The sequence below is a fragment of the Saccostrea echinata genome, unplaced genomic scaffold, assembly GCF_033153115.1.
Source record: "Saccostrea echinata isolate AGI-Se365-2 ecotype Australia unplaced genomic scaffold, CSIRO_AGI_Sech_v1 ptg000054l, whole genome shotgun sequence".
Taxonomy (NCBI): domain Eukaryota; kingdom Metazoa; phylum Mollusca; class Bivalvia; order Ostreida; family Ostreidae; genus Saccostrea; species Saccostrea echinata.
The window spans coordinates 25,893,325-26,016,332 of NW_026889803.1; the positions used below are offsets into that span (position 1 = coordinate 25,893,325).

Consider the following 123,008-nt stretch of genomic DNA (forward strand, 5'->3'; position numbering starts at 1 on the left):
ACTTCAACCATGAAAATTGAATGTTCCAATATAATCTGCAGCAATAAGACTTTTACCAGAAAGAAATTATGAGAGTATAGAAAAAATTAGGTTAAGTATTATGTACTTTTATACTCATTAGAAACTAGTTCTACAACAGGGTAAATGCATCTGTTTGGATTATATAGGGTTTAGATGCCTGTGTGTGCATGTACATTTGTTGCTCAGTAAATCACACACAAATTTATATGAATTTATATGTATTGTAAATGCATTTTAGCGAGAAAGTTTGTCACCAATCTCTTTTTCAGTACATATTGCAGGAAATCCTCCTGGAATCAAAGGAATCAAGCCTGGCCCAACAATGTATGAAACTTTTTTGGCAGGTGTTGCTTCCAGACTTCCAGAATCGGAAAACATTGATGTAAATATATCAGTTTTCTACCTTGTTTTCTTGGAATTGTACACTGATTAAGGCATTTAACAAAGCATAATGGTACACAGTTTTTTTGTTGTTGATATATATAGGAGTTCTGGGAGAACTTAATTCTGGGAAAAGATTTGATAAGAGGTACAAGATGGCCACGAGAACTTCATGGCACACCTCCAAGAGTGGGATTGATAAAGAATATTGACAAGTTTGATGCAGAATATTTCAATTTTGAGGAAAATGAGGTAAATACTATCAAGATAGCTTCATTGAAATTTTTCTTTGTTTGCCCTCAGCAGTTTACAGTTACGACTTGTACATGGGTAGTTGCCACTGATTTAAAATCATGATTGATAAAAAAAAAGTTTGCAGTTTGGTAGATTTAACAAATATTTTCACGTACTTGCATCGAAAGTTGTGGTTATATTCAAACAAGATGGGAAAAAGGGGGGGGGGGGGATGATAGTGTTTATAAATCTTTTAGTTCTTGAAAGCATACCAGTATGCATAAATTTCATTGAGAGGGTACTTAAAGTCTGCCTGTTTCTCAGTCTGATTCATTTCAGTGAGTGAAAAAATGTACGCAAGAATTGCACCAATATAGCAGTAAGAACAGTTAGGAAATTCTTGCTCTTTAAATCAAACTTAGCATCATAAGTGCAATCTTGGTGGGACATGTTCATGGAGAGTTTACCCTGTTAACCTGACCTGATAGTGTTAACTTGTATATACACAAGAAACTATTTAATAAAGGGATATGATCCTTAACTTTTCATATACATGTATTTTGAATGAGGAAAAACACTTCACACACAAACAAATAAATATTTTTTTCTTCTCATTAATGAAAGTTGTGGTAATTCTAGATTTTTACGTACGTAGGAATATATTGGGAAAAATCTTTAGAAATCTTCCTTTCAGAAACAGGACTACAATGTGTCAAATTAATACAATGAATGTAACTGTAGAAAAAAATTAAGAAACCCTCCTTTAAAAGAAGTGAAAAAGCAAATATATTTAGCTTTGATTTGAATATTCATTAAAATAATCTGAATTCTGAAAAAAGAATATATATATATTTTTTTAATAAGAAGACTGATTTGTACACTTGATATGAAGCATCAACATTCAAGATTTGAAAAAAAACCCAGGGCTTTCTAGTTGAAGGCCAAAGTACCATGGTAAAAGGTTTCATTCATCTCTACCCATTCATTTTTCAGGGAAATGTGCTTCAGGTGAGCATTGTGGCCCATAGTTCTCTTTCTTAGCTGACTGGTCTTGTTGCTATGCTCTATTCATAGGTTCATCACATGAATCCCATGTTGCGACACCTTTATGAAGTCTGTTCTGAATGTGTGGTGGATTCTGGCCTTAGTCTGTCGGTGCTACAGAATAACACCACAGGAATTTATCTAGCCTGCTTTCTCCCTGACAGTGATGCTCTGGAAACATCGAGAGAAGCCATCTCAAAATTATGTAAGCAATATTATCTCTTAGATTATTTCATGATATATTTTTCTAATGCATATGGTATAATGGGAATTTTTAACGACCATCTAATTTTATTGGCATTATTAGTTATGGTCATGGCAACACTAAGCATAAATGTCTCTAATAATTTAATTATAAATACTTTTCAAGAAGGTAATTAAATGGAGTTATCCCAAATCGCTAAAAATTAATTATGAAAAAAGAATTGGCCAGGATTTAAAAATTCATCACCAATAATTGCTCCTAATGTAATTCCAGGCACAACAGTACCTATGATGGCTGGTCATCTGATGGAATACTTTGGCTTCAGTGGTCCTATGATGACTGTGGACACAGGATGTAGCTCTAGTTTGTCTGCTCTTGAAATGGCTGTCAGTGATCTTAATGCTGGAAAATGTCAGTTTGCCATGGTTACAGGTGAGGATATAATTTCATCTGTACAATGGTCTCCAGGTATAAAGAGCTTGGATATTACAAGGTACGGCTTACAATGGGTGATTTTTAATCCCGAATTAGTTCTTGAACATTTCATTCATAAAATGTTGAATATAGTGAAATAATTTATAATGAGATTCTGCGTATAAAGAGTTCATTAGTAGTAAGCACTACTGGATATAATGAGATGTTCGCAGTATGGATAATAACACCTGCTAGTATTTTGATTTTAATATCTCAAATTCTCTGACACTTGAATTTATTCTTAGCCCAATCATGTTCAAATAGCAAAGTTTGACTGAGTGTATAAAACATTTTTGAGGCGCATTGCTATCAGCGATGTAGCCTCATTGCTGACGACCCCATTTCTTTCTTTCAATTACTGTGGCGACAAAGGACTCCACAATATTGATTCTAAATACGCTATTGAAAATAGTGCAAATGTATATTGACAAGTTGGTGATATTCATTGTCTATTTTTAAATATCAAAAAACATAAAAATCTCACATGTATATGATCTTAAATTCACTGTCAAGGAATTTTTGTTACATCACTCAAAGCTTTGTGTCCAATATTTCAGACTTAAGATATCACTCTAAAAATGGTTGCAAATTGAAGATTGGTATCAGGACCAAGTCACCTAGGAAGGCCGAGATAGTTGCACTTGAAACAATTAAAATACAATTAAAATTTAATTCATTAATATTGAGTGATGTAACGGAGACACTTCAAGTTTAATTCAAATTAATTAATTACAACTGAATTATATCTTACTTGTGACACTCATTTTTGCCCCTTTATAAACAAAATTTCTGTCCATTGTTCTCATTTACACTCAAATCTAAAGACTAATACATAAAAAGATCACCTTCTGTTTCAGACGTAACAGGACACAAACTTCAGCACACAGAAAAGAAAATTTCCTCTAAAATTAAAATTAATTGAACAAATTTTTTATTAAAGGATTTGCACTTGCATTTGGGCATTTTTTTGGCCAAGTTTGCATAATGATATGGCAAAGGAAGAAAATTATATGCCTCATTTCAACATATAGAGATGTAACACTGGACACTGAAGCCTTCCAACAAACTTTTTTTTTTAAAATTACTTAATTGTTAAGTTTTTACTTTGAATCAGATCACAGGAAACTTTAAGAAAATTTTAACTTAATAAATAAGTAAACAATTGAACAAATTTTCAGTTTTATTTAAATAATATACACTGTATTGTATATGCCCCTTTCTACACAAATGTCATTTTATCTTCTGTCAAGATATCAATCTTGATCTTTTCCAAGTTAAAGAGTCACAGAAGTGATCAGTGGCCATTCTATGACCTGAAAAGAAAAGAAAAAAAATGGTGAAAAGGTAGTTTGACAAGGATATTAAGATCTATACTCGTACTTTGATAGTGATGTAACACTGATCTCATGATATTTTCACAAATTTAACTTGGACACAAAAACTGGTGTCCTATGTTACATCATGTAATGAAGTTAAAGAATGACAGAACAATGTATAATACATACTATTTCACTCAAGTTTATTGTGTGTTTTGCACTTCTTAAAACACCAATTAGGTATTTTTGTCAGAAGCCAATCAACAAAAAAATATGCACATTCATAAATAGTGATGTAACAATGACACATTCTGTTGTGGCTTAATAATCTTGTCAAAGTTACATCTTTTATAAATTTTCAGATATTTTCTAAAATTTTCTAAAATAGAGTTTACAATGGTTATTACTTGATACAATTAAATTAAGCTCAATCAGTTGAAATTTAATCACATGTAAATTAACATTTTTGAATTAAAAGATTTAGGTAATACTTGATTGGTGGATGTGATGTAACTGTGGACACAATCAGTCCAACCATAGTGTGAAAATAAATAAGCATAATTCTTATATTAATGTAGCATAGTTCAATATTTACAGTTTATTAGAAAATTAATTCTTATTTCTTTGCAAACACGCAAATCTGGCATTATATATGTTTCAAAATACATCCTTAAATCGCCGAAAAAGATGAGGTCCCCAAAAAATGAGAGACGTAACATGTAAATGACCTACCTACTACTCGTGTCTCCTGTCATCTTTTTCTTGGAACTGATCCAACACGTGCACGGGTCTCACCAAAAGTGAAAGTAGAGACCAGAAAATGTCATACAAACAGGATGTCGTCCTCTGGTCACCCGAGTATTTGATGTATGACACGTGTATACAGACGTAACGTTTTGACACGAAAATACAGATAAAATTATGATGATTATTTTTGAAATAATACTTTCACATTTGAACACAGCCATAGTTCGTAAATCTTTTACGACGTCTCTAATTGCTATAAATAGAACATATCATCGAAGTTTCCTTCGATTGTATCTGAAAGCGGCTGTGCGCGAGACGTAACAAAATTGACACGAAATGTTACATCCCCAAGCATAAAATTTAACCATTGTTTAATTTTAAAAATATTCAATATTTTTTTGACAAACCCAGTAAATTTGATAAATAAATTTGTATATAATAAACGAATCAAGAAAATTAGGTGGAATGATTTTATTTACTGCTGCTATTCCTTCATTTCTTCGGACCATATGAAAAAATGTCACAGAGATTGTCCACTGAATTGCATCAAAAACAATCATTACAAGTTTGATTATTCGCTTGACAATCATTAAAACATCATTAGTTATTAAATATGAGCATCAGAAAATTATTAAATAAGTTTATTCATCAAAGTTGTGAAAGAAAAAGAAATAAATGGCATTTTAGATAGACGTAACGAAAATTCCTTGACAGCGAATTTAGGATCATATGTTGTTTATACTTTGAAAGCAACAAAAATAATAAAAAAAGAAACAAAAAAAGAGAAAACAACAACAAACAAACGTGCACTACGCGGAGTAAGATCTGTTTGCATCACAGCAGCTCGTACTATAAATTATTAGGCCTTGTAAGGCGATATTGCTTGTACGAATATCTGAGAAAAATATACAATAATTTTATTTTATAAAACATCACTAACAATAGGAACAAGATGGTTGTTTTTATAGAAATAGAAGGGATATTATTATTTTTTCACTCGATGAAACAAATAGTAAAATGTCCAACTGAATAATTTTTTGCAACAAGCTCCACCTTTCGGGAAAAAAATTCCACAAGGGTGACATGAAATGGTGAAATGATCAGTTTTTGGTGAAATGTCGGTTGAATATGATTAATTGACTAATAAAAAAAACTGCAATGACTGTGGATTTCAAATTATAGGATTACTAGTACCTTATAAACATAGACGTTATGAGTTCAATTTTTATAGAGCCAATTTTATCGAAAATATCGGAGGAAATCGGCCGCCATTGACAGGTTTCATAGTATATGGTATACCACACCTGATTGTTTTTGTTTTGTTTTGTTTTTGTTTTTGTTACCGACAGCCAGGAAATTATACAGAATTATTCAATAATTATTCCTTTCTAAATTCTCATTCATTATTTCATCTTCCTGCTAAGATAATAATGAAAGAATAAAAATAAAAATATAATGAAAAATATATAAAAATAGAATTAAAATCAGTTATAAATTAATTTAAATATCAATGAATTATAATTGGTATCTCAGACTATCTTTAAAAAGTGTTTGACCTCTCCTGACCGACTGGCTATAAAAAATGCCAAGACTCAAAACATTTTTTAACCTCAAAGAAACGATATTTTAATTTTTACTTTTATTCCTGATTTTCCCTCAACATGTATGTTGAATTTTTCAGAGAATTTTTGTTGTTGAGTTTTCTATCTTCAATGCGATGCGCCTCTCAGGCCATCAGGTTTATAATTTTATTTTGGTAAATGGTGTTGTGTTTCTCTCTGTCATTTAAGGAGGAAATGCTTATTCATAAATAATTGAAGAAGTCAGAGAAAAAAAAAAAAAAATTGTCATGTGTCTATGTTGAAATTTCTCCTTGACTTGAAACAAATTTAGTTAATCAGAGCTACACTCTTATCAGAGACTTCTAGTTTTGTGAATTATAAACATGTATAGAACAATTTTCATCCACATTTCCATGAAAACAAGCACTGCAAATGTAAAAAACAAAAATAAACCATGTCTTTTAATATTTAAGTGAGTATTGCATTGGGAAACATACTGAAGAAAATATTTCTTTGTTGAAAGTAATCAGATGAGTGAGTGATATTCTTTGTAAAACTTGGTGCACTAGAAGAATAAACAATACTATTCCATAGGCTCAAATTTAAGAGTGCAGAAGGGTAGCAATCATTTACCAGAAGAACATTAGTAGGGTGTATTTTCCTTTGTTAGAAAAGATTTGTTTTTCAGGTGCCAACCTTTTGCTCAATCCAAGTTATTTTCAACAAATGATGCAACTGGGCATGCTCAATCCCTCTGGTCACAGCAATGTGTTTGATGCTAAGGCTGGAGGATATGTCAGAGCTGAGGGGGTGGTGGCTGTTTTACTCACAAGGTGTGTTACGTCACATAGGTAACATGAGGCACCTGAATATTGTCAGTTTTTCATGCTATGACCAACTCAGCTTCATTGTCTGGAACTGAAACTTAAGAAACAAGTGGCATGATTTAAAAATTGATGGAAAATTTTCTTTAAGAGTCTTCAGGCCTGTGCATCTACAAGACAATCTTCATGCAAGGCAATAACACAGAAAAATCCTGGACCAATTTTGAAATCATGTTACATACTTTTAGAGTTCCAGTCCAAGATGGAACTGAATTGGTCAGCTTGAGAGACTCGTAATATTCAGGTGACTGTCACAGCCCACAGACCTCTATGTCTTGTTAAAGCATTCAATATCAGCTTTTTACTTTATTTTTTGTGAGGAAACATAATTACTTAATTGTAAAATATAGGAACTTAAAAAAACAAAACACATAAAGAATTGTCCAGTAGAAGTAAATGATTTCAACCACAAGGTATAGAGTTGACTTTGGTGGGGAATATATGGCTTTACAGAAAGTTGGTCAATAGAGATTAAGCATTGGATCTAAAGTATAAAAAATAATGTATTTTGATAAACACTGACTTTTCACTTTTATACACATGTATGATCTATTTAACAGGAATGTTACCATTTGCAAACGTGTGTATCTGAGTATAAGTGACATCCTCACCAACTGTGATGGCTTCAAATCAGAAGGTACTGTCATGATTTAATAGGCATATATTAATTCAATTCAGGCAGATTTTCCTTGAATGATAAAGAGTTGAAAAACTCGCTTGAGTGGAAAATAATGGATGTACATGTGAGATCAGTATAATGAACTTTATAATTGCTTGCATGGTATTGGAAACCATAAAATATATAGTACCGTAAGTTTTGGGGTATATGTAGATGGGGTATATAGGTCGAAAGGCTCATTTTCAGCCGTAATTTTTAAAAAATCTTTAGATAGGACGAACTCGGAAGATAGGACGAGGCTTTGTTTATCGATTTTCTAGAGATTCTTACATAGATACTACGTATCAGAACATGTATACCTCTTTAATTAACCCCTGATATTAACGTATTGATAAAATAAACTGGTATTTTTGTGAGTACAGCATTTTAATAGTGTTTTATACAAACATAGCTAAAACTTCGTTGAATTGTGATATAACGTATTTTCTCCAACTTGCTTGTTAAATGCCGTCGTAGTTTGACTGTCGTTAAACACATAAATACGGTAGTATACAACAGCTATAATTAGGGAAATACCCGAAATCAAACAATAATTATTTCCATTTTAGAACATCGTGGACACATTCTTTTATTCCGACATTATTTACCGGGGTACAATCTTAACTTCCATGACCGCCATTTTTATATTTCTTGTCCAGGGATTTGCTAAAACACGCAATTGACTATTACATGTACAGTGAGCAATCGAAATTAATCATATTATCATGCTTTAATTTTGCTTGAGATGTTGTTGTAAAAAATAAATTTAATTGAGAGTACATTCGCAATTTAACAGTCATCATGAATTTCACAGTTTTGTTTGTTCGATGATGTATAGCACTAATACCCCTGTAACGGCACGTGGATCTGTTAATCATGCCCTTCGGGTGTTTAAACCAACACAGGCGTTAACACCTTTTTGTACACAGTGTATATACCTTTATCTTTCAGACAATGAAAATTATATTAGAAGCCAATCTTTGTATAATTCAGTGTACCCCTTGGGATACAAAACAAAATAGTTATGACTAGCGGTGTATTTGGTAAATAATTTTTGGAATTTACTGGCAACAATTTATTTCACGCATTTTACATTTACCCGTAAATAAATATCAAGACAATGAAAAAATATTTAGGTATACTATTTCAATTAATCGTTACAAATAAATGTAAAAATAAATTAAAAAAAAAGAAAAAAAAAGATTACAATTGCGATTGTGAAAAACTCTTCCGTATTTTAAACTTTGATACGGTTGCGGTTTTATTTTTAGTAAACGATTGCGACTTCCAACTTCACAAGATGGACACAATATGTTGTAAATATACTTTGAGACATTATTTACTAGATGATATTATAAGTTTTTTGTACATCGACGGATATTTAATGGAACTTATTTTGTAAGAAATCAATGAAATAAATAATTAATTCTTTATTGTTTATTTTTTTCTCGGTAAAATAACTTAAAAAAATACGAAAATGGCACAGTTTTGCTTTAAAATTGACGTAAATTTTACTGATTTGGGGGGCATTTTTCGTAAACTTGAGCCTTAGATAGGACGATTCGTTAAATAGGACGACCCCAACAGTTCTGAGAAAAAAAGTATCATTTTATCTTCCAAAACTTACGGTACATTATGTAATTTAACAAAGTAGCAATTACCTTGAGTGAGTTTAAATTCATGGAGGCAAAAAATTGTAGTCCACACTGAATCAAATGCTCAGGTTTGCAATTAATTTATGAAGCACAATTAATAGGACACTGACATTTTAAGGCAAATAGTGACTTTGAAGGTCATTCATGGCACAGAGGTTATTTATATGAACCAGTTGATGTCTCCTGTCCCTGAACTTATGCTATTAGTACAAAGCTAAATTCTGTCAAGTTCTTGTTTTGGTCAAAATGGAAATGGATAAATTGTAAAGCTCCTACTTGGCATAAGAGATTGCTTTTTTGTGACCATGGAATGTATTGACCCTGACCCTTGCATCATTTTATTTATAATTTATTTCTTTGGTAGTATGGTAATGATATCTCTTGCTCTTTTTTTTTTTTTAAGGAATCACCTTCCCAAATAGTCAGTCTCAGGCAAAATTGATGTCTACAATTTACAGCAGAGATGACATTGATGTTAATGATATAGCATATGTAGAAGCTCACAGCACTGGTACTAAGGTCGGGAACAACATATCACTAACAACCATGAATCAGTTGACATGTACCTCCTAATTTTATAGATTTTCTAAATATTAATGAATCCTGTCATGAGTTGTACTTTAAGATTTTTGAGATTTCGAGACTGTTTATAATATAGGCTGGGGATCCTGTGGAAGCAAATGGCATTGTCCAAGCCCTCTGTGAAGGCAGACACAAGCCTTTGCTGGTCGGATCAGTCAAAGCTAGTATGGGGCACAGCGAGGCCACTGCAGGTAAATGAACATTTACCAGTAATGATGTTCAGTACAGGTGTACTTAAGGAGTTATAATTCAGTATACATTGGATTCTTGTCCTTGCAGGATTAGCAAGTTTGGTGAAATGCATCATGATAGCAAGGCATGGAACAATTCCACCCCAGATAAATTATGATTCACAAAACCCTAAAATAGATGGAATTACACAAGGAAAGATCAAAGTAGTAGACCAGGCAATGCCTTTAGCAGGTAAGGAGCAGCCATAACAGCTTTTCTTTTCGCTTACAAAATTTCATTGAAGCTTAAATTCAGACAAAAGTCTTTCCTTGAATGATTCATTATAACTACCTCACACAAACAGAGTTTCACGGTCCTTTGGATGAGACCGTATAAACCGAGGTCCCGTGTCACATTAGGTGCTGGCACGAAAAATATCCCTCACTGCTCAATGGCTGTAAGTGCCAAGTATAGGACAAAATTTGCAGCTCTCCACCGGCAAGTGGTGGCGTCTCTATATGAGTGTAAAATTCTCGAGAGGGACGTTAAACAAAATACAAACAAACAAACAGAGTTTGGGTGGTAAAAGTTGGAATCACCATTTCAATCTGTCCATTTTGGCCTCAGATTATCAGATTAACAAGTTTCAATGACCCAAAGTATAGAAATCAAGAGCCCTGAAATTATTGCTTTTAAATGAAGAAATATTGAAAGCTTACACTTGAGACAAAGGTTTCTTGTAACTCTAAGATATGCCCTAACCCAGGGTATTTTGGACAAGGGCAATGTTACAGGTTTGCTTTGGCCATAAATTTGAAGGAAAATATTAGAGGATAATACTTTACACAATGTGTCAAAGGTGAATGTGTAACATCCTGCATCAAGGTCACAGGGTTGGTTGAGTTCTAGTTCCTGTCATGGGGAGATTTCACATTTTGAGGTCTAGTAAGACAAACATGACTTGTGCTTTGGTAAGGTGTTTTGTGATCATTACATCTGTGCAGCTATAGATTTTTAGCTCTGCTGATGGGAGGCCAGACAAACTTATGCTATGCTGAAGTGTCCATTGTCCATCTATCCAACTGTCTGTCTATTTGCAAATAATAATTCAGAGTGCTATTTCCTACTACAGATTTGGTCTGATTTTAATATTAACTTTTACAAAAGTAGGCAACACCAGATGTATAAATCTAGTCTCGAGACCATAAACTGAGAATAGACTCTAGTCAAAATTTCATAGTAGTATATGTAATGGATATATGCCGAATACTGTTCTATATGTAAAATTATCAGACTGTTTGAGGCCCGTTAGGGCCTCAAACAGTCTGATAATTTTACATATAGAATTGTATGAGGCATATATCTTACTTAAAACATTGCTATTTAAATGTCCAAAAGTTACCTGGATAAGTCCGATAATTACACAATAGGAGTTCAGGCATCAATAGTTTTCTACCTGAAACCATCTAATAAGTAGACAAAAGAAAAGAGAAAGTTTTTTTTTTTTAAGACGGTAAAATCAGTGAGTGAACTCTTTTGTTTCATTCATTCAATGGCAGTCGTTTGGCTTAGCAGGATCTATGGACAGTGGTCAGGTGATGAGGGATTTTTTATGATTTGGAATATTTTTTTTTATTAGGTGCGTTTGACATTGATACAGATACAGTGTTGGATGATATCTTCGAAATGCATTTAAAGTAATAATGCAGATTTTTATCTAAATTTTGATTGGATGATATAATGAAACTCTTGGGCTTTAAAAGTGCGGTCATCATGGTCATTGGCGAACAAATCTCGTTAAATGAAGAGATTCGCAGACTGGTTCTTTATCAGAAATGGATTTAAATTGGCTTATTCCCAGTGATGTATCGAAAACGCTTTGCAAAAAAACTGAATGGAAAGTGTTACTTTTGAGGAAGTTTAAGACTCCAGTTTCTTCTTGGATTTGCTATTTTTAACAACTTAATTTCCTCGCGTTCGCGTTCCCTGAATTTTTTCTCCCTAACTTTTTTTGGTTTCTGGACAAATTAAACCTTGATTTCACTCTTGTTGTTGTTTTTTAACTACTGTCCGATTTTGTTATCACTGCAGTCCGATAATATATTATTGGACTGCTAATCATTATTATCGGACGACTACATGTAAATTTTTAGACTGCAAGAACAAAGGCATGACTTCACAGCAATGTTTTAAAAATTTTGAAATAATTTGAAAATAAAACAAAATTTTCATCATTCATGCAGAACTTTGTATTTGAATATTATAACTTGCAACTATTTAGACATATTTTTTACAAATAGAAACTGTGACTCTAAATTCTGTTCTCAGATTATGGTCTTGGAACCTAGTTATCAGTATTTGATTTGGGTGAATGGTGTTGCCTTGTTAAATTAAACAAGCATTCTGAGAGTATTGCATTAGCAATACTAGTCCCCTACCGGCAACTGTATTCTGGTTCCCGTTAAGAATTGAAAATGCCATAATTCCGCCAAAAATCAATGAAGCGGGACGAAATGCAAACTTGATCTTTAACTAATCAAGGTAAAGTAACATACCAAAAATCAGCTCAATATCTGAAAGCGTTTAGAGAAAATTGCGAAAAACCCCTAAAAATTGAAAAGGCCGTAATTCCGTAAAAAATCAATGAAACAGAACGAAATGCAGACTTGATCTGTAACTCATCAAGATACACACACGTACCAAAAATCAGCTCAATATCTGCAAGCGTTTAGGAAAAAAGTGCGGAAAACCAAGTGGGACAGACTGACAGACAGATAGAGGGACAGACAGACAGACGTACGGACGGACGGACAGACTCAGAGGAAACCTATAGTCCCCTCCGGTTTCACCGGTAGGGGACTAAAAAAAGAGAGAATTTTTAAAATTTATTTAAATTGACAAAGACAAGTATTTAGACAGGTTTTTCTTAAAGTGTTTATTTTTGAGTTCTAATTAAACCCCTGCTCCGAAGGAGAGGGGGGTATACTGTTTTACCCTTGTGTGTCTGTCTGTCTGTCTAGCTGTGTGTCTGTCCGTAACAAATTTTTGTCACAGTTTTCTCAGCAACTACTCATCGCAGATGCTTGAAATTTTAGCACACTCTTTGTTTAGGCGTGCCATATGTTGGGATTCATTTTTGTATGAATCCGATGTCTGTCTTTAACATACATAACAAATTTTGGTCGCAGTTTTCTCAGCAACTACTCATTGCAGTTGCATAAAATTTCAGCACACTTTTTGGTTAGGCATGCCATATGTTGGGATTCATTTTTGTACGAATCCGATGTCAACTTCCTGTTTATCCGTGTGTCTGTCTGTACCATACATAGCAAATTTTGGTCAGTTTTCTCAGCAACTACTCATCACAGATGCTTGAAATTTTAGCAAACTCTTTGGTTAGGCATGCCATATTTTAGGATTCATTTTTGTACGAATCTGATGTCAACTTCCTGTTTATCCGTGCGTGTGTCTGTACCATACATAACAAATTTTGGTCGCAGTCTTCTCAGCAACTACTCATCGCAGTTGCATAAAATTTCAGCACACTTTTTGGTTAGGCATGCCATATGTTGGGATTCATTTTTGTACGAATCCGATGTCAACTTCCTGTTTTTCCTTGCGTGTGTCTGTACCATACATAACAAATTTTGGTCACAGTTTTCTCAGCAACTACTCATCACAGATGCTTGAAATTTTAGCACACCCTTTGTTTAAGAATGCCATATGTTGGGATTCATTTTTGTAAAGATCCAATGTCCACTTCCTGATTATCACTGTGTCTGCCATAACTGAACTTGTATATTCACATCAGAGTGGGGGTATTATTAGTGAGCATTGGCTCACAGACTTCTTGTTTACTTCAGATGGATACATAAGTTTGAATTCATTTGGATATGGAGGCGCTAATGGGCATGCCGTGTTAAAGCCTTTTAGAAAACAGCATACTATTAACAAAGGCAAGCTATTCAAGATAACCTATTTTGGAAATTTAAGAGAAAAGAAGAAATTTGCTTGCTAATCTTTCATTATTTTGTGCATCCTTGACAGATGTATCACATAGCCTAGTAACCATCCATACAAGAAATGAAAGAGAAATGGAGTCTGTTGTGGACTTTGTTAGGAAGAATAGGAAGAATGTATCTTCACTGGCTCTTCTGTCCAATTCCTGGTTGTCAAGTGACCCAAGAAGACCCATCAGAGGATACATAATTGCAGAACATCACAATAATGGTAAAAATAAAAATCAGAGGATTTGGCATAAAAGAAGAAATTAGCTTTTTGGAAAACTTGTAGATGTACTCTATATTTTCCATTGTAGGTGTTAGCCATAAGGTGTCTAAACACATCTCTTTGGTTCCATCTATATGGCTGTTGTTGAGAGACGTAGCATTTGAGAAGTTGGCCCTGTCCTCAATTCTCATAGAAAATCCTATTTTCAGGAGATCAATTCAAACTTCCCAGAAGGTAAAATCCAGAGAGTTATATAGGTAGACAATTCTTTTCATCAGTGTAAAATTATGATAAAGATTAAAAATTTCTCTAAATTTGACAGATTCTGAATAAAATGGATGAAACATTTCAACTGACACAAATGCTGACTATAGGACCAGCAGCTTGTCAAATTAATGAGAGAATAGTTCTTGCCATTTCTTCATTAATAGGTAAATTTCTTTTTCATTTTAGCATATTGGAGAAAATTGTCATGAAATATTGAAGAAGATTTTTAAAACGCAATATATGTGTGATGTAGCTATTTACAGTTGTTTTCATATTTTAGTACCTTAAACATTGTATATAGTGTATTGTTTATAGTCACTAAGAATAATTTCAGATGAATGTGATGAATATAAAGACTGCATAAATAGGTGTTATCACAATAGCCTGTTGTATAGATACCCTTTAATGAATACTGTGAGTATCCTCTTGATCTCAATTATTTGTGTACATCACAGAATCAGTAGGTCATCAAACTGTAGCTAACATTGATTACTGCACCCCCTAGGAAAACAAGTTGCATTATCCAATGAAATCTTGTTTTGTTCTGCCTTACGCCAATGAATTTAAGACTGGACAGCAATTTAAATTCTGACCAATGAGATTGCCTTATTTTCATTTGATTAAGAAAGACCATTTTAGCGTCATTTTCTAAAAAAAATTTGTTGCACACAGACCGCGTTGAATTTTCTAAGCCTTTTTTTGCCAAATTTTTATGTATCAATATCAACAAACCTTTCAAGTGGCGTGATGTACAACAAAAATCAAAAGTGCAACTATTGTGACGTTATTTTAATGCCCTTTGAACTCTATGATTTTATTATGCCATCTATAGCCTGGGATTCACCTCATATCCAAATTGGCAGATTATCATCACCTCTGAATGTTCTTAGACATTCCTGAATGGTACATTATCTACAGCAAAGAGACTAAAAGTTACCATTCCTACATAATTGAGTGTAACAGTGTCAAAGACAATGTGTTATTTTAGACTGCACAGGTCTGCTTTTTGCAAGGGATGTTTTTTCTCATTCTTGCTCCTAACTTGAGGATTAAGAGATTAATACTGAAGAAAATGAATTGGATTTATTTATTGCATTTTTTTTTCTAGTTAGACCTAAAACAAACAAATATGATACCTTCATAAGAGGACAATTAGTTGATAATTTGCCTCAGCTAAGTCTTGTTGTCAATCTTATATTAAGTCTTCTTGTTTTATCACTAGGTTTAGTGGACACCATTACAGAGGCAAATGTCCCAGTTCAGGGTGTAGTGGGATGTGGTCTGTCAGAAATTGTGGCAGGATATAAAGATGGCTGCCTTAACAGGGAACAGTGTGTTCGATTGGCTTACTTGATAGGAGAGCAAATTGAGAAATGTTCAAAAACAGGTCACGATGCAAGCCCAAGATGGCTGATCTTTCTACAAAGCATAAAAATACATCATTTTAGTCCATTATTTAATGTAAAAAGTGATCCAGAGTTTTTTTTAATTTTTTAAAGATCTCCATGGAAGATATTCTGTATATAAAACCACTTTGAATCCAGAAGACATCTACTGCCTTGGACCATTCACCAGGGTGCTCTCAGTGATTGCCCAGGATATATTTGTCATCGCAGTGGACAACAAATACAAAGATGAGGTTTTAAGAACCATTCATGAAAAAGGTAAGATCTAAGATAAAATTACTACTGGTTTAGTAATCATTTATTTTTAACAATCCCCTGAAGGTTTATATTAATTTCAGTACATAGATTCTTAAATGAGCAGAGCTTCTTTGTTAATATACATATGTACATTATTCATTATGTCGTTAAATTCAGCATTATTTAACGAAGATCAAAATTGAAAAGTATGTTAGATTTCGCCTAATATGTTATACAGTAAAATGCACTTATAGTGAAGTGCCAGGGACTAACAATTTTGATTCCTTATAAATTTGTTATAATGTCCAATAAGTTTATAATACATTATAAAAGCAGAGGAAATGAAAATCACTTTGGTGTGAGGATGAATTCATTATATTAAGTTTGTCCCTGGCAGACACTTTAATTGTGATTATACCTTAAATTTCAGCTCAGTTCTGTTTTGCATCATACAAAAATACTGTAGAATATCATCATTGTTCTTGAGGGATCAATGTTTATGGGTCGATCTTACCCATGGATGTGCATCCCCATAAACCATACATTTGTCAAGAAATTGGTTCATTGAATGAATCTTCTACATACAGGACCTTAGACCCACGAAATAACGTGGCCATGAACTAGTGTAATTTTGCTTGCCCACAAACATTGTCCCCCACAAATTAAAGTGATTTAACATTCTACTACAGTTATTGCCGAGATCAAAGAAATGCCACGGACATTATTCTCCATTAATTCACAAACTTCATCAAAAAATTATCAGATCAGAAACACATATCAAACCTGTAAAGTTGACAAGAATATTTCACTGTAGAATTTAATACTTACAGTTAAACTTCGTTATCTCGAAGTTGATGGGACCGTTGATGAACTTCGAGATATCCGGGGGTTCGACATATCGAGGGTTATAATTCAAATGAACTTCAAATAAACTTAGTGAAGTGAACATGTACTTAATAGTAAAAACATGTCAAATTCCTTCTTGTTTGAAATTCTGTATACGATTTCTTTAATAAACATGTACATGTATTTAGCAATAAAAAGATTTTTACATTCTCTTTATAATTCACAAAATAAAAAAACTTTGTATAATATGCACATAAGTATGATCTTTCTACCAAGCCGCATGTCAACCGCTAGCATCGTTTCCCATGTATACATAACCGGATATTGTCTATGCAGTGTAAATTTAAAACCGGTCGCTGTCAGAATAACGAAAACGAAATATACATTTTCTTTTATAAGAAAAACATGTTCATACATGTATAATCAGTTAAAAGAAAATTATTTTACCATAATAAAATCAAATGCAAAAGAAAAATCACACACTTTTGTCTAACAACAGAACAACACTGAATCACAGGGCACTATAGCACAAGTTTTTACTGCGACACACGCTCACATGATGGTGTGTACGGACGATTGTAAATTCTGCACGCTCATATAGGAAAAATAAATTCTAATTGCATTAAATTACAGAATTTTGTTTTACTTCGATGTTTATGATTTTCACTTTCATATGCATAAACTATGTATATTTCACTTTCATATGCATAAACTATGCATATTTCACATAGCATTAAATAGCGATTATCAAGATGAACGTACCCAAGCCACAAAACAACGTGTCATCCACGCGTATGCATTAGACTAATACACACAACCTTGGCTTGCATAATTAAAATCAGGGTAAGCCATACATACACTTCGTATAATTATCGCGCTATTATTTGTTGATCACAGGAACACAGGTAACCCGTGCGTGACAGACAGGTGGGTGTTATCAATAGAGCGTCCAGTTTACCTAACTGACTTGATCATCAGTGCGGAAAATTATCCTGACTTCGAGATAACGCATGTGATTTTAATGAATGGGTACACAATTTTACTTCGAGATAACCGGGGTATTCGACATTACCGTGTTCGACATAGAGGGGTTTATTTTAATCATTTATGAAGCAAATTTCGTCGGGACCGCGGCCTTACTTCGACATATCCGGGGTATTCGAGATATCCGTGTTCGAGATATCGAAGTTTAGCTGTATTTACAACTGAAAAATGTCGGTTTTTATAGCTAGATTGGGCTGTTCCATGGACTTCCCAACAACATTTACACTCGGTGATTTTACAGATAAAGCAATATGAAATAGACAATTGATTTTGTTATTTTACATTCATAAAAATTAATCAGTATATATTGCAAACAAATTTATAAATAAAGGATATTTTTAACCCAACAAAAGCTCAAATCCTCTGCATTCTATGCAATAGATACAAAAGTAAACAAACAAATTGACCATCTGGTGTTAATTGGAACAGCGAATTCAGATCATGACATGGTGACCTTATTCGTTTCTCTGTTGAGGAAAAGTTCAGTTGTATTGTAGAATAGAAATGAAGTCCTTGTTGTTGTGAATGATGCAGGATACCCTCTTTGGTGGCGAAATGGCGAAAGCCTCGGCTTTTATATTTCAAACAACATTTCGAGACATCGGAGGTTATCCTGCAACATTCACAAAAATGTGGATTTTATTTCTTAAGTATTTAACCAAAAAGGTTAATAACAGCTTCTGTTTAGTGCACTTTCTTATTCGCACATGTCCATCAGTTTAGTTTAATATTGACTCCACATTTACCTTTTAGATGGGTTCTTCTTGTAGGTGGTTATTATTTGGAATTAAAAGACAGACTCCCTCTGTATAGTGAATGGATGGACGGTTTGATTGATGGTATAGAAGAACAAGCTCAAGAAATTATAAACAGTCCTAAATGCAGGTGAAATAAAGGAAAATTCTTTCTTAAACAATAATAGGCTTAAAATCTTAATTAGTCATAATGACCATTAGAGACCAAATCGATTTTAACCTGAAATCCAGTTGCTCTTTTTACTGAGTCACTTGACTTGCATATTGCAGTCAGTTTTATTTCAGCTTGCATAAACTTTGCAATTTTTTATTTCAGTCATATTGCATCAAAGTATTCATTGGTATTGCATAAACTATGTTCAAAATAAAGAAATGGATAAGATGAGTTTGATTCACAAAAAGATTTCATCCCAAAAGGATTCTTGACTATCTATTTTGTTGTTTTAAGAGAAACCTTGAAAAATCAGTGAAACTAAATCATGCATTGATCTGTATTTTTAGCTCACCTCAACAAAGTTGGGGGAGCTTATGTAATACCCTTGGCGTCGGTGTCGGCGTTCCAGGTTAAGGTTTTTGGAGCAGTTTTCTTTTCAAGTACTTCTATGGCTTATATTAGTCAGAGATGCATGGAGGATGCTTCTAGTATGTTTCATTGTACCAGTCAAGGTTTCAGATGCTGCAATTTCAGCTAAAGAATGACCAGGTTAATGTTTTTGGAGCAGGTTAAAGTTTTTGGAGCAGGTCTCATTTCCAAGTAACTATAAGCCCTATATTGACCAAACTTGCATGGATGATACATCTAAGGATGCACACTACTAAACTTGCTTCGGATGCTGGATCTGACCTACATTTTCCGGATGAGTGACCAGGTTAAGGTTTTTGGAGCAGATGTCATTTCCAAGTATATTTAAATCCTATATTGACCAAACTTGCATGGATGATACATCTAGGAATGTACATCACTGGACTTGCTTCGGATGCTGGATCTGACCTATATTTTCCGGATGAGTAACCAGGTTGAAGTTTTTGGAGCAGATCTCATTTCCAAGTAACTAAAAGCCCTATATTGACCAAACTTGCATGGATGATACATCTAAGGATGCACACTACTGGACCTGCTTTGGATGCTGGATCTGACCTATATTTTCCGGATGAGTAACCAGGTTAAAGTTTTTGGAGCAGATGTCATTTCCAAGTATCTATAAATCCTATATTGACCAAACTTGCATGGATGATAAATCTAAGGATGTACACCACTGGACTTGCTTCGGATGCTGGATCTGACCTATATTTTCCGGATGAGTAACCAGGTTAAAGTTTTTGGAGCAGATCTCATTCACAAGTAACTATAAGGCCTTTCTGAACCAAACTTGCATGGATGATATATCAAGGGACAAACAATCTCAAAACTTGCTTTGGATGCTAGATTTGACTTACATTTTGTGGATGAGTGACTAGTTTTAAGTTTTCAGATAAGTCTATTCCCAAGTAACTGCAAGCCCTATCAGACCAAAATTGCATAAATGTTGCATCTAGGGATGCACACTCCTAGATTATTAGTTTAGTGTGGGACTTTGCCTTACTTAAAGACAACATTCGTTGAGGTGAGCTCTGTAATCTCTGATTACCTATTTTAAAATGTCAGTGTAGTGACGACAACAACAACATAAGAAAGAAGCAGATCAAGGATCTGATCTTAGTAATAATGATATGATGTATCAATATTAGAAGAGTGCCCCATATTTTAAATTTTCAGTGATTATCTCTGAATTGACTTTAAGTATAAAGCAGTAAAGCTATAGAGCCTTATCAGAGACTTCTGCTTGTAGGTCAAAGAATATGGTCAGTCTGTCCCAGGACTATGCCTATGGTTGCCAGTCCAATGTTAAGAGTTTGTTTGACTGGGATTATCTGAGAAGAGTTCTGATCACCCCTGTCACAGTCACAAGTTTGATGGCCACACTGCCAGTGGACACTAGTTTAGTGGACATCAACTTTTCCAGGCTCACTGATCCCAAAAGACTAGAGAAACATTTTGTGTTTGACCCTATTCCATGCAATGGAGACCTGAAATCTGTTCTGAAGATGCTGGGAGAGATACACCTCTTAGGCATGTTGAGGATGTGTGCATGTTATAATTCTCTTGGTTGAAAAACATAAGACCAATATGCATTGGTAGTCTGTATGTCTTTGGCTGTATGCTAAGCATGGAGCATATTGATGCTGTTTCCCTCTTACCACTGATAGGTTTGAATTGAGACATAACAAAGTCAATCTATAACATATCTGGTAATTATGGGCTAAAATTCTTTGTCCAGAACTGAAAAATATTTTATTATAAGTTTTCATATTCATTCCATTTAGGGAGAATCCTTCCAAACAGAGATTTTGTTGTTTCTACCAAGAGCAATGCTAGACTCATTTCTGAAAATGAAAAGCTAAATTATATTTCTGATTTAACATTGTTTCAGGTCATGATGTATCAGTTCAATGTTAGTATGTTTCCTTGATTTAACATTGTTTCAGGTCATAATGTTTGTATGATGTGTCCTTCATTCACTGTTTCAGGTCATGATGTATCAGCACAGTGTTTATATGATGTGTCCTTCCCACTGGATGCCTCTGCTCCTTCCCTAAGTCCATTGGTAAAGTGGAACCACAGTGAATCATGGCTGATACCTGAATGGCCAGAATTTTATTGCAGGGGTAAATTTTGGATTCATTTTCCTATGATTAATATATTATATAGATTGATTGAAGGTCATCTGAGCTTTTCTAAACATAGAGTGTCTGTTCTCTATTTTTTAAGCTCTTTTGAGCAGAAGACTCAAATGACTTTTTCTGATCCAATTTTGTCCATGTCTTGTCCTTCTCTTGTCTGTTAGATATAACATTTGCAACAAAGTGTACTGGGTTGATGGCATTTTATTTTTTTATGTGAAAGGGGAATTTAGTAAAATCCCATGGGGCATTTATTAAGAAATAGTGGCGCAAAATAAAATTGATACAAAAGCTCACTTATAATATAAATGTAGGTACTTTTAGAATATGAAGTTTGAATTCCCTTTGCATATTTTTACAGTAATCTGCAGAATGATTAGCAAAAAACTTTTTTCTTTGTGATAGTATTCTGTATCAGTGTTTTGCAAAAATAATAACGAAAGCATACAGGATTCCTCATCAACAAGAGTATGATATGAAAACGTTTGAAGTAATAATATTTGTTGAAAATGTGTACATAAGGTTTATTGCTATAAGGGGTTTTATCTTGTTTTCCTTTGTCAGAAAGGGAGGTATGAATCAAGGTGGTATTTTGTTTAAATTTTATAGTTAAGGATGATGTGGAGGTGCCATACACCATTAGCGATCTGGAGACAGAAGGAATCCACTCCAAACAGGGTGTGCTGTTGTACCATGCCTTGATTGCTATCAATGAAAAGCACAACAAGGTAAGGAGAAGTAGCTACAATCAGCATGGGGCATCAACCAAGTTAGCCTTTGATGGGACATGTTCTAGATTTATTTCAATGTTCAAACAGATATTGAAATGTAGCATATATAGGGCATATGGTGTTACCCTGTTCTGTCATTCCATCATTATTTACTTTCTGTTCATTATCTCGGCAACGGTTGTACCCATTCAACTCAAATTTAACATATGGATACATCATAAAAATACGCAGGTCAAGTTCAAATTTGGTTATGGTCCCATGACTTTTGACAGAGTTATCCCTCTTGAACTTAGAAAATAATAAGAAATTTTCAGTTTCTGCTCTCTATCTTTTATAGGGATGTATGTATAAGGTTGAAATTGCATGTGCAGGTATTTTACCCAAAAATACAGGTCAAGATATAATTTGGTTGTGGTCTGATGATTTTTGACAGAGTTATCTCTCTTGAACTTAAAGAAAATAAGAAATTTTCAGCTCCCTATCTCTGACTCTTGTAGAGATGTATGTATAAGGTTTGAATTGCATATGCAGGTATTTTACCAGAAAATACAGGTCAAGTTCGAATTTGGTCCTGGTTCGATGTTTTATGACAGTCATCTCTCTTGAACTTGGAAAAGATTTAAAAATTCATAATTTCTAATTATCTCGGCTACAAATGTGCAATTTACAATTTGCAGTTTCTATTTATTATCCTAGATATAAATGCACATTTTGTGTATAACTGTGAGTTCAGATCAATACGCATTTTTGTGCAAACAAATTTAAAACTAAATATGGCATTTGAAATTTTGGCTGCCTGCGGGGGCATTCGTGGTGTCACGACATACCTATTTTTTTTACCAATTTATGCCTCCTTTACCAAGGATGGGGACATAAGGAGGTCATATTGTAACATATATAGATATACATTAGGCCTTTAAAAATTAATAACTTGGTTCTTACGCCTGCCCAAATCTCATTTAACAATGCACATTACCCATTTTTATCCTCAAATGAAAGTAAAATTTCTCTCATGGGCTCGTACAGTGCAAAAAAAAAAGTGTGGAATCCCCCAATTGCATTTTGATTGTAGTTTAGATACTCCCTTCAGTAAAATATATTGATTTCAATGCAAATTCATAAGGGAATGAATTAATTCTTCCATGGCACATAGTGGAAGTTTCTGAATGTTGTTCCATGCCAGAACTATATAACACTATCAAAGACAGCTCCCTCAACCTCAGAACTTGGACATTTCCAGAAAAGTTTCAGCAAGACTTGTTTCATTTAGTGTGGGTAAAACAAAGCTGATAAATTTGACAGTTTGATTTATTAAACAGTGTTTAATAAAATCATAAGCGTTTTTTATAGTGCTAAAACACTCTTAGATTAGTTGTGATACATAAGCAATTAACCAGATGCATCACTAAAAGTGTTGGGCTCTGTAAGCTTTCAAACACATCTGGTTCTTAGGATGCTGTCATTTCATTACATGAATCATCGGAATGTAGAAGATGCAAGAGAAAAGGGAAAGAAGCAGGAAATAAATGATCTTGATTTCTACACTAAATGTTGAAGCACTGTTGATTAAAAGTTGCTAGTTTTGAAATTTAAATTAATTTTTTTTTTTAAATCCCGCATCTATTTTTTATGAGATAAAAAGGGGAAAAAAAACCTCCCTCCCACATTTATTTTTGAGAAAACTGGTCTGAGAACCAAGTTATTAATTTTCTTAGACCTTATGAGTATCCCATATTGTGCACAAATGTTGACCCAAGTGCAAGGCTAAAAGCCCCAGGTTTCCAAAGGTTATATCATAGAAAATAACATCAATTCTTTAAAGTGATATACTAAAATGGTAATGTTGAATATATTTTGATTAAAAAAATTACGTGTTGATGATGATTTTGATGATGTATATTTGATGATTGGAGAAGGCATATAATCAAGGACTTTTATATTTCATCTTCAGACTCATGAACTGACCAGTGGTATGGAGTTGCTAAACATGGTGTGGACTGTGGATGAGATTGATCAAGAAGACATTGACAGCACTGACTCTATACATGTACAGACTGGCAAGAAATCATTTGTGGTAGAAAAAGGTATCATTTTGATTCTTAGGGAAGGTCCAAAATCAGCAACTTGTTTGACATTGAAAATTTTTTCAAAGAATTTAGTTTGTTCAATTTCTGGCTTATTGGTTAAATTTTCAAATGTTATTTATGTAGAAAAATTCTTGAATATGATTTCTTAGTAACTGTGTATATATTTAGTACCGAAAATGACATCAAATTTTGTGTTTCCAGGAGAAATTGTACTACTCTCTGGAGAGTATAGGATATATGAACCAGAAGAAAAGGTCATTTTGCCTAAAATTCCTGGATATGATCTCGATGTCAATGAAAATCTAAAGGGAGGTGATGAAGACAGGTATGTCTTAGAATACAGGCTTGGGATGTCATATAAGCATGCAAACTTCATTATCTGAGGACTTTTAGTATAGGGCCACAGTAAGGGGCTTCATTTCATATTCACTGTGTGAGAGCAGTGTGAGCACTCTGGCCAATGGGCCTCCAGTTTTCTGATTGGAACTCATTTGACAACAAAGCCTAAATTCCATCCAATTAAATGTAAAAAACTGTATTTTATATCTGTAAATGTTAAGCTAAAATGAAATGGGCTGATTCCTGTTGAAAAATTTAAAAAATGTGTCCTGAAAATATTTTCTGCACAGGCATCAGATTCTTTTCATAGATATATTATTGTTGATTTTGTAAATACTCTCAGAGTAAATTTATTAATGGATAAGAATGAAGATGTACAAGGTGAGAGCAATCTACCACTCTGAGGAAAAGTTAATAGGAAAGTTAACAATTTTTGAAAAATATAACTTTTCTATGAACTTTGAAAAAGATATTGTCTCAGAGCTGGGGATTGTCCTGATCACCATGTATGCTTACATTCTTTAGAAGCTTTTTGCAAGCATAACTAGAGTATATTATTTTCACCTTAAACTTTCTCCCTACTTATGACATCCTTTCTTGTATTCTAGAGTTTTTATGCAAAAGACTGAAATAACATGGGAGGATAGCTGGCTGGATTTTTTGGACACACTTTTGGAGTTCTCCATGCAGTGGCTTGAAGGACCATTGTTCAGAATGTGGGTGGATCCTTCCTCTCATATGAAGAAGATCAAAGACTGTGCTAATTTGTTGGCAGTGTTAGAAGGAAGTACAGGTGGGAATTGTAATCTGTCATTGTGCTGATATTAAAGATACCTCTGGAACTTTTTTCATAATAGATAAAGATGCCCTTTTTTTGGTCCCCCAATTCCACATTTTTAATTCTTTTCTTTGAAAAGTGGGGTATGTTAAGTAATGCATTAATTTCATTCTACAAATCATGATGAAACTGTATGAGTTTAACGTGGCAATATATGTTCTCAGAATAAAATTTTTAATACTTTTAATTTCATCATTTTGTGTTTTGTAAGATTTTTTCATTGCAAAAACCAATAATTGTACTTTACTGTAACTTTTTTGTACATTCATATGCTAAGATTCCATCTTAAATTTTTGACTGTCAGGAAGCTTGCCAATTGTCATTATGAAGGATGTGTTGTCATTATTAAGCATGATTTTGTTCTGTTGAGTATGACATCTGAAATGGGCAGGGATCCTGGGTTTGATTCCCAGTACAGTTGTACGTTTTCTCCTTTCCTACATAATACACCTGTAAGTCCAGGGGTGATCAACAACATCAAATTATATAAAAAGGAGAAAATATTTGGCTGAACCTGAAATTGAATCTGGGACCCCTGAATCACTAGTCAGGTGCTCTATCCAAGCTGATATCCACGGCTCAAACCATTACATTCCTTCTTCCTTAAATTGTCTTTACACTCAAAGACACAACCCAATTTCTTGTTTCCCACTGGCAGAACTTTCACCTGCAAGTCCAGGGATGGTCAGTGGCACTAAATTTGTAACAGGAAAGGAGAAAATATATGGCTGGACCAGGAATTGAATCCCAGGACCCAGTCCGATATCCATGGCCCAAACCAGTACATTCCTCCCTCCTTAAATTGTCTTTCTTTGAAGATACAAACCAAGTTCTTATTTGTTCCTGGCAGAATCAAGGGGTGGTCAATGGCACCAAATTATGTAACAGGAAAAGAGAAAATGTATGGCTGGACCAGGAATCGAACCCGATACCCTTGCATCACTAGGGAGGTGCTATACAACTGAGCTACCCAGTCCAATATTTGTAGCCCTGACCATTATATAACTAAAAGAAATATTTAATTCCAGGACTTTGCAAGGCAGGTGATCTGGTTTTACACACTAAGGGCAGTCAGTTGAAGAATAAGGACAAAGAGAAAGCGGTCAATTTAAGTGGAATAGAAAGTTCAAAAGTTAGTCTGTTGATGCTGTACACCATTGAATCAGTTGCTGCTGGTAGCCATAGAGTGTTGATGTATCAGGGGGAAAATGCAAAGGAACAAGTCAATGGAATTATCTCAATCACAGGTAAGTGCCTCATTCACAATGTCTTAAATTGTATTCATAAAAAAAATGAGTTCTTGAATATTGTAGATCATACTGAGTAATAAAGAATCAAAAAATCAACTGAAAAAGGAAACGTAATTATTCATAAAATTAAACATTTCATACTGTAGGTCATGTCTTATTCTTGAGAACTTGCAATTTCATAAGATTAACTCAACACAAAACAGTTATCTTGAATAATAAAAGGAATGAATTTTCTATTGGTTGAAATGGTACTGTTTTTTATAACCTCACAGATAGGGAGATAGTGGGACAGGAGTTTCCCCTCAGTATGGGCTGGACCCCAGAAGATCTAGAACAGCTAATTCCATATATACTGGCAGTCCATCTTCTGCTTGACGTAGCCAGAATCAAAGAAAACCAAACACTGCTTATAATGCCCCCTATTGGTAATGTACAAAACACTGCCACCTGAAGACTAGAAACAAAATCTGTAGACTACCTGTTGATAATCCATAAAACACTGAATATATACTAACTCTGCAAGTTTACAAAACACTGCCCCTCTTTGTAAACTTAAAACACCTGTTGAAGTTATATTTTCTTTCAGATACCTTGTGTATATACTTGATGGCAATAGCAAATGAGCTGGAGGTCAGTATATTTACATCCAGTTTTGATGCAGAGATTCGCAATGTCATCAGCAATCTGTTCCCCTACGTTAGGGTTGTGGCTGGAGAAAGGTTAGAACAAAATATCAAGACCCTAACACAAGGAGAAGGCTGTGATGTCGTCATCAAGTTCACTAGTGCAGGTTTGTATCAAATTTACGGGGTTGGGGGGGGGGGGGTCACAGGAATTATTTGCTTGTTTTGGAAGTGTATGTCCACTCATATTTAGATCACCTGGTGAAGGACTAGAATCAACAGCCTTGGTAAGTAAAAGAAAAAGGGAGGAAAACCAAATCTTTCTTAGGGAGAGGCTTGTTATAGCCACATATATGTTGTACTGCTAAATCAGACTGTGCACTTAGCTAGAAAAATTATGAACACACTCTCCTGAAATCTCTTATTATGTATGAATGCATGATTTTAGCTTATAAATATTAATAAATTTAAATCCAATAGATCTTTGAATTAAAAAGTTGCAAAGGAAAAAAGGTTATGCATCTTTTCATCACTTAGAAATTCAGTGTCATATCATTCTTGAGCAAATTCCTAGAATGACAGCATTTTTTTTTAGCTCACCTCGATGAAGTTGCAGGTATTGTGTAATACCCTCAGCATCTGCGTTCCAGATTAAAGTTTTTGGAGCAGATTTCTTTTCAAGTACTTCAATGCCCTGTAGTAATCAAGGATGCATGGACAATGCTACTAGTAATTTCATTGTACCATTCAAGGTTTCAGATGCTGCAATTTTAGTGGAAGAATGACCATGTTAAGGTTAAAGTTTTTGGAGCAGGTCTTGTTTCCAAGTAACTATAACCCTATATTGACCAAACTTGCATGGATGATGCAGTTAATGATGCACACTACTGAACTTGCTACAGATGTTGGTTCAGACCTACATTTTCTGAATGAGTGACCAGGTTAAAATTTTTGAAACAGAGTTCATTCTTAAGTAACTATAAGCCCTATGTTGACCAAACTTGCATGGATGATGCAGCTAATGATGCACACTACTGGACTTGCTTAGGATGTTGGATCTGACCTACATTTTTCGGACGAGTGACCAGGTTAAAGTTTTTGGGCAGCTTCATTCTACAGTGATCATTAGCCCTATGCTAGCCAACTTTGCATTTAAGATTCATTTAATAATGCACACTACCAGAGTTGCTTCAGATGCTGGATTTGACCTACATTTTCCAGATGAGTAACGAGGTTGAAGTTTTTGGAGCAGACTCGTTCCAGTGTAACTTCCAAGCCTGACCTAGACCAACCTTGCATGAATGATGCATGAAAGGATGCACACTATCAGAGTTGCTGGATTTGACTTCCATTTTCTGGATGATTGATTAGGTTAAAGTTTTTAGAACAAATCCATTCCCAAGTAAATGCAAGCCCTGTCAGACTCAAAATTGCATAAATGTTGCAGCTAGGGATGCACACTACTAGATTATTACTTTAGAAATAAATATATTTCAGAAAAATGGTTTTCTAGATGATACTTTAAGTTTTCTTGAACTTTTGCAATGAAACCTAAGGTGATCACTCTCTTTAACATGAGATGTGCCAAAAAATAGTAATAATCAAGATTACAAAATCATTTATGGTTTGAACCTATAAATTCTGTGAATATATAGTTTGACATTATTTAATGTTAGTTTAGCTACTGAAAACTACCTTTTGTCATTGATAAGCTTGATATCATTAATGGTTTCTACAAAGCACATGTTAAAGCAAGTAAATGTTCTGACTTCAAGAAGAGAGTGAATCTGAATTATTACTTTTTTTTTCACAAAGAGTAAAATATCACTATCAGCAGGTTTATGTTTTGGTCATAAATTTGTCGTAGAGCAACTTGAACATAACCACATCACACGTCGCACTTATGTGGCTCAAGTCTTAGAGAAATGCTTCTGATACTCAGGTGACTGTCGAGGCACCTGGGCCTCTTCTCTGTACATCTTTGATTGTTGTGGATGTGAGATATGTTTAAGCTGCACATTTCATTTATTCCTTGAAATCTATTCATTACTCCTTTGTAAACAATTTGAATATAGTTATAGAATATAAGGTTTCCTAAGATGGTTGTGGATTCCTTTCACATTTCAGATTTCCAGTCGGCAATTAATCTGACATCAGCCAATGGTAAGTTGATCTGCTGTACACTGCCCAGCCCCCGGGAGGAGGTCGTTCTCACCAAGGACTGCTCCCTCATCGTCCCTGACCTCTCCAAGGCTGTTAACAGCTATATACAGAAAAGTCCTCAGGAAATCCAGCTATATCTCTACAACATGCAAAATGGTTCTGTTGCAGAGGTATCTGTGGGTTTTTTTTTTTCATTTATTCTAAATACTATTGATATGTCAATGCAACAGAAAAAAATCAATATTGGAAAAAGAGGAAATCACAAAACTTAGAAATAATATGGACAATGTCTTAAGGAAGCTCTAAACACCAAGGAAAAACTTAGTTTTTTACTTTGAGAACATTTTATCATATAAACATGTACATAATGAGTTTATCTCATTCATTTTCAAGATAAAGTACATATCTGCCTTATTCCCCCAGGAAAATTGTTTAAAGAGAATGGAGTTTTTTGAATAGAAATCACTGTTGTTAACTTACATTGGTAATTATCTTGTAAATACTGTATTCAATTACTTTATCTTGGTCTAATCTAATGTTAAGAATACTTTAGAGTATTTCAAATTGTAATTGATTCATGTTTAATATATAGTAAGTCTAAGGGCAGATCACTCTATCTGCATAAATCTACCTTAGGATTATAACTCTTTAGTATGCAGTGTTTAGAGCTTCCTTAAAATCATAAACTAAGAACAGACTAGGTCATAATTTCAAATTAGTATAACTTTTAAAATAGCATTGAAACTAAACAAAATTTATCATAAATACATACCGTATAATAAGTAGAAATTTTGGCATTTTTAGTGAGGGTGTCGAGATCGCTAAAATTAAATATCGCTAACAATTTATTCTGCATTAGAGGTAACCTTTATCTTTCTATGCACCATAAAATGGCTAAAAGTACTTCTGGCTAAATTAAATACTGATTTTTTAGGGCAAATCGCTAAATTTGCATCTCAGTAAAAATTCCACTTAAAACATTTAGGGAAAAAAATCAAGATGCTCAGAATCTACTGACTTAAGTCTGATCTCAGTTTATGGTCTTTGGTCTTGAATATTTAAATTGGTGTTACAAGATGTTCTTAATTAAATTTATCTTTTGGATTTAGATGTCTAGAGAGGGCTTTCCAGAGGTCCAAGGACTGAAATATGTCTTGGCTGATCGTTCAAATTTCACGTGCCCTGTGGAGCTGACTCAAGTTCTGTCAATCATTGAGGACCCCATTGTGAATCTGAGTAACCAGGGTATAGCGGAGATGATGGAAGCTGATGCTATTGCAATGCATAGGTTACAGACTGCAATTACAACAAAACCCAAAGTAAATACTAGAAATTTATAGGGAAAATATTTTCAAAATTAAATTAAATGATTTTCTTTTTGCAACTCTGTGTCCATTATTTCAGACAAGGCATGCAGGGTAATTAAATATTACAGATGCATTTGAAGATTTGTATGCAATGCACACTTTGTCTTCTGATGTGCTGTGGAGTCTTATTCATTTGTGGGGGGCCAATTTTGTGGATATTAACTATTTTGTCTATAATTGGGAGCAGCAATGAATCTTAAGTAACTCACCTCACCTCAGTGAAGTTGAGGGAGGCTATGCTGTACTCTAGGCATCAATTTCGGTTTTGATCTGATGGCATGTTTAAAAAAGCAATGTGCCCTGTGCCAAAATTATGAAATTCACGACTCCTAAATTCAGGGTTCAGGCTCTATATGCTGGCAAAGTTGGTCGTTTATTAAAAATACATAATATTAAATATTGTATTCATGGTCAATGACAAGGGGGGAAATGAAAGAAGTCTTGAACACAATCAAATTATATGTAACGTAATAAACACCATAAAAAAATCTTCTTTTTTTTTTTTAATAAATGGTCATTATGTCAAATTTCCAACGCTGTAATCTATCAGTGGTCAGAAATCTTTATATCATATACCTAGTAATGTATCAGCCCTGATACAAGCATATTGGACTAGGTGAGACAGCATCTTGGAACTAGGGCTGTCTCGCTCTCAGGGCTGAGATATCTCTGTCTCTGCCCATTGTCAAGAGGCTGTCTCGCCCTCAAATTTTAATCCTTTATTTCTGTTTAATATGTGTGAATTATGAGTAAAATTTGTATTTAAGTGTTAAAGAAGTATATTTTGTACACTAAAATTACATCTGAATCTTTAAAAAATACTTATTTATGCTAAAACATTTAGAAAACTGTTTTTAAAAAGTGCGCCAAATGATGGTACTTGTGACGTAAGAGAGGTAATTATTGTTTACTGAGAACATATCAACGTATCATGTTTTCATAGAAATAGACGTTAATTTGCTTTGACAGTAAGACAATATCAAATTTTCTCTTAATGTGTATTTTTTAAAGTTTAATATCTGTTGAAAGCAAAACAAACAGTTTCTATCAACCTTAGGCTTGTATAAAATTAATGATTCGTAGAACCCAGTTCGATCCAATTTAAGTGAAAGTAGAGATATCTAAGGCTACCGGTACATAAATTTGAAATTACGGTTCTCAGGCCAGCGCACATTCGTTTTGAGGCAGCTGCATTCCAAATTTTATCGTATTTTTGATAAAATAAATAGTTGTAATGCAGAGACCAATCAGGAAAAAAAGTTCCGCCCTCAATTTCTCGTACTTTAGTACTCGAATATCGCTTCCAGTAGCCATTTTCACAGAGAACTTGGCTACTTCATTTAAAAATACACTGGAAGGTAATGCCTACAATGTTCACACGTTGATAATGATGGATAATGCAAACCTATTGATCAGACATGGAAAGTATATCATGAACAAAGAATTTTTATCATAATTGTATCAAAAATTCGGTTATTACAAAAATACCTCCCTCATCTACTTTATTGCCAGTAATATGATTAAAAAAAATGTCTCCCACCCGCATCTGTTTTGGAGAAAATTGGCTTGAGAACCATAGAATTAAATTTATGTTGCCTAAAGGTTAAAAACTTTTACTCTTTGTAATCTAATGGGCTTTGGAAAGTAATATGTTTTAAAACACCTGTACTAATCTTTTTAATGACAAAATCAGAAAAATTCTTTATCTGGAGAATTAATCAGCTTCGACAAACAACATCTTAACCTACACTGGCTACAGTCCTAACTTGATGAACGTGAAAACAAAGGACAATAACTAATTATACCCCAAAAACAAGTTGCGTGAGGTATAATGTTTTTGACCCGTCAGTCAGTGTGTCAGTCAGTCAGTCCGTTAGTCCTGTTTTTTCAGTGCAACTCCTCATAAACCGCTGCACAGAATTTCTTCAAACTTCGCAGATATTTAGGACACAATGTGTAGATGTGCATATTACCAGGAAATTCCGATTCCTTTATTATACCCCACACAACAAGTTGCGTGAGGTTTTATGTTTTTGACCCATCCGTCAGTCAGTCAGTCCGTCAGTCCTGTTTTTTTTTTTCAGCGCAACTCCTCTTAAACCGCTGCACAGAATTTCATCAAACTTTGCAGATATTTAGCACACAATGTGTAGATGTGCATATTACCAGGAAATTCCAATTCCTTTATTTTTCTGGGAATTTCGGCACTTTTTAACTTATATTTTTGGCCATATCTTGAATATAGAGATGAACAGTTTGTCAGCACAACTCCTCTTAAACCGCTGCACAGAATTTGGTCAAACTTTGCAGATATTTAGTACACAGTGTGTAGATGTGTATATTACCAGAAAATTTTGATTCCATTATTTTTGCCTTAAGAGTTTTGCCTATTATTGAAGAAACTTTCCAGCTAGGTAATAAGGAAATCCACTGGAATCAGCTTTTGTATTGAAATTTTATGTGAAATATTTTATGACCTTAAAAGACCCCTATTGATTATGAGATCAAAATATTAATGATTTAACACACACACACACAAAATCTTGGACAGTTCTCATCCCCCTCCCCTTCAAAATTGGTGCTTTGCCTTAAATAATTTCATAAGTACAGTATATAAACAAATTCATATGACTACATCATAATTTTGTTTCCATCAATTATTTAAATGTGTAAATTGTCATGTGTTGGACATGGACTTACACTCATTAACAAATCAAAATCACTGAGGAATTTAAATAACAGTTTGTCACCATAACTCCTGCATTGAATTTCCTGAAAGTTTGTAGGTATTTCAGACATAATGTACAGATTAGTTTATTACCAAGAAATTTTGATTCCATTATTTATCTAGAAACTTCAGCCCAATTAAATTTGTAACATACAAAGATTTGAATGTCCTCATATGCAAGAAGTTTTGATGTGATGATGTTTTGCAAGTAATGCCTCTTTTTGAATTATACTGTGTATTTAAAATGCACTGCGCCATTCATTACGTGTTGCATTGTCAAGTTTTGGGGGAGCGTGGGGTATGTGAGCTTGCTCACTTTTTCTTTCATTTATTTCTTGCGACAACATTCAAATTACTTTCTATTTTTTCTTTTATTTCTTTGGTTATAGATATTTGATATAAACAACATCACACCACTGTTTTGATCTCGTCCCTGGTATCAACCCTTGGATGGTCTCTGCCCATGCCCTCCAGGCTTGGGCCGATACCATCCGCTTGGGCTTATACCAGGGCCGAGATCAAAATAGCAGTGTGATATTGTATATATCTTTGTTTTCTTGTAGGACTTTTTACTTCTTGCAAATGATAGCTCAGACAAGGAGAACCAGTTTGACAGCTTTAATCCGCTGAATATCGCACAGGTACCTACACCTACACCATCTTCAGCTGAGGCACGTGATGAAATCAAACTAATTTATCTGCCAGAGGTGGATCTCCAGGACTATGATGAAGTGTTTCACATGGCAGCAGATGAGAGAATTATTCCTCCCCTGCGAACACCCATCATCACTATCACAGATGAGACTGACACAGGGTCAAAAGTCATAACCTCTACTCCTATGCATGGATTGGCTGCTGATCAGAGAGAAAATCCTGGCTTGGCAAAGATGTTTCCTACTCCCAAAGAGTAAAGATTTTGATTTAAACTCATTGACTTACCTGAGCTGTACAACAGGGATGGGGTAATCGTAATCGATTGTAATGATTACTTTTTTTCAAGTAATCGACAGTAATCTGTAATCGAAGAGATTTTCGATTACTTGTAATCGTAATTTAATCGATTACAGCTAAAATTTTCAATGTAATTATAACTACTTTTTCGATTACTTTCGATTATTTTATACATAAATGGATATTATTTTGGAGAATTATTTCCAGTCAGTCACACATAAATATCAAATATAAACCAATGTCAAGCTCACGCGTCGGTTGACAATGGTTTTCCTTGGGGTGTCAATTTCAACTGTTACCCTCAAAAACGTGCACTATTTATATAATATAAAAGTACCTAATTTCTTAGGCTATTCCAAGTCTGAGGCAGTAGAGCTACAGTTTTGTATAACTTGTGTAATTGATCTTTATACACTAATTTGACTAATTTGATGAATGTTAGCTGATGTAAATCTAACTTAATGTCCTTTCATTTCAGACCCAAAGGGAGAATGGCTCAGTTAACTATTCCCAGGTTAACAATTCCTTCTGCAATCTCCAGCTTCAAGAAAGGTGCCAAAATGAGCCTCATAGTGTATCCGACACCAACACCTCTCACCTTTACCCCGGCTCTTAAAACACTACTGACACCACAAACAAGTGAACCTACCATTGTGCCTCTTAATGATGAGAAAAAGCAGCCAGCATTGTTTTGCATTCATCCTATCACTGGTTTGTATGCATGAACTGTCTGTGGTACACCTTGATATATAAATATAGTTTATTAGTTTTTAATACCTTGAGGATGTTGGGTTGAGCTGATGCTATACCCCCGTTGGCATCCCAGGTTAAAGTTTGAGAGGCAAGTCCTTTTCTAATTTATTCTTAAGCCCTATTCTGACTAAATTTTCATTGATGATGCATCTAGAGATGCAAATGACTTGCTTCGGATGCTGCACCTTACAGTTTGGTGACCAAGTTTTTGATTTTTGGAACAGTATACCCATGTAACTACAAGCCATATCCGGAACAAACTTCCACAAATGATATGTCTTATGATGTACTTACTAAATATGCTGCAGATGAATATGGGTTCTCATTAATACAAAAATTCCCAGACACCAATATGCTCACTATAATTGATCACAAGTAGCCTTTCACAGAATTTTCCCTTCAAAACGGAATCCTTTGCCACATGAATTTGAAGCGTAATCACTTTTCAAGATGATTTACACCTTGTGTAATTTGTCAAAATCTATGACGAACAGTTAGTGTAATATTTATATTCGATTGTCCATCTCAAATGTATATATAAGTAATAAATAACAAGTTTAAAAACCTTCGGCCTTCACAGGATTTGATCATGTGACCGACCCACATCATTTCCCAATGAAGTTTTTAAACTTGTTATTTATTTCTTAAGTAAATACAAGTCCTATTTTGGACTGAATTGGTATGGATCCTGAATTTAGTGATGCTAATTTGGTCTTAGACTTTGCAATACCTATAGATAACATATGACAAGGCGAACATTTTAGTCTTTGATTACCTATATTTTAATTTTCAAAATGGGCTTTTTGTGCCATAAATACATTGAGCTTTTAGTTTTGTTTTATAAGGTAAGCTAAAACTGCTGAAAACCTTAGGGAGTTTACTTCAGTACCAATGTTATGGGATACAAAGAACACATATTACTCCACAAGATTCTATTCCAAGTGTGGCTAGGTAATTTGTCTCTTTTTCTCTGATTGTACATGTATATACCAAACCAATTCACAACTACTAATTTTCTAGGCAAATCGTTGGATTTACAAAATGTATTTCTAAAGCATGGGGTAGATAGTTTAACAGTCACTTTGCAGTGAAATTTGTTTCTTATCACAACAATGCACTAAATTTGCTACATTTTTAAAAAAATTGGATCACCTCAAAGTTTAATTTTCTCGCCAAAACTAGCACATCTTTTTTTTCAATTTTATCTAATTTATCAGTGAAATAATTACTGTAAATATATTATATTTAGCATGTACGATATTTAGCGGAAATTGATTTTTGAACACAGCGGTTTTGATTCAGCACATTTCTTAATGTTCTTATTTATGTATATACATGTATGTAGCGTTGTACTTGGATTAGCGGATGTTTCTTTCCGACAAAAGCGCTAAAAAGAATACACAACCAAATGTAATACATTTACAGTAATTTAACAGATTATTGTCGTATAAATCTCTCATTGTGAATACTTCATTTTCCAGTACTTTAAAGCATGAGGATTAACAGATTGTAGTTTGGTCAAGAATTGTGTAAATGATTTTAGCTCTGGAAAGAGGATCAGATATATTAATTGTTTTGGATCATCAACACTGTTATGTTGTTGTGACATAACATTTGTTTGACATTTTATGTATTGAACAGAAATGTTTTTCATATACTTGCAGCTATTACAAGAATGCAGTGCAGATGTACCAAGAGAATGACCCTTACTTTCTGGTTGGATATTCATTTGGTTCGTTCATCGCAATTGAAATGGCAATTCAGTTTCAGGAACAAGGGTCAAAAGTGAGTATCGGTAATATTGTTTTGTCTATGAAGACTGCTTCTAAATGAGTTTATGAATTTGACAAAAAGTTTGAGGCTGACTTTGATGTAATTGTATTTTTAGATAGGATGTTTGATTCTCCTTGATGGAGGTCCATCTTACTTTCACAATCAGTTCAGCCATGGAATTCAGGCAGCTTCAAAAGAAGAGGTGAGTGAATAAAGCTCACACAGGACTAGTATGGGACTAATAGGGTGTCCAGTTTTTAACCGGATTTTGCATGTGTGTTATTGAAATGGTGAAAATGGTGGGTGGGCAAATGTTAATGTCACCCATTGCTGTCAAGCACATGAGGGAGCTGTCGTTAATTCCAGAGATTATTGGGATGTGGCATCTAAATTTATTTCAAGTTTGTGCTACATAATTAACAGAAAATCATGAATAATGATGGAACCCTTTCCAAGGTGCCAAGTTTTGCCATGATTAATTCCCATGGACTATGAATTTGACACCATATCAATACACTAGTTCAACTTGAAGAATCGTTTCAAGCAGAAGTTTTTTGGAGGAAAAAATGATCTATTGATCAAATCTAGTTTGAAGGCCAGGGTATCTATGTTTTTTGAGATAAAATGCAAAAAGTGATGAAGTCTTGGGACAGACTATAGGTAGATTGTGCATAGTCTGCTCAAGTAAATCTGCAGGGGCTACTGTAAGGTCACAGTAGGGTGTCTATTTAACATAGGAATTTTAAAAAAATCTTGACGTTGCATACATTTCACAAATCCAATTTGATGAAAAGATTTTTTTTTTTATTTTGAACCACAGGATATGGACTATTTGGAGTGTGGGGCTCTCATCAACTTTCTGCAGATGTATGCAGCTGTTCCAAGTTCAAAACTAATTCTGCAGATCCTTCTCTCCTTGAAGACTTTGTCAGAGCGCATTGATCTGATCTTGGATATGACTTTTGGACGTGTAGTTGTCAGGTATTAGGATACATTTTAACATGTTGCTGAGCAAAAGGCATAAATTGCCATTTTGATTTGATTATTTTATAAAGGAATAATACTTATTTATCCCAGTGGGAGTTATGTTCTGTATCAGAGGGTCATTGAACCTTAATTCATGTATTCACATGACTGTGTTCAATCCCTTAGATTTACAACTTGAAAAAGATTTCAGTTTTGCATCTAAAACTCTTGGGCTTTACTGCGACTTATTGTCAATGGACAACTTTCTGTAAAATACATACCTTAGTCTATATACCAATATACATTGATTTTAATGGAATTTTTAAGACAGCTATCGATGCATTTAATTTACATGTACATTTATATATGCTAGTCATTAAAGCCCAACCTTTAAGAAATTTAAGATATGTGAAATTAAATGCTTGGAGTATTAGTTGAATATTCTCGAAAAGTATGGCAAAGGTAAAAATCAAGTGGATTGTAATGCTGGTATTTTTCTAAATGTCTTATGACAAGCAGTACACTTGCTAAATATAGCTCAGACTGACCTCTCAGAGGTCATCAAATATAGAGTATATCATCATTTATGAACTAATTTAAATAGCAGGTGAGGTTCAAGGTCATGAGGTCAGTAACTCTGTTTGAAGAGCAAGGATATGTAGTGATTGGAGTTTCTGTCTGTCCATACATCCATTAAATTTGGGGTTACCAGTCTCCTGTCCACTCCTCCTATACTACTGAATAGAATTTAATGAGACTTTCCAGAATCTTTTACACAGTGCCATTGTGTACCTTCTATTTTGTGTTAGGATTAGTCATATATTTGGGGGTTTCTTATAGCAAAACATGGACACTGCCATTTGTTCTATAATATTGAGGGTACCCATCTCTTATCCACAACTCCTACTATATCACTGAAAAAAAAAATTATTGAGACTTTCCCAGAATCTATTACACAGTGCCATTGTGCACCTTCTAATTGTGTTTTCATCTGACAGATATTAATTTTTGCTTTCTCATAGCAAACCATGGACTTTGCCGTTATACATTAGGTAGTTAAGGAATATCATTTTACGAGCATGGTGCTCACAGTACCTCTAGTTTTTTTTTTTAGCACAAAAGTCATTGTGCTAAGCAATACTTGAGAAAATATACCTCTTACAGTTTTTATGAGCATTGTATCCTTAAGGCCTCTTTGTTTTAGATGTTAAAAAAATTACAGTTTCACAACTCACCTAATTTTTGTGAAAATAAAAAGTAATATATCCTTAACAGTCCAAATCCAGCAAAATCAAGATGGCTGATTGCCAAAGAAAAACTGAAAATGAAGGGCCTTATGACTCCTACTCGGATGTATGGCTTCAGTGATGCAGCAGAAGAACTGGTTCGTTTGAAACGAAAGGAAGCTGCCAAGGATTTTGTAACCAGTGTTAAGATTGGGTACAAATACCGCAGTACAGGACAAAAATTCAAAGGTTTGATTCTTTCTAGTGTTTCAACAACATCAGGTTCTTGACATTGTTAAAAGGGTAGTATATTTTACAGAATGTACTATTATGGAGTTTTGTTCTTTCTAATTAACACTCTGCATGATCTTTTATGTTGGTGTCTGATAGTCATCACCATGTCCATCTTTTTGACAACTCTTTCAAGGTCACCAAAGTCACTAAGCAAACTTTTGCTCTCTGTTTTTCGTCTGTTCTTGGTGATGTCAGCAGACTTTTTAACCCCACCAAACAAAGGAGGGGGGGGGGGATAGGAAAAACTTTGTCCATCTGTCTGTGAAATTGTGTCTGGACCATAACTTTCTAATGTAGAAACATTGGAAGCTCACACTCATACATCACGAAGATTACTTATAACCTGTGAAAATTTTATTACCTTTGATCTAAGATCATTTGGGCATGTTCAAGGTCACTGGCAGAAAAAAAATCCATCTTGGCTATATCTTGTATGAAGAAGTTCAAGGTTATTGGCAAAAAAGTATAAATTATGTCAAGTCTGTAACTTGGTAATGGAAAAACATTTGATGCAACAATTGAAAGAATTTACAGTAGGGGGTATCAGTTTGTAGGCACACTCTCAGTACCTCTAATTAGCATTTCTTTGGAATCTATAGGTACCGAAGCAATGTCAGCTAAATTTGTAAATTTCATGAGACTTTTCCTCAACAGGAAATAAATATTTAAGATTTTCTTTTTACAAAGAATTCAGAAAAGCCTGACAAACTTGCCAAGAAAGTATTTTAAGAAATAGTTGTTGTTTGATACTCAGGTGACTGTTAGGGCCTATGGGCCTCTATCTAAAAAAAATTGTGTGGTTATTTTGTAATTCCCAGAAGTATCTCTATTCTTCCCCCCAGAAAACTTTAATACCTTTTAAATGGAAACAGTTCTTTATCAAATTGCAAAAGACATTATGCATGAAATTTCTTTACTCTTTTAGGAGATATCCATCTATTGCGTATTAAGTCGGATCTCCCGCTCCCCAACCCCATTCCAATGGATTATGGGCTGAAAGACTGGTGCACTGGAAATGTTAACGTGCGGTTTTACAATGGAACACATGAGTCGTTTCTTAATGATGTTGATGGAAAGGCCGTGGCAAAGGATATCATGGAGATTGTAACAGGCTGTTAGGGCTGAAACTGCAAAAATCAGAGGTGCAGTCCTCCTTAAAAATTGCTGAAGTTTGAACTAGCTTCAAAGAATCTTCAAAGTTGTGGATTCTTACAATACTTTTGTGAACACTGGAAAAAAATGAAGCTTAAGTTTAATTATGTACTAATTAAGAAGCATATAATTATGTATGTAATATTTCTACTTTATGCACTGGTGAAAAAGAATATTCTACAATATGTACATAAAAATATGTAAATATCATTAATATTTATTAAATGCTAGCTGATTGTACATCATTGTGTGAAGACTACTAGGTATGTTAGTGTATGAAAATCATTGGATGTTGATGCTTTTTTTGTTTTTTTGAAAGTTGCTTGTGTCCTAAAGTATTTCATTTAGTATTGGAAAAAATGACAGTTTAATGTCAATAGCATATACACAGAACCGAAAACTGAAATATGGCATCAAATGTATTGTTTCAGAATAAATTGTCATTTGCATGTGGAATAAAATCTCAGTGTTGTAAAAGAAATCACTAGACCTTGAACTTATAGCATTGTATTACCTAATCACATAGTAACATTTTATAATGAATCATTAAAAATATATTTGGGGTGGGGGTTGCTGTATTTTCAACTCAATTTGTGGTCATGAATGAATGCAAATGAAATGATTGCCTGAAATGAGGCAAATGTGCAAGTGAACTTTTCTGATTGAATGTCCAATCGATCTGCAGTCATCCGTAAACTTTCCATCTTCTCCTGAACCACCGGGCCAATATCTAGCCACATTGCACCCTTGGTTGTTAGGGAAGCAACATTCTTAAAATGAAGAGCCGTGCCCTCTTACAAGCTAAGAGTAGACAATTAAAAAAAGAGAAAATAATGGATAATTTAAAGATCTTTTCAAGAATTATGGGGCCTGAGAAAACAAAACATTACAGAAAATTTATTTAATGAAGATTTAAGACTGATCAAATAATGACTGCTGGAGCTAGGATGGGCTTGCAATAGGGGATTAAAGTTTGATATGAGATTACATTGGTTGGAAAAATAAAAATTTTGTCAAGAATAGTAAGTCCTATTGAAATGCAAGCATCTTCAAAGGTGCTCTTCCAAAATTAGAAGGCTGCATTGATCATACAGTGAAAAAGCAGTAATTCTTTAAAAATCTTCTCTGCTCCTGGGTACTTAGCAGGCAAGCCTAAATGCATGATTGTCAGGAGTGAGGGTACCTTCTCTATAATTGCTGAATTCATGGCCTCTGGGTCAGAGGTTCTGGAGTGAGGTTGCCCTCTATTGATTTTGGAGTGAAAATGCATTAATTCTTTGAACATCTTCTATGCTCCTTGGTATTTAGCAGAAAAATTAAGTGCATGGTTACGATGAGCAAAGGTGCCTCTTCCAAAATTGTGAAATTCATGGCCACTTGATCAGGGGTTCTGGTTTAGGGTGAAGGCCTATTGATCATATAGTGAAAATGCATCAATTCCTTGAAAATCTTCTCTGCTCCTGGTTATTTAGCAAACATGTAACTAAGTGGTTATGATGAGCATGAGTGCTTCTTCAAAAATTGTTAAATTCATGGCCCCTTGGTCACAGGATCAGTTTAAGGACTCGATTATAATCATGTATGGAAATTTTTACTCTGTTTTCAGAGAAGTTATTCCCCTTTGTTACCTATCATAATTTATCACTAAATATTGTAATTGAGAACAAATATTTTTAATGTTTACTAGTATGTAATGGTTTGGGCCGTTAACCTGATAGCTCAGTCGGTAGAGTACCTGACTAGTGATGCAGGGGTCCCAGGTTCAATTCCTGGTCCATGAAACACTCTTGTTAGCTCAGTTTAGGTTTTTGGTGCAGTTTTCTTTTGAAGTACTTCTATGCCCTAGATTGATCAGACATGCATGGAAGATGCTTTTAGTGTGTTTCTTTGTACCAGTCAAGGTTTCAGAGGCTGCAATTTCAGCAAAGGAATGACCAGATTAACATTTATGGAGCAGGTTAAAGCTGAACACCACTCATAAAGGGCATTGTCCGCCATATTTCTATTTCATTGGCGCTATCCCAACAACCCATATATAAGTCAGAGACCTTTTAACAGTTCAAAGTATTACGCTGTAGAGGTCTCAACTGAGAAGACGTACATCTTGCATTGCCGTATTACTTGGTCGCAATGAAATTATCAAATTTTACACACTTTTTCCGAGCCAGGGGAAAAGTAACATCAAATATACAAGTCAATGCATTATTTACAGACAGAAAATGCACATAAAACAAGGAATAAACTCAAAAAAATCTAAGACCACGAAAGGAATACTACATGTCGGCCACGAGTTTCAAGTGTGCAATCGGGTGTAACGAAATCAAAGGGTTTATATACCTGTGTGGAGGTGCCTATTTCTGAGTAGTGTTCAGCTTTAACATTTTCTTGCAGGTTTAAGTTTTTGGTGCAGGTCTCATTTCTCTCATTTCCAAGTAACTAAAAAGCCCTATGTTGACCAAACTTGCATGGATGATGCATCTAAGGATGCATACTACCAGGCTGGCTTCGGATTCTGGATCTGACCTACATTTTCCAGATGAGTGAACAGGTTAATGTTTTTGGTGCAGGTCTTAATTCCAAGTAACTGTGAGCCTTATGATGACCAAACTTGAATAGATGATATGTCTAAGGATGCACACTTACAAAGCTTGCTTTGGAGGCTGGATCTGACCTACATTTTCTGGATGAGTGAGCAGGTTAAAGTTTTTGGTGCAGGTCTTATTTCTAAGTAACTATAAGCCCTATGTTGACCAAACTTGCATGGATGATGCATATAAGGCATACTACCAGGCTGGCTTCGGATGCTGGATCTGACCTACAAATTCCGGATGAGTGAACAGGTTAAAGTTTTTGGTGCAGGTCTCATTTCTAAGTAACTATGAGCCCTATGTTGACCAAACTTGCATGGATGATACATCTAAGGATGCACAGTTTTGGACTTGCTTCGGATGCTGAATCTGACCTACATTTTCCAGATGAATGAACAGGTTAAAGTTTTTGGAGCAGGTTCATTCTAAAGTAGGTATAAGCCCTATGTTGAGCAAACTTGCATAGATGATACATCTGAGGATGCACACTAATTGACTTATTTCAGATGCTGGATCCAACATGTATTTCCAGATAATGGACCAGATTAAAGTTATGGGGGCAGGTCTATTGCCAAGAAACTATAAGGCCTATCTTAACCAAACTTGCATGGATGATGCATCAAGGGAAGAACACTTTCAAACTGCTTCAGATGCTAGATTTGAATTACATTTTCTTGATGGTTACTAGTTTGAAGTTTTTGGATACAGTCCCTAAAACGTTCTACTTTCCCACTTGATGGTGAACGAACGCAGAGCGAACAGTGAGTGAACGATGTGTGAATGCTGAACACAACTTGGTGAACAAATGGTGAATGGTGAGCGAACGCAGAACGCGAATGCAAAGTGAATGGTGAACACAAGATGAATGATTTACTCAGAATGCCTCTGATCTTTTCCTTGCATTGAAACTATTCTATTGTATTCTAATGTCAGGTGCCAAAAATAAATAAATAAACAAGTCAATGAATAAATAAATAAAATAAATGCTCCAAAATTGTCTTAAGAAAAAGGATACATTCACATTAAATAAGACTATTTAAGTTTCTTACTTGTATGATGTTTAAATTCAAATAAAACATCTTAATTGTTACCGAATGCTGTAGTATTAAAGACAAATTATTTCAGTTGGAAAATAAATATGTTTATTCTTATTTGGTATAAAAAAAAAAAATTACAAATAAGAGAAAACTTCTGACTTTTGGATTGAATTACAACAGTTGTAACATCCATTCATATATTTCCGTGCTAAGGCGATTTCATGTAAAATAATGAAATTTTTTTTACAAAGGTCTGTGTATTTACATATTTCTGTATTTACAGAAGCATATTACGGCCGTAGCAGTATCTTTATTAATTTGTTTGAACAAATTATCAATTTGTTATAACAAATAATCAATTTGTTATAACAAATTACGAATATGTTTAACTTACCGGTAGTACCAGTAGTTCTAGATCTTTCTGTTTATTTTGCACCTTCTTCATATTTTACAATTGTCTTATTTCCTTTTAACGTAAAAGTACTCATATGTTTCTCACCTGTTAGTCGATTGACTTTTATAATCATTTGTTAGGAGAATAGTGATTCAAGGGAGTGTGGTGTATGGGCCTCTTGTTATGCCCCTGTAATCGAAGATCCGGGAGCATATAGTTTTTGCTCTGTCCGTCCATCTGTGTGGAAAAACGTTCACCTTGCACATAACTTTTCAATGGTGGGAGCTATGGCTTTCATACTTCATATACATGTGTATTCCTTGTGACAATTCCTTTCTTTGGGTACCAACTTATTTGACCATGGAGTTTGACCCACTTTTTACAAAATTTTACCAAAACTTTAACCTTGGTTATAACTTTTAAATACTCGAGCTAAGGCATAAGTACTTGAGTGTTTTTCTTGTGACAAGACTTTCTGTTGGGTACCAACAATTTTGAACTTTGATCTTGAGTTTGACCTACTTTTGAAAAACTTTAACCTTGGCCATACTTTTTGAATGATTGGGGCTAGGGCTTTCATATTTCACAGGTATATTCCTTGTGACAAGACCTTCCCTTGGGTATTATTTATTTTTACCCCTTGACCTTGGAGTTTGAAAAACTTATCCTTGGCTGTAACTTTGGAATGGCTAGGGCATGTATATTTCACATTGTATTCCTTGTCAGTTGTGACAAGGCCTTCCCTTGGGCACCATTTATTTTGACCTGGAGTTTGACCTACTTTAAACATTTAACCTTGGCCATAACTTTTGAACAGGAGGTGGCACGGCTTTCATTTTTCACAGGTGTATTCCTTGTGACCTTTATTTGGATATCAACATTTTTTATCTCTTGACATTGACCTAAGAGTTTGACTTGCATTTTTAGAAACTATAGCATTCACTATAAGCTGCAATACAGGGGCATTAGTGTTTCACAAATACATGTTGTTTACTTCTTGTGCATACCATAAATACATGAAGCAAAGAGTCCTTTGTAAATACAAGACTGTAACAAAAGATTGCATATGGCATAAATTTGGTTCATCTATAGGATATAAGAATGTTGATGTTTGACTTATAGGTCACCAAGGTTACTGAATTGGGTCAGGATATCCACAAGGTCCAAAGGGAAATTATACACACAAATTTCAATCTACATCAGAACATTTTTTTTTAAATTGACGAAGTCTGTCTGATTTCAATCCATTTTACAACTTCCATGAACATTGGCATTGAAGGATACCGTTTCATTGTACAGGGTGTGCTTGTGTTGGGGTGGGGGTGTTCATCCAAATTTCCTAGTGTATACCCCATAAAAACTTCAACAATTGGTACATGTATATTGTATACAAGGGGTGATCAAAAAGTTAGCAAACTATCTCTATATTTACAAAACCACAATTCAGATCGGAATGGAATTTGGCACACATATAGTCATATAATTTTTCTATAAACAGCAGATGTTAGGTGATGTTTTGCTCCATGTTTGTGACGTCGCAATGTGAAAATGATGTCTGTGTAGACGACTTGTGACAAAAAATGGTTGACTCGGTCGTACTCGAGCAACGAATGGCTGTAAAGTTTTTTGTATATCTTGGAAATTCCTTTGCAGTAACATATACTAATTTGTATAAAGTTTATGGAGACCAAAGACTTGCCAGAAATTCAATCATTAATTGGATTGATTGTTTTAGTGAGGGAAGGGAGATGATTAAAAATGTTTGTTCTGTTGCCTAGTGAAAGCAAGCTGGGGAAAAGTTGTGTCCTTAGTTGAGCAATCTGTAATGAAAGATTGCCAAGTTACAATTAGAAAAATAGTTGAATATCTTAACAATAATATAATTACTGAATCACTAAAATATTGTTTCCTTTAGACTTTAAACATATCAGATATGATACATGTAAGAAGAAGGTGCCCATACTTTATCCACATTGGATAAACGACGCTCCCAAGACAGAGGACTCGGGTTTTGATGGTCACCATACTCATTCTGGGAAAGGATATCCTTATCCACCCATCCTATTGACAAGATTTAGCCATTTCTGACAAATGGACTGTTATTGTTATAAAAAATAACTTTCATGGAAAGAAGTAAAAGACTCAGAAAAATCTTTAAGCTTCTGTTCTGTGAACAGAACGCTACAGAGCATGTCAAGTGCCTGCCTGCATCACATGATTTGCGCACGGGCAGAACGGTGGAAGATGTGCATTAAAATCAGAGAGGACTACTTTAAAAAATAATGAACACTGAAATCTAATTTTGTTTCTTTTAAGGAAGCAATTCAATTAGTTCGCGAACTTTTTGATCATCCCTCGTACTTACATGTATAGTTTTTCTAAGCTCAATTCATTTCACTGTGTTTTGAATTGGCAGTTTTCATTCTTTATTCTTTAAAAATGCAATGAATAATTTCTGGTTTTATTCTGTTGCAAAAGTAGCATGCAACAATAATGCAGCTGTAAACTTAGATATTTAAAATTGGAAAATGCAACAGTAAAAGGTATTTAATATACATGTATTCAACTTTGTATACAACAAAAATAATAAAAATACACAGGAAAAAGATGGCAAAAAAAAAAAATGGAAAATATGCAAAAATTTTGCTTCATTTGTTAAAAAACTCAATACAATTATTTTTTAAGTGGTAAAAGATAAAGAATTTTTTTTACCACAGGCTGGTAAATTTTAAAACCTATAAAAGATTTGTAAATGAATATCTTTTGTAATGTAATCTTATGGTTTTTCAAACCAAATGCTGAACAACTCCAAAGATACGTCACCTGTCCAACACAACTCGCCAATTTCAGGACAACTCAACCTCAATTTTTGCGTTTTACTTAAGGTTTTCAAGACTTTTCCCTAGTAAAAAAAATCATTATCATTTTCATTTTACAAGGTTAATTTATTTTAAGTTTTAATGTTCCTGTAATACAGTACCTGGTGAAAGTTGAATGAATTAACAAAGATTTCTCTTTTATTGATGATTAATACCTCATTTACATGTATTAATAACCTTGTTTTTTTTTTTAAAAAAAAGGCATATTTATAGTTATTTTGCAAACAGATCAGCAATAAAATGAAAAATAATATTTACTATAATTAGATTTATAAATGTGTATATGAAAATATTGAGGAGAGCTGTCTGAAGGTGAGTTGGGGGCAAGCTGACTTGGACTGACTTGAAACTTTTACCCAGAAAGAACACATTTTAAGCTCACATTAAGCTTTTCAACATACCATAAAGGTGAACTTTTTGTATAGGTAACTTTTTACTATGAAACTCCACAGTTTGGTAGAATTTTTACACACTTCTTCGTAATGGCACAGAAAACGAGGTTAATAACTCAAATAACGGAAAGTAAACTCAATATATACATATATAAATGTGTAATACTGCATATGTATACAATGTATATAATAGGTAAGTGAATATGTCATCAATGTTAAAACATATGTAGTTCAGTAATAATGATGTCATATGTAAGGTTGAATCTCATTGGAATCACAGATCATGATATTTTAGGTATTCCTTCAAGCGCACTGGCAGGTACAGGACATCAACTTCTTTGGAAATCACTTGTTTTCTGATAGTCATGCGACACAGCTGTTGTAAAGATGGAACATACAAGGGGGCTGCATAGAAGATTACGCCTCCCATCCGATCCCTATAACAAATACATACACTCTGTTCACATACTTTTAATTCTTCGTAAGAATCATAGAAATTAAATATGATGTATAACATTAAAGATATTTTTATAATACGATATTTCATAATACATGTAACAAGGTTCAACTTTTTTTGAAGTCTTTTGCATACATTCCTGTAATCTTTTGTCTTTAAAAAAAAACTGATTTTACTCAAAGAACAAACAAAACAAACCAGAAGACTCTGATGAGACTGTAGCTCTACTGGTTTGAACTTATTACTGTACTCTGAAATGTAACGAAGCATATGCATCCTACTTCGAACAGAAAGGAGCAGAATAACAAAATAATACACTGTAATGACAAATGATAGGTTACTGAGAATTATGTCTATCATTTTTTGTGATAGTCCCTACTCATCTTGTCAATATATTAAAGAGCTACGTGTATTTTGATGACTTACACTATCAGGTTTATCTTGCTCAGAGAGGAGAGGTGTCATGATTCTTAAAATGATTTTCCAACTTCATGTATTAATAGTAGCTCATTACTGTTCAAGACTTAAGAAATATGATTATGGAACATGAGTGCCCTACCCCAAGGTATATTTGTATTGCAATATCAAAGGAAAAGAGCCTTATTTCTTCAGTCTGAGCTAAAATTGTTAATTATGTTGAAAAGGAATGATTTTCATTTTTTTTTTTCATGTAGAACTGACACGTTTACTACAGTTGTTCAGTTAATGCCATTTGTAGCATCAAATGTACCCAATGCTAATTCATCAAATATATATATATATATATATATATATATATATATATATATATATATATATATATATATATATATATACCGGTATGTGTGTGTGTGTGTGCTATAAAATGAGGTCTGGTTGTGTCAAGCTCATTATCTCCATTTGTAGCAAATTTTTATTACAATTTCACAATTATTATTTGATGTTGTCTTCACAGAAAGTTTTTTTTTAAAGTTAATACTTGGAATACACAGGCACATTTGAATTTGAAATGTCTACAAACAAAGAACATTAACTCATATGCTTCTTCATAAATGGAAATTACACTTTGTATATGAAATTTTCTTGCATCAGCTATAATAAGCTAATTGCATCATCTCCAAATTTGGTGTCAATTTAACCTCTGAAATTCTATTGTGGTTAAAATACTCTTATAAATTCATCTGTTTATGGAGATTTATGAAATAATCCTTTATAGAGATCAATAACATAAACTTTGAGCAAAATGATTGATTAACAAGTGATATTCAAAGACATGTAAAATGACAAATAGAAAGGCCAAGGTCATAGGGAAGGTCAAGGTCAGAAAAGACATTTAAGATGCAGTTGAAATGCCCTCACTAATCTGTAACTTTGTATAAGGTTTTATAATAATAACTAGAAAAGCATGGTTCAAAGTCAGAGAAGGACAAGAGGTCAAGGGCATTTGTCTGAATAAACCTTAACTATTTGTAAATGGGATGCTTCCAGACAGGTTTGGTCTGTAGTGATTAGTAAATTGAATACATGTATGGAAATGATAATGAACAACAAATGATATTAACAATATACAATGAATGACACATAACATACATAAATATATAAAATATCTATCAAGATATAGAGAGCCCTAAACATGTAGGACATCTTTGTTCAATCACTCACCCGACTGAGATTCGTTGATCCTGAGGAGAGAATGCACAACATAGTGCATTGTGATGTTCAGCTATGTACTGGGGATCAGATGGGTGCTCTAGATTCCACACTCGAAGATATCTAAACAACGAACATTTCTAAGGTCAATATTAAATTCATGCAAGGTTACAAATATTTTTTTCTAACATTTGATAATCAGATTCATTTAATTCAAGTTCACTCTATCAAAAATCTGCACAAATTAATCTGAAGTTCATGGGACTACAAAACAAGAGACTTTTTTTCTAAAGCTTAGATGACATCTTCATGCAGAATGTTTTATTTTAGCCAATAGTCTCCAAATGATGGTGTAACTGCTTAAAACTTTAAACTGCATAAAGTCTGGTTTAAACAAAACATGCTGTACAACCTACAATTGCTGTGCCATCGAGATTAAACTTACCCATCATCTGCAACTGAACACAACTGTAGTCCATCTCTACTGAAGGACACTCCTCGTACATAATGCTCGTTGGCCCCGCCAGCAAAAATCGGTCGGGGAGGAGGGTAGAGGTGTCTGAATTATAAAACATTATATGAAGTCCCTAAAAGCCCACAGGATTCAAATAAAATTGATGCCAATGTTGACAAAACAATGCCATATTTTTCTGACTCGTTTGTAATGACAATTTAATGAAAGTAATTTGGCAATAAGAAAATTTAGTCAAATTTGCTCAAAATACAGAATTCCAAAAAATAAATAAATAAAGAACATCTGCATCATGTCATGCATGGACAATTCAACTATAACTTTGCTAAAGAATTTTGTAGACCTTTGGCAAAAGTTAAGAATTGAATAATTATTAAAAAAAAAAAAGATCATAAAACATTATGATTTCATGTTAAATGTGGCATTTGATTGAATACATTAGAAAATTTGAATATTTTTAATTGATAAATTAAAGTTTTTGTTAAGATTCACTATTTGAGGATTTATTTGTCTACTCAGTGACATAGATCTGCCAAAGTGTGCCCACCACTTTTCTATTATTTTATTTTGTGGTAGGTTATCAAAAACAAAAGAAATTTACGATGCATGCTGCTCATAAAAATTTCATTTATAGTCATCTCATGTGATGCTTTATAAAAGGTGCAAGCAGAAACTCTGATGCAACCCTTTCAGAGTTAACTGGCAAAATTTATTCATTTATAAGTATAGATTCACAATTTTTAGTGAAATGAAAAATGATTATATGGCAACATTGGTTAATTTAGCTTTCATCATTAATAAGTTTCTCAGTTTTCTCTTGATAAAATGTTGCTCAAAAATATTGACTCTCAAACTAAAAGTCTAATGAAACAGACAGTAAAGTAGCTTTACTGGTTTAAATTAAATTTACACATGTAAAAGAATAAGAGAGGAGAAAAGATGGATTCTGACTTTTCCCTTTTTAACTTTTGCATTTTTAACTGAGAAGTGACAAACCATTTTCAGCTGAATCAGATAGGAAGGATGAACATTTTAACACGAATCTTAATGAAGTAGCATTTTTTTTTTCTATTTAAAACAACAGGTACATAGATAATGATAAAGCTTGATTATAAAAATAACTTTGTCTTGATGAATTCGATTCTGGTATTTGTATCAGATATAAGTCATTTCAATCAGATGGAAACTATAGAACATTAGCTACAGATGCAGACATACTGCTCAGAACAGAAGATACTTTCCCATGCATATTAAGTAACTGAGCCCTCACCCCAATTCTATCAGCATGTCCCCCGTGTAGGGGTCCCACACAACCACTCGGGTATCGTAACAGGCTGTAGCAAACAAGGCACTATCAGGAGAGAAGTCACATGACAGGATGTCATGGTAATGACCTCTCAACTGTAAAGGTTTATATGTGTCATCCATGTTCCAAATCACAGCCTACAAGTGTAATAAAAGATATTAAATATAATTTTAATCATGACAAAGAATTTGTGATATTTTATACCTATTTGATTAAAAATACCATTCCTATGCAAAACTTTACCAAAGAGGTCTTGGCTACTAAAACCATATTGGGTTTTCACACTAAAAATGGAACTTTTTTAATTAAAAAAAAAAAATTCAGAATACTAGCATAATTTTTGAGTGGAAGCATATGCAAGAATTAAACAGAATCAAGAAGTATAGTGAGCAAGCTAACAAAATCACCCCCCCCCCCCCCCCCCCAAAAAAAAATCTTTGCAGAGTATAAGTGCAAGAACTAGGTAATGTTTGATGACCTTGTCAAAATGATAAAGATCATGGTTTCAAAAAAAAAATTAATTTCATAAGGAACTCTCAAATCATACAGAAAATTTCAAGCATTCTTTTTTACAAAATTATATCCAAGAGACATAAAATTCACATTTTTCTCTAGCAATGGCATTTACCTTAACTTCTTAATTTGTCTTTGGTCTTGGTCTTGCCACATCTCTGGTCTTAAGATTATTTTGAATCATGTATTCACATTTCTTTACCAATTGTCTTGACTTAGCCTAAAATAAACCTGGTCTCTAGTCAACAGCAACTATTGTTGTCTTTCTACACCTGTCATGATCAAGACATATAAGATTTGGACAGACAGATGGACAGAGAGATGAGTTTTAATTGTTTATTGGGGATTGACCTACTGTATATTGAATGAGATTATAGCATCTTATATAACCTACCACTTTATTACTGCCCACACAGGCTAGGTATTTACAGTTATGTGACCATTTACAGCAGTTGTTCCACTTGGCTCCTGTTCTTAGAGTCTGATACATGTTGCCATCATCATTCAGATCCCACAACTTCACAGTGCCATCTCTAGCAGCAGACGCCATGATGAGTCTACCATCTGGAGCAAAACTGATTCCACGCACAACATCTTTGTGATCCAGTAATTCCAAAAGCAGGTTACCTGTTTGTATTGAATTCACACTCATCAATTTTTAACTATGTTTATTTTTATGCTAAATGATAAAATAAGCAGTTGTTTATTGCTTTCCCAATTAATTGTCTGAACAATGATAATTGATTGCAAATTTCAGATTTGTTAAAACTGAACACGACTCGTAAATAGGCATACGCCATTTTCGATATTACTATCTTCGATATCAGCTCCAGGATATACTCTTTGCATTCGTTACACCTGACTGCAGTATATATTGTCACGGGTATCGACGTGGAATGGCGACCCGTGCTCGTGCTGGTTATCTTGCATTACCTTTGTTTACAATTTATTGCAGTTACGTGTATTTGTGTTTGCTTGCATACTGCACTGACCTGTGCAACTGTTGTACGTCTCTTTGGTATCTTACTCTCCTGCATCAGAAGTACACAGTTATTTTGTATTGCTACCGAGTGCTGTATAGCATAGACGTCCGTCTAGACCAGTGACAATTGATTACACTGAACAGTGACTAAGTGAGCAACTCTATATATAGGGGCCCTCAGATAGCGAGAGTCCAATCGAATATGGCAGACAGATTCTTTTTATGAAGCATGTTCAGCTTTAAACTGAATATGTATGTACATAATATAGTGTTTTATTACATAGAATTTTCTTTGGGAAGTGTTCCAATTAAGTCCTAAAAATTCTAAATATTCTTAATTTTGTATATTCTGGATAGGACACGTCCATTGCAGGTTAACCCCTGGCGTAAGCTGTTATCCATTGCAGCTGGTTGGACTGAGACAATGTAGATAAAGAACCTTGTCTAAGGACACAAAACACATCAAGTGCCCACAGTGGGATTGAACCAGCAACTTTTGTGTTACCTATGACTACAGGACCATAAGCTCTATTGAATTGAATATATCTTGAGCTAATTAAAGCTCTTATGAACAATACTGAGAGAGCTTATCTTTAAGCATTTGAACAAATTGTTAAACTCATTTGGTTGAGAGACTCTGATACTGTAACCAAAAATCACAAAGATAAGGAATTCTAAATGTCTAATGCTTGAACAATATGCATATCTTTCAGAGAAATAAAACCTATAAACTTTTCCCTTTATAATGCTGACCTGTCATACAGTCCCAGAGCTTGATTCTTCCCGTCTGTAGACCTGTGGCCAGAATGGAGCTTGTGTTAATCTTCACTCTCTTCCAGGACTGACTATCATGCCTCTGTACAGAATCACCAGACCCAAAAGCCACTGACCACACATAATCCTTACAATCAATCAGAAATATAGGCCGCTCCTTCTCCTGTTCTGTATCTGGATCCTCCTCTTCATTCTCCAGAAAAATCTCTAAGTTATCTGCATCACTGGTGGAGCCACTAGAGTACTGACGAGCCCTCTTACTCCTATGAGAAGACATATTGTTTCTTGGATTAAGTTTAATGAAAAAACAAGGGAACATTCATTCACATTAATATGTCACTAGCTAGCAGTATAACCAAATTTACAATTATGCATTATAGCGAATCAAGAAATATTTATCATGTGTGCACCCTCTACCTCTTTCATAAGACCAACAAGTTTCACATCTAATGCCAAGGCACTCGTAAAGTGATGGTCACTTTTTTATGCACTCCAGACTTTTTACAGCATAAGTTTGTCTATGAAAAACATATTATACTCAAATACCAGTTTGGGCGTATAGCTGTTACTTTCTTGCACTATGTACTACTTACTAGAAAAGTATATATAAACTTATAAAATTAATCAAACATTTTTAATTCATGTATCACTTCAAATTTCATACTTCATAGGTACCACATAGTCATATATATATATAGCATAAACTGTATTCTCTATTAATATGGTTAGGAAGTAAAACCATTCCTTAAATGATATTCATTCAAGTTCATGTAAATAAAATACAGCATACAATCTTCCATTCTGTTTATCCCATGGAACAAGGCGGACAAATTTATCTCCACAGGACCACGCAAAATACGAGTTATCCTTAGACCAAGCACATGACCATGTCTCTAACCCAGGCTTATGAAAGGAAGACGCTCCATTGACAGGTTTTAGCTCGTCGACTGCACAGACCAGCTCTGTAGTGAAAAGAAATATTCAGAATTTCAATTTGTAATGCACATTAATGTTATTGATACAATGTATACTAATATATGACAAATTAATTGTTACTTGACATGGTTTGGTATTAGCTGTTCTAAATATCAAGCAATTCCAGCATGTAATTAAAGATGACCTGGAAAAAGTTGGTAATACAATGTACTCTGTAACTCAAATTATTCTAATTATTCTAATTTAAAATATTCTTTGTTGATTAAAACTAATACTGAATCATTTTAAACTAAATTGAATTTTCTTTGTTTAATGAGTACATAAACATCTATTTATAAATCGTTTACATGTCTCTATGTATAAACACAACTTAATACTGCCGTGTTGCCAAGTCCTGCTGTAGTTCTATATTTATATCTAAGTATAGTCTGCCCTGTCTATTCTAGTAAGATGTTAAATCACTTGACCTTTCATCATTTAGAAGGGTTTATTTACAAGTCAGAAATGCAATTAACTTCCTGTTAAACTAATAACAAAAGTTTAAAAGTCCTTAATTGCACACAGTCACCAGAATTTTTGTTCTTACTTAAAAATGAATTTCTTGGACTTCAGACCTCCTGACTAAGGTCCCATGCCCACTGTAAACCTTGTCAAATAGATCTCTGAGAAACAAAACATGCTTCTACCAAAAAATTACTTCTTTGCATGATATGAAAGTAGTAAAGACTTCTGCATTCAAATGAAACAAATAGCCTGGAGTACTTGAATAATAAGGCAAATAATTTTACTTTAAACAATATACATGTATTACTATGACCATGTTTAGTATTCATTTCTATCTAGTCTTATTTAAATTTGACACACACAGTAGGAGGAGTAAGAAGTCAATATAAAATTATTAAGTATTTGTCAGATAAATGTATTTATAATTAAATGTAACAGTTAGCTGAGACCAAAGTCTTCACTGTAATAATCTACAGGATTTCTGCAGTATTACTGCATACCAGGGGTTGTAACGATATACCAATATACTGCAATACACGAAAAATTGTACCATCTTGCAGTACTAAACCAGTATACATGTACTTGTGTATCATTTAACATTTTAAGCAATTAATACTATTTCTTTTAATACAACATAATAAAAGTGATTTTCTTATTTTAACTTATGCTGTTTTTATCGTGTTCATAGCTTATTTAATGTTACATAAAGTTTTGTGATCTGAAGAAATAATCTTCACCTCTTATCCTTTCACACTGTGACAGAGAATTTCTCATTTCAATTCAGAACAGACATGAGAGACACACAAATTATATAGAAAATTATGAAAGGTAAAATATCATGATACTTATCATGATACAGTCCATCTGTATCATGGAATACCATGATAAGCTTCAGCTGTATCATTACACCTCTACTATATACAGATATTTTTGCCCTATCACACTTCCACATATTTCGCCCTTTTTTGCATATGCCACAACACAGTTTTGTTAAAAGAGAGATAATTTGATCTCCGTTGAATTTGCCTACCATTGGTGAGGCTAAAATGAACAAATTAAATGGGGTGAAAATTTTCCTGTATACTGTATGTAATGTATCTTGATTCTGAAAAGTTATTGACACCATTTTACACTGTCAAATTGCTTTCTTATTTGTTTTGATAAATAGATCTTAAATGAGAGTACAAGTAATATCGGAGCTCTGCTTATTGGAAAACCCTTCCCTGTCCCAGAGAATGCATGCTGACAGTGTTACCTATATAAGTAACTATTAAAAATGGCTGGCAATTGAATGAAAGAAAGGCCTATAGGTCTTGAGGCTCACCTGAATGTCATAGTTTTCTCAACATTTACTTAACTTACTTACAGTAATCCTTAATGCTTGGATATATCAGACACATATTTTTGCAGATCAATTTGCCTCATGTCCTGATGAGGTCCAAATAGCTCTTTTTCTTTTAAACTGGACAAGACAAAAATAATCATTCTTTCATATTTTAAGGCACATTTTTTGCAATCATTCAAAAATGCATTAATATCAGATGAAGAAAATGATAATTGCTAATTTTGCAACCAATTACCACTGTTCTGACCTTAGTCACCCTACCAACACTCTCAGAAAAATCTTACTAGGTCCATTGGGCATTTAGTAGTTATATCTAGAAGGGCAGTTTGTTTTATTAACTTATTTTTTAAAGTTTGGGAGTGCCTAGTTATAAGCAAACTGTTCAATTATAACCTCCATAATTATTTAGTTTAAACTTCATAGTTCTAATTTTAATCCCAAAGATGTCAAATACACCTTAAATGTGAGAATTGTTTTAGCATTTGTTATCTGTGACATCTAAATGCCAGCATTACTGAATGATGACAAGTATACTCACTATCTTGAATGTGTCTCTGTTTTTCAATACACTCCAGAAACTTAAACCAGAACAGGTTTTGACTTCTATTTTCTAAAAACAATACTGTACCAGGAAATTTTTTGCCTCCATTTTATTTTTGCCCCTTTCTCTATTGTTTTTAATGAACTAATTCATATTGGGCAAATTCAAGTGAGACAGTTATCTCTCATTTAACTAAATTGTGTCTGGGTGAATTTATAACATATGACTAAATCATTTGCAAGTGTCTAGGGTAAAAATGACAAGGGGCAAAAATAGCAATGACAGCCTTGTTAACAATATTTTAAACCCTCTGTGGCTCTTTTTTGTCTTGTTTGTGTTTCATTGTTTTACATGGAAATTTGAAAATCTTTCACTCAATTAGAGAAATCATCAGCTTCAATTGAAGTGCCACAAATTTTGACCTATTCATAATGCTACAGGTGTATCAGTCAGGGTTCAATATTGGGCCAATGCCTGCCATGACACAGGACCACAATTTTTAAAGTCATAACCAATAGACTCAAAACTTTCACTTCTTATGTAAGGTGCTTAATAAGGAACTATCACTACCTATATTAATATCTTAAGTTTGATGCAAAACAGGGATCCAGATTCAAAATCCCTGCCTCCAGTCGTGAAGTAAGTGCCCTAACAGTAGGCTTCCACAATCTTTTTTTCCCTTTTCTTTTGTTTATATCATATGATCTATTGTCTTAGAGATGACATCACAAATTTTTTTTAACAGCACCGGGAGTTCTGACAAGAAGCCAACCATGTTAAAAGTCAACAGACAGACAGACACTTTGTTATTTGATTTAAAACAAGCTGAGCTTTCAGCTTATGATCTTTGACAAAAAATACCTATTTCATTTGGCTGGCAGTCCTTAAAACTGGATGGCGTGGAAGTCGTATGTCTCATTTAATTTACAGGTGTAATCGGTTGTCCTGTTAAGTAGAAAATGAAACATTATTTAGTATTTGCATCATATTACGTGACGGTTTACATGCATTCATTGAATTCTGGCTTTCTGCCAATGTTCATGTTTTGTTGTAAATCACACGTTTTGATATACATATCGGAAAGTAAACTTTTTGTAAAATATATTCCAGTGACAATGCATTTAAAGAGATGAGAGAACATGTCCTTTGTATTCTTTTAAATTGGAAACATGCGTACGTACAATATATTCCTGAAATAATACGGATATTCAAGTTATCTCGTACCCAGATTGGATTTCTAGTGTTCGGCCTCAAACCTATTCGGGCCATCCAGAGAATACGCGATACTTGTCAGTTTTTCTCCAAGAATAACATTTAGCTGACTTTTTTATCATATTAATCTGGTTCTATAACATATTTTGATATTTTACTTTTTATTTCTCTCTACATTAATATTTCGATTATTGAAAATCGTTGTACGATTGCTGAATTTTTCTCCAGGGGGAGCTACCATCCGACCAGAGAACCAGTCCAGCTGTCAGGATCGATTATTTTGTATTTGGATTATCTATGTCTTTCTTGGCTGGTATTTAAGCTATATCAGCACACACTATACATACGAAAGAATTAATATTTATTTGTAAGTAGTAACACAACTGGATCTTGGTCCACTGACTAGAGATTTTCATATATTACTTCGAATGTTGCTTTATATTGCACTAGAATTATCTCTGTTGTTCTTTGTTCTCTGATAATATCGATATATTAAGTCAACTCGTAACCTGAACGACTCGTAACCAAGTCCACTTTAACCAAATATGTCAACTCATAACCAAATGGCAAAAGTAAACTCGTAACCATGACTATGGTTATGAGCTGACTCGGAGTTTTGGTGGGTAAAACTCACTAAAAGACAAGTCATACCGTAGGCAAATTCTCAAATCCTAACATACACACATATGGTTAGGAGTTGACTTTAAGGTTTTTAGCTCACCTGAGCTGAAAGCTCAAGTGATCTTTTCTGATCACCCGTTGTCCGTCGTCCGTCCGTCTGTCCGTCCGTCTGTAAACTTTTCACATTTTCGACATCCTCTCAAGAACCAATGGGCCAATTTTAACCAAACTTGGTACAAAGCAACCTTGGGTGAAGGGGAGTTAAAGTTGTTAAAAAGAAGGGCCAAGTCCCGTTCAAAGGGGAGATAATCAAGAAAATACAAAAATTGGGTGGGGTCATTAAAAAATCTTCTTCTCAAGAACCACTGGGCCAGAAAAGCTGAAACTTATGTGGAAGCATGCTGAGGAAGTGTAGATTCTAAATTGTTCAAATCATGACCCCCGGGGGTAGGGCGGGGCCACAATAGGGAATCCAAGTTTTACATTGAAATATATAGGGAAAATCTTTAAAAATCTTCTTCTCAAGAACCACTGGGCCAGATAAGCTGAAACTTACTTGGAAGCATCCTGGGGTAGTGTAGATTCCAATTGTTCAAATCATGACCCCTGGGGATAGGGCGGGGCCACAATAAGTACTACGGGGGGGAGAAATCAGGTGAAAAACAGCAAGGCCAAAGTTACTCAGGTGAGCGCTGTGGCCCATGGGCCTCTTGTTAATTTTTTTGTGATGTGGATAAATATGGGTACCGTGTCCATTCACCCTATCTACATGTTCACATGAGTCCTTTTGCCTAAAGTTCGTTCGCCATAATTTTTGTTCTCCCTGTACCTCGTTCATCCTATATTTAGTAGTGATTTTTTAATTACCCTTGAAAGAATAAATTGACTTTTTTTAATGTTTATCGACGATGTAATTTGTTTAATTAAGAAATAAACAACAATGTTAAAAAGTTCACTGGGAAATGAACTTGGTTGGTCACGTGATCAAATCCTGTGAAGCCCAAAGCGCTTCTCAGTAGATTTGATCATGTACCAACCAAGTTCATTTCCCAGTGAACTTTTTAACATTGTTGTTTATTTCTTACATTTGAAAATAACTACATTTATTATAAGAACGGCCCACTGTATCACTGCAGTGACCTAGTTGTTTGGCCTTGAAAGTTCACCTAGCTCCAACATTTGAATATTTACATGGATGTTTAGCAATGTAGTTCAGGAAATCTCTGTTTATAGAACAGTGTTCGATACTAAGAATAGACTTACTATTTCATGCGTGCATTTTTTTTTAAATCAATACTTTATGTGCGAAAATAATGAATTTAATTTTATAGAATTAATTTTAAAAAAAATCATGAAATTCAATAAAATCAAAGTAAATATTACGAAAATTTAATGACTAACATATTCATCATATAAGAGGGCTAATGCACCTTGGGCAAAGAAGTGTTAGAGCAAACAGACTCTGGGCAAACAAAAAATAAGGTGAATGGCATCAAGGGCAAAAGTATATATGATTAGAGTATGTATGAAACATGTTTTAATCAATTTTCTTCAATGAAACAATTTTGTGCATAATTGAACTATGGAACGCCGGGACTGTCTTATATGAGGATTAAACATTATATGCAGTGTTCTCTTCATTATATGTGATACTATTTTAATTATATGAAGTAGTTTTTACAGTATATCGTGTGCAACTTCCATTATACACAGTACTTCTTTCATTATATGATGTAGATATGTCATTATAATATGTACATCTATCATTATATGAGGTGTTTTTATCATTATATGAAGTGCTTTTAACATTATATGCGGTAGATCTAACATTATATGCAGTGAACACACCAATATATTATGTACTTCTCACATTATATACAGTATATTCATCATTATATGTAGTATTTCTTTTATTATGATGATGCTGATCATTAAATATTATGTCCGGTCCCGTTAGCATTCCGTGCAGTAGATTTTGCATTTCGTTATGATGTAGACACAGTATTATATGCGGTGCTTTCTTCTTTATGTGTATGATCTTTCGGAAGCTACCTTTCGGAACCCCCCTTGTTAGATTTAGAAAGTTCTACCTTTTTTCGTTCTTAGATATGAAAATTCTTAATGATTTTGGGTAATCTTTAATAATTGGTAATCAACCACACGTCAGCCAAAGCGTCGCGGAATAATCACATACCACACAATATTTATCCCTATATTAAAGGAATTTCGAAGTCATATCAATACTTCAGTAGTTTACAACGAGAGAGAGAGAGAGAGAGAGAGAGAGAGAGATGCACTTATTACAATGTATTACTGAAATAATTTTATTGTTCCATAGTATTAATTGTTAAACTATGGCGTATAAAAAAATTGCTGAAGTTGTCTTTAGTTAAATACTATGTGAATGTTATGTAGTGTATCAGGAAAAGATAAACGATTTTCAGAACAGAAAATGTATTGAGTAGTGGGTTGTACTTCAAGATTTTACTTCTAAAAAAATATGTGGTAAAATTACCCAGTAATACAATATATATATATATATACATGTAAAGCCCCCTCTACCAAATAAAATGAGAGATAAAAGGGTAATTTACATTGTGAAAAATTAGCACATCCCACCCCTAAAAAACAAACAAATAAGTAAACACATGTAGTGTTTTCTATAAGCCGTTGTTAAAGCCCTGCGTACTCGAAGGCGTAGGAATGCAGTTAGTTTTTTCAGGGGCGTCAGCAAAGGGGCGGCGATCGCCGCCCCGATAATTTTGAAAAAAAAAAACACACACACACACTCACACACACACACCCACCAAAAAAAAAATGAAATGAAAGAAAAATAAATGAGAAAAACAAAATTACAACATTTGTAATGGCAATATCTGTGGTCAATGGAGCGGAGAAGTGTGAAAGCTATTGTTTACACAAACGCAAATTGGGATGTACGTGTACGTGTATAATTATATACCTGTACCTGGCATTTGTAAACAATAAGCATTGTATCCATCACTCTACGTGCAAGTTTGCTACAAATTCTTCACCAGGCCCACAGCTAGCAACGTTTTTGGAAATTCTATTTTTGGGGGGTGGGGACTCTCTAAATTGCCGGATTTTTTTTTCAATTCTTTTGGAATTTACCCGATTTCGACCTGACAGCAACAGAAAGTGTGTATGAAAGGAGGGGACAGCAGCGTCTAAGTTAATGAATTTCTACATATCCAAACTTAAGCCAAAAAAAAACCTATTCTCAGAAAAAGTGGAGAAATTGGTAAAAAAAAAAAAAAAATTAGAGCACCCCTTCCTGACACCTTCCCCTCGCGTATAACAGGCCTGTTCATTGTCTAATGAATTGGTCTATTGATGTTTGGAAATCTTTGATGAATCGAAGTTGTAAGCTATTAAAATTAAAGCAATATACTAAAATACTGGGTAACAAATACTATTTAAAACAACTTCAGATGATTTTTTTAATGTCATACACATTTCTGAATTTCAAAAATGGGGGGATTATGAAGGATTAATCACCCTGTTCATTTTAAATTTAATAACTATGCATTCTTTCGCGAGTAACAATAAATATTATACAATAATAGAAAATTATATGTTTTTTAATCTTTACCTCATAAACTTTTCAAAGTTCTTTCTATGCCGTTTCGGAAAAAAACACTAGCTCCTGGCTAATTAAAAATATTTTGGTTTTTTTTTGATCTATAGTGCATATAACTTAATTCACATAGAACATTTTCTTTTTGGTTGCATGTTTAATTGTTCTTTATTAATCAGAAAATAAGAATATCAAGATTTGGGCTGAAGTCTTATTTTAGTTGGTTAGGACCCCTCCCCCTTTTTGATCGCGTTCGCCTCCCCAATGTCAAATTCTTGCCGACGCCCCTGTTTTTTTTATTTTCTTTTTTGACATTGATTGTCCTATATATGATATGAATCTTTTTGAAAGTCTTATTGTTCACAAAAAAGATAAAAAATGCCTCAAATTTTTTTCCACTCCCAAAATATTTCTATCAACCCCCCCCCCCCTCTCTTTACTTCATACCATGAAATAGAATGGGTTTTATTTTACTCTATTACCCTATACTTCATATCTTTAAAAAACATTCTAACCTGTTCACGGAGCATTAATTGTTATATACGCATGCTTTTATTGTACTGAATTCAACAGGAAAGGTCGGAGTTCTCAAGGTACCGAATTTTTAACAGAGAGTTCCGAAAGGTAGCTTCCGAAAGATCATACACATAAAGAAGAAAGCACCGCATATAATACTGTGTCTACATCATAACGAAATGCAAAATCTACCGCACGGAATGCTAACGGGACCGGACATAATATTTAACGATCAGCATCATCATAATAAAAGAAATACTACATATAATGATGAATATACTGTATATAATGTGAGAAGTACATAATATATTGGTGTGTTCACTGCATATAATGTTAGATCTACTGCATATAATGTTAAAAGCACTTCATATAATGATAAAAACACCTCATATAATGATAGATGTACATATTATAATGACATATTTACATCATATAATGAAAGAAGTACTGTATATAATGGAAGTTGCACACGATATACTGTAAAAACTACTTCATATAATTAAAATAGTACCACATATAATGAAGAGAACACTGCATATAATGTTTAATCCTCATATAAGACAGTCCCGGCGTTCCATATTGAACAGTTGAAAGACAAACAATATTAATGATTTCTCTTTATTTTAATGATGGTGAACAATGAGAAATGACCATAACTCTGCTGTCATATGGGTTTTTAATTCATTGAGACAATAATTTGGAGTATATTGTAATTATCTCTTTATTTAATTTCATTTTGGCTACTATTGTCCCCCCCCCCCCAAAAAAAAAACCCACCATGTATATAGATAATTTTTCAATGACATTATCGCCATTAATCACACATTGTTTTGTTTTCAATTTTTCTCCCACTTATTATTTAGTTAAGAAATAAACAACAATGTTAAAAAGTTCTTTGGGAAATGAACTTGGTTGGTCTTGTGATCAAATCCTGTGAAGCCCAAAGGGCTTCTCAGAAGATTTAATCACGTACCAACCAAGTTCATTTCCCAGTTTTAACATTGTTGAAACTTGTTTATTAGTTTTATTTATATTTGAGACGAATATTCTGAAAAGAACTGCATTTATTACACGAAAGGCCCGCCGTATTGCTATGTTGTGACGCACAATGACCTAGAAGCTGTTTGATCTTGAGAGTTTACCTCACTCCAACATTTGAATACTTACATTGATGTTCAGCAGTACAGTTCAGGAAATATCTGTTCATAATGAAAAAACAATGATCGCTACTGGGAATAATCTTAGTATTATTGTATGAGTTCTTTATATACCGGTATGAAGTCAAAAGCGGTGCTATCGTCTTCAGTTTACATACCTTCAAAGGAATTTCGGGTTAAAAAGGTAAGCGTGATTTTAGGCTAATTAGAAACATTCTTCACACCGAAGAAAGATCTAATGATCATTTGTTGAACAGAAAAAAATATATGTCTCAATAATTTTATCTTTTTCATCGCTTTAACGGCTTAGAAGTTCCGAAACCAGTATCACTGTGAGTCTGTGACAGAAATATGTAGACAAGATATCGTCTCGCTGTGTGATTTGGTCATGCCATGACCTCTGACCCCCTAATAAGTTCAGAATTGAACATATTTTCTCTTCAATAGGTTCATCTAAGAAAAATATTTGCTAATGTAAATAACAGTTTATAAATTGATATCAATGTGCATACAAATATCATTTAGTTACAAGTTATCATTATTTAATATGAGGGAAGCAGCTTGTAACTAGAGTTTTGGTTACAAGTTTACTTTTGCCCTTTGTTTAAGAGTTGAAGTATTGGTTCGAGTCAGTCAAGTTAAGAGTTGACCAGAAACCGATTTATCAATGGTGTTTTCAGTTGATTGTTGGATAGCTTAGTTGGATATATAACTTGGTCCACCAATTATCACATTAAGTTTGAATTTATGGCATGAGGTTAGGGGATGCTGTAATTTAAAAGGTTAATTTGAATCCATTCTACATAGTGGTAGAGAAAACATGCATGATCATGACATGAAATAACATGAGATACTTGCCATGCTTACATTTCAATGCGAGCACTTTTCTCGTTCTTTCTAAGTCAAGGGAGGTGTTTCTTTTGAAATGTTTCTTTTTTCTACCTTCTGATATTGTTATTTATGTTGTCATATAATTTTTTTCACCAGTCAAATTAAAAACTAAAAAGTTCGCAGTCATGAAATTAGTGAATGAAATTAAAAGCACAGACCTATCTTTATCAGCAATTCTGATAGTTTATTCTAGTGTTGAAATATGTACCTGCAAACACAGCTGAGGTCATGATTTATAACTGATCTGTGTTATGTTTATGCCAGTGAAGTTCCAAAAAAGTAGAGTGTTGCAAAGTCACAACTTCATTTGTTTTTACTGAAAAATCATGACAATTGGTCACCTATTACATAGGGCTGTATCCATTACGCAAAGAACAATGTTGTTTTTTTTCTCTTTATAATTTGTTTATATGATAATGCAGGATTGTTGAGGACATAAGACATAGTTTTTGATAGTTGGACATTAAGTCATTACATTTCTGTTTCAAATTATCTGTAAGAAATAAAGAGTTTTGTTTTTGAACAATCAATTTCAGAATTCGGATACGAACAGAAACATTATTATTTTTTGCAGTCTGAACCATGTACAATGGGATCGGGTTACAGACTGCCAGAGGAAGCGGAACTAATGGTTACGTCCAGAGAAATCTGTCCTTTTTAAGGAAACACAAGGATCGAGTGGACTACAAGTCAGAAGAAGAACTGAAGAAGTTGGATGAACAGCTTATTAAACAACCTAACAAAGAAATCCTTGACCATGAACGAAAGCGCAAAGTGGAACTCAAGTGTATGGAGATGCAGGTTCTTATGGAGGAACAAGGGTGAGATATTAGTTTTCTAGAGTTTGTAACTTAGGCCAAGATAAATAAATTGTGTGTTTCCTATTCCAACCTGAGAAAAAATAGGGTAGGTAGGTAGGGAAAACATTTTATTTGAATATTTTATTGGCAAGCACGGTACCAATTTTCCCTGGGGAAATCGCTGTCATAACATTTCTGATTAATGTGTATAGGATGTATATTTTCTGAAACACAGAAGTGATCGAGATTAGGATTTCTAATAGTGAAACTTAAATAGTTTACTCCTGGAAAGATATCTGCGGATAAATTTTTTAGGGTCGGCTCATATATTTAAGGGTCAGCAGGGATCAACCTAGACCCAAAATTAAGGGAAACTTCACTTCTTCCTCAGAGAAATGTAGGGAGAAGTTTTGAATTCTAGGGAGACTTCTTGGCGCGCGTGGCGCACATTGATCATTATTAAACTTTTTAAAAATTAAAAACATTTCATTGTTTATTACTTAAATACATTTCAATAATTTTTTCTGTATTATTTAAACATCCTAGTAAAAATAATTAAAAAAGAAAAAAAAAAGATTCTTTAAAAAAAAACTTTATATTTTTCCAATTATAAGGTATATATAAATATCTAGCAAAATATATAAAACAATGACAATGTTAAAGTTTCTATAATTGATAAATCTGTTTATTAAACTTTTTTTTCATTTCTTGCATAGTATGCACAATTTAAACTTTTAAATGATTCACACGTTTTTCTCTCCTCTCAGGGTTAGATTTTCAGGTTCTTGGCATAGTCATAATTTTGTTATTTTCTCTTCAAAATTCGTTTTCAATATTAAATTCTTTTTTCTAAAAAAAGTTTTGATGCACTACTGCATGCCGATTGAAATACTTATGTTTATCAGACGTGTAATTTCTTAGACAGTTAATAACTCCACAATTTAACAGTAAAAATATGTCTGTATTCACAGCATGTATTAATTATTTGACAATAAAAAGATCTAAAATCATCTCCAACATCTTTGGCATGACTTCGATAGCTGTCCAGCTGTTTTGCGTCTTGTTGTGTACAACTTGTAACAATGGACTTTTTCATACATGGAAGCGTAAAATCTAGAGGAGTTCCGACAGAGTATCCGATGCATTGGTCATTAGTAGCAAAACAGGTGCAAGTGCCCTGCTGTTTCACTTATTTCAGCAGTAATAAAATCAGATTTATAAAATAGTGACATTACTACCATGTTTCTTAATAGATTTTTTATGATTTTCAATAAAGGGGTTGCAAATGTTAAGGCGACTTAAACTTCTCTTTCGTGATAATTATGGCGAAATTTGGAGCTCAAAAGCGACTATTTTACCTCAGTCACCCCCTAGGTTGGTCCTTGGTCAGTCGGGGAACCGGAAATACACAATTAATTTATCTAGGCCTTATTGATTTCTTATGATCATGACCCTTTACCTTGAGATTTGTGTAAAATGTATGTATTCCCATTGAGGATTAACATTGTATAAATACTTTTTCTTACTTAATAAAAATTGGTAAAACAGGACGGGGATGGTGTCAGTTACATTCAAAAGTATTTAATTTAATTACAATAACTTTGTCTTTTTCTTCAATTAAATTTATTTAATAGTTTTTAAGACATGTTATTAATAAAATTACAATTACTTTGCAATTGATAATATAAATGAAATGTTTTACTCACCTCTTAAGTCATGTCTTTAATCTTGAGTCTATTTACTTTGTCTGTCCATCTGTAAACTTTTCACATTTTTATCTTCTTCTCAAGAACCACTGGGCCAGTTTCAACCAAACTTGTCACAAAACATCCTTGGGTAAAGGGGATTTAAGTTTGTTCAAATGAAGGACCATGCCCTCTCTCAAATCAAAGTTTTACATAGGAATCATTGATTTTTCTACACTTTTTAAAAGGGGCCTGGGCCTTTACAATTGGGAAAAATTATCGACATTTGTGTCAAATTGGGAAAAATTAATATGATTGAAATTAACCTTAATTGACAGGTAAAATAAAATATATAAATAAATTTAACATCTTTTACTCAAAATATTTACTACAAAATAACAAATTAGACACAGTTCTACATTTTTAACTTTTTTTCTTAATCTTTGAAAGTTTTCATTAATTGAGACTGTCCTATAATTCCATTCTTTCTTCTTCTTTTTTTTTGCCATAATGGTAGACATAAGAGAAAATCCTACTCATAATAGCCATTGAAGGTGATATAACTGACATGATTTATAACAAATCCTTTTTTTCTAACTAGTTATTAAAGCTTTTTAAATTACCCTTATCATATTGCTGCAATTACCCTGCAATATTAGTTGCATCTTCCGGGTGTTACAGAAACAGTTGGAATCAGGCTTATTGTAGAACTACTAGTACTTTGATTAACAAATAAAGCTATGTTTCGCCGGTTCACATGCATCTTACACTTTCTTACAATGCATTTAGTTTGACATGGTCCATGTGTTTTTCTATGTCTCGTAAATGCACAAAATAATCAGCTGTTCTTCACTATTATCGACCAAGAACAATAGTGTTCCATTTTAGATAAGTCCTACATAAAAAAATTCAATATAACAAAAACAAGAACGGTTTTATTTTGGGAAAAAAGCAAATGAAATTGGGAGAAAATCGGTAATTTTTGATAGGGGAAAGGGCCGATATTCGGACCTAAAATGGGTGTAGAAAAATCACTGATAGGAATATGTAGGAAAAAATCTTTAAAAATTTTCTTACTGAGAACAACAAAGCCTTCATTGATCATATTAATATAGAGGCATCCTCAGGTAGTGTAGAATTAAATTTATTCAAATCATGACCCCGGGGGGGGGGGGGGGGGGGGTAAGGTGGGGCCACAATGGGGGATCAAAGTTTTACATAGGAATACAGGAAAAATCTTTAAAAATCTTCTTCTCAAGAACAGTAAAGCCATGATTAATCATATTTTTATGGAAGCATCATTAGATAGTGTAGAAGCAATTTTATTCAAATCATGACCCCTGCTGGTAGGGTGTGGCCACAATAGGGGATCAAAGTTATACAAATGAATATAAGGGATATATCAATAAAAAATTTCTTCTAAAGAACAGCAAAGCCATGATTAGTCATATTAATTCAGAAGCATCCTCATAGTGTAGATTCAAGTATGTTCAAATCATGTCCATGGGGGTAGGGCAATAGAAGATCAAATGTTGGGATCACTTTTATATTTCAACTTATCAATACTGAACTGATTTCTGCTTTTTAACAGCCAAAGTGCTCAGGTAAGTGATGTGGCCCATGGGCCTCTTGTTTGGTTGCTGTATTTTTATCAGGTCAGGCAAACAGCACAAATATTTTTTTATTTGCTAGATCCAGGGCTTTCAAAATCTGCCAGTACCCAGTGCTTTTACCCAGCTGAAATCAAAATTGTTCTGGCCAAAAAATATTCAATTAAGAAAATTTGATAAAAATTCTGACTAAATTGCTTTGGCCACATATCTATTTCAAATCTTTTTGAAAATCCTGTAGATCTAAGTTTAAAAAATTCAAATTGTGCTTAATATGGATTTTTTTTTGCATGATCTGATTTACTTTGAACACAAAAAAGAACACACTTTAACATGGTGAAAGCAATCATTCCAAACTGATCAGGATTTAAGTTTGATTATTTTGTTATTTTAGATATTCAGCAGATGAGATTGAGAAGAAGGTGACAATGTTCAGAACAATGCTTGTTCAAAAAGAGGGTGTGTCAGAAGCCACAGTGGAAAAAGACTCCTCTGGACGCCCAGTGTAAGTAACAAGTAGCCTCTCGTCATCCAGAGGAAGTCACAAGAATACTTTTAGTTTCCAGATTATTTTATGCTTGCTGCTGTTTTTTGATAAATGTCCTCTTTGAGGTTATTTTTGTTATGTAGCACATCTTTAGCAAGAAAAGGTTACTGGACAGTAGAACCCAGTTGTAATTTAAAACCCAATATGCTCTGGTTTCTAGAACAATCACCAGCAATTTTTTTTATCTTTTTGTATAGGAGGCTGATGTAGTCTGATCAGCCAGGAAAAAAACTTTTCCTCTTACATAGAACAAGTTTGTTCAAATCAAAATCTGGAATTGAACAACACTTTGGAGGAAATTTTGTCATTACTCTAATGACCAGGGGGAGGTATCTAAAGAGATCAAAACACATGGTAATATAGTCTGGAAAGAAAATTTGAGAATCTTTATTTTCAAGAACCAGAGAGTTATAACTTATTCCATTTTTATGCTAGTGTGGCAGTGTATAGTTGAATTCAAGTTTAAAGCATGCATAAACGAAAGCCTCAAGTGAGCCTTTCAGAGGCAGTGTCTGGTCTCCATATGTGTGTCTGTCTGTCTGTTGTGAGATGTCTGTAAACTTTTCATGTTCGAACCACTGGACCAATTTCAACCAAAATTGTTGCAAAAGGGATAATTTATGATGATTTATTGCTCATTAAATGCCTCTTAGTTTTACAAGAGACGTGGTATTAAAAAAATTACATCTATGACCACTGATTTTGGGCAAATACAGTAAAATATGGTTACACTGAACACACTTATAATGAATTTACACTTAAACCAAGTGATTTTCATTTCCTGTAGATTTAAAACATATTATGAACTTAAGGTCATCTTCGCTAGCCAAGGGTTTCTGATACGCTACTCTCCTCATAAACCCTTGGCATATGGTGCTGACAAAAGACGGGATTGTTTTTGTCACGTGATCATGATTCTTACCAGGTACGCACAGATTGTGTCATCGACAGAAATAAAAAGCGTATTTTAAAAAATTTTGTTTTTAAAGAATAATTAACAAAAAGGTATCGAGTTATGTTAATTTGTTATTTAAACATGTAAAAATGCAAATCTACATCTTCAGTATAGATTCTTAATCACATATTTTGCACGTAGCTTTAGATATTGGTTGACACCATATAGCTATTCATAGAATGGCATGTTATCTTACGGATCATTGTTTACTTGCATTTTACATTACCAATATTAAAGAGTCAAGATATATCCTGAACGCAAATATCGTCATTTACAAAAAACAATTGCTGATTGGTCGAACGATGTCGATCAACTCCAATCACAACTTGAGAAAAAAATCCCAACTCTTTTTAACACCGTATGCCAAGGGCTTATGAGGAGAGTAGCGTATCAGAAACCCTTGGCTAGCGAAGATGACTTAAGGTATATAATGAATTACATATATTATAAATTAAAATTGTTTGTCCCTAGCACTGTGTTATAAGCATGTTTTACTGTATCATCTTTTTTTGATAAATCTTTATTCTTTTATTGCTAAATATGTGAAAAAAGGAACAGGCTGCTATTTTTAAATTAATATTACAAACAAACATTATCATGTAAAAAATTGGTTCACTGGTTATTTTTTTTTAATGTTACTTAAAATTAAGTTTTGCATATATATATATATATATATATATATATATATATATATATATATATATATATATATATATATATATATGTATGTGTAAGACTCCAAAGTGCAATGGTCATGCCAAAGTGCAATGGTCATGCCAAAGTCCAATGGTCTAGCCAAAGTCTGATGGTTTGCGCCAAACCCCGATGGTTTGATGTTGGTACGGACACCAAAGTCCGATGGTCACTTCAAAGTCCGATGGCTCGTTTCCTATGAGACGCACTATACTAAAGTGCGATGGTCTGATACGCCAAAGTCCGATGGTGCCTAGAAACAATCAACGTTCATGACGTCACAATATTTGGACGTCAATCCTTGACACCGTTGTTCTGCATTCAAAAGCCCATCAATTCGGTATTCGTCCTCGCATACAATTTAACTGATTTTGCTTATTGATTGCACTCACCAGAGATATTAGGGTTAGTCCTCGCATACCACTCGTTTGATCAGGGTTAGTCCTTGCACACTATAGGACCAATTATGGGATAGCTTCGCACCAATCCGAGAGATTTAGGGTTAGTCTTGCACCCATACCCAAGATATCTAGGTTAAAGTTCTTACACACTTTTTGACCGATTAGGGTTAGTCTTGCATCTCTCCGAGAGATTAGGGTTAGTCCTCGCATATAATATTTATTTGTATTTATTTAAGATCTTGGCATGGTGCGGCATCGCAATAAGGTGCAGTAGTACTATGATGTCAGAAATGTTAATTGTTTTCGGCACCATCGGACTTTGGCGTGTCAAGCCATTGGGGTGTGGCGCAGACCAATCGGACTTTGGAGTCCCATCGCACTTTGGAGTCCTACAGTCATATATATATATATATATATATATATATATATATATATATATATATATATATATATATATATATATAACTTCCCACAGCATGCCTTTGCATGATTGATTTATCTAAAAAATTCCGCCATCATTGAATTCTAATGTTAGCTTTAATCAACATTTGTAATTCTGTAAAAATTAAATTTTATACAAGATTCAAATTTAGCAATATATTCTTAAAAATCAGTAATATATTTTTATTGAGAGATAATTTTAACAATTTTATAATGTCTGGAATACAATTGCAAGCCTCTGGTGCCAAATTGATTGTTAGCGATATTCAATTTAAGAATCCTCAACACTCCAGATAATGATTCCAAAATTGAATCCTCACAAAAAATTCTGCAGTATTTATAAAATAACATACTTTTAACATCTAAACTTGAAATTGGTACAAATGTATTTTAGTACAAACAATATTCATGTGTAATTTTTGATAGTCAAAATAAAGAAGAAGGTACAGTTTTGGCTTTATTGTGCCCTAAAAATTGAATGTTTTCAAAAAGTTTTGAAATTGGCATAAATATGAGTTGAGTACATCAGTATGATAATTCATGAAAGAATACGGCATGAAGGAGAACCCTTCTGGAAGTATGACGTCATTAATTTCATATTTTTTTAAGTTTTAAGCAGAAAAAGTCTCAAAATGACTCATTTTAGGGGGTATTTTCCTTGAGAAAATAGTGTCCACAGCCGTCGCCCACTTTAATATTCGGATATGTTGTGTAAAATTCTATGAAAATATCACACTTCTTAAAATCTTTCTGGGCGATGCATGTGGTCTATATTATCTGAAAGAAAATTTCTTTGAAAATTGATGTCTTATGCAACTTTTTAAGAGAATATGGGAAAATGCACAAGATTATGACGTCACAGTTAGCATTTAGGAAGTCAAATGAGAAAAACAATTTGTTTGATCTTAGTGCATAGAGTTTCAACATTTCAGAAAGCATGAATTTTAATTTCTTTCATCGCTTTCATATTTTACAAAAATACAGGGCCAGATTTGTATTGAAACTGTACCTTGTTCTTCATTAACACCCATATTCATTTTGACTGAACATCTAAATCTATACATGGAGTTAACTTTCACGGTTTGCTCTGGGGATTTTTTCCCCCTCCTTTAATATGCTGGCAATGCATGATCTTAGACCAGTAATTTTATAGGCCTTGATCCATAAATATTTTGCAAAAAACTGTTCTGTTGGCAGGTCCAAGCATAACATTTCTTCTGATGAAAACTATAAAACAAGGATCTACAATAGCGGTATATTTTTCTTTGCGTTCTTCAGTAGAAGTAATTTATGTGTCGGGGAATTGTAAGGGTGTTTAAGACGGGAAGCCGAGATCATAAACACAACAAACTTAAGTAGCGTAAAAAGACTCGTGTTATTGAATATTGGGAATCTTGGCAAGCCATAATTATTAGACCCCTTATGGTACATCATGCAGAAATAAATTTGATAGTTAGTATTTCTAGAAATATTGGCACTTTTTAGGACAATAATATGGATGATGGTGCTAAATTGCTGGTGGCATTTCTAAGATTTAAGTGGGTGAATGGAAATCAACTATTAGCTCTCTTAGTTTCTTATGAAAATTTTATTGTGCAGTGAATTTCTGCATATATTAAATAAGCTTGAAATGTAGGGGGGGGGGGGGGGGCAATAAAAAGTTCTAAGACTTTTTGTGTAATATTAAAAACTGTAAGAGGGGTGTTTTTGCATTGACTTAGGCCATTGAAAATAAGTTCTTTATTTTACATTGTTTAAAAATCTATGAAGTATGAAGGAAGGTATTTTACATTGTTTAAAACCTATGAAGTATAAAGGAAGGAGGGAAAAGGCCTCAAATTGATAATTTCAAATAAATGAAATAAATTTATTTAAAACTTACCCATCTGGTGCAACTAAAAGTTGCAAAATTTTAAAATGTGGTTCTTCCCCCTCCCCTCCCCAGGCCTGAGGAATGGGGCAAAAACCATCGAAATTAATGTCACCTTGTAATCAGGCAGTCAAACTGTTGTCTTGGTTGTAATAAGCATTAAGCCCTCTATCAAAAATTTGAAATTCATTGCCACAAGGTGATGGGTTCTGGTGTAAGGAGGGGCTCTATTGAACATATAAAGAAAATGATTAAATTCTTTAACCCTCTGGCTGCGGGAAGGACATATATGTCCTTTTACCGCTCGCTGCGGCAGGGACATATATGTCCCTGACGACGTCATAAATTTTGAGGCGTCATTTCCCTCGAACTTTATTGAAATATATAATATAAAAACTATTTTTTGACTGCATTTTTTTGTTGAATTAAAAGATTTAAGAATTTTAAAGCTCCTGCCTTTTAAAACAAATTAAACGCTACAAATGTATTGTATAATTATTCATGTATTTGTTCATGCATGTGATTAAATCTAAAATACGCAAATGAAATTCTTTCTCACATGTGCATTTCAATTTAACATATACCTCTAAAGCTTAAATAATGGTAACAGTCCATTTTGTTGAGGAAAAAGTATAATCGTGTATGATAAAAAAAAATTGTCTAGATATACAATAGTTATTTTTTTTAAAACATTTCCAAATCAGAGCAAATGAAAATACCCCCCCCTCCCCAATTCATGGAGAAATTCGCTTTATAATTATATTATTTTCCCAAAATCATGTAATGTTTTCATTAACACATACAGTATAATTTTTCCGACATGGAAAAAATCTTCTTCGAAAATGATCCTATATTTGATCATTGAATCAGAATTCGACAGTGAAGAGGTTCCTCTGTCATCAGAGAGAATATGGACAGATCTAGGAGTAGCTACGATGTGTGAATGATTTTGCTTATTCGCATGCGACGAAATGATTTTCCCGACACATGGGCTCTGTTAACCCACCTTACGTCGAAGTCCCCAAGATGAATATTTAAATTTCTCGCCCTGATATATAATTTAGAAATTATCTGTACCTGGTCAATTTAGAAGTTTTATACATTTTCTTGGAAGAGAAAACAAATCACTATGCTGACCATGTTCTATATTCGCAACATGAGCTAAGGCCCTATTCAAGTAAATTATCTCTACAGTATGTTTCTCCATTGCAGTGATAATGCAACATATATCCCGTGTGGGACCTCTGGATATGACCTAACGCACAAGTCCAGTACTGGACCCTATATATAAGTACTATTAGTACATTTCCAGTTCGTCGAGCTATTACATGTATGATATGCATGTATATCGAGTATATGTTTCTGTTAAAATTGCTGACATTTCAAAGATTCAACTTAGCGTTGCATTGATGAAAATTATTAACTTTGAACATTTTTACTCGGTTGTATATTTGCTTTAAGAAAGAATTTTAATTTCACACTGTATTGCACGTTGAATATACACTGTATTAAACAAATCTCATGTACTTGGAATATTTGTCTACCGTTTCCTCTAACTCCTAACTAAGGCAACCATTACAAAAATGTATGTGGCAGATTGAATGGTATATCAATACTATATTGCACACAAAAATTTATATCTATACGCAAACCCCTGCTTGTGGACTGTTTTGCATGGTTTTCTCATTTAAAAGGTTGCAGTTGACATCGCAGTGCTTGTGCTTTTTTCAACAGAATCTAAAAAAGGATACAACACGACTGTTTGATTCTCTGTTTATACAATTCAAATGCAGCATTGTTCAAATACGTAATTGGAGTGGCAAATTATTAACATAACCTCAATTTTTTTTTAGATATCTTTGATGTCTATGCTTTCAAAATCTAATTAATTCATTTTCACTCCAAAACACTATTATAAAAGTTTATTTTTTTTTTAGCCCAATGTATAGTCAAATGTTTCATTTTAAAAATAAATAAATTAATAAAGACATGACAAGTATGTAAAATAAATAAATTTTGTGATCTCCTTGTTCTCCTGTCAGTATAGAGTGAATGACCCCAATGATATACCACAGGTATTTGCACATAGATCAAAATATAATACACTGCACAAGCAATCAGCCGTTATGTAAAACGAGGAGGGTTGGAGTTGCATTCAATCAGATGTAGATGTTGCTTATACCCCCCCCCCTCCGTGTTCTGAATATCGGCGTCTTTCATGTCGACATTCTCCAATTTTAGCTTTACCGATAGTATACAAGAATCAAACACAGTGTTAACAAACATACGCGGTCTTCTGGGTCTTTTTGTGATATAATCTCAATGTTGTATGGAAATTTGTTCTCTATGCTTGGACTTCTCAAATGAAATACATGTACGGTTAAAACTAATATTCATCAGACCCCTTGTTAAAAACAATAAAGTGACTTCAGGCCCATAGCAATGATTTGGGGGGGGGGGGGGGAGATAGAGAGAGAGGCATCTAAAGTAAAAACTATTATAGCAAAATATCGTACTCAGAAAAAGTGGGGTGGGGGCGCTTTCTACGGCCAGGAATTTACGTTAAAATAAAATAAATGAATAAATATAAATGTCCTTGTCAACTGATTTCTTCCTTTAAAAGTCACTACGAATAGCTGCTTGCTTTAGTTTATAAAATATTCCATATAAATATTATGGTGAAAATTACATATACATTTGTAAATCTCTTTGTAAATGTTTATATGGAAACGGAACGTAAAATTAAACCAACATTCTAATAGAACATGACTGGATTGACATCTGACATAAAATCAAGTTTTGAATTCTCATTGTCCTGGCAATTTCTCTAATAAAATAAAACATTGTTCGTGTGTGTGTGTGTTTTTAACTTACAGCATGATTTTTACACAAAATAAAAAGTGTAGATTGTAGAAATTGATGTCCCCGAGGTCATTCTTTTGTACAAGAAGATAAAAGGTGTCGACATGTCCGAGAAATCGATCATTGGAATTGTTAGAAAAACCCCGATATCCAATTCAACATGATATGGACGAAAATCCGCATTTACTTTCTTCTGAGAATTTCGTGTATATCAAATTTTGACTCATCAAATTTTGCTTCCGGTAAACTAAAAACATATTTCTATATGAAATTAAGATAGATCTCATGTATAAAATATCGAATTACAAAATTATGTTGATCAATTAAAATAACATGTACCTGTGATTTTTTCAAACTACAATTTATCATCTTTCTCTTTAAGTGGTCTATATATTTTTCAACTATAAGATAGTTATTAATAAGTTTTCTTATGTCCAGAATTATTTTTATTTCAAAAACGTGTTACATGTATATAGCCAATGTCTATGTATAATATTTAATTTACCGGCAAATCATGGGGCTGCGCATAAAAATGAGCCCGATAAATTTTTACTTCCGCAAATTTAATCATCAGACCGGAAGGTTTTTTTTTTTTTTAGTAAATATCGGCCCTTTTGTCAAATTAATAGAAAAGCGTGAAACTAAGCAACTTGATGGTAGATCTTTTCCTAATTTTTGGATGAATTTATGTAATCGGATATCCTATAATGAAGCATTGAAAGTCAACATTAATGCCTAAATGAAATATTTACACAACCTCTGTAGAATTAATTTCAAAAATTTTAAGTTGAATTTATGAGTCAAAGTTGTTTTGTTATGAAATTTTTCTTAGAAAAATATTTTTGGATAAATTTATCTTGGTTTTAATTTAATTCTTGATGAAAAAGAAAAATCTGTGCGGAAAGCATAATCAAAATTAAAACTTGGTACATTTCTTGCAAAGTTGGACTTTTGTAATTATTTTTTAGAACGCACCTCACCGTGAGAAATTGAATGCAGATGAAGAATAAGATAAAATATATAAAATACTCTTATTGATCTATATACGATATTGTTATTTTACGAGTACTTGATCATGAGTTAACAAATTGCCCATATTGACTAGGATTTTAAAGTTGAGATGTATTTGTTTCCGATTTGATAAATTCTTTCTTCATAACCGCTTAATAAATCGGTTTTATTTTATTGGAAATATATAAAGAAAAAGAATCATAATATGATTAAATTGAGTAAAAAATATAAAATTAGGTCAAAATGTATAAATAAAGAACTTCTTAATAGTTTTGTTGATAAAACAAATGAATAAATTTCCTTGTACTAGTTCCTATAGTGTTCTAGACGCGCACTTGGTGTAATTCCGAAATATTTTTAAAAATCCCGCAAAATAATGTCGGACAAATTGTGACGTCGTTTAATCTCGCAGTGACGTTATATTTTCTGTACACTGACGTCGCAGCCAGAGGGTTAAAAATCCTCTTTGCCCCCCCCCCCCCCCCCCGAATATTTTGCAGACAATTAAGTGCTTGGTTATGAGGGTGCCACTAGCTAACTTGTGAATTCAAGAAAACAAAAACAAGGATCTATAATAGCTGTATATTTTTCTTTGCCTTCTTCAGTAGAAGAAACCCCTCCCCTCCTCCCTAAAAGTAAGTTTGCTGTCACTTTGAACATACAATTATTTGCACATTCATACAGGATGATCTGAAGTTAGAATTGGCAAAAGTTTCACAGTCTTTGAAGTTTGCTTGTAACCCATCAATCTCTGGTAAAATCAGACTTGCTTTGCAATTTCTGTTGGTAGCCAGACCTTAAATGCAATTTTGGTACAATGAGTGACACATTGTTTACTGTAGGTCTACAAATGAAATTATGAGCTGCCTGTATACAGATGTAAATATCAATTACTGCCAGTGGTGGAACGTCTATTCGCCTCTATTTGGTGACCATTATTCAATTTGTAGAATGCTTTTTTTCCGATGATCACTCACTTTTGGTTGAGGAAATTTCATGGAACCATTGGAAATGGAACCATATTGTCTCGGATATCACATTCTTAATAGCAGATCCACTGTTATAGCAGAGTTATAAATTAAGAATAGATGTGTTACTTGTGAAGAAACAAAACCAAACTTCATTTCTGTGCATTATTAGAAGACTGTCTTGTTGTTTAGATGCATTATAGGACATCGGCTTAAGCAATAAGTCAAAGGTCTCCATATGTCTTGTCCTGTCGGCAAAACTGGTTAAACTTGTTAATAAATATCCTATGCTTCTAGGATTTCTTTGGGGCCAAATGACGGACAACATTGACCAAGTACAAAATGTTGCTTCAAATATTTAACACATCAGGCCAAGACCTGCAAGGCTGTCAAAATTTCCTAACATAGCTAAATGCTCTAGTAGATAAAGAAAGGAAAAGCTTATGCATTGTTTGTCTGTCTGCAAATTTCAAAAGGCTATTTCTTCTACTGTTTGAGTTTGATTTCAGTAAAACTCAGTACATAAGTAGACTAGACTACTAGACTTTTTTGTCTTTGAATCTTTATTCTTTGATGTACAATTTCAGTGGATGGTATTGATAAAATACTACAATTACTTTGTTTATCTTGCATCCGAGATAATTTTTTCTGAATCTCATTGCATTTTAATGAGAAAAAAAATGTATTAAAACTGGGTTTAGATGGTGAATATCTGTATTGTCCAGTGTATAAAATATACATGATCAGTAATGAACAAGGCTTTTGGAAACCTGAAAACAGTCTGGAAGAGCAATGTCAGTTAAGTGAGCATTGGGACCTCTTGCTTTTACTATAACCATGAGTAGATACTGTATTTGTCCCATGTATTAAACACAAATTGTTCAGGAAATTAAAAAAAATTATCTGATGGAAAATTTCTAGTAAAATTTTACTCCCAACCTCCAGCTAAATGATAAATTGGTTTGTTTAATATTTAAAGCTTCTCTCTTTTTTTAATGATAACCCTGTAGCTCATTCATGTCCAAAATAATGTGACAGGGTACATCCAAATTGTCTCAGCTTTTTAACATTGGTCAAATACTTTTTATCAAATTGAAATGAACATATTTTGTGTGGGTGTGGAGGGAGAAGGGGGTGTTTATTTACTTAAACAGAGTTTTGTGTGTTGAATATGGCACGCCAAATTCACAAAAATGAGCTAATCATAGTTTCACAGTTGATAAACTAGGTTTATCGACTGTAAACTATAGTTTACGGACCGTAAACTATAGTTAACGACGATAATCTATATTTCACATCTGTAAACTATAGTTTACACGATAATCTATGTTTCACAAGCATAAACTATAATTAACATGGAAAACAATCATTTGCTACTGCAAAATATAGTTTATCTGATGAATATAGTTTCACGATTTGTAAACTATGATTTTCAACTCTAAACTATACTTAACAAATGTAAATTATAGTTCAGGCTTTGTAAAATATACTTTACAGACATACAAAGCGCCAAATTCACAAAAATGCGATAAACATAGTTTTACACTTGAGAAACACAGTTTAGGAACAGAATCTCTTATTTTGAAACAGAGGTGCACAATTTTCTGTGAAACTAGATTTCACGACTCTAAACCATAGTTTATGATCAAAACTATTATAATAGTTAACAATAATTTTTTTTGTAAATTATAGATCGGCTAATTCTAGTTACAGCATTATAAGATTTTGCTATGTAACGACAATTGCTGTTAAATATATATGCATGTATATTTCTTGTTGGCATTAAAAGTAAATGTTCTATTATTTTAAAGCAAATCTAGTTGGAAATAAAATAAAAAATGACAGGAAAATTATTGATTAAAATTTTATTTTTTTTTTAATTTAAAAGAGAAAAATAGAGACCGGAATGCGTGATCTGTTATTAATAAAATACATGTATATCTTATATTAATTTGTAAATATAGATATAACACAGTGCATGTAACATTGCAGGCGCGGAATTTATTTTTCTACAACCGAATTTTCTTCAAACATAAATAAAAGTGGCCTTTTACGGAACAAACACAACAAATATCTGGGATTTCTCTCTCATTCTCTCTCTCTTAAATTCAAAGGAGGACGTTGAAACCCCCACAACCCTATCAGTATCTATATCCGCCACTGCATTTCCTCTCTTTCGGTTTCTTTGTTTTGGTGATGAAACGTGGCGGGAAAATGCTTGGCACTTTGTAAAACGCGCTTCACCCTCCTCTGCTTGAGCAAAAATCTCGTAATATTCTGTCTTTTAAGAAATTAAAATTTTATCATATTTTTAAAATTTTCCCATAGGAAATGTATATATACACGACATTTTAAAACAATACAATTAATCCTGTTTAAATAGAGAAAGTAATATTGATTATATATAACTCGGTCTTTGCTTTAGATAATGCCGAACACGTGTCCTTAATATTCTCCGCACTGATAAAACCTCTACCCCATTATTGCTTCTCGCGATTGGCGCCGCGAAATTTCAATTTTGAAAACTATCGTTAACAGTTAACAGGTTTTTAGATTCATAAACTATATTTAACAACTCTCAACTATAGTTTACGAGTGTGAATTATAGTTTATGACGATAAACTATGATTGGCAAATGTGAATCATAGTTTAGCTCTCAAAACTATAGTTTAAGATCGATAAGTGTAGTTTACGTCTGTTAAATATAGTTTGCGAGTATAAATGACAGTTAGCTACAGTTTACAACCGAAATCTATGGTTAACGAATGTAAAACATATTTTATCTGATAAATATAGTTTCGCAATATGTAAAACTTTGATTAACAACTCTTAACTATGGTTAACGAATGCAAATTATAGTTTACATATGAGAATCTATATTTATCAGCAAAATCTATTGTTAACGTTTAAACATAGATTAGCATTCGTAAACTACACTATACAACCGTTAAATATAGTTTTACAAAGGCAAACTACAGTTAACGAATCGTTAATATCGTTTTATAGTTTACAATCGATAAACCTAGTTTATCAACTGTTAAACTATGTTTATCTAATTTTTATGAATTTGGCAGGCCATAGTTGAATAATTTCAAAATACATTTTTTTTTCCATAAATTCATTTACCAGGTACTACAAGATGTTTAAATGAGAACAGACTCAGTGTCACCAACTTCTGTAGCTGATATTAAACATCACAAATGGAGAATCTATTTACATTGTCTCTTAATCACCAGAATCTGTTGATCTGAGTGCTCCGGAGGCTTCTTTGGAAGCCTATTGGTTTTGTGGTGAATAATTGATCAATCATCGGTAGCCTATGGTAGTCAGCTTATGTATATATATTACAACAGGGAGGTGTTAATCTTTTGCTTTTCGATTCCTAACTCCCATCAGTTGGACAGATTCAATGGAGCTGTGTTTCGGAGGATATTTACAAAAATCTGTAACATGTTGCAATGTAAAAAGATGTGAATACTTTTGGTGCTTTTTAGGAAATAAATTTTAATGTGTTATGGTTTTGGCTAAAGGTTAATATAAAGTAATTGATTTTGATTAGACATTGGTATTATATGTGTATTACAATTATTTTTGTGAAGTTAGAAGAACTACTCAAAATGAAATCGCCATTCAAAGTGAGTTTGGGACAATTTTAACATTGTTTCAAGGAAAAAGTTTTTGAAGCACTTTCCTCAGACTACTCAGACTTGTAAAATGGAGATGAAATAGAACATGGAAAGTCACATATCCTTTGGATACTGTTCTGTGCTAGGGAAGGTGGACCCCTACAAAGAGATGGAGGAAACATCTCAGTTAATCAGAGGTGGGGGGCAGGAGTCTGTTCTGATCCTTGAGAAACAGTCCTCCCCCACTTATCAGGATCATACGTGTTGTGTAAAGTGTTCAGGAGGTCACCGTCAACCATCTAGTATCTTTGACATTTTCTGGAATCAGATTAATGGAAAATGTTGCCCTATGGTGAAATCCCAAGTTTGCCATCAACAAGGAGTCTATTCTCTGGGATGTTTTAATGTATATATGTAGGTACATATATTCTAAATGTATTTGTAGGAGATATAACTACAAGTCATATTGGAAACTCTCCAATTGATTGAAGTATTTTTTGATAGTCTAACATTGCAGAGAAAATGAATTTTATGTACTGCTTAATTAGTTTACATACATTTTTAATGCCATATCTCCTGTATTAAATCTGATATATTGACATTTGGAAAGTTTTTGCATGTCCATCTATAGTGTAAACATGTCAGTTATATTCTCTCTATAGAGTACATGTAGAGTATTCAATCCATCTCTTTTTCAGTCTATTTCTCTTGATATCAATCATTTTCTCTCCTAAAATTGGACAAAAGCTGCAAATCTGATTTCTGAACCCTTTGTTAAAATTACAAAAGGACGCTAATTTTAAGCTCAGACTAGCATTTTATCATCTCTAACAATCAGTTCACTAGTTTGTACACCCCCACATGGTATGTTCTCTAATTTTTGCAGAAATATTGACAGGCGGATTTTTGAAAAACTATTTTATGCCAACTCAGAACACTTAAAACACTTAAAATAATCTGGGAACCTTATATAGGTTTAATAATCTCAAGCTGTGTTGGGAATTAAGTTGACGGAAAACAAATAATTTGCAACAGTATTACTTCTAAAGTTACTGCTGTGCTTGGTAATGAAATTTATTTCTTATTACAGTCAAGTTGACAGGTTTATTCAGGCATTGAAGTAATCCTTATAATAGATTTAATTCATTTTTGTTTTAGCTTACATTAACTAAGTTGGGGAGAGCTTATGTTGCACCGTGAGTTACTTCCTGTATCCCAGGTTGTCATAACTTGTCAAAGATTTCCTGAATTTTAGAAGTAAAAAGTCATACATATAAACTATTGGAAGAAATTACTTCTGCAAGGAAATACCTCAAAGTCCATCTTGCATGTTTGCTTATGGATTGTGTATGATAAAGGAATGTTGATAGATAATCTTTTCATACAGTACCGACCAGACACAACCTAACAGAAAGCGAACCCAGAGCGCACCCCGGGTTCGCTTTCTGGGTTCGCTTGGGGTTCGCTATAGCGAACCCGGAGCGAACCCGCAGCGGACCCAGAGCGAACCCGCAGCGGACCCAGAGCGAACGCCGAAAGCGAACCCCAAGTTCAGTAGCGAACCCAGAGAGCGAACGCGCGTTCGGTGTTGCGTAACAGAGCTGTCAATCAGGATTAGCGATAAAACGTGTTAACCAATCAGCGGGTCGACCAATCAGCATGCCAGTTTGTCATTCGATGTAAATAAAACATTGTACAAGCAAAGCGTGTTAATGTACAGTGTGAACTATTTCAACATTATCAAAAAAAAAAAAAACCTAAATTAATATATTTTAATTATCCAGGTAGCATATTATATTTACACATTTATTTATTTATTTTTCATTTTCAAAATCCATTAATATACATTGCGTAAATTTATCAGACAAAACATACCCTAATATATAAAAGAAATAAAAAAGAAAGCAATGGTTATTACAATTGTTACATAAAACAAAAAAATGGTTTCTGATAAATTATAGCATTTCATCATCTCAAGATACTGTACAAGATTATGTATATGTACGTGCTTTTATTCAATTATTTTATTTTTATAATTCTAATGTACATTTTCGTTTAAATCCAGATCAACATCAAAATAATTGATCTTCTTAATTGAAAATAAAATTTAAAAAAATGAATGTACAGCATAAATGTGCATGTACAAATATGTCCAATCGCAAACTACTACATTATGGTACTAATTTGATTAATCATTTACAAAAATTAATGTTAAGCTTGATTTAGCTTTTTTTTTTTTAAACTGAAATAAAAAGAAAAAATGAAGCGCGATTTACATAATTGAACGAACTAATTATCGGATTAACTAGGCAAAATAGTAAGTCGTACAATATTGTATTCTCTTAAAATATCGTAACTTTTACTGATAAAGCGTATTTAAGATGTTTAACGATTTTTCTCTGATGTTAATCATGTTAACTGCTAATTGTAGTCATGGTATTTTTATATCAATACATCAAAAATGTATATTAAAAAAAAAGAAAGAAAGAAAGAAAAAAAAAATCCCGATACTTACATATATTTAGTCGGCAAATGTACACGACATGATTGTCGGGGTTACTTTTCATCCCTGATACTTGTTATTATTTTATATATATATATATATATCATTTCTGCAAATGAATGATTTTTTTTAAAACAGATTGCTGATTTTTGAAATTCATAAATGGAAAGATGATTATAGTATAATTATAGTATAATTCATTTTTAGGCCATTTTTAAAAATCTACCCCCTTACTGCATATCATAAAATCCAATTGAATCAAAATTCACGACCAACCTACATGTACATGTATATCATGTGATAGAAAATGCAGCATTTGATCATAAGTTACATGTTTACATGTCAAAAACATAAAAAAAAACAATTTTCCTAAGTCTGAGATTTACACAAATAATCATTTGTAATCTAAAATGACTATTAAGTCTTATTTACATGTAGTTTCAAAAATATTCATTTCTAAATATTTTATTTTTCTTTCAGTTTTATAAAGTCGATGAATTTCACCAGTAAATATTTCTAATCTAAAATATCTATTAAATAAATTAAGCCTTATTTCGTCTTAAAAATATCCACTCCTAAATATCTTTAACTATTTTGCGTACAAAAATCGTGCGTTTGCGGTAACAGTCGTGAATGATCGTGTAACATGAAGAATCGTGTGATTGAAGGATTAATCTTGCGAAATCGTTCGTGTAACGTGATCGTTCCTATATGTTGTCAACAATAACGTTGCAGCCATTGTACATGCACATGTATCGATCGCCTCAGAAACAACAATGATCGATTTCACTACTGTATTTGGAATATACAAGGGGCGGGGCTTACTGGCGGCAAGATTAAAGCGGGATCCGCTTCACGCATGAGTGCGTAAAGCGAACCCAGAAAGCGAACGCCGGGTTCGCTCTAGCGGACCCAGAGCTGACCCCGAGCGAACCCGAAGCGCACCCAAGGCGAACCCCAGAGCGAACCCAAAATTTCTGAAAGCGGACCCGCAGCGGACCCCGAGCGAACCCAGAAAGCGAACCCGGGGTCCGCTTTGGGTTCGCTCTGGTGTTAGGTTGTGTCTGGTCGGTACTGTACTTGCACAAAACTTCACAGTGCATATTGGGTAAAATAGGTTCATAATTGTTCTTTAAAGATGTAGAGGTTTTGTGTCAAAAAATGAATAAATAAATGGCATTCATTATTGATCAATAACACAGTGATGAATACAATGACTCTATAATTTCAGAGCTAAGGAAAGTCATCAGATAGCACAAGCAACAGCAGAGAAGAATGCGCGTATTAAGGAGGCCTTTGGCATCGGTGAAAACTATGTAGATGGTTCCTCGTTTGATCCAAACCGAAAGGCTAAAGAGGAGCAGGCAAAGGCTGTAGCATTGGCACAAAAGAGATATGAGTAAGTAGCACACACTGCTGCAAAGATTTGCTATACAAAAATATTCTTAGGTTTGAAATGCAAACTCAAATAATTATATGCAGTTATCTAGAAATCAACTTTTTAGCTCACCTTAGCCAAAGGCTCAAATGAGCTTTTCTGATCAAAATCTGTCCATTTTCTGTTGTAGTTGTTGTCTTCATAAACTTTTCACATTTTTGATTTCATCTCAAGAACCACTGGGACAATTTACACCAAACTTGCCACAAAATATCATTTGATGAAAGGGATTCAAGCTTATTCAAATGAAGGTTCACACCCTCTTTCAAGGGGAGATAATTAAGAATTAGTGAAAATTTAATGGCACCATCTTCTAACAATCTTCTTCTCAAAAACTACTGGACCAGAAAAGATGAAACTTGTATGAAAACTTCATTACATAATGAAGATTCAATTTTTTTCTAATCATGACTCTGGGGTAGGGTGGGGCCACAATAGACAATCAGTTATACATAGGAATATATAGGGGGAAAAATGTTAAAAGTCCTCTTAGATTCTAATTTGTTCATATCATTCAAATTGAGCCCTGGGAGTAGGGCAAGGCCACAATAGAAGAACAAAGTTTTACGTAGGAATATATAGGAAAAAATCTTTAAAAATCTTCTTCTCAAGAACAGCCCTGATTAGTAATGTTAATATGAAAGTGTCCTCAGATAGTGTGTAGATTCATGTTTGTCCAAATCATGGGGGTAGGGTGGGGCCACAATCATAGATCAAATTTTACAAAGGAATATATTGGAAAAAATTTGCTGATGGAGAACAGCAGGGCCATAGTGACTTAGGTGAGCATTGTGGCCCATGGGCCTCTTGTTTAATTCTCCACTGTTTCAAAACATGCAAATATAAATATGTTGTTGTTTTCTTCCTCTTTCAGCATTGTAAGAGATTCCAGTTCATCAGAGCGATCCCCTTCACCTCCTCCAAAAAGGAAGAAGAAGAAGTCCAGCAGGTAATTTCACTTAAATATTAAAGCAGAAAGACATATAATAAACTTTGTTTATAACACATCACAAAGGACTATGGAAAATTATAACTTATAGGAGTGTAAGTTATATAACCTCAGACTGGAAGTAGATTGTACATACAGCTAAAATACCAATATGTTGTTCTCTTCTAATAAAATTACATGCATTTGTGCAGCAGGAATAAAATGTATATAATATATTAATGTATTTCAGAGTGGAATGGTTGAGTCACAATAAAGGTTCAAAGTTTAGCATAGCTGTACTTAGAGAGAAAAAATATTTAAATGTCTTCTGTAAAAACAGCAAAACTACAAATTAATAAATTAATTAATAATAACATTATTAATAAAAATAAACTAGTATGTTTATGTTGTGTAGATTTGTTTGTTCAGGTTATGACCCCTGGGGTAAAAATGAGGACACAATTGGAGGGGGAGGGGTGTCAAATTTTAAAAAGATGTATACCCTATTAGGATAATTACTTTTCTCAGAACAAGAAGGCCAATGTAAGTCAACCCTGACCTTAACAGGACCAAAATATGGGGTCAATGTTATACATACAAATGGTGCAATTTTGTAGGGAAAAAATGTCTATTCAATTGCCAAATAAATATTGCAGCTAAGTAAAATTATTATGCTAGCATCCCCATTTAGCATAGATAAAATTTCTTTCAACAAAGCAGCTGGAATTAAGATACTGTCCCTGAATGGGGTATGTTTCTAATCAATAATGTCATGTGAAGTATACCAATTACACAAAGATTATTAAGTTTTCCAGACAATCTGCTTGGTACAAAGCCGTCTGGGTAAACAAGATGCCAGTATGCATGAAAGTCACAAAGCACACAGTAGGATGACATAGGTTACCAATACTTCAATCTTATGCTTCAGGAAATAGGGGGAAAAAGCAATATTGTGACCCAGATTACAAATCATTTGTAACACAATGTGATGGTATTATTTATGGTACTGTTCCAGCAGATGATCAGATTCAGTAAGAAGCTACATCTTGATCTTTTCAAATGACATTTTGATTGTTTCAGAGATGACAGTAATTCCCCAGAGAGAAAAGAGAAAAAGAAGAAAAGTAAAAAGCGCAAGCGTGATCGGTAGGCTATCGTTCCTTGGAGGAGAAGTATTAATCTGATATGTTATAGCATTACACGTTGTTCACTACATCAAACTTAACAGGTGACAAAATCGGGCAGTTGTGCACTTCCTGAGAATATGAATTGGCTTCCCCTGTGGAAACTAAGGGGAAAATTGTTTTATTTGTCTGCCTTTTCCTTAAGCTTTGTCTTTTTTTTTGAGTTTAAGTTGCTTTCTTATTTCCAGTCAGTTACATAACTATTACCTGGATTTTCATTTTGATTTATTTAAGAAAAAAAAGTAAAGAGAGAAGGGGAAACAATTTTCACATTATCTGCTTTGTAGAGATGACTTAATTTGTATGTAAAGCAATCATAGTTGTCTGTTGGACAAAACATACTTTAATTATTATTCTTTATTTTTGTTGATATTTATGTATATATTCTTCTTTTTAGTTGTGTCACCCTTTTTGTACAATTTATATTTCACTTTCTCTATGTAGTTTGTACATTGTCAGTGTCAGATGTGTTACATTCATTTTTTCTCATGATGAAAGAGCACAATGCATAGGGTTTATGTTGTGCATTAAAGTAAACTGTTGATGTATCATATTTTTAAATGATTACCCTCATGAAATTCATTGGCATATTGTGGTCACATTGCCCAGAAATAAAATTCTGAAGCAGTGTCAAAAATTTTCACTTGTGGAGAAAAAAAAGTCTTCTCTTAAATGGAAATAGTGTAAATGGTTTATTAGTTGTCAACATCTATAACTTCAAAAAATTTAGAACTTGGAAATAAAATTGATCTGCATGGGTGTATATTGTACCATTGGTGGTTTGGCAATACTTATGTGAAGAATTGCAGACATTTTTCTATTCCAGAGAGAGTGAAAGGGGGGGGGGGATTGAGAGCAAACAATATTTTTTATCCATTCATTTTCTTTGAAATCATAGTTTTGGAGAGATCTCTTCATCCTAACTTGCATATATATATAAAATGCTTGATAAATTTCTTTTGTTTTTGTGGAAGCCTTCACATTCAATAGCAGGTAATTTCACTATTTCAGTTTAGTTTTTATCTATTGTTTTTGTTTTTCCCTCCTGTATTAATTATTTTAGTATAATTTACAAAGTGGTACAAGTACTTACATGAGGCTTCAGTGACAATTGATATGTTTTATGTGAAAATGCTGCAAATTATATAAAAACCATTATCTTTTTATATACAAAGTGTTTCAAACAATGCAGTATTGAAATAAAATGCAGAGTTTAACTTAATTTCTCTTTATTTCTTTTGAAGTTGACAAAGGAAAATAGGTTTCTTTGATGGTAATTTAAAATGTGATGAATCCAAATAGAAGCATTTTTTTTTTATTTGTACGATGCCCGAAGGATGAAAATTATGTTATGCTATATACATGTTTAATAATCATATAAAAATTAACCATACAACCATAATCTCTTTTGTGGGGAATTTTTAACCTGAGCAATGGGCTTAAATGAGCAATTCAGATCAAAGTGTTCAGTGTCTGTATGTCCATCTTTCTGTCACCTGTTGTCTGTAAACTACTCAATTTTTTTAATTTCTTTGAAAACCCCCAAGTCAGTTTTAACCAAACTAATCAGAAAACATCCATGCATGAAGGGATTTACCAAAGGGATCTATAAGAGAAGTTATTTAGGGGATCGTAAAAAGGGGTGGCATCATTTAAAAGTATAATGAACCCCTGGCAAGGGAAGACAAATACTTTATACATAGTACTTTTCTTTCAACTCTTGGCCATTGAGAATATGTTACAGTCAGAGGGCCATTGAGAATATGTTACAGCCAGAGGGCCATTGAGAATATGTTACAGCCAGAGGGCCATTAGAATACCTTCTTAAGAACAGCAGAGCCATTGTTAAATCATTTTGATGTAGATTTAATCAAAGTTTGTTCACACTAAGACCCTCATGTTGTGTAGAATAATAATTGTCTGTGTCATACTTAGGATGGGACCACAAAAGAGATTTATTATGGGAATTGTTAGAAAATACTCTTTGAAAATCTTTCTTTAATTTTATTTTTTTTATGTTGTATTGCAAACAACATTATGTGGCTTCAAGTTTGAAAGTTGTAGCCCATGGAGTTGGGGTATTGTAACAAGTAGATTACGAAGCTTAATTTACGTAAACCATTGTTGAAACCATTGGCTTTAACAGCCACAATAATGGGTTTTATTTGCGTACTGTAAGTACATAATTATCTTAAAGTGAGCATTATGGCCCATGGGCCTGCATAGAAATTTTTACTTCAATGTTTTGTTGTCAACTTGGCAATTCCTGATATGAAAGTGGGGATTAGAATATTTTGCATTCTGATTCTGCAAAATTTGGTCAACCTCAGAAAAAAATCTTTTTAAATCATTCATTTTTTTTTAATTGTTCCTTTTGTTATGATTAAAGTGACAGAAATTTAAAAAAAAAGTTTCATTAAATAAGTGGTAAAAATTTGTATGTTGATGATATTTTGTGACTGAAAACAATAATATAACCGTTTCCATCATTTTTTGAATGCTTCTCCCAAAATTTGTCGAGTAAGGTTTTAAGGTAAGGCTTACAGTGTATTCCTGTTTATATATGGTACTGCAATGATCTATCTGGACAAAAATCTAGCCATTATTGACAAATTTTATGTCTTATTTGTTCTCCACAAGAGTGCATCACATAACTTCTCACTGAATGTGTTATAAACTTAAATTTATTTGCTCAAGTAATAAATTCGAACACCAGATATTTTATCAATGAGATCCTGTGGTCTTTGAATGGAAAACAATTATTCAATGATTATGTAGTAAAATAAACATTATTTCAAAATGTGAAGTGATGTGTGATGCATTGTTGGTACTGTTCAGAAAACTTGATGAGTAGTTATGACTGAAATGCTAGTTGTTTTTGTCATTACTCAGGGGTTTTCTGATTTGTAGTTATAAATGTTATCAGTTGCAGGTTTGCTGATAAATTAATTCATATCAGGACTGAAGTTTGAGCCAGTTAAAATGTTCATTCATGTTGTTATTTCTAGGAAGATCATTTTCAAGTTTCAAACTAACATGAATTTTATCATCGTTCATCTTTTTTTATGAATTTAGTTTCATTTCCATCACACACGTCACATTTAAATATTTGTTCCTTTTATCCTTGTAAAAAACTGTTTGCTCACCATAAATTCCTTTCAGAATGCCAAAAGTTTTTCAAAATAACACATTAATTTCAATGCATTTATTTTTCTACTAATACTGAATTTTATACTGATAATGGAAGAAATGCCTCTTGACTAACTTTTTTGCATCTACTAGAGCATCTTGTGTTTGAAATGTTTCAGCTCACATTCTAACAAGCATAGTCGCAGTACTAATAGACGAAGAAGACAGAACAGGTAAATAGGTGTAGTGCTGTGGACGGACTTTATCTTATCTGTGCATGATTTCTAATTTTTGTGGCATTTGTTTTTTCTGAAAATTTCTATTTTTTTAATTTATTTTCATTTTATTTTGGTCATATTTGGTGAGCATGACAATCTGTATTAAAAATGTTTTTATTTTTTTGTTTATGTAAACAATAAAGAGTAAGCATGAATGTACACAGTCTTCTGTTGAATTTTCTCTGGTTTTTGTTGAGACACAGTAAATTTTTTTTGTTTTTTTTCCCTTTATATATATATATATATATAAATATATTTTGTTTCTTGCACACTGGTTATTTTGCAGATTTTAGCTCACCTCAACGAAGTTGGGAGAGCTTATGTAATACCCTCAGAGTCCCAGGTTAAAGTTTTTGGAGTAGATTTCTTTTCAAATACTTCTATGCCCTATATTAATCAGAGATGCATGGAGGATGCTTCTAGGGTGTTTCACTGTACCAGTCAAGGTTTCAGATGCTGCAATTTCAGCTAAAGAATGACCAGGTTAATGTTTCTAGAGCAGGTTTAAGTTTTTGGAGCAGGTTAAAGTTTTTGGAGCAGGTCTCATTTCCAGGAAACTATAAGCCCTATGTTGACCAAACTTGCAGGGATGATACACCTAAGGATGCACACTACCAGGCTTGCTTCGGATGATAGATCTGACCTACATTTGTCAGATGCGTGACCAGGTTAAAGTTTTTGGAGCAGATCTCATTTCCAAGTAACTATAAGCCCTATATTGACCAAACTTGCATGGATGATACATTTAAGAATGCACACTACTGGACTTGCTTCGGATGCTGGATCTGACCTATATTTTCTGGATGAGTTTTTGGAGCAGATCTCATTTCTAATTAACTATAAGCCCCATATTGACCAAACTTGCATGGATGATACATCAAGAATGCACACTACTGGATTTGCTTCAGATGCTGGATCTGACCTACATTTCTGGATGAGTGACCAGTTTTTGGAGTAGGTCTATTGCCAAGAAACTATAAGGCCTATCTGAACCAAACTTGCATAAATGTTGATCTAGGGATGCACACTACTAGATTATTAGTTAAGTGTGAGAGTTTGCCTTACTTAAAGACAACATTCATTTAGGTGAGCTCTGTAATCTCTGATTACCTATGTTCAATTATAAATTCTCTATTGTTAAGAGCTGAAAAGCTGCAAAAAGATCCAGTTAGCATGTTGAAATTTTAGTATTTATTCCAATGCATTTTTAAATTGGTGCATTTTAAAACTATAACAAGATGTGTTTGTGAAACACTGATGCCCCCCGTATGGCAACTTATAACAAAGGTTAAACTTTCTCAAATGCAAATCAAATATGTTGATACCCAAAGTAAGGTCTTGTCTCAAGGAATAAACCTGTGAAATATGAAAGGTCTAGCGACAACCATTGAATAGGTATGGAAAAGGTTAAAGTTTTTTCAAAAGTATGTCAAACATCAACGTCAAATGGTCAAAATAATGGTGCTAAAGGAAAGGCCTTCTCCCAAGAAATACACAGGTGAAATATGAAAGCCGAAGCACCAATCATTCAAAAGTTATGGCCAAGGTTAAAGTTTTCCCAAAGTAGGTCAAACTCCAAGGTCAAAGGGTCAAAGTTGTTGGTATCCAAAGGAGGTCTTGTCACAAGGATTACACAGGTGAAATATGAAAGCCCTAACACCAACTGTTCAAAAGTTATTGCACAGGTTAAAGTTTGGTAAAATTTTGCAAAACTGGGTCAAACTCCTAGGTCAACGTCTAAAGGTCATATATGGTGACACCCAAGGAAAGGTCTTGTCATAATGAACACTCATGTCAAATATTAAAGCCTTACCCTTGACAGTACAATAGTTATGGGCTAGGTTAAAGTTGACAACAGACAGACAGACAAACAAGACAAAAACAATATACCCCGGGATCTTTCGATCCTGGGCATAAAAAATGATATGGTATTAAATATTCTTTGTGAATGCACCATTAAAGACAAATACTTTGCTTGCTTCTCGCCCAAGTTATGGTGATGCTGACAACATAATTCAAAACCTCAAACAAGATATTCTCAAGATCCTAGAGACAAGACATGAAATTTGATAACCTGGTAAAAAGAATAGGTTCATGTTTGATTCTTTTTTGTATTTAGGATATTATAATGGTTTCATTTTTTTGCAAAAATACAATTTTAAGTTCTTTATAAAGTATCAAAAGCAAAATTTACATGAGAAAACTCGCAACTTTCAGATCACAATCTGATGCTCACAGATTGAGTTTTGAGATTAAAGAAGATAAGAAATTTTAAAAGTTTATTTCGAAAGAAAGAAACGTGTCCCATTCCTCCTTTTAAACATTTTCACTTTCTTTGAAATTGCTGAATCAGTTTCATCAAATTTCTCAATACATTGTAAAGCATTAATGGATAAAAAAGAAAACAAAAATTGTAACAAGGGCACCACAAAGTGGAGCATCCCCTCACTAAAAAGCACATGGATCCCGATATAATACTTGCGTAACTTCCATTATGCATGCACTCACTCACACCCCACACACAAGCACGTTACTACATCTCCCTTCAAATTCGCTGTGAGGGGATAATAAATTTCATGGTCCCCTTTCCTATCCCACCTTGGGCCCCAAGGACAGTATTATCAGAAGTAATGCTTACCTCATAGTAAACCATGGACAGATAGTGTAGAGAACTCTTTGCTTGATTTATTAAATCAAGCACATTATAATCAAGTTGATTACAATGAGCAATTAACCTCTTAGTCCTCAGTTCAGGTTAGAGGGCAAGGTTAATGGTCATATACTGAAAATGTGTCACATATTTTAAAATTATTGTCTATTAGCAGAGAAACTGTAGACATGAGTATACTTAGCAAAAAATTATTGAAAATCATGTCCTTTTAATGTCCACCGTTCATATCACATTGGTAGGACTTTGTTGGTAATACATTGAAAATGCATAATATCTTTAAAATCATGATTATTTAGGCAACAAACTATGTGCATGATGATGAACAGTGAGCCTCCTTCCAAAAGTTTTAATTTATTTTTTCTTGGTCAATTAAGCTTTTTTGTCATCCTTATTCTAGATTTATCTTGCATTCTGAATAAGTTTGAGACCATATCACTTTTAAGGAAATGGAAATTTGTTAAACATATTCTATTGTAAATCATATATTTTGCTTGACTTTATTTCTGATAGACACTGCAGCAGAGCAAGATTAATGTTTTGCGTGTCCTATACAACTACGAATACTATATATATGATTTACAAGATACTTATTTTCATGCTGAATTTGGCAAACATAAAATTCTCAGGAATAAAATGTCATTTTCTGTACTTGAGGTTTAAAAAGAAAATTAGGAAACAAGATAAATTTCCAGTTGGGTTACTAAGTATTCGATAACATAAGAGAAAAATTGTATCCAGAGTACATGTATATTTTACATAGAATTCAAGACAGTAAGTTCTAGAACATATGTACAAATGTAGTAGAATGTCAACTTTATATGTTAGGTTGAATTTTTATGCCCCAATAATGAAGATTCAGGGGCGTACATTTTTTAGTCTGTCTGTCTGTCTGTTTGTCTGCAAAAACTTTAACCTTGCCCATACCTTTTGATTGGTTAGAGGTAGGGCTTTCATATTCCACATGTGTATAACTTGTGAAAAAACCTTTCTTTGGTACCAACATTTTTTACCTTGACCTTGAGTTTGTTCTACTTTTGAAAACTTTAATTTTGACCATAACTTTTGAACTGTTGGCACTAGGGCTTTGAAGTATGACTTAAGTAATTCTGGTGACAAGACCTTTCTTTTGGCACCAATATTTTTGACCTCATGACCTTGACCTTTGAGTTTGACCTACATTTGAAAAAAAAAACTTTAACCTTGCCAATGGTTTTTGAAGAAGTGGTACTTGGGCTTTCATGTTTCACTTACATATACTTTGTGACATGACCTTTCCTTCAGTACCAATGTTTTTGACCTCATGACCTTGACCTTAGAGTATGACCTACTTCTGAAAAACTTAAATCTTGGCCATATTTTGTGAATGGTTGATTCCTTGTGACAAGACCTTTCTTTGGGTACCAACCTGTTTGAACTCTTGGGTTTGACCTACATTTGAAAAAAGAACTTGAACCTTGGCCTGAGCTGCAATACGGGGGCATCAGTGTTTCACAAATACATCTTGTTATTTTTTTCATGAATTTAAGTCTAATGTGAAATGGAAATATATATTAATCAAATTTTCACGTTCTTGAAACCCTTTAAATGAAAACAATCATACAATATTGGCCTTAATTGGACGGTGTACACTACAGATGTAAGAACTTTCCTGTTGTAAAATATTTTTATGAGCTTCATCCCAAACTGTCATTAAGCCTATGATGCGATTATGACTGCTAAAGCATGACTGATGATTGTTAAGAAGATTAATAAAACGAAAACATAATGACAGCTTATCCTATCAATCAATTCTTTCGGGTTTTAACCAGGGAGACAGACCCAGATAGATTCAAAAAAGAATATGAAAAAAAAAAAATGTCCAATGTAGTGATTAATGAGGTAAATGAATATTTTTTTAATTTGCTGTTGTTATCTGTTAATGCAACAAGCTCTCGTCACAAAAGGCGACGGAGGAAGAGGCGAGCTTGTACACCACCACAATCAAGTCAAAGCTCACAGAATAGGTAAGGTCCAAACAAAAATGCAAATATGATAAACAAAAATAATACAAAAAAGTAAAGTTATAGTGGTATTCAGGTTGTATCCTTTAACTCGATAATGAGTGATGTCACAAGCCGGAAAGAGATCATCCTCACAATGTCAAGGTATCTGGAGTCAATAAGTTGCTGTCCAACGTTGTGAGAATGCAAAGAGATCATCTGTTGAGAAATTCTTACTATAGTACATGTACTCATCGTCGCAAGCCACGGGTTTTATGTCCATTCTATTTGTGGAAATAGAATGGACACAAAACCCGTGGCTTGCGACGATGAGTACATGTACAACTAGTATATTGTAAAACTTGCTTATAAGAAATTTATTTGGACACTTGCATTCAATAGAGATCGTTAACTTTCCATTTACAGAAACACATGTCCTATCTCATAGTTTATTTCACCCTCACTTGTTTTTGCTCGAATTAAGGTTCATCACCCCTCTGCTCACTCCTATATTGAAATATGGAGATAACGAACAGTAATCAAGCTCAAAAGTCAATTGAAACAAGACAAATCAGGAGCAGAGCAAACACGGATCGATCCCTAAAAAACATCAGAGGTTGGATCAGGTGCCATGATCAGGCTATAAAATTGTTATAAAGCTTATGATTTTCCAAAAGAAATCTAATTTTTAATTAAAATGCACATAATTTCGTCATACTTTGAGGGGCAAAATTTGACAGGAATAGCCTGTTACTAGTAACTTGAAATTTTATCAAGGAATAATAGTCATATATATCCCACTGAGAGTTATCTCTCTTATGAGAGTATCAATGAACCTTAAGGTATTAGGTTTCACATAATGGGGATTCGTTCAAACGGTAAAAAGGAATTCTAATAATTTTATTCATAGATAGATAGGTTTTGGTTTTTTTTCAAAATTACATATACATGTAGAATCTAGGCTATTTCTTTTGCTGGGAGTATGTTCCTTCCCTGACACACACACATTGTAAAAACTCGTCGCTTCAGTATAGATTTTTTATGTGAACACGTTCTTTTCTTTTTTGAAAATGTACTAAATTTTTCTTCCCCGAAAATATAAACTTGGTAATGAGCAGGGAATTTTAAGCAGATATTCCCAAATGAAAGTTCTGTATAATTGTGTTTCTTCACATCTGGATACACACAGTACACGCATGTTAATGTGCCCCCCCCCCCCCCCGAACCCTGGAATTTTCAGAGTTTTTAAATTTATATGTAATCGAATACATTTGCATCAATTTCACATAATTTCTGCGAGTTCTTAAAGATTTTATATCTTTACCTGATAGGTGTCGTGATTATACATATACACCATTTCAATGCAAACAAATAATTACACAATACTATATAGAGACAAAAATGTTTATACTCATTTTAGATCCAAGGATTACAAATCTATGTAGGACGGGATCAGTAGGAGAATCAGATCAGATCAAAGTTATACATTCAAATATACAGGAAATCTGATCAAGATCAACACTTAGTAAAATTAAGTTTATACCATTTGCACATTTGGAATGAGGAATGCTTCTGAGGCTCTTGTTTTTTACCACAAGCATCGGACGCATAGATGGCGCAACCACCCAACTCCCCACCCCTTCTGAGAATTTTTGACACGAAAACTTATCAAAAATACGTTCAGGGTGCAAAACCCCCGACTGAAAATGGACTTGGAGGTTTCAGAATGTAATGATTATACTTAAATTGTCCTGCACAGAAATTTTACCAGATAACTATTTAAAAAATCAACTAGTACTTACCATGATTCTATTTCAATCTGCAAAAATTGACAAAATATCTGCAGCAGTGCTTCACAATTTGGTGTAAAAAAAATTTTCAGAAGAAGAGAATATGGTCTTCCGTCCGTCTGTGAACATTATTTTTAGAAACAAAATATTTTCTGCAATGTATTGTTGATTAAGGGAGGGTATGGTGGTCTTGAAAAAAAAAATAGTTAGGCAGTTGCCTCCTTGCCACACTGGAACCTACGCCCCTGGAACAAACTTGAATGCTAACCCCTTACCTGAGGATGCTTTCTTATCCATTTCACTAGTCATGGTCCTTCTGTTTTCCAGTAAATTTTTCTCAAGATTATTTTCCCAAAATATTCCCTTATAAAATGTTGATCCCATACTGTGGCCCCACCTTAATGCGGAAGCCATGATTTGAACAATTTGAATCTGCACTACCTGAAGAAATTGCATGATAAGCAAGAACCGATATTTTTTTTTTTTTTTTTTTGAAAAAAACTTTATATAGATTTTTCCTAGGATTTCCATTTGTGGCCCCCACCCTACATCTAGAGGCCTTATTTGGGGGGGGGGATCTAAACTATGTCAGGAAGCTTTGGCATACTAAGTAAGTTAAATTGTTTCTAACCCAGTGATTCTTGAAAATATTTTTTTAAGATACCAACCTTAATTTTGCCTTGTCTTAATTGTATTCCCTTTCAAAAGGGCGAATATCCATGATTTGAACAAACTTTAACCCCTTTATCCAAGAATGTTTGGTTACAAGCTTGGTTGAGATTTCCTTTATAGTGTTCCTAAAGAAGAAGTCGAAAATGTAAAAAGTTTAAAAACACTGAAAGTGTCTTATCCCTCCCCCCTTCCCCTACCCAAAAGATGCAGGTAAGTCAATAAAAATATGGGAAATAAGTTATGTAAGGATTTCTTCAAGGGCTGCAATTCTACGAAGAAGTGGTAGGATAATTCCATAGTTTATTATTTTTTTTTAATAAAGGCTTTTCTTGCTCTGTAATTCTTAAGCATTTATGCATTGGTAATTTATATAATAATAAATATAAAGTACTAATAATAAATTGATAAACTTAAAAAATTTAAGGGATCCGACTGGAGTTCTATTGTGTAAACACTACAATAGAAGAACTCTTAATTTTTTTATCATATTTAACTTACATTGACGTCACTACATGCCAAGTTTCAGGAAAATCTATAGGGACAATCTCAAGATATAGGTACATTTACAATAGGAATATATTGGAAAATGCTAGTTTTTGGCATTTCAAAGCATATTTTACAAACACCACAATAGACTTTTTGCTCAAATTAAAATACATGATGAGTAATACTTTATTGTACAATATATGTAAGAAATGCAAAATTCTATCGTCTGGTTTCCAGAGGGGGCATCTCAAAATCATCAGGGCAAAGGCTACACTGGTGATGTCCATAGGCTTCTTATTAGATTTTATGATTTCGTTGCCGGACATTACTTCAATGACAAGATTTTTTAAAAAGTGGACATCTTGTCTGCACATAACTTCGAAACCGGGAAACCTCAGGGACTTATACTTTATATATGGCATTAACTTCTCCGAACTTAGTCGATACTCAAGAATATGCTTCGAATACAATCAATTTTTAAACCGAGGCAGGCTACTGACAAATAAGTTGATGTTACAGGGATTTTAAAACTTTGTTTTATGTCAGCATTTCGTAAAATCTATGGTTGTTAATGACATTGTTTGCAAATACAACCTAACATTCGGTCGTATTTTGACTGACATATTTCATCCCATATCAGGACATTAAATTAAATTTGATTACGGATTATTCCGTCTACCCGATCAATACATAGGGCTAGGCACCTGATCCCACCTCTGGAATTTCCAGGGATCCGTGTTTTTCTGTCCTATTCATAGATTTCTGTTATTTGTAGGTTTTATGAGATCGATCACTGTCTTATCTTCATAATTGTCATTATACAGAGGTAGCTTATGATCAGAGGCGTGCCTTGATCCTGTACCAAGGTCACTTTGAAGAATTTAAGGTGAAAAGGTAGAAAAGCACCATTGTTCTAGCCACAACTTTGAAATGGAGAAACATTAGATTGATACACATGTGGCTTGGGGGGGGGGGGGAGGGGGGGTAAGTCCTGACCCCAACATAGAGTAATTTGGACAAGGTCAAGAAACGTAAAGCACGCACTGCCTTTTCGACAAATTTTACGTATTTTATGCATTATTGTACGATTCAACTTGTGTATGAAAAATCAATGATAAAAAAGAAAGTCGAAACGAGTGTAGCTTACATCTCTTTACACTTTAAGAGGAAATCTGGAATTTCAACACGAAGGAGCTCAAGTACACATATACATTTTGAAATTTATTGTACTGTCATAGATATCATATTCACCCTAATATGCGTGCGATTACCATTAATAGTCATTATAAGGACATATGATGGACGATTCATTATGCTGCGCCTAAGTAAATGAAGAAATCCATTTACATGTATGTTTTATCATTGCATGCATATTTTCAATTGCGTGCATTGATTTGCATTCATAGCAAGAAAAACATTACCCCTTATTTTACATTGGTTTTATTATTCTTGACATTGTTTGATTTCTGAAGTATAAATAAAATCTCTGAGGAATCACTCGCTGCAGGGCCGTCAGCCCCAAAGCCCACTAGTCCGGAAAACCGTATATATTTAGCAAAAATTTATTTTCTTGTTCCCTGTTGTCATCAGAATCACGCTAATTCCAATATGATCAAAAGCGTTACATTATCCGATCAATTTGGCATCATACAAAGGTTTCTAACCTTAACCAAATGACATAACACGGTGCAAAGGGGGAGTTTCGATAAGGGTGTTTTTCGGCCCCTCAAGAAATGTAATGAAATTGTGATATGTTGTAGATAAAAGTGTTATCTTCCTAAAAATATGAAAAAAATTTATACTGCACATTTTCTGGTCACGTGATAATTAAAAATTTAAGTACATCATCTTCCCTATATTTTTGGAGGGGTCATATTTAAAGGGGGTAATGGAGTTTATTTAACGTCAAAATCGTAAATGAAATATTACAAATGTGAATAAAGGCATCAAATAACCAATTTCAATATTTTTCTTTACAAAAAATTAATTATGTTTATTTTATTTGAATGCGTTTTAAGGTGCAAGATTTTTCTCGTGTTTTAATTGTAACTCTTCTTTCAAAGAGGATGAATGTAACATATAAAACGTATATGAATAATAAAGACAGGAATTTTCAAAAAATGAATTAATCGACAGTTTATATTTAGACTTAATAATCAATATATAACATTTTCCCGTACGTAGAAAAGCAAGTGTAAAGATATATAGACAAGAGATAGATAATCTTAAACTGTCATTGAAAGGTGTTTGATACTGTTTGCAACACATTTTTGTCAACTAAAGTTATTGTGCTAAATATAGTATTAAAAATGTACCGTAATATCATTAAATTGAATTTTAAAACAATTCTTGAAATTAGTAGATTTCGGAATTCGGTACGATTACAAAATGCAGCTATTTATATTTTTAAAGTATATTTAAAAGAATCATAGTCTGCAATGTACATTGTATTTAATAATACCAAGCGTATTACTACCAGTCAAAATATTTTATCAAGACAGTAATTATTAGTCCCATACCGGTGAAGCCGGAGGATTCTATAGGTTTCCTCGTCGTCTGTCCGCCTGTTTGTCCGTCCGTCCCTCTGTCTATCTGTCAGTCTGTTCCACTTGGTTTTTCGCACTTTTCTCTAAACGCTTGCAGATATTGAGCTGGCTTTGGTATTTATAGTGTATCCTGATGAGAAACAGAGTTTGGAATTCGAGTTTGAAATTCTGCTTCATTGGTTTTTGACGGAATATTACAAATTTAAAAAAAAGGGGGGGGGGTCGGCGTTTTTTTTGTTTTGTTTTTTTCTAAAAAAAAAATCGCATATATTGAGCTGATTTTTGTTTTGGTATATGTGCTAAACTTGAGTTATAGATCAAGTTTGCATTTTCTTCCGCTTCAATGATTTTTCAAATAGGGCATTTTCAATTTTTAATGGAAACCAGGTTATACTTGGTGTGCCGATAGTGGACTATTATTACTAATGCTTACAGAATGCGTGAATAAATAGCCAAATGATAAAAAAAACTAAAATACATTGAGTGCATGTCTTCTATTCATTGTTAAACTTAAAAGTATTTACGCACATAAAGAGGTGCATTATGTTTTCAGCAAAAATGAGACAATTCAGGCAAGCGAGGACCTACATGTAATTCCTCGCGCTTCCCAACTTCCTTTTGATGCTTATGTTGTTTCACCAACTCTAGTCACTATTTGATTTTTAGACCATAGCCGCAATTTAAAATACATTTGTAAATACCAAATGTATGTGTTAAATCATATCCTGCAGAAACGTACAAATCAACATCCAGTCTTAAAAGTAATCTACGTTCCCTACATGTAGACCACACGGAATTATATGTGAACCTTCTCTAACAGACTGAAGCGAGGAGAGTTTCTATTCAAAGGAATGGATAGGGATTATAGATACATGAAAATGAGACATGCTCCAAAATATATACCCTGAGTATTCATCAAGAAAATGTAAGTCAGATCTAGCGTCTGAAGCAAGTCTGACAGTGTGCATCCGAAGATGCATCATGAAGCACGTCTTCTCAACAAGTGCTTATAGCTGCACTGCTCCATAAACATCAACCTGCTTTAAGAACATTAACCTGGACATTCTTTAACTGAAAATGCAGCATCTGAAACCCGTCAGATGACAAGAAAACACACTAGATCAGGCGACTCTGATGATTAAAAACTTTTAATAACCTGGAACGCCTATAACGATGGTATTACAAAAGCTGCCCCAACTTCGTGTAGGTGAGCTAAATATGTGACGTTATAGTTATACGCGGGCGACGAAATAAGTATGGAAATAACGATAGGATACGATTATGTTTTCTTATGTTAATATTTTCGAGAGTTCTCTTTGGTTTAGAAAAAAAATATGCTACTTTTGGCTTTGTATTTTTACACGGCGTCAGATCAAGTAACCAGGAGCTTCTAATTTTAGATATGCAAATTTTAGACAATTTTCAATTTTTGGATATGAAGTGCACACGCGACACTCATCATATTTTAAGATATTAGTGTGCAGAGTATATCTAGTTACTGAAGAAAACTAGGTGAGTGTCCCTCATGCACTTCATATTCTAACCATCGATTTATAAATGCCACCCTCTTATATTTTCCCATTAGCCTAATGTTAAATCATTTGAGGGTACATCTAAGAATGTGCCAACTACGGTGTGAATTCATCTCATATAAACTCTTGGAATATAAATAACAAAAATTAACATATATATCTTGAATTCTAAACCAATTTTGAAAAAATAAAACGAAATTTATTTTTATGAAAATAAGTGGGCCGATAAGCGGCCTTATCGAAACTCCCCCTTTCTAAGTAAGAGAAAGATAAGGATTGAAGATTTAATATATAAAATAACATACAACATGTTTATCTATTTATTTATTATTTTTAATGATTTTAATGAATTTACTGGGGGGGGGGGATTTTCTGTTTCATGGACACATTTTTATAGAGCATGAATATACATTGAAAAAAGACAAACAGATATAGTAATATTATAAACTTCGTACAGTTTCTGTAAACTCAAATTCAAGGAACCCATCACAAAAATTACAAGGTTATCACATTGTCTGTCTGGACTCAAGTAAACCAAGTAAGAAAATCGAGAATGCCTATATACAGACTGCATGTAGTTTAAAAAGTATTTTCTTTTAAAGCGTTATTAGTTCGTAACTTTGCGTTCATTTCGATACAGAAGAATACTTGACAAATAAGTGTATTTTCCCTTCTTAGCCAAAGTTATAAGGGTTCAAAGACTGCAAAGTTTTAATCCCAGATATTAAAGGGAATATCAAGATATCAAGGGGAAAAGAGAAAATAGTTTGATAATATACAGTTTGGATAGGTCGGTAGCTGTAATTATATATGGAAGCAATATTCAGCCAGTATACATTGGTGTTAACGGTTTGGGACACGCTCAAATGTTAATTTGAAAAGTCAATAAAATTGATATTGGCTTCTAGCTGGACCCTGAATAAAAATGTCACTCTTCAAGTTTTCATTTTATTATTATCATCTTCAGTTCAACAGACGATGAACGCAACAACAATGAAACGGAGAGGAACAAGAAACCAAAGACAGAGATTACGAATCAGACTGTGGAGGATTTAAAGAAAAAATCTCCTAAAGCTTCTGTATTGTCTAGCCTGCCCAAAATTGCATCTTCTGACAGGTATACACACTTCTTCAGAAAAAAAACTCTGTGTAACTTGGTAAAAATCTAAGAAATGTACAACTTTATAATACACATACGTCATTGACAGACTTTGGTAAGTGGTAGTATAGTATTTGTATATTGATAAGATTTTTAAAAAATAAGACGATGGAACAAAATATTTTTATCATTTATTTTACAATTATTACTTTACAGCACAGATATCGCCAGACTTGCAGTTAATAAAACCTCTCCAAATTCCAAACAACATGCACCCTCTAGGTAAAAACCGCAAAATATCTCAAAAACTGATGATATTAATTAATAAACTGCCCGTTGCAGGTCCAATTGAACTGGTTAAAATGTAGAAACCTTTTTTTTTTACAGATCCCCGGAAAGATTGCACATAGATAGATCCCCAGTCCCAGTGCAGTACAAGATACATTCTTCGTCTGTTGAAAAGTCACAGAAGCCCAGCAAGTACAAGACCCCCTCCCCTGTCTCTCGTAAATCTTCCCGCTCTACAAGATTTGAGTCCCCGGATAGGTACCAGACGCCTTTACAAGGGAGATCACCTACATATACACCGGACAGAAAGAGAACATCATCTCAAAATAGGTCAAAGTCAAGAAGTCACTCAAGGTCACGCAGTAGGTCAAAGAGAAGAAGGTTAGTATTGCTTAGAACGCAAAGAACTCGACCTAGAATTGTTTTAAAAGAGGGGAGAATACATTTTATTTTTTTTTTGTTGAAGGAAACTGCAATAACGTTAATGGGACTGGAATTTGGTCAATTTAATAATCCAGAATCCTCTGCCTTTTAGTATCTCTTTCCATCTGTTTTCTGTGCCCTGTGTCGTTCGAATACTTCAGTTTTTCTCTCTGAATTGGCTAGACCTGACTCCAAGACCATAAACTGAGAACAGGCTTAAGTCAAAACTTCAAATCAATATAATTTTTGAAATAATGTCGATAATTAAACAAAATTTTTAACATATGTGTATGAATTTGTGAATTAAACAAACCTCTAAGTTTTCATGCACATATGGCAATTAGAACTCAAGATATTCAAAATCAAAATCTTGACTTAAGTCTGTTCTCAGTTTATGGTCTTGGGGCCAGACTGGTATAGAGTCTCTATGGTTAAAAGGAAACAAAAATTAATGTTTAAGGTTACAGAAGGTCTGGGAGAGAGGTCCATATCCATCTCTGGTCATGCAATCCTCATAATTCTTCAGTACACCTTGACAGCGTGTAAGCAAATTGCATGACGATAAGGAATAAGCCCTCAATCAACTAAGAGACCAAGGACCCCTGGGTCCAGGGTTTGGGCCCTACCGCTGGGCTGTTTTGGTCATTTATTGAAATGGACGATTTTTTTTGTGCTTTACTTCTGGTACCCAGATAAATTATACTAACCAACAATCCCTCTGTACACAGGGGAATGTATGTTAAAGCGATGTTGAAGCTAGATTGATCAATTACTAGAAAAATACATGATATCCTAAAACCTCTTCATTACTTCTGGACATCTAAGGCAAAATCCACACATGATGATAAAAAACTATCAAAGTGTTGGTTTCATTGTCAAAATTATAAGGTTGAACTTATATTGTTTGAGTTTAACACCGCCAGTGTATTTCATTCTTTGTAGAAGTTACTCTTGGTCACATAGTCCTTCCAGAAGCTACAGCAGAAGTGTGTCCAGGACTCCATCTCAGAGGAGGGAATCCCGAAGTCCCTCCATCCGACGGAGGAAAGGTTCCCCTAGTCACCTTGACAAACGCAGGATAACAAGGTAGGAGTTATACGACCCAGCTACGAAAATTGTTAGGACTTAAGGCACTTCCATTTCTTTGCACGACAAATAACCACTTAAACTGGACAATCTCAATTGTTATCGCTTTGGCTATAAAAATAAATGTTACATCATTCTACGACAAAGAACAAATTTCATGAGTTGACATTTCATAAATTTTTATGAATAGTTCACTTCCTTGCAGGCTGTGCACGAAAATTTTAGGTTTTGCTTGCTTCTACACTCTTTGGCGTAATTATTAGAATTCGCACTTAACAGTCATTAAATTCACTATTTTTATCAAGTATGATATTGAAATTCACAAAATGCAAGTGAACAGCGAACATCTGATGTCGCAAGTGTAAATATTGTCACCGAGATACAAAGGCAGATGAATATTCATTATTAGCAATACATTATACTTGTACCTATATTACAGTGCCCGGAAGCGGCCAGTACCGTACTATCGGCCCACACCTCCCAGTCCCAGCTCTGACAGTGACGATTCCTACTACCATTACCATCGCTCTAGGACTCCGACTCGACACAGACAAAGAAGCAGGAGCAGCAGTATACTGCACTACCGGCGACGCAGCTGGAGTATAGACAGCGACAAAGGAATCTAAATTACATGTAGTCAATTTACATTCACGAAACATATGTCCAAATGATCTGGTCCCCTTTTATCAAGGAATATAAGAAACAACAAAATTTTGATTGAGTGTGAATTTTACACAGGAATATAGAAATTTTATTAAGAATGACAGGGCTACAATTTGTAAATCTTTAAACATACATTAATATACATTCAATATTATGATATCAATTTGAGTCAGGGGTAACACATAGGATTTTGTTATTGTTTTTTTTTTCCCCTTTGTTTTTTTTTATTTGTTTGTTAGTGTTTTAATTTTTATTATATGCTGTATTCACATGTGAGGAAGTGAAGAATGATTTAGGTGAGCATTGTGGTCCATGGACCTAGCTCTTACGTTACGTTAGTTCACATTTAAATAATCTTAGTAATATTTAGATAAGCAATAAGAATGTACAATTTTTATGGAGGATATTGAAATTAATTGGTTGACATTTATGGTTTCCTGGCATGACTACCAGATATGATTGTATGTCAACAATCATTGAAGATATGATGTCATTTGAATGAACTTTTAGTTTACCATTGTTATTTACCGATATTTATGTTTAATCTTACCTGATACCAAAGACATTTGGGGTACCTTTGTTTCAGAATATACCCACTTTTAGATATGTGCAATAAAACTAGGAATAATGTAACACATATATTTGCACATATCTTACGAGAGTTCATTTATTACCAAATAACCTTGAATGACCAGAAATAATATGAGTACATGTATGTTAAATATGCTCTTTTTATATCGCATTAAACCTGTTTCCCCCAGTTTTGTAGATTATTTAGTGAGTATTCTGGTCAAGTGATCTTTCACTGTTTTAATTATTTTCGAACTGAAATCTTTGTTTTATTTTCAATACACGTATTTTCCCCTTTCTCAGAAGGTATGATGTTTAATTTGAATTTCACTTCTTTCACAATTCTACCATGAACTTTTGATTATTATATACACAAATATACACAAGTTACATTAACATTTCATGTTTCTTTATGGATCTATTCTGGATGAATGAAATCCAGATGATTAATATTTACTGCATATCACATGAGAAAAAAGGGTTCAAATATTCCACAAAGGTTTTCTATTTTTTTCTTTTTAAATTTAGAAATGTTTTATTTATCATATTTCTTATTTTCTATTCTTTAGAAATTCAGGTAGACTTCTAGGACAACTAACATCCACAGTTAATAATTCTTTAAATTACAAAAATATAAGTCAAATACATTCCTCATTGTAAATATTATATTACTTTTATTTATATCTATTGCAGTATTACACCTTTATTATAGAATTTAAAAAAAAGGGATAAGAGTTATAGCTTTACAAAACATCAGGACACTTTTTTAATATCAACACGATCAAAAAGAAGGATTTTTTTTATAATGAGTAGAATATGCTCTTGTACACAGATATGCTGCACATATGTTGTGATAATTTGATACTCATATTTTTTTCTTTTGTGATTATGTATTATACAGGTTGTAAGATAGTGTTATTTATTATGTAGTGTTTTATGTGGTGCAATACATTTTAATTTGTTCAAGTATCTTTACTGCTAAATCTAGTCTTTAATGTGTTTTTTTTATTTATCTGAATTGAAAGCTCCTGTGAGATTTCTTGAGCAGAGTTTGTTTTTGTCATGGATCTGTTGGTTAACTTTTCACATTTTCAGCTTCTTGAGAATTTCTTAATCAATTCAATGAGCTTTTTCCCAAAGAATTTTTGAAGGAAGTGAATCTAATTTAGTATGTGTGTATTTTCACCTTTGTCCATATGACGATTCCTATGTAGGACTGTCTATTTGGGGTGTGACTTGTGAAGCTGGGGCTGGATGAAAAGTTTGCTTACCAGATCCATTTGTCATTTAAAACAGTGTAGCTCAGGTGAGCTACATGGCCTTTGGGCCTCTTAATTTATTTGTGTGCAATATGTCTTATTTTAATTTATTATATTTTGTTTTCACTTACTAGTATCTGAAACCCATAGATAATTTTCATCGTGCATAATATTCTCAGTATGTGATACTGATATGTGTTTTATAACAATTTTTTTTAAAGTTAATGAATGTTTTATAAGGTGTGTTTTGAATGTTAATGTAAAATGGTTTGATGTTCACAAAGTGAAAGTATAACATAACAATTTAATATTCTAGTCAGTGAATATAGATACATGTATTAGTACCTATAGCAGTGCAGTGGAGATGACTTGGAAATATTTTTTCTTTTTCATGTTCAATCTGATGTTTTAGATTTTGATCACATTGTAAGATTCCTGTGAATGAACCTGATTTTATCTTTTCGTACCAAATATTTTAGCACATTCCAGAAGATTTTGATTTACTTAACATAAGCACTGTCTGTACAAAGATTATTTTATTTTCTTGCTTTCTGGTCGACTTTTGTGCATTCCTAAAGCTTTTCACATTCCACTGTGTGTTTTATTTTATTTATTTACTTTGTAAAATAATTTTGTTTTGACAATAAAAACTTTTCTTAAGTTTTACACTGCATACATACTGTATATATAGTAAAACCTCTTTAAGTGAAATACATGTATAATGAAAGGCTTGACTATATCCTCTTGACATTGACACACTGTCGAGATGCAGCGAGGCGTCCTTGAAGATTCAGAAAGTGCAGATTCAAATGACAATTTGAACAAAAATTGTGGATAGCTTGTATTATACTCTGTCACTATCAACATCAATGTCAGCTAGTTTCAAGTCAAAGTAGGTCTTTGCGTCATAGGATTTTTATTTTGCTCTTGATTCCATTTTCTACATTTTTATTTAAAATGATGTTTGCAAATGAAAATGCAATCTATATATGTTAAGGTGCTCTCTAATTTTTATGTACTCAGTATTTCACTCATTTCAATGCATCGAAATTACAAGGCGCTGTTTGGTCAGCATACATTGTTTTAAGGAAAGTCTGGGCTGATTTTTCACGCGCATTTAAAAAAGAGAAGGGGGTTTTCCCTCTTTTTTTTCTTAAAAAGAGAAAGAGAGAGAAAGTAATTCCTTAAATTTACATTTTTACTTGAATCTTGTTTCAATAGAAAAAATGATTCAATAATTAGAAATCATACCCAAATCTGCACGCCCCGCCGAGTGTATTACTTAGCCACATCCAGCGAAAAGGCAGTTCTGTCACGTGATGAACAAGTGGCTTCTTATTTGCACATTTATCTCGGACAAAGACATTTGAAAATGATAATATTTATGCTTATTATGCCTCCTGTAAGTTTATATAATCAATACCCAACTTTTTTCGCATGGTATACAAAAGATTTCTACAGCATAATCATACTATGCTGAAATATAGTGTACAGATGTATTTTCTACGGAAAATATATGTCAACAGCAACGCTAGGAATTGAACTCACGATCTCGAGAACGTCAGTCCAAGGCCCTACCGATTAAGAGTTATGCCACAGACACAGTTTCATAATACAAATGTATTTTCAAGTATATAAACGTAGTTTCATACATTTCACAGTTCAGGCACGTAGCATCAGAGGGGGGAGGACCTTTCCCCCCATTTTGTTCCAAACATAACTTTTTACTATTGAAAATGTTTATTGAAAGACCAGCCCCCACTTTTTGGTGCAATATAGTCAAATAATGGTAATTCAGTAGTGAATAAATAAAATTTGGTACTGAAAGAAGTTGGAATCTAACCCTACCCTCCCCTCGAATTTGGACTATCCCCCCTTTTTTTCTTTTTTGCTTGTCAAATTTTTTCAGTTAAGTTGTAAGTTGAATTTTTTCTCTCTCTGGCTGCCCCCCCCCCCCTTTCTAAAACCATGCTACGTCCCTGCATTTGACACTAAAACAAGAAACTAGATTTTGTGAACAATAAGCTCACAAAATGAGCCTCCGGCTCGTGACCCATGTGTCGAACCCTGACTACTATTTCGGCATAGTACATCCAGGTCATAACACTAAATATAAATAATGACGTTCTTGATTTTTTAAACATACTTCAATCTCATTTTTCTTTTATTCATTTACTGAAAAAATTATACAATATTACAGACCATAAAACTTTAAAAATGACTGCGACTTTCTGACTTTCACATTTGTAGAAGATTGTTCGTGACCCTTTGATATCCTTTTTTTCCATTGAAAAAAAATCACTGAATTTCTACTGCAGATGATAGGTGCCTTTAATCCTTGTGACGACGTTAAATGTTATCGGATACACGACATTGCTACTGAAAGAGCGTAAGATCAATCATTGGTTTCCGATAATAACGACTTCGTGACTTTTATCCGAGCCTTATGTGCACTGGTACATGTACTAATGTTTGTACATACAGGTAGGTACATTTATCATCGACCTATATATATGCACTATTATTTTCTAGAATTTCCGTCCTTCTGACATGGATACATATCAAACTTTCTTGGATGAAAGCTCTGTCACTAAATAAGAACCATGGGTATAATTTGTGTCACTGTCCAAGATAATCAAGAAAAGGAAATCATTTTTAATGATCTTCTCGAGAAAAAGAAGACCATGCATGATTACTAATTAGTAGTTTTGAAACGCAAGCTTCCTCCAGTGCAGATTTGAGTTTGTTCGAATAACGGCCCAGGAGTTAAAGTGAGGGCACTGGGGTATATAAGATGATTTAACATGGGGATTTATAGGGGGGAAAATAAACCTTTAATATCATCCCCAATGTAATGAAGATTTGTTTGTTCAAATGATGGACCCGGAGATGGATGGGCTTCGAAGATTTACATAAGAACACTAGTATATAAGAAATTTAAAAAAAAAAAAAAACTTCTTTATTTAAAAAAAAAAACATGCCCACATAGTTATATCAATGTGACGACATTCCAAAGTTGTGTAGAATTGATTTTTTGTTTAAATAGTTAGGGAAGGGATAAAATCGATGTTATAATGCACGTGTATAGAATTAAATAAATCTTTTAAAAATATCTTATTTATATCTTATATCAAAATGGCCGCCAGAAATTACCGTTCTGGTTGAGGTTTACTAAAATCTTTCACGGATTCATAATTTTTTTTTAACCCTGTTGTTAAACTGGCAGCCATTCTATAAAAGCAAAAGACAAAAAGACCTGATTTTGCAGAATGCTAAAGTTTGGTCTTTTTAACTCTTCTTTTGTTGGTATCTGATCCACATCATTCAGGTACAAAAGGACTACCAAAAGCTGAGGTTCTTGAATTGTTGATTCTGGTATTCTTTTTTGAAAATTGACGCTCTTTATTAATGCTGCATCTGAATGATTCATATCGCAAAAAGGAAGTTAGACGACTGGAAGCAGATGCACCACAGTCTACAATTCCAACAAGTTTTTTTTAATGCTGCACAAAACACCATATCTCACCTATAAAACAGATACCTATAAAACAGATACCAACAGCATGGTACAACAAATGATGGCCAAAAACATGACAGACCACGCGTAACATCAAGTTCAAATATACATTAAATATGAACATCAGCAGCGCAGGATCGCTTCAGTGGTTGCGTAATCTTCATCAATGTTCCACAATGGTGAGCACATTTGCCTGTACCTTAATTAATATAATGAATAATTTAATTTAGCTTAAAGAAACAACATGTCCATGTTATCGGCATCAGTTGAATTTGATAATACAGCCTAATCTGTCCTGCTATGTGCCCCAGTAGATCACAATTAAAATATTCAGAATATTGTGGTCCATATTGACCTTTAGTAAGCCCCTTCACATTCACATGTGCTAGCCCACTTGAGTTTGGCTAGTTTACATGGCATTGCGTTCTTAGTTTTATGTCTTCATCAAATGGCATGAGAAGTACAAAGAAATCTGTACTATCTCTATATAAGGAGGAAGTCTCAGCAGCTACCTGCTACCTGGACATGCCGTGCTCCCCCCCCCCCCCCCAATAAATTTGCCGATATATAGTTTACTATAGAAAATATAGCTACTATATGCTTGTGCCCCCTCAATAAAAACGTCTGATGACCTTTTTTTTTTTTTTTTTTTTTTTTTTTGCTGGTCAAGGAATTTTTGGTAGTTGATAGTGCCCCCTCAACTGAAAATGTATGAAAATGTATAGCTGTGCCCCCCCCCCCCCCAAACTGAAATTGCTTCCTACGGGCCTGTTCCTGTCGTGTATCTTTGAAGGAAATGAGAATATATGCATACTTAACAAGGTTGAACTGGAGATATTTTGAAATTGTTGGGAAATTGATGGAAGAAAGGTCTGATGAGCATGATTTCTAAGGGTTATACCAGAAGCCGACTTCTCATCTTTGGGCTTATGGTGCCAAGATGAATATTAAAGCCTCCAGAGAGTGACGATGGACAAGCTTGATACTTGAGCCGAAAGTAATCATTGACGTTTTCTTGTTTTACTCGACAGACAATTTGAGTATAGAGAAGAGATTCACATCACGACACATCACATCTATTACTTTTTGCTGGATTTTGTATTGCTAGGAAGCTTTTTTTGCGATGAATAGCATTATAGATTTGGCCTAAGAAAGACGTTCTAATTTCTTCCAATTCGCTTCACACTTTGTGCAGAAATAAGTGCAGAATGGTCTGCCGTCTCTATAGTATCCAGAACTAAGAGGCCTTTGCTTGATTTTTCAAAAGCGATTGCTAAACTAATTGAACAAAACAAACAAGAGAACAAACACCTGTAGCAAACAAGATGACATTTCTTAAGGCTATCATGAAATTCCCACATTAATCTCTAGTCCAGCCATCATCTACCATCCATCAGACAGTAGTTAATATGGACAACAGTACTGTTTCTTTGTCATCCTTGATATATGAATGGTTATGTTCATGTATCTCATCAATGTGAATAAAAGAGATCACCCTTTAAACCTCGGACCTTTTGGTGTTTTACACTGCAAAACTTTGATCCCTTTTCTGATTTTCTCTAGAGTGTTTTGATGTGTCTCTAAGATGAACAGGAATCCAACAACAAATTGCAAGCTCAACAAGAGCTTCATGATATATGGATTTGACATAGAATGAAGGTCAATGCAGACACAACAGTTGAACAGTACTTAAAATGGGGATAGGATTGATCTCTTTCTTTGCAAGACATTTTGAACTCGGGTATTTTATTTGATAAAATGATATTTCAGGCCTGATATCCCACCTGCCTTCTCTATTTTATAATACCGCGGGTATGATTTTTTAATAAAACGTTAATTCTACGTTATTATTTTGGATTTTTCATATGGAATACATTGTAAATATGTACTAGAAGAATAATTTATGAAAAAAGACATAACAAATATTTTTTGATCAGGGATGTACATTCGAGGGGGGGGGGGGGGGGTCCTGTCCACAAGTACCTGTGAGGATGCTATAGCCCTGCTACTCTAGAAAAGATATTTTATTAACTTTTTTATATATTCCTATGTAAAACTTTGATCCCTTTTAGTGGCCCCATTCTGGATCATGATTTGAATAAATGTGCACTACCCAAAACATAGCCATTTTGTTCTTTAGAAGATTTCAAAATCCCCCCCCCCCCCATATATTCATACTATTAAACATTAATCCTCTAATGTAGCCCATCCTACCACAAGGGGCCATGATTTCAACAAACTTGAATTTACACTGCATTAGGAACTATGTACTTTATTTATTTATTTGTTTACTTTTCTGGCCCATTGCAGTGGTTCTCGAGAAGATTTTTTAAATTAAGCCATCAAATTTTCATTATTTCTCACTTATCTCTTCTTGAAAGAGGACGTGGCTCTTGAGTTGAACAAACTTGCACCCCCTTTACTAAAGGATGCTTAATGGCAAGTTGGATTAAAATTGGACCAGTAATTTGGGAGAAGATAAAAAATTTGAAAAGTTTACGACAACAACGGAGACATTGACAAACGAATTAGCTCGCTTGAACCTTAAGCTCAGGTGAGCTTCACACAGATTATTTTATAAACTTTTTAATCCGGTAGCTACTTAGCTGCAGAACTAGTACTGTAGCGTTATGTTTTTATGTCCCCGTATCGAAGATTCGGGGGTTTATAGTTTCTGTCTGTCTGTCTGTTTGTCCGCAAAAACTTTAACCTTCCCCATAACTTTTGATTGGTTGGAGCTATGGCTTTCATATTTCACATGTGTATTCCTTGTGACAAGACCTTTCTTTGGGAACCACCATATTTGACCTTTTGACCTTGGAGTTTGACCCAGTTTTGCAACATTTTACCAAACTTTTACCTTGGCCATAACTTTTGAACAATTGGTGGTAGGGCTTTCATACTTCACCTGTGTAATCTCTGTGACAATACCTTGCTTTGGATACCAACAACTTTGACCCTCTGACCTTGGAGTTTGACCTACTTTTGAAAAACTTTAACCTTGGTCATAACTTTTAAAAGGTTGGTGCTAGGGCTTTCATACTTCACATATGTAATCCTTTTGACAAGACCTTTCTTTGGATACCAACAACTTTGACCCTTTGACCTTGACCTTGGAGTTTGACCTACTTTTGGAAAACTTTAACCTTGGCCATAACTTTTGAACGGTTGGTGCTAGGGCTTTCAAACTTCACATATGTAATCCTTGTGACAAGACCTTTTTTTGGATACCAACAACTTTGGCCCTTTGACTTTGACCTTTGAGTTTGACCTACTTTTGGAAAACTTTAACCTTGGTCATAACTTTTGAACGATTGGTGCTTCCGCTTTCATATTTCATCTGTGTATTTCTTGGGAGAAAGCCTTTCCTTGGGCACCATTAATTTTGACGTTTTGACCTTGACCTTGATGTTTGACATACTTTTAAACAAGTTAACCTTTTCCATATCTATTCAATGGTTAATGCTAGGGCTTTCATATTTCACAGTTATTTTCTCCCTCGTAAACTCCTCCGAAAATAATCTTTTCTTGACTAATTTGAAAGACAACAACAAATAAGTTAGGTTAGGTGCGTTCGTTACAAGATCGCATTTATATAATTATTATCATTATTTTTTAATGATGTACACCCACATCGACAAAAACATATACATGTATATAACAATTAATTGTAAATGTACATACAATGCGTTGCATAGTTCTTAGGGCGGGGATGGGAAGGGATAATATATGTCCTTATGGTCTTGTAACGAACTTCGCAATGACCAAACACACGCCTGGAACACTATTTATACTAAGCGCCAAATCACTCGTGCATGCAATAATAACTATGAATAGATCGGACATTTCCGTTAAAAAGGAACTCTCAAAAACGTAAAGAAATTCATGTATATTCCTCGAGACAAGACCTTACTTTGGGTACCAACATATTTGATTTGCATTTGAAAAAGTTTAACCTTTCTATAAGTTGCCATACGGGGGCATCAGTGTTTCACAAACACATCTTGTTATATTTTAGTCTTCCACCATAACTTATGGTCAAAGACTAAAATATAAAACCATAACGCTACAGCTCTGCAGCTAGTAGCTACATGTACTATGCGTAGTTTTAGAGAAGTACTGTAAACCAACTTTGCGTGCGAGAAATATCCACAAGTTCCGCGACCCTATTTACTATCGAATATTTTTCGCCGTGAATCATTTATTTACTATTTATGTGAGATGATTTCTCAGTCGCAAAAATTAGTAGTCGTGGATGGAGTTAAAACAACGAATAAATGATGTCGCGAATGATATAGTTGGTTTACAGTTTGCTTGTACGTGTGGCCAAATTCGCCTGTGCTGGTCCAACGAAGTGGCCCAATATCCAAAATTATTTGTACACGTAATATATTACTCTACTTATACACTTATTCTCACACATTTATAACAAAATGCACATTTTTGGGGAAATATTCGGCTGTGCTGCATGACTAGCACATTTACTACATATTGTGTGCACTGATTGGTAAGTCAGTGAACGTACACTGTTGTTATTATACATTTTGACTAGAATCACGCATTGTTCTCCCATATCAGCATATTTCAAACATTGAATATAGCATGTGTATGCTTATTGCAAATATCTGCTTATGTAGGGAGTCATATTTTGTCACGATTTACTTATGGACATTATCTCTTATATGTCTATGGTTTACTATTGATAATTTTTTTTCCTTCAAAGTACCACCGTGTCTAACCGTTACTTTGGGGGAGTCTCAAAAAGGACAAGAGAGTCGCTTTCAACGCCGGGGGAGGGAGGGGAGGATCCAATTGCTTCGCTTGGGGGGGGGGGGGATTTGTAACTGACATTTACGCAAATGCTATAACGCACGAGCAATAAAGTTTAGTTCTGAGGGAGAAGGGGAGGGGGTGCTGGCAATATTGTTTGAGTCGTATTACTGAGTATTTTTTTAAAGCCAGTCAAGGACATATTATTTATTTCAAATGATCAAGGATAGATTATTCATATTCTTCGTTGAAAACAGTTTGAAGAGCAAAAAAAAAAAAAGAGGTCAAACTCCAAAACTAATTAAGTAGTAGCACCAGTCTTGGAGAGATTTTTTCTTTAATTTTCTTGCCAGTTTATTTTCAACATTTTCGAGGATGGATTATATATTTCCAAAATCTGCAAGTTCCCCTTCAGAATCAAATGGTCTTCCCCTAAGGTAAAAGTACATCAGAAGTTTGCAAGGCTTAACAATCTAGTATGCTCAAACACTTCAGATCTTCTTTCAGTTTTCACAGATTTCGCTGATCGCCGGTGGCAAAAAATTGCATTAAAGAATATTTTCGCAGTAATACTAAATAGTAAGTTATCCAAATGTGTTATTGATTGATCATCTTCATTGTTTGACAACCAGGAGTAGAAAATACTCATACAAGGAATACACCCGGACTATTTCTAGTTTCGACCTAGGGGGGAGTCAACTTTGGTAAATATTAAAAAGAGGGAGTCGCGAAACACTTTAAGTTTGCAGCAAATTAAATTGAAGGAGTGTACTGGGGAGTAATTTTAATTCAAAGACACTTATGAAGAAACATTTTGATTTATGCATTGTTACATTGTTTGTTTGATTGTTTAAATGGAAGATCAAGTTATCACCAGCGAGATACATACAAAGGCACTTGTTTCTGTACTAAAAATTTTAACCCATAGTATAATAATACTAGGGGTTAAAAAAATTATTACAGTAACGATTGCCTGTCTTATTATACCACGGGTTAAAAAAAAACTTATTACGAAACAAATACCTGTGGATACATAGTAGAAATACGATCACAGATATTTGAATGTGTATATGTCAAATGACTTAAGGTATTTCCATCCTCCTGTGATGTCATAGGTTTTTGCAAAAACTGTTATAAATTTGAATTTATACCCAATAGTAAAATATCTTTTGAAACAATGCTTTTTTTTATTGGTGTAATGAAAAATATTGTTAAGTAAAAGAAATTTTCAAAATGTATATTTTCTTTATTTATTCAATTATTCAATCTTTAAAAATTGTTGCTAGGGGCAATAACTCCTTCTCGGGTATCTGCTTTATTGACTTCTAATGTAAAATGGTTTCTCTGATATTCACCATTTAAACATATCTAAAAAGTAGCAATTATTTTGGAATTTCAGCATCAGAATTAAGTATTTGAACCAGTTTTATAATACTGTTTATGCTAACAACTTTATGTTGAGATATACCTCTGTTTATGTGTGTCTCCCCTCTTAAAAAAATTGGCTACCTATACATTTTTTGCAATTATTACGTAATTTAAACTATATTCAGTGAAAATAAATGCAGTTTTTCTACTTTTTTGAACCATTAAAAATGAGAGGGTGGAAGTACCTTAAAACTTAAAAGCTGTCTTCTCTGAGGCAACTGTTAACACAAGATGGAAAACATTTCCAATGCTAATACAATGAATTTAAATATAAAGCCTAAAAAAAACTTCAAAATTAAAATTAAATTTTCATTTGCGAATTGTATGGGGCTCCATATTCTAGTTCAGGGGCTTTGGGTGGACAATGCAATGATGATTTTTCAAGGACACGTATCATTTAATGAGGCATTCACAGCAACTCGCGCACATGCAGGATTTAAATACATTTTCATACGCACTACAGTGGGTGTTCATCATTTAGAAGAAAAAGGGGAGGCAATGTATAATAATTAAATAATAATAATAATAAAAGTACAACATTTAATACTACTTAACTTAACAGAACTCTTTCGCAGTGGAGGTAGAAAACGCCAGTTAGCTTGAAACAATTTGCTGTTTTAAACACCTGATCACTGACACTGTAGGTTTAAAAAAGAAGTCCTGGTGAAATATGTCGCTGAATACTCGGTGAACCACTCCAACAAAACTTAAGAGGAGCAATTCCTCCTAAGTTATATTTTTGTTGATACTTTCCGCTGAGTCGACTCTTATATCTTTCTTATAATCGTTACTTTCGGAAGTCGATAAAGTACTCTAAACATTCCAAATAAGACGACCTACTGTCTGAAGTGCAACCGTAAACAATGTCCCGGAAATCTCGCGAGATTAGAGCTTCCTCGACTTTGCTGCAAAAGAGCGACAGTAAGTTAGAAAACTGCGAGGTATTCGATACGTAGTACTTGGAAACAAATTCATGGACACATAAAGCAATAAAAAATTTAGCTCTTCTGAGCCAAAGGCTCAAAGAGCTAATAATACTATCATGGCCATTTGTGCGGTGTGCGTAAACTTTTTGGAATATGGGCCATACCTCAAGAATCCCTTGGTTAATTTTTGTAAAATTTGTCATAGAGAATCTTTGGCCCAAGGGCTTTCATTTATACTAAGAAATGGGGATGTGACCCGTCAACAAAGGGAGATAATTAGGGAAATGAAAATAAAAGTAGTGGCTGCTAAAAAATCTTCTTCTTATGAACCACTAGGTAGATTTTCACCAAACTAATGCATAAGGATGATGATATGTTGTAGATTAAAATTGTTTAAGGCATTTCAAGGGCGTGATCTCAAGGTCACTTCAAAGTTGACCTAAAATTACGTTTTGTCAAAACTTTGATATTTTTCCCACTATAAGGACTAAGATTATCAATTTTTTTTTCAGTTGATGCATCTTAGGACTTCATGTCGACTCAAAAGTAGGTCATAGTGACCTCTTTTTTTTTTTAATTTTGCAGGTATTCATTTTCAATTTGATTTCGATTCATATCTTGGAAACTTTGGAGCCTATGATCATCAAAACTTGTCAGTTTATGCATCATGGGGCCTTGGAGTGTGTCAACCAAAGACAAGGTCACCTTGACCTACTTTCGAAATTTGATGGTCAATCATTTTCAAAATATTTAAGGTCATTATTTTAGACACTATGAGGTTAAGAATCATTAAATCTTGTAAGTTGATGCATCTTGGGGTCGTGAAACATATTTATCAAAAAAGGTCACAATGACATACTTTTTGAATTTTGCAGGTATTCATTTTCAAATTGTATAAGAGGCATATTTTGAACTCTGTGAAGCCTGTGATCATCAAACCTTGTCAGTTGATGCATCCTAAATAAGGCCTAGGAGTATATCAACCAAAAAGTAGGTCACAGTGACCTACTTTTGAAATATTATGACTATATTTAAATATTTCAGGTACTAATTGTCTTTGAATCATCAATTTTTTAAGTTGATGCATCTTAAGCCCTCAGAGTGTGCAACTAAAAAGTAGGTTACCGTGACCTACTTTTGAAATTTCATAGCTATACCCAAATATTTCGGATAAGAGACTTAGATTCATCAAACTTTGTCAGTTGATGTGTCTTTGGTCTTTGGAGTATTTTAACCAGAAAATAGGTCACTGTGACCTACTTTTGGAATTTCATGGCTATATTTAAATATTTCAGATACTACCTGGCTTAAAATCATCAGACCTTGTCAGTCAAAGCATTTCTGGTCCTCGGAATGTGTCAACTAAAAAGTAGGCCACGGTGACCTACTTCTGGAATTTTAGGCAATATCTAAATATTTCAAATAAAAAGAGGCTTAGAATAGAAGTGATGGTGTTGTACAAAAATATAAAAAAAAAAAAACGATTCTAAGCCCTTGGGCCTCTTGTATTATAGACCTATGAACTTTCCTGAAATATGCTCGTCTTAAAAAAACAGTTCAATTCTGTTGTTCAATGTACCCTTCTTTGTTCTTGAATATTTCACAATTTCAGGGGATTTAAAAGATAGTTTATGACTTCCGATATAACTACACTTTGGCCATCCTCAATCAAAGAAAGTACAATTGTTATCAGTAGCAATCGACAATTTTACAACTAGTGCATTTCATTAATTATATAAATGTGCTGTTTCAGTAATTTTTATCACTATTTGATTTCTTTCTTTTCTTTTCATACGCACAAACATACGACACATATACAAGGTTATTTCTCCTATCTCGATTTTAACGTAGATTTAATACATGTACTATTTACTCTATGTATTGTATCTTGATACCGTGAATCGATAGTTGATAAAGTTACCGACTCGCCGGTGGTGCAGTTTAAAATCATATACTAACACGTGCTTTAAATGCAGTTAAGTAGACAATGCATTAATCATCTGGTTGGACATGCTTAAGAGGGACACCAGATATCGTATCTAAATGTCACTGGATCGGGTGATACGGTAGTCATAGGCATGTGAAAGGCAGGCATCATATAAAAGAGGGAAATGCGTACTTATGGCATGTAATAACCTGAAGTCTCTGATGAGACTGTAGCTCTACTGGTTTCTACTTATGACAAGGAAAAGCAGCATTTAGATTGAAATTATGGCAACGTCAATGAATAAAATTACATGTATGGACCTTTGTTTATTCCTTTGTGTGACATGTTATCTTGAAATCGGACTCAAACTGAGACAGAGTAGCATTTGGGGAAAAATCACAGAAATTTCTATTTTAGTAGCCATGGCAACAACATTTGTTTAAATCAAAATTCGATTTACGAAATGGCGTTTCTTAGTATAATTCTGTTTGTGTTGAAGCTTTTTCTAAAACAATAGAAGAAGTAGCATTTTGAAAGAATCTAACTGGAATTTCTATTTTAAGTAACCTAGCATCACCCTTCGTCAAAATCCAACACCGATATATAGAATTATGTACCTTAGTGTATTCTACTTTTGTACAAAGTTTTATTGAAACCAAACACAGTTTTGTAGGAGGGGCAGTGTTTTGAAAGAATTCACAGAAATATCTTAATTTTAGAAGGTATATTGCAATACCATTCGTCAAAATCAAATCCCAGCAAAAAGAATTAGGCAACTTGGTGTAGTCTACTAGTTTAACATGTTTTATTGAAATCGGAACAAACTGAAGAAGGAGTAGCGTTTTAAAAGAATTGAAAAATATGTCTTAAATATAATTATAATAAAAATGGCATTCCGGTTCGTCAAATCAAAAACGATCATAGAATTATGCATCTTAGAGTTGTCTAAGTATGTAGAAGTTTTATTGAAGTCGTCCTAAACTTCAGGAGGAGTGGCATTTTGGAAAATTGTTTACAGTCAA

The 123,008-nt window shown here is 33.6% G+C and overlaps 3 protein-coding genes and 1 long non-coding RNA gene across 5 annotated transcripts; 2 read left to right on the forward strand and 2 right to left on the reverse strand.

Annotated features, from left to right (window-relative positions):
• The first annotated feature begins 309 nt into the window (after positions 1-309).
• Positions 310-41,142, forward strand: LOC133205502 (fatty acid synthase-like). Its single transcript, XM_061341330.1, has 35 exons — positions 310-403; positions 508-654; positions 1,711-1,885; positions 2,159-2,317; positions 6,673-6,817; positions 7,429-7,505; positions 9,585-9,700; positions 9,840-9,954; positions 10,043-10,186; positions 13,798-13,890; positions 13,982-14,164; positions 14,253-14,398; positions 14,487-14,595; positions 15,654-15,818; positions 15,931-16,095; positions 18,735-18,849; positions 20,549-20,829; positions 21,288-21,425; positions 22,050-22,168; positions 24,123-24,255; positions 24,460-24,583; positions 25,206-25,390; positions 26,464-26,682; positions 26,958-27,110; positions 27,272-27,475; positions 29,436-29,641; positions 30,581-30,790; positions 34,130-34,473; positions 34,996-35,228; positions 36,116-36,221; positions 36,935-37,055; positions 37,159-37,245; positions 37,864-38,024; positions 39,285-39,484; positions 40,455-41,142. The coding sequence occupies exons 1-35, from the start codon at positions 344-346 to the stop codon at positions 40,646-40,648; spliced, it is 5,532 nt and encodes a 1,843-aa protein (XP_061197314.1). The 5' UTR covers positions 310-343; the 3' UTR covers positions 40,649-41,142.
• LOC133206211 (uncharacterized) lies at positions 3,527-4,662 on the reverse strand. Its single transcript, XR_009723718.1, has 2 exons — positions 4,408-4,662; positions 3,527-3,672 (listed from the first exon to the last, which is right to left on the reverse strand). It is a non-coding gene; the product is annotated as an uncharacterized LOC133206211 (long non-coding RNA).
• Positions 41,143-48,115: 6,973 nt separating the features above from the next.
• Positions 48,116-58,418, reverse strand: LOC133171776 (WD repeat and SOCS box-containing protein 1-like). 2 transcript variants are annotated; one of them, XM_061306574.1, is made up of 9 exons: positions 58,292-58,418; positions 54,895-55,066; positions 54,084-54,367; positions 52,743-52,975; positions 51,800-51,972; positions 50,503-50,616; positions 50,070-50,180; positions 48,627-48,679; positions 48,268-48,408 (listed from the first exon to the last, which is right to left on the reverse strand). In XM_061306574.1, exons 1-8 carry the CDS (start codon positions 58,347-58,349, stop codon positions 48,670-48,672), a joined length of 1,155 nt encoding a protein of 384 aa, XP_061162558.1. In that variant the 5' UTR covers positions 58,350-58,418; the 3' UTR covers positions 48,268-48,408; positions 48,627-48,669. The 2 variants fall into 2 exon arrangements, with proteins under 2 accessions (XP_061162557.1, XP_061162558.1); XM_061306573.1 differs by lacking the exon at positions 48,627-48,679 and having other exon boundaries at positions 48,116-48,408.
• Positions 58,419-58,901: 483 nt separating this feature from the next.
• On the forward strand, positions 58,902-107,568 carry LOC133204739 (serine/arginine repetitive matrix protein 2-like). The gene is made up of 14 exons (XM_061340480.1): positions 58,902-59,009; positions 66,000-66,246; positions 69,915-70,025; positions 86,629-86,796; positions 87,710-87,784; positions 88,844-88,909; positions 91,858-91,879; positions 92,230-92,309; positions 96,954-97,028; positions 104,998-105,147; positions 105,346-105,411; positions 105,517-105,798; positions 106,783-106,926; positions 107,366-107,568. Exons 2-14 carry the CDS (start codon positions 66,008-66,010, stop codon positions 107,550-107,552), a joined length of 1,665 nt encoding a protein of 554 aa, XP_061196464.1. The 5' UTR covers positions 58,902-59,009; positions 66,000-66,007; the 3' UTR covers positions 107,553-107,568.
• The last annotated feature ends 15,440 nt before the right edge of the window (positions 107,569-123,008 follow it).

Bases quoted from the DNA above. Each gene is read 5' to 3' on its own strand.
- LOC133205502 (XM_061341330.1), top strand. From the start codon at position 344: ATGTATGAAACTTTTTTGGCAGGTGTTGCTTCCAGACTTCCAGAATCG. The intron at 18,850-20,548 runs GTGAAATAAAGG...TTCTGCTTGTAG, and splicing joins ATAAACAGTCCTAAATGCAG to GTCAAAGAATATGGTCAGTC. The intron at 24,256-24,459 runs GTATCATTTTGA...TTGTGTTTCCAG, and splicing joins ATCATTTGTGGTAGAAAAAG to GAGAAATTGTACTACTCTCT.
- LOC133171776 (XM_061306573.1), bottom strand. From the start codon at position 58,349: ATGAGACATACGACTTCCACGCCATCCAGTTTTAAGGACTGCCAGCCA. The intron at 54,368-54,894 runs GTATGCTGTATT...GTCTTCTCATAG, and splicing joins GATAAACAGAATGGAAGATT to GAGTAAGAGGGCTCGTCAGT. The intron at 48,409-50,069 runs GTGAGTGATTGA...TATTTGTTATAG, and splicing joins GATCAACGAATCTCAGTCGG to GGATCGGATGGGAGGCGTAA.
- LOC133204739 (XM_061340480.1), top strand. From the start codon at position 66,008: ATGTACAATGGGATCGGGTTACAGACTGCCAGAGGAAGCGGAACTAAT. The intron at 92,310-96,953 runs GTAAATAGGTGT...TAATGCAACAAG, and splicing joins AGACGAAGAAGACAGAACAG to CTCTCGTCACAAAAGGCGAC. The intron at 105,412-105,516 runs GTAAAAACCGCA...TTTTTTTTACAG, and splicing joins AAACAACATGCACCCTCTAG to ATCCCCGGAAAGATTGCACA.